Here is a 115,096-nt window from a genome sequence, read left to right on the forward strand (position 1 = left end):
CACAACCTTAGACAACCTTACTTCAGTGTTTCCAGGGGGAAGTTATGAACTGGCTGATGTTAAAATGCTTTATCCTATCTGCATGAAAGCTGGTGGCAGCAGCAGTTGCTGGGTTCTGCATGGGGAAACTGCCCAGCACCAAGTGGAGTGCTGGCACAGGCTCTCCTCCTGCAGGCACCAGCACAGAGACGTGCTCAGCCTGGGGAGGTGCCAAGTGACACAACCCCTCCATGTGGCAATTGCCGTGGAGTGTGTGCCTTTTCAGAGACCCCAGCAGCACCTGCAATGCTCAACAGCTCATGAGAGCATGTTCAGCCTGACTTCTCAGGCAGGTCATTAATTTTGTACCATGAAACAGCAACCAAAATATTACTGTTAGTCTGAGTAATCCAAGAGGTGCCAAATCATTTTCAGATACAGATTTCTCCATCATCTTGCAGGTTACATGGTACAAAGCAGAAGTACAAGTATCTTTTCATTTTGCACAGATATAAAAATCACCAGGTCTTGCTGAAAAACATAGAATTAGGCTTCCTGTTAACGTGCCAGTACATACACTTATTTCTTAAGGCTGTACCTTACAAAACACAGGGCAGATACATCCCACAGGGCAACTTGCAGTCCTGCTATTCCAACCATACCAGCTGGGAAATATATAATCTGATGCCCAACCCCCTTGATGCCCAAGTTCTTTCCAAGAGACTTGAAGAAGGCAGAAATCAAGGAGGTCAGGAAATTATATGCTTCAGGTCTCAAAAGAATACAGTAAGGACTCCCTTGGAAATGGTCCTAGATTTCACAGTTTAGTTGCAGGCCAGGGTAGTTACATCAGCCCTGAAACCTATGGATTTTGAGGACCTTCTCTGATTAAAATAGTTACTTACATTGTAAAGAACGTAATTGCCATTAGTCCAAAGCACTATTGATAAAAATATGAGCACAGGCCGAAAGACAGCAAACTGAAAGGTGCCCAGCTTCAGCCAAAAGAGGGTTTGCCTGGATTAAAAAAAAAAAAAACAACAAGGCAACAACAACAAAAAAAATAGATAGGCCAAGATTGTATTAGCAACCTTAATAACATTTTCTGGATACTGTCAACTGCAAAACTTTTCCACTTTTGCAGCATGTGGCTAAAATCTGTGGAAGAACAGCTTCAAGATCAGAAAATATTTCCAATAATTTCCCAATGTTTATTTAATAAAGTCTCTACAAAAACAGTACTTTTCCCGCTCTGCAGCAAGTACATACTAACCAAGGCTGGGCCAAACATGATGTCCTTCTCTGCCCTGGAGCCAGCCAGGGAGACAGTGGCTGCATAACCAGTTTCTGAACAGTGATGCCATTTGCCCTTGCCTTGTTGCCTTATTATTTCAGTCCTCCCATGAAATTGGACAAATCAGCCTGTTCAGCCACTTCCTAGCCCTGTGGTAGGTCAAGAAGGGATCACAGACACCCAGGTGAAAGGACTGGTGGTTTTTCAGTGCATCTTGAAGAGTACCATGCAGGACCTGGGCGTGCCCCTCTGAGCCTAACAGGAGAAAGGAGCAGTCTCTCACTGGGCAAACTGCACAAGGCCGGCAGGAGAGCTCAGGATTCCTTCACTTCTGTCACTGTAAAGTGTCACCATAAAGCACACCTGTAACCTGGCCAGCCAGCACTGCAGCCCACCAGGAGAGGGGCAGATGAACTTTCTAACAGAGGGCATGGCAGCTGACTGAGCTGAGCTCTCCTTCAGCTTTCACAGGGAAGCTGCAGCAGCTACAGCTGCCTCGTGGTTTAGTCTGTTACTGTGCATTATTTTCAGTGTTGTTTTCACTGGAGTTCCTTGGGCCCTGCCATCAGAGATGTCTCACAGACAACAGGCTGCCATTTAGTGTGCTAAAGGACACAGCCATGAGCCAGGAATTACAGGAATTGCTCAGTGAATACAGTTAGTAACCACAGGATTATCAACAGCACAAACCCATGTGGAAAGACCTGCAGTGGGCCAGCCACTTAGTGTGTACCTTTCCAAAGATTTATTATTCCCAGAGAGCTTTAAAGAATAACACATACGACAGAGAGTGCAGTCACTGCAATGCCACGAGCTGTTTCCCCTGTTAACACAGGCCCACCTTTACTGATCACCAGATCTCTTCTGCCACACCTCTCCCTGTTGCATGGATTGTTACATTGCCTCAGCTGTACCTTGTTGTTTTCCCAGGACTGCAGATATATATTGGTTTTTTTTAAAGAATTAATCCCTCCTTTGGGGTAGCTCCCTGTTTCCCCATAGGATACCTACGGAAGGAATGTGAGACTGACTTTTCTCTCATATAGCTTGCCAACACCTTTTTTCAAAAGGTATCCTGCAGTGGGAAAAGACCTGAGGTTAGAAGCAGAGAGCAAATGGGTTTCCCAGTGGTACAGACACTGGAGAAGGAGGCCTAAGCCCTCTAAAGCCTTTTTTTTTTCTTTAAACAGACAGTTGTCCTTCCTGCCAGCAGTAGAGGCACTGTCTAGCCCCTGAAATGAGTCCATACTAGCTGACATCATCCTGCATAAGCTGCTACTGGGCTGAACGACAGCAAGGCAGTGGAGGGGATCCTCTCCCAAGCTCCCAGCTGCTACAACCTATGCTCTATTAAAAATTATGGAAACTGAAGTTTAAATTCTAATACTAAATGAGGCAGTTTAAGGAAAAATTATTGTAATAAAAATTAGAATTTTTGAAAATGCATCAGAAACCACTATGCTGTGTTCTGTTTGCTGCTTTTGTCTAAACAGATTGTACAGTCCCCTAGGACCCTCTGACACTGAAGTCCATACCCTCATAGAAAAGTCTCTTTTCAGTCCCTCAGGTTTTGCTTATAATGAGTGAAACAGTTCTGTAACTATGATATTTTATGAAAAATCCTTTTTGCCAGGATTTTTCCCCTCCTGAGGAGCTGGGAGCTCCAAGAAAGAAATGTAAACAATAACTGTCTGCTGCTGTGGAATGCAACAAGTGCATCTGTGATTAGTGCATGTTAGATGTTTCTGATTAAGAGCCAATCACAGATGCAGCTGCATCGGACTCTGAGAGTCACAAGATTTTGTTATGCATTCTATTCTATTCTTGTTCTTTGTAACCTTCTGATGATTCTTTTCTCTCTGTTCTTTTAGTATAGGTTTAATGTAGTATTTTAATATAATATAATATATAAGATAATAAATCAGCCTTCTGAAAATGGAGTCAAGCCTCGTGTCTCCACACATGGGGTGTTTGCCACAACACAGTCCCATGCTCTATGCCAGTAGGAAAGTCAGGGAAACACACGAGGCTCCCAGGCTGTGGAGTGCTGTGTGAGCGCTGTTTTAAAGTCAAAATCAGAATGAAACATTTCCATTTTATCAAAGTGAGAGAAATTCTCTATCAAGAGAGCCTCCATTTGACAATTCTGCTTGTGAAAAATACCCAATCTCAAGACATTTGTTCCCTTCTGGAATGAAAAGAAACTGAAATGTCAATTATTAGGTTTTCTAGAGTTGAATTTTCTCCTCCCACACACATCTGCATTATAGAAACGAAATAAATTAGTGGTGGTGTACAGCCCCATAGTGAGGATGCTGTTTAAAAGAAACAGTTTGAGATGTCTTGAGACTGACTTTGGGGAAACTTTGCTGTGAGCCTGGCCCTGCCATGCTGGCTGAATTCCAGCAGCCGTTTTCAAGCTCCTTAAAGGGAAATCCTACAGAGGTGACTCACCTGGTGATGGGCACACGGGGGAGGCAGAGGCAGCAGCAGCAGCAGGGGCCGGTGGTGATGGTGAAGTGACCATTCTCAAACCGTCTGAGGAGCACCTTCTGCCCTCCACACTCTTTAATCATCATCATCAGGAACTTGTGGATAACTATGGAAAAAAATCTAGGAGAGGGAGAGAATTCCAGCTTAAACTTGCCTGTGTGTCTCGTATGCCCGTGCAGGCCAGTGCCACCTCCTGTACAGGGCTTTCACAGCTTGTGCTTTGCAATCAACAAAAATTCTAGCTCTGTCTTTGAGACACCTTCTGCTTTCCATCACCTTGGAGGAGCAGAACTGCCCGACCCTCCCTGAAAGAGGAATAAACTGAGGCACGGAGCAGGTGTGGAATCTCCAAAGCTGCTCTGGTGGCAGAGCTGATGTTAAAACACAGGCTTTCCTGGCCCCAGTCATTCTGGCTGTGGTTTTCCATAAGTTAGCTAGTTCTCACTAGTCCCAGCTGTTTAGAACAAGTCCTCTTGCTCCTCAAACATGGCTTTCAACCAACAAACACGGCCAGGTTCACATACATAGCTATCATTGAATGTGCTGGCCCAGGCAGGGTGTGGTTCCTCTGCAGACAAAGCACCTACTGCTGCAACCCCGCCTCTCCCTCCTTCCCCAGCTGCACATTCTCAACCCTACCCAGGAACTGCAGATTATGCCACCAAACATGGAAATCCAATCAATAAAAGAGGTCCTCTTCTGCACTGCCTGCAGCTTGGGCAAGGGAGAAGAGGGAATTTAAACATGCTTGAAGTGGCACAGGACTGCATTGTCGGAAGTTTCTGGCAATCTGCACTACCTGCACACACTGTCACATGCCAACAGTATTCCCTAATACTGTGTTGTCCCTCCTCTTTTAATCTTTTCCTCATCTCCAGAAGTGGAGTGCTCAGGGCCACGGCATACCCCTACTTGGTCCTGCCCCCCAGGGCTGTGCCATCACCTGCAGAAAGCAGGGACCACAGCTCTCCCTTCTCCTCTGTGCAAGCCAGAGCTGTCATGCTCACACATAAAGTGCTTTTATCAGGACAACTGTGGAACATTTTTGCATTGATGTGCTCACTGGGGGCTCACTTGGCACCATTAATAATAGACCTCCAGGGCTCATCTTTATTAAAAGTGCAGGGAAGAAGTCACAGGCCAGACTCTCATTCCACATGACATGCAGAGAGAGCAGAGACAGACTACTGCTCCAAAGAGACTCAGTCCAAGGAATCAATTACATGTGAGCCACAGATCCTTCATGCTGACGTTCCCACACTAGGGGACTGTAGCACTGGGAACTGTTTCAGCATTTTCCACCTCCCAGGAAAGAGCTGCCAAGAGATTTCAACTCAAACAAAGAAATTACTGAATTGTTAAATTTACAGAATGACTGTGTTACCAAGAGCAGCAGATGCTTAAAGGGAAGAAATTTGGGGTTTGGAGCAGCACCTAGAAACAAGCAGAATACTCACATTCCTGCTGTGAAATCTGTAAACATTGTTGAGCGAGGAACCCACATGCCAATGCATGAAGTAGTAGAGATCACCTACAGAGAAAAGGGAGGAAGGCTGTAGGAAGGGCAGAGAGCTCATGTGGCTCCTGTGGATTTTCAGGGAAGCCTTATTTTCAGCAATGAATTTTATCTAATTTCTATGTTAACTTACTGGAGCTGCAGCATTAATCCAAATTATGATCGATCTCTTGGAGGAGGGGATTTTCCTGTAGATGTAGACTGCTTCCTCTATAAACACCAGAATGGCAATGAGCGTCATCAGAGTCAAGGTTGCAAAGAGAAATCTCCCTGGTAGGTCAAGGCCTGCAGAGAGAGAAAAGAAAACAGACAGTTCTGATTTATTTCATAAGCTTTTCAAACATTAATGTAACAACACCATCTCTGAGGGGCTTCTTTGCCTTATTCCTGCAAATACTTGCACTCATGCCTAGTTACACAGGCAGACCACTGACTCCACAGAACCATTCAAATACTGAAGTTCATGACTAGATCTTTCCAGGATCCACAGACAGCAGGCAGGAAGAATACGCCTTCACCTTCTGAAAGCATTATGCAATAGTCCATTTCAGAAAAGGGGAGTTCCAGGACAAATATCCTTAGATAAATGTAAATATGTAGCAGAAATAAATACATAATCTGGGAACTTTTCCAGGCAGGCTACAAGCAAGCATGTATTCACTCAGTATTAGTTCTCTGCTTCCATCATATGCTCATAGGCATGTTACATGTAACTTCCTCAGGCAGCCAAACTTACTAGAAGCTCGGTGGAATTTTGTAGGGCACGCTAGCAATGTAAGGAAAACCCTCTGATATACCTAGCCTGAGATAAAACTTGGGTTTTTTTGCTTCTCCCTTAAACATTTCAACATTTACCCATAGGTGATGATAGGTTTTATGTCTCTATTGACACGGGGTATGGTTATCAACTTTAGCCCACAATGGACAGTTGAAGTGCATTTTCTCCCAAGGCATGTGTTTCCAGAGACAGAAAAAGTGGAGTAATGCTTAATTTAGGAGAAGTTCATGCTCATCATCAGTACGAGCTCCTGTCGGACCCACAGCCTATCTGAAGGCAAAGCAGAGCCTCTGCCCAGCCTCTTTAACCTAACTTCAAAAAGCCCCGGCACTTCCACGCTTGGCTGCAGGCGGGGCAGTGCCCGTCTCCGTGGACATCTCCACTCCTTCAGTCTCACGGAGGGAGCCCGAGACCCGGCGCAGCCGCAGGGCCGGTTCAGCGCTGGGTGCCGCTGCGCATCCCCACCGAGCCCGGGCCGGGCCGAGCTGCGCCCTGCCCTGCCCTGCCCTGCCCTGCCCTGCCCTGCCCCGCCCTGCCCTGCCCTGCCCCGCCCTGCCCCGCCCTGCCCTGCCCTGCCCTGCCCTGCCCTGCCCTGCCCTGCCCCGCCCTGCCCTGCCCTGCCCTGCCCCGCCCTGCCCTGCCCTGCCCTGCCCTGCCCTGCCCCGCCCTGCCCTGCCCTGCCCTGCCCTGCCCTGCCCCGCCCTGCCCTGCCCTGCCCTGCCCTGCCCTGCTCTGCCCTGCCCTGCCCCGCCCTGCCCCGCCCTGCCCTGCCCCGCCTTGCCCCGCCCTGCCCTGCCCTGCCCCGCCCTGCCCTGCTCTGCCCTGCCCTGCCCCGCCCTGCCCTGCCCTGCCCTGCCCTGCCCTGCTCTGCCCTGCCCTGCCCCGCCCTGCCCCGCCCTGCCCTGCCCCGCCTTGCCCTGCCCCGCCTTGCCCTGCCCTGCCCCGCCCTGCCCTGCCCTGCCCCGCCCTGCCCTGCCCTGCCCTGCCCCGCCCTGCCCTGCCCCGCCTTGCCCTGCCCTGCCCCGCCCTGCCCTGCCCCGCCTTGCCCTGCCCTGCCCTGCCCAGGGCCAGGCGGAGGCTCGGCGGGACAGGCGGGTGCCGCTCCGCTCGGGGATTTCCTCGCGGGGCAGCAACGGCGAAGGGACACGCAGGGACAGGGGATGGGCAGGGATAGGGCACAGGCAGGGACAAGGGCAGAGGGACGGCCACGGACAGGGACACAGGCAGGGACAGGGACAGGGGATGGGCAGGGACAGAGGCACAGACAGAGGCAGAAGCACGGACAGGGGCAGGGGCAGCAGCGAGGACAGGACAGGACAGGACAGGGGCAGCCCCCGCCATGCCGCCGCGGGTGGGTGCCGAGGGCGCTGCCGGGCAGGGCCGCCCCGGGTGTCCGGCGGGCAGCCCCCTCTCCTCTCCCTCTCCTCTCCCTCTCCCTCTCCTCTCCCTCTCCCTCTCCCTCTCCCTCTCCCTCTCCCTCTCCCTCTCCCTCTCCCTCTCCCTCTCCCTCTCCCTCTCCCTCTCCCTCTCCCTCTCCTCTCCTCTCCTCTCCTCCCGCCCCGCACTTACTCCGGAGAAGCTCCTCCGAGTAGGGCGGCTCGCTGGAGCCGCAGGACGGGTGCAGGGTCCCGTTGGCCTCGCCCTCCATGGCTGCGCGGCCCCGCGGAGCCCTGGCTGGGCTGGGCACGGCTCGGTGCGTGCCCGGCCGCCGCTGCCGGGCGAGTGCGGGCGGCGATGCGCGGCGCGGAGCCGGCGGCCGGGCCCGGTTAATGATTAGCCCGGAGCCGGGCGGGCGGCGCAGGGACCGAGCCCGGACTGCCTCCTGGCGCCCGGCACGGCCGCACGGGCAGCGCCGAGCCGGGCAGCGCCGAGCCGGGCAGAGCCGAGCCGGGCAGAGCCGAGCCGGGCAGAGCCGAGCCGGGCAATGCCAGCCGGGGCAGAGCCGAGCCGGGCAGCGCCGAGCCGGGGCAATGCCAGCCGGGGCAGCGCCGAGCCGAGCAGAGGCGAGCCCGGCAGAGCCGAGCCGAGCAATGCCAGCCGGGACAGAGCCGAGCCCGGCAGCGCCGAGCCGGGGCAGAGCCAGCCGGAGCAGATCCCACCCCGTGCCCATCCCGGCTGCCGCGGCCGCGGCTGCTCCCGGCTGCTCCCGGCTGCTCCCCGGGTCTCTGCCCGGCCTCGGTGGAGCTGCCTGCGGCGCCCAGCCGGGCCCACAGTCACAGTCCCAGCGTGCCGGGGCACCTGCAGTCGGGCCTCGGCAGCCGAGGGGCGCTGGAGCCTGGCGGGATCCCCGGGGCCGTGTCCGCCTTCGCTGCAGCCCCGGGGCACGGGCGGAAGCTGCTCCGTCAGGGGGCAGGTGTTTGAGGGACTTTTCATGGGAACCCTTCACCAAAGGGTTCCCGATCGACTTGGCTGCAATGAGGTGAGACGCTGAAAGGGAGCGGAGTGAGGGTAGGAATATACCGAGAGATTCTCCACTTTCCCACACGCTTCCTCTGCTGGAAGGATTCTTTCTGCAGCCTGAGCACTTTCAGGCTGTTTCCAGGAAAAGGGAATGAGTACTGAAATGACGGAATTTGGTGACCCACCAGGTTGTTCAGACACTCGCGCTGAAAGCTGGCCAACCCTAGTGGTTAGTGCGCTGAGTGACAAAACGACAGGGACACGCTGTAACAGTGAGCACAGAGGGTGTCCGGGGGAAGGAGGACAGTCCTAATTACCAGTGCAGTGATAAGCGATTGCTGGTCATGAAAAAGATCCTGGAACACAGTGGACAGTCTTCAAAAATGACAGCAAGAATCAGCATGGGACAAAATGCAAAGGACTGTGAGAAATTTGTGGATCAATAAAGGAAGACACAAACCAGCTAAAATACATACAGGGCCTCCCTTCACCATGCTGGTGTTCTAGAAAATTGAACAAATTGAAGTGGGGAGGTGAGGAATTTAGGGACATTTTTAAGCGCCAAGGGCCCTTGTGGTAAAGGCTTGTGCTCACCTTGCAGTTTTCACAGGATTTCCAAGGGTTTTACAGGAAGGACAGGCCGGACACTGAAACACTGCTGGCAGGAACACGAGGATGCAGGGGAGAACGGGACTGCTCACTGTCTAACACCAGCAGGTACCCAACTGAGAGAAGGCAAGCTCCTTCCAGAGTGGCAGGATTTGGGAGCAAGACAGATGAGGCTACTGACAGCCTGTTCTGTTCTGTCAGGAGAGCTTGGTTACAGATCAAAGTAATTTATTTCGAGTCCTCCTTGGCGTTGCTGGCATTGTTTTCACTGCACTGAGAGGTGAGGTTGAAAGCCTTCCAGTTTCACCAGAAGGGATGCGACAGTGAGTGGCTGTTGGAATGTGGAATCTGCCCACTTCTGCCCAGAGCATTCTCCACCCAGCACATCTGCTGCCCAGCTGCAGAAACATACAGGCAAAATCCATGAAACACTGTTCCAGTTTATTTTCTATTTGAAAGTCTGCTTTCTCATCCTGAAGAAACAGTTGCTGGTAGGAAGGGAAATTACCTTAGAAGAGCATTCATTTTCTACACAGTTTGCTTGATTTTTTTAACCAACTATTTTCAGGAGGTCATATTCCAAAATACGACCAAAATCTCATTAGGATTGCTGAGATTTAAAGATGGCCCAAGGCTTTTGAATGTTCTTCCTCAACAACAGGATTTCCATCTGTTGCTATTTTGGTTGCCAGCTCCTTTTATTCTCTAAAAACTAAAAATAGAACCCCCTTACCTGTGAATTCCTTTTTCTGAATGAGGCAGGTTTGGCAATGCCTGTGTTGAAGACATTAATACACTAGCTATAAGAGACTCAAGAATTCTCTGAACTCAGTAACAGCTTTGGATTTGACAGTCATATTTAAGCCTTTCAGAAATACCAGTTTGGAACAAATACTGCGGCAGACACTGAACATGGCATAGAGATATTATTGTCTCAAACCTATAGAAAATTAACAGGGCGAAGTTTAGAGGTAAAGGATTAATTCCCACCTGGTGCTGTAGGGATCCAGCTCTCCAGCTCTCTTCTACTGGAACATCTAATGCAAAACAGAGTCTAAAAAGAGAAGCACAGACCTACTGTGATTCCTTTTTGTTAGAAACACCATTTGCCATTTTTGGCTCAAACATTGGACCCACTTCCATAAAAGCTGCCATATGTCCTGGAGGGAGCATGCATCACCTCTTCCTCACATTCTGGACTGTGTCTTGGCAACAATATTTGCCTGACAGTGTTTAAATGTAATAAAACAAACTGAAGAATGTGCCATGATCCCTCAGTTACCACAGCTGGAGGTCTGCTGCTCTGTACTCATTTTCTTAGACCAGGCTCTTCAGCAGTGCCCTCTCTGCTCTGCCCTCTAAGCCAAATGCTGTGTCTCTACATCAACAATCCTTTAAATTCCAGTAAGCCTGAGTATGTTTTCCTCCCAGCTTCACTATTCCAATTTTTCGTTTAACCTTTTAGTTAAATATATTGTATTTTCCATGAAAAACCAACCAACCAACCAACCCCCAAAGCCACCTTCAGCACTGGATGAGTATTTATAAATGGATCACCTATCCATTTAGATCCATCAAGAGATTGTCACAGGTCCTCAGACTAAAAACCACCTCTGAATACAGTTTCCTTCCTCTGTTGACCTGGGGCTTTCAAGTTCTTTGTTGTTCAGCCCCCTTCCAGAAAATGCACAGCTCAGACTTGTTTCTTCTCAAGAAACCTTTGCTTCTACTTTGCCCCTTTGCTTCTACTTGTGTTCATCTTTTAAAAAGCACTGTAGATGCTTATCTTTCTTCCATTTTTGTGATGGCTTTCATTTTACATCAGCATCACCAGTGCAGATGGGAAAGCTGGGAAATGCAGCCCCTTTCACAGAATCATTTGTTCTGGAAAAGACCTTTTATATGACTGAGTCCAACCACAAACCTAACACTGCAAACAGTTCTGAGGCAAGGTTAACTCAGCTCCTGGAGAGGTACACCAGCTTCAAAACCCTTACATTCCTTTAGTCAGTGAATGTACCTCACCTGGAGAATGTTCAGCTGATTCTGAAAGGGACTCAACAACTGTGAACTCCAGGGACAGATACCAACATGTGGAGCAGCTGCCTTTGCTAAGTAAGGTTAAAAAACAAGGTAGAATTTCAGGTTCAGTTGCACAAAGTCAAGGATTTGAGTTGTAGATGAACAAGCTCCAGAGGTGCCAGAAGGAAAGATTACTATGCCTACCTGATTCTCCTCTGCTGACAGTTCTGGTCATGGACCTCCAATCACATAGATAAACCAGCCAGTTGGGCAGAGACAAATTTTTTGAACTGTTTTACCTCCTCCCACTGCATTTGCTTAAGACAATTTGGAGGCTAACTGATGCAGGGTGGTTAACTGAATCATCCCAGAAAGAGACTAACACTCATTAACAGGAGAGGTAATTATCCTTCTAAGTGCTGTTGCAGGATTTGAAATGCTGCATTTGTACACTAATTTCATGAAAAAGGAGATAGAGCTTCAACAGTACCTCTGCTAGAGTGTGGACCCAGGGAGCGCTATGGAAGAACTTGCAGCTATGCTTATGTGAAATGATGTGATCTATTCTGATGCAAGAAACTCGTAATGTCTGTAAAAACTTGTGCAAAGGAGTCTTTAAACTTGGGTTAATATTTCAATACAGTGAAAGCAATTGGTTCTTCATTCATTTTTCACTGTGATGGACAGAAAGCAAAAAGAAATAAATATAAAGAAAAGGAACATATACAGAAAGGGAAGGAAAAATGAAATGTGAGAGGAAAAATTATACTAACTGATGATTTAAAATAATGCCAAAACCTAGATTTAATTTGTTCTCTCTCAGGAAGAGGGGTATCTCCAATTCCTTTTAGAAGAAATTTAGATTTCCTCTGTGTGCTCTGCCTAAACAAAGCTATGCTCTAGTCAAACATGAAGCACTAGATGAAAATTCAGAAGAACTGGGTGAAATTACAGGGAAGGAAAACCAACTTTTTGAGTTTCTGAACTGTTCAGCAGAGTTCAAGCTAAATTTGTGTTAGAAAAATAAGTCATCAATTTTCAGTGCTATAGGAGACTGTACATAACATTTCTCACAAGTTTGGATACCCAGATAGGAACAGAAGAATCAGCTAAAATTGTTCAGATTTCAAAGGAATGTACATATTTAATAATTAAATTAAATCCTGTTTTCAGCAATAGCATAATATACAGTTGGATGTACATGCAAGTCAGCCTTTCCCACTATAAATCTGTGGATTTTTCACCAACCACCAGTAATAAACTACCTGTTTTAGGAAAGGTGGGTCATTAATGTAACAAAAGGAACATCTATATCATTGTAAAAGAAATTAATTTGCTTGTTATCTGGATTATGACAGCAACTATAAAAAGAAATAAATACAGTCATGACAATGAAATAAAGAGAACAAAACTGAATAGTAATTTTAGTGCTTATTCAGGTGGACAAATTTCTACATTAAAAAGAATATCAGATGTGCCAGAAGCTTTCATGGTCTTAAGAGGAAAGCTTAGACAAAGACTCTTATCAGTACAGAAGCAATAAAAGAGAAAAAAGAGGGGCTTTTATTAAACCTGAAACTAACAGGTTTGATTTTATCTTACTTCTGAAGCGGCAGATCAGTTTCTGGCAGCCAATAAAAGGGACACATGCAGAGACAGAATCAAACTATTAATTTTTAATGTATTGTTACACTTTCCTCCAGTTACAAGTAATTATTTACCCTTGTCTTACCCTTTGAAAGTAACTTAGGAGCAATTGCCTGTGTCAGTAGAATCACAGAAAGGGAATTCACAGTACTTCATAGTAGAACAAAGAGCTGAAAGAACCTTATAAAATTAGGACTCCAAACTGGTGGTAAGGGGGGCAGCCAACAATCAGCATCCCGAGGAAGAGTAGAGGCAGGGAGTGCATTTTCCCTGCCACTGCTCTGATAAAGTACACATATTTGATTGCAGAGCTTTTCAGCAATGGAAGAAGTTTTTCCCCAAAGGAGTGTTGATGAGCAGTAAGACAAATATGCCTTAAGGACCAGGTAAACGCCACTCTGAGAGCATCTCATATGTATCCAAGGGCACTGATGGGCAAAGACAAACCTCACAGATCTTGAGCATCAAAAGGAATAGATAAGGATTAAGAAGTTGTGTCTCTAGGGTGAATTTCTGTGGATTTTTTCTTTCCAGTCCTGATTTATAACCCCCAACTTCTAGAGGAGGGCTGTCAAGAATTTTGACGTTTTGTGTCAAAAATGCCAGTTCCTCTGAAGGGAGGCTTCTGATAGGAAGGGCGATTTTTAAAAGATTTATTGTCAGGAAGCTATTTTGTAACTTTGGTTTATGTAAAAACATTTCAGCTTGACATTTCCTACAGGAATTGTTTTGCATCTGCTGTTCAAAGCAAATTTTGAAATATGAAACATTTTGAAAATCCTTACAATTAAAAAGTAATGTAAATTAAAAACATAATGCTTCAAAGTTAGGAAATTAATTACACACAAATTCATAGGTTTGGTTTTTGGGTTTTTTGTTGTTTTTTTTTTTTTGTTTGTTTTGGTTTGGTTTTGTTTTTTTTGTTTTGTTTTGTTTTGTTTTTGGTTTTGGTGGTTTTTTTGTTTATTTGTTTGTTTTGTTGGGGTTTTTTGGTTGGTTTTTTTTTGATTGGTTGGTGTTTGTTTGTTTGTTTGTTTAGTGGAAATTTCTGCTTTTCAGCTTGATTCACGACACCAGGCCTTAGGAAAAGCTGAGAACCTCCTTATGGAACAAGGTTTCCAGAACCGAAACCATGCTGGAGATTTTGGTTCACAGCAGTTTCCTGGAGGGGAGAGCAGGGGTCTCTTTGGAAGGTAATGCTGTTAATCTGACTGGGGCATCTCAGGCACTCTGCCCTTCATGACTCAGACTGCTTTTTTCACAACAGTCAGGTGCTGGGCAGGACACATCACGCATTTCTTCCAACAGGTCACAACATGACAGAAATGTTTTCTGCTCTCTCTGTACTGCTATTACTGGGAAGGGAAAAAAAAAAAAAAAAAAAAAAAAACCCCAAAAAAAAAAAAACCCCAAAAAAAAAAACAAACCAAAACCAGAACATGCACACACAACTGCAAAATTGTAATATAATATTATAATTTAAATATTGTAATATAATTTAAAACCCAAAACACAACATGCTCCAAAACTAGGGATATACCACTTTGTGGAGCAAGCAGAGCACCCACCAGCAAGCAAGGAGAAAAGAGTACACATGTATGAATGCAAAATATTGTCAGCATGGGCTTTAGTCACCATGGCAGTGAGGCTGCCTGTGCCAGCAGCCTGGGCATGGGTGAAATCCTGCCCTGCCTACCTACAAAATCAGTGCCACAGCCTGAAACTGTACTTTTTACCTTTATAGAAAGACAGCCTGTGAAAAAAAATGAAGCTTCTACTTGGGGTTTGGGGTTTTTTTCTCTCTAAATAATTAATAAAATTTTTATTTTGAAAGTTACAGTCAGGAAAAGAGATGTTTTCAGTTTCTTGCTGTTTGAAAGCTACCTCAATGCTATAGCTCCTGCTGCATGCATGGGAAATTAGTGGTATAGAAAACACTGAAAAGCCACAGGCACTGTCTGAGTTTGTAGTGAAGTGTGAAGGTGAAAGAAGAGCACAAACATCCACATTCAATTTTTGAATTTTTGTCCATGCACAAACAGAGCCAAATGGAGAGGTGAATAGGTTTATTAGAGAAGCAAGGGCACCTGGAGCAGAGTTTGGCTGGAAAGAAAACACAAAATTATGCTTCAAATAAACATTAGGCACTCATTTGTAATAGCTCAAAGATGCACTGTCTGCAGATGAAAACTGGAAGCTGGGCTTCAGCCAAACACCTGAGTTGTGCAGGGATGGCTGCATGGTCTGGGGTGTTGTGAAGTAATACACAGGTCACAGTAAAGCAGAAAATTCTGAAACTTGTTAGCAAGAGAAAGGCTGCATGGCTGTCTCTAGTGCATCTCCCTGTCTTTGGGTAAATTGTGCTTGTGCCTCTGATCCCTGTGTTGGGGAAATGTGCCCCAGACACAAAACTGCAAATCCAGCTCTTGTCATGAGAGGTGGACATGGGGGTGTCCCTGCTCAAGGACTTACAAACCTTGCTAAATTGCTTGTGGTTCTGCAGAAGAGGAAAAAACCACCCTGAAACAATAACTTGCAAAAGACCCTGTAGCCTTCTTGTGCACACCCCTGGACATTTTTGCAACCTCTGACAGCCTGTGGTGACCCACGAGGGGTTTTCCCTTCTGGAACTGGTGTGTCTGGTGTACTTGCACTGTCACCCCCGGGGGTTGTTCCACTGGCTCTCCCCCAGCTCACAGAGACAGGGGCAGCTCAGGCTGCCAGAGGCAAACAAGGCATTGAGGAGAGCAACTGGGTCCTTCCAAAGGGAATGGCCATTTTTGTGATTTCCAGTATAAAACAGCTAAATACTCACATTGTGCTGATATTATCTTGATAATTAATAACCTCTACCACTCTGGGGGTTTAGGATGCTGTTCTCTTAAAATGTTTTGTTTCCATTGCATCTTCATTTGGACAGAAACAGGGGTCTTGTGAATACAGTCAAGGAGATTCACAATAGCTGTGGTATCTGTTTAGTTTTAGCAAGAACTATTTTTGGAAGTCAAGCAGCCTGAATTTGAACTTTGTCATCTTTGCAATGGCAGAAGTGCACCCGTGTGGAGGAAAGGTTTCCTCCAGGGATGGGTGCAGGAGGACAAGAAACATTCATGTTTCTTGATCATCACGCAAATACATAAGTGAATTCTTCTAATGCTTGTCCAATTTGGAATTGTATAATTTTTTAATAATACTTTTAAAAGTAGCAACAAAATTCAAATGTTTGTCTTTTCTGGGCAGAACTGTTAAGATTTATTCCAAAATATAAGGTCAAAGGCCTTGTTTGCAGAGGGAGTCTGGATAGCTCTATTATCTGGCATTTGTGTTAGCCAAAGACTGGTTCAGATCAGCTTACTCCTTGAGCATTATGAACCATAAATTACTAAAAATAATCACATCCCATCAGCATCTGTCACATCATCTTAGCATCTGTCAGGGGGTACAGCTAGAAATTTGTGACTGTCCGAAGAGCAAAATGGAGTTTGGAGTAATACAAAAAGTCACCACCAAATAATTGTAAGAATAAGTACACATCAGCCTTAAAAAATAAACAAAGGGCATTTTACAGTGAACATATATTCATACTTAGAACTTTCATTTTCTCTGCACTTCTGCCCCTCAAACCTTTGAATGGAATCTGATAGCCATTCTTAATTTTTTATGCTTCAAGCAAATATGCTGCAAAAATGCCACCTTCTCCTAATGCAGCTCTGCCTAAGCAGCACTGACATACTCCTGACAGCATTAATTCTCATGATCCATTGATATGGAAGATTACAAATTAAGCAAATTTGCAAAGACCTGCCAGAGATGAAAAGCAATTTGAAGTGGAATAGGGTTCTAATGAGTATTGTCATCTACTATGTACATATCTTGATTTTATCTTGAGTGCAGTTTTCTCCTACTCCTGGCACATCCTGCTTACTTCAAAGTGTTAATTTGTCATCCTCTTCCATCTGGAGTAAACAGGTAGGCACACACCACAGCCATCCTGAGTGGAGACACAGGCTCCTGGGTGGCTGTGGATTCGGGCTCCAGTTTGCAGAAGTCTGCAGAGCAGGACTTTCAGGACATCATACCTGGAATAACTCAGAAGGGCTTTCTTTGGCAAAGGCTCAATGCCCACTTCATTAGGTGAAACTCAGAGCCTGTCTTCCCATAAGGAAGCAAAAGCAGTCTCTTTCAGCTGACAGCTTGGGAGGTCCTAATTGTGTCTGTCAAGCTGAAATAGAAATTCCAGCTCCAGATATCAGATGTTTGGCACTCCTGCATTTCCAGAAGGTCCACACCGACCTGGTAGAAGACTGCAGCAACAAAGGTACATTGAGGTGACTCACCTTTGCCTTGGGCACACCTTGCACATCCCACTTCTGCTCCCTCTGAAGGAAGGCTGGGGCTGAAGGAGGAGAGATCTGTGGGATGTTTCTAGTGAGGACTGAGATCTCGAGTGTACAGGACTTGCTTTGGGCTCTCACCCACAGCCAGCAGCTGACATTTAGGAGACCTGCCTCATCTCTACAGGCTGCTCTGAAGGCAGCCAGCTGATTTCCATGGCATTTCTGCTGGAATGAGGACAGCTGCAGCAGCATATCACAGATCCCACCCTGTGAAAAGCCTCTTTTCACCCCTGTCTTAGGACACAGCTCTTCCAATACAAATGCACATACTGGATCAAGGTGAATTCCATCAACATCTGTTTCAGGAAGGAAGGCAATTATTTAGAGCCACTAAATCTAGAACTGCACTGCTGGGCACTTTCTCCTTATTTCTTGAACCATTTTCAAAACAGCTGTTACTTATTCCTCTTACATTTTATCATCTCAGGACATGGAATAGATATATTCCAGAGTTCCTGAGGGGACAAAAATAATTATACAGAGATTGTTAAAAAATAAAAAGAAAAGAGCAAGAGAAACAGATGTTTTGTATGCTAGTGAGGCAAAGTTGTAGGAAGTGATAATTTTATTAGCCTGAATTGAGAAAACTGGGGAAAACCAGGAAAGCTTTCAGATGTAAGAACCATCAGAGGCAGTGGTGTGTCAGTGACATGGCTCACACTGTAACCTTAGGCAGCAATTAAGCTCAAAAGGCAAAAGCAAGTTTAACATACTATGAGCTAGACTATAGAGAGACCTTTTCAACACATCTTTCTCTTGACATATTCATTAAATACTCCCAGATATTTCTTGCACTCCTGGTAGCCTGTTTCTCCCCTCCCCTCATCATTTCGTTATTTTCTTAGAATATATTTTTGTCTCACAGGATACATTGTTCATGTTAATGTGTAAGTTGCAGGGTGTGTGGTCTATCTGAGACCCAAGCCAGCTTTTCTACTCTTGCTTGGCAGTTCCCATGGCAGCATCTGTTATCTCTCCCTTAGTCTAACATCTCTCTGATTTATCTCTACTTGCCTCTTCTATTATCTCCTCTTGCCACCAATTTCCTCTTTTCTAGCATCTGACAAGTTGACTAGCACCTTCATATAGGAACTATCACAGCTCCCCCAGCATCCTTCAGCCCCTGCTGACAGCTGAATAATGTGGGACCTGTCCTGGTTCAGACCTGTCATTCCTGCATAATAATTTTCAGAGAAAATTTTCTCTGATGCCCTTTGTTTCTTTTCCCTCTCTCTCTCTCAATTCTACACAGTCAGTTTACAGTTTCTCTGATATTTACTCCCCACCAATTCATTCTGACTTTGTAAGTGGAAGCAAGAATTTGAATAAGTTCCACCCAAATGCTGAGCTGTGTATTTGGGGGTATGGGGGAGGTTTTCAAATCTCAAGACAGAAAATTATTACCTTGTCTGACTGACAGGTAATACTTAGGGGCCAATTTCTGCAGTGCAAACATATGCATGTCCAGAAAGTAATTTGTGTAAACATTTGTCAACAATTGCTTGGAGTTTACTATGACTGAAAATATTCATGACAGTAAATCTAATTCAGTGAAATGCTTGTAAAAAGCTACACTGCTATCTCTGTAGAAAAAAATACAGAAGCCTCAAAACACTTGGTATTTAAGTATTAAATTATTTTAATAATTCAAATTTTTCTCCAAGTCTTACTTTCTGCAAAAATCTCAGATTTCGCTCAAAATAAAAGTCCAATTCTAAAAGATGTTTTTGTCCAAAAAATATTGAAAATGCAATCTATATCCTAAAGAAAGAACAAACATACAACCAAAAAAAATAACAGAATACTGTAGAAGGTGTATATATACATATACATGCATGTATATGTATATGTATTTAAATCTCACACTTGCCTGAAGTAGGCTTTTATCAGCTTAGTCCAATAAACTAGAATACTATAGAAAATGTATTCAAACCAAAAGTATATTTTTAATAATTCTTGACTATTTTTCCAACACTTGACAAACCTGCTTCCTTTTAAAAAGTCAGGTATCATGCCTCATGTTTAAAAACAGACATAGAGCACAGCATAATTCCACACTCAGCATGGCTCCCAAATGCACACATGTACTCCTGGCCCCTGCAGTTCTGGCAGAAGGGGTCTCCCTTGCCTTCACTCACTTTTTCCTGCAGTTCCCACTGCCACTGGTGGCCTTTGTGGAAACTGTTTCTATCCCACTGGAAGTCCATTGCCCTGTATAAAACTATGAGGAGCAGAGTGTTCTCTGAGAAAGCAGAATCAGCAGCCAGGAGATCAACTTCAGGAGATCAGGACCAAGCCTGTGCCCAGGAAACTCACTGCTCTCATTGCCCCTTCTCTACCCAGCCCTATCACCCATGTGCAGGACACCCAGGGAACAGCAAGTGATGCTGGCTTGAAGAAACACCTCCTTGTCCTGCTGGATTTCACAGAATTACAGACTGCCTGAGGGCTTTTGAGCACAGAGCACTCTCAGAATCTGTTCTGCTCCCCTGCTCAGGGCAGGGGCACTGAGAGCAGGTTGCTCCAGGTGTGTCCAGCAAGGTTGAAGACAGAAAAAGCGGAAGACAAATGTTAGAGAAAGGCAGGGTTCAGGCATTGCACAGAACGTGAGCTCCACTGAAACTGGAAGATAGGGTTGTTCTCAGGAAAAGTTTTCACTTAAACAAATATGTGGCATTATGATGACAAAATTATTAAGTAAAAAGTTCTGACAGCATGTACTCTTGATTCACTTCTACAATTCTTCATTCCTTTATTTCAGTCCTCAGAATACCAGCGTATTTTTCTTCTTGTTCTCCTTTTCTTTAAAAAAAAACCCAAACAAAACAACAGAATAACATTCATAATTTCATAAAGAAATTTACTTTTGATCCTATTCTCTTGCATATTATTTTTGTAAGGGCCAGCCATAAATCAACCTGCCACTTCATTTTTTCTTTTCAGTGAAGTGGTAAAAAGTGGAGTTACTATAGCTAGAAATGTAGTGGTGTAGACACAAATATTGTGTCCTTATCCATCCTAGGAATACTCACCTCAAGATGTATCTCTGTGTCCTTCAGAGCAATAACTGTAGCAACTGAGAATGGGATGGGGAGCTTAAATGTGATGAGCAATCACTCATTTATTCCCAGCACATGTAATGCACTTCAGAAAAACCATGGGGGTCATTACAGAGGGGACACTGCCAAGTACTGGAGAACCTTTAAAGCCACTAAAATGAAAATACAAACCATTAAAGCTGTTCAGGTATATTTTAATTTCCTGTTTAAGGCACAGACACTGAGGATGGCAGTTGTGATATTCTGTCTGATGTCTAGCAAAGGGCTGTGCTTTCAGGCTGCCTCTTCTTAGGGATAAGGAAGCACAAGCTGATTTTAGGAAAATCAACACAAGCTGAGCAGGCATCTTTCTGTGATGATGTGATTTATAATATTCATGCTAGGTAATTTGACCAGGATGTTAAACACCTGCTACACGTGAAATAGTCTCTCTTTTGCAGCAAAAGGATTTTTATTTGATACTGATGCCTTGTGTTGGCTGACCTAGAACAGAGACTGAATGGAGCTAAAGAATAAAGCAGGTAATTATTAGGAGGTCTCAACACATTTACCTTGGGCAGCGCAAGAGCCCAGCCAGGGCTACACCCAAGATGAACCCAAAATGGTCACAAAATGGTCACGGGGTCTCTCACTTTTATAAGTTCTGGTCCATTTGCATATTGGAGTTAATTGTCCAATTACCACTCCAGACCATGAAGTCCCATCCTGCTTGTTTTTCTCTCTTCATTTCGCTGTTGTTTATGCTCTTGGTCCTGAGATTTGGGTCTGTTGTCCTTGGTCCCCAGCTAGAGAAGCAATTGTTTTGTCTCCCTACTCTGTGAAGAGAGCTTACTATCCCCTAATATGAAGCTCAGAACTACTCACCAAAGCAGTACAGAATCTGAAAAATGTAAAAGCCAAAACCTGAGGCATCAATACCAAAAAAAGAAACAGCTTAACAGGAGGTGTTTGGTAAAGGAGGACCAGCCTCTGCCCGGAGGCAGAGAGGAGGCAGAGCTGAGGCAGAGCAGGAGCGAGGGAGGAGCTGGCTGGACAGCCGGGCACTGGCACTGGCACTGGCACTGGCACTGCAGCTGCTACACAGAGCTTGCAAATAAAGAGCTTTTGTTTTGCAGCCAGTTGAGGAACTGGATGGGATTTTTGCAGGTGAGCTGTAAAAATCCTATATACAGGAGTGTATTTTCCCACATTATGGTTCATAAATTACTCCAGAGCCATGGATAAAAAGAATGTGAGACATGCAAGGTGCACCATACACAGTATGTTTCTGAAAGATGAGCAGTAAATCTGGAGACAAAGAATCAGATGGATGCCCAGAAAAGTGATTTGTTCTTACAAACTGTCTGGAGGAAATGAAGATTGTAAATCAGAGTCCTTTAGGATCAATATTTTTTCATGTGTATCAGATGAGAAATGATGGCTTTTGCTTATGCAGCACTGCCCAAGTTTATCATGAAGACAAGAGTTTTCAAAGGCTGCTGGACTCCTTTGGCACATCACTTCTTTAAGTCTCTTATAATCACAACAACAACTGTCACATGGCATGGAAAAAATTCCCTGCATCAGGTATTATTCTTCACAAGAAAGCTATACTGTGGTTTAAATTAGCTAGGTGCTTCTGACCCCCTATTTAAAACATGTTTGCACTGACATCCCAAGAAAAGAGTTTTGTTCTTTAATTGCACTGTCAGTGCCAATGCTTTCAGCTAAACCCATTTGGAGTTAGACCTTTTAATAGAAAGTGACAATTTAAATTGCCATGATAGCAGCATAAATGGTGCTTAAAGTCATTATTAACCTGATGCTGCAGTTGGCTCCAGACCAGTTTATTAAAGCAAAATCAAGGTGGAGGGAAGAGGGGAAGAGGAAATTAAGTGATGAATCAGTAATTCCTTTGGTATTCTCTGTAACAACAGCAGCTGTGGTGAACGAATTTGCCAGTGTGAGGGAGACAATGTGTAATCCCATCCTCCCTTTGCCTTGAGCAGCATCCCTCGGGCAAGAATCGGCCGCTCGGGTTTGGGCTGGCTGTCCCAGGGACGCTGTCCTGCTCTCCTGTCCCACTGCCATGGCCCACAGGGTGGGCATTTTGGGGTTTTGTCCGGCCGCGGGGGTTTGGCAGGACACCAGTCCCACCGAGCCTGAGCCCTGAGCTGGGGGAAGAGCCCCGTGTTTGACCCCGGCCCGGCCTGAGGCGGCTGATGCCGGGAGGGGCCACTGCCCGCGGGGCTCCATCCCTTGAGAGCCCACTGCCCGCGGGGCTCCCCCTGAGAGCCCAGTGCCCACGGGAATGCCCTGAGAGCCCACTGCCCGCGGGGCTCCATCCCCTGAGAGCCCACTGCCCGCGGGGCTCCATCCCCTGAGGGCCCACTGCCCGCGGGGCTCCATCCCCTGAGAGCCCACTGCCCGCGGGGCTCCATCCCCTGAGGGCCCACTGCCCGCGGGGCTCCATCCCCTCAGAGCCCACTGCCCGCGGGGCTCCATCCCCTGAGAGCCCACTGCCCGCGGGGCTCCATCCCCTGAGGGCCCACTGCCCGCGGGGCTCCATCCCCTCAGAGCCCACTGCCCGCGGGAATGCCCTGAGGGCCCACTGCCCGCGGGGCTCCATCCCCTCAGAGCCCACTGCCCGCGGGGCTCCATCCCCTGAGGGCCCACTGCCCGCGGGGCTCCCCCGAGAGCCTCCGATGTGCCCGGGCTCTGGCAGCCCTGGCAGCAGCCGGGCTGGCACGGTCCCGCAGCTCGGGGCCGAGCCGGGCCCGGCCGCTCCCTGCCCGCGGGCCCGGCCTTATCCGGCACCGCCACCTGCCGACCGCGGCCCGGGCCCGCCGGGGCGGCACGGCCGGGCCGGGGAGTGCGGGGCGGGAGGTTCTGCCGTGGAGCGGCTCGGTGTGCCGGTGTGCACAGGGGCTGGGACAGTGACTCTGGGGAGCTGCGGCTGGCGAGCTTTCCTGCTCCGCCGGAGCCCTTCCCTCCTCTGCCCCTTCTGCCTCTTGCTGGCCTCAAAGAGAGGCACAGGTCAGGAGCACCTCAGGTCAGGAGCACCTGACCTGAGGTGCACCAGGTCCATCAGGAGCACCACAAGCTTCCTAGGCAGCCATCAGCTGGGAGAGCTGCCCAGCATTCCCCTCGTTTGGAGACATCCCTCACCGCCTGTCCCCAGAGCTCCCGAAGGGTCGGTTTGCTCCTCAAACCCCCTCTGTGCAGCACCCTCGCTCATGGAGCCTCCTCCGCGCTGACCGAGGAGGACCAGCCGTGCTCTCCTGAACCAGCCATCATTTGGTCGGTCAGCAGAGCTTAAGTTGATCGTGGCTACACCAAGCAAAAACCAAAAGGAACCCCTGTGATTTCTGCCCCTTGAACTTGGCAGCCCCAAGAAGGAACAGGACTCCTAATATTGGTTCCTAATATTGATCCCACTAATAGGATCAGTGATTTAAGACTCACAAGCCTCTTAGTACTAATAAGCTCAGCAGCGGCAGGTCTGATAAGGCTTTGGACACAAGAATTTACTCCCTGCTGCAATGGGGAAGAACAGCCCGCCTGCAGGGAGGCAGCGGGGTGTGCTGGCCCAGGGCTCAGTGGCTGCAATGGTGTCCCCAGCACTGCTGGGGTGATCTTGCACTGCAGGAGGGACCCTGGGCATCCAAAGGTGCAAAAAGCCACCAGGGCAGCTAAAGGATGGATATGGCGCCTCAGCATTGATTCTCTCCTTTACAGCTGCTCTTCTGGTGTCCAGCCTCCTGACTACTATAGGCAGAGCTCTCAGGGCTAGTTGCATGTTACCTGCCATTTGCATTACATCTCATTGTATGCTCTCCCAAAAATTATAAATAAATAAACAAGAAGGGGAACAAATGTTATTTTTAGACACTTGAAGCTCAGCTCTAAGAGGCTGCTCTGGAATCTGGAATCACTTTCAAGTTTACGAGTCAAGATCACATTAATTTAATTTTCTTTTATGTAAGAGCTATGTCATACTGAAGAGACATCACTTGCCAAATCTTTTTATCTTTCAAGCACCGCTGTATTTCACAGATGGATGTGTGCTCTGGGGACATCACTTGTCCCACTTGTATTTATTTGAATGCAGATGGTAAATTGAGTCCTTCCCCTCCCTGAGAAGCCAGGGATGGTCCTGCATGTACAGGGCTTTCTCTTTGCTTTAATGGTCTTCTGCACCAGGAAATCCAAGGCAGCTGGTGCTTAGCTGCTGGTGCACCCTTCCCAGCCTCCTTGTCTCCCTGATGCAAGAGGGAAATCTCTTTTTATCCAGTCCTTTCTGTAACTGACCTCCTGCAAGTGGCCAGGCTGGTTTCATTTCATTGTCTTCAGCTCATTTAGAAAGCTCGCAACGAAGAATAGTAATATCCAGTCAGAAAAGGAGTTGCTGCTCAGGCACTCTTGGCAGCCCATCAGCCATTCCTCCTTCCAGCCAGAGCCAGAGGAGGAGAGGGGGCTGGTTCCATCTCTGCAATTGTCAGGAGGCCCCTGTGACCCAGCACACGCTGGGACTCCCGGGAAAGTGTCCAAACCAGGATCCTGCTTGCCAGCCTCGGCAGAGCAGGCGCTCAATATCCAAGTTGTGAGGAAGGTTTTGGTCTGCCCTTGCAGGTAGAGCTACCTGGCCTCAGTGGCATGGATCCATCATCCCCAGCCTCCCACAGGAGCCAATCCTGCACTGCTGCTGGGATTCTCTTCAGGCTCACACAGAAATCCTGGCACAGGACACTTGCAGCACAGGCTGTTTGTCTTTCTGCAGCAGTCAGCTTCTTCTGATCCTTCCCAGGCTCTGTGCCTGCACATGTAAAATATCTGAATATCTGAATATATATCTGAATATCAGGGGAGAGCCCTGAGCCCCAAGTTGCTCTAACGAGAGGAGGGTCAGGGCTCCTCTTGCCTCAGTGACCATGAGATGGTATCACTATCCTGGCTTGCTTTTTGCAAGGTGTTTGTTGTACTACAGAAGACCTTTTGCATGGCAGTATAGAGCTGTGGTGTGTTTTCTCCTGCATCCATGTTAGGTTTATTGTGATATAGGTCAACTGTCCAGTGTGGTGACAGCTTTGGGTACTGTTGCAAAGGAGCTCAGTGAGTCTGGACAAGTGCTGGCATGGCTCTGACTACCCACAGAGAATTCACATTGCTCCATGCCAGAAACTTTTCAGCAAAACTGCTGCATTAAAAGTCTAAGAAGTAAGGAAACTAAAGTCTCTTAGTAAGGCCATGATAGATAGGCAAAATGCTATTAATGATACCATAATGACATTTAAAAATAGAGTAAATATATAAAGTATATATTAATTTTCCCGGTTTCAAGGACTTCTTTATTCTTATTGTTCTCTGCTTCTGCCAGTAATTTGACTGGCTGTAACATCCCAGCTTCTGTACCTGTGAGTGCTTGTTAATTATGATTCATGCTTTCAAATGGATACAATCCTGGCATTCTTTGTTTTTCTGGGCTGTGTCAAACAAAATATGTCCTAGTTTTCTTAGAGCTAACTTTACAGTATCAGATTAACAAAAAAATTTTCTCATGCCAGTGCAAGAGAAAAATCAAGTGTGTTACATCCTTCTTTTGTCTGTCATGAAGTGGTTTTTCATCTGTATTTGTTTCTGGGCACACCATCAGGCATAGATTCCCTCAGGACCTGAGTAGCACCTGGGAGTCCCAAGACAATCAGTCACAGTGGCTTTTGTGCCTGGATGTGAGCAACTGAACTAAGAGCAAGGAATCTAAATAGGACAAGGCAGGTCTTTTGGACCCTGTCTGACACTGTGCTTGTAGGTTGCTCTTTGAGCTCCTAGCCAACTTGCTAGACTTTAGTTTAAAAATCTCAAAATGTGGCTTTCTGCTTCCTCTGTGGTCCCTGTTGGAAGCACTCTTGTCAAGGCTGGTGCTTTGTGTTGGGCTTTGATTACAGAGCACAAGTTTTTCCATCAAAAACTTGATTTCAAGCACTTGGCTTCTCAAAAGAGACTCACTCAGACTCCTCAGCCCCTGAGCAGCCCAGGAGCATTGTCCTGTCAGGCAGTGGGGTGGACAGACATGCCCCAGCCAGGAGGCAAGGACAACAAGCACGAATCACAAAGGGAGTCACCCGTCTGAAGCTCTTGACACCCCACCCTTGGCTCCAAGGCAGAGCTGGTTACAGTGAACCTCCAACACTGGTGAAACCACAGCAGGAAACCAGGTGAGGGGCAGAGCAGGGCTGAGCAGTCGTGCTGTCAGCTTGGCTCTGCAGAGTTGTGCTGTCACACCAGGGACAGCCCAGCACATGACCCTGCACTGCCACAGCACTGCAGGAGTCTGTCCAAAGCTAGGGCACACGTGCATTAACTATAATATAGGATGTGTTTGTTGTGTTTAACTCTTTTTATGTTTCCTTCTTTACTCGGTGCCAGCAGCTGTAATTCTTTATCCTGATTTTGCCTGAGCTTGTCCTGAGATGATGCTCAGATTTTTATTTTCAATGGAACAGTAACATTTTTTCCAGATTTGCAGATTTCCAGTAAGTATTACAAAAGTCTGTGTGGTACATGGCCTCTGAACCACCTGTGCTTGCAGTTTTCAAATGCTCTTGGACAATAGCATTGTCACAGGTCTGGAAAAAACCATCCCCAGCCTTATTTGATACTTACACTATTATAAAACAATAAACTATCAAAACACTTGCCTTTTCTGCAGCAGCTCTTACAGGAAGCCAAATCAACTCATCCCCTCTTCAAACTCCACAAAAACCAAAGGAAAGGTTTTTGTTTGTGAGTAGCAACAACCACTTCTTTGCCCCTCACCCCTCTACTCACTTCCTTATTGGCTCCAGCCAGCCGCTCCTTGGTCAATTTTCTACCTCTTGTATTTGTTAATGTATTAATTGTATTTCTTATTAACTAGATATTATTTAATTTTAATTACTACTTTGACAAGCCAGGGAACAGCAGTGAGAAGCTATCCAGCTGCTTATTTTCCTAACTAGTGACACAGCCTTTGGCTTGCAAATAAGGCTGTAGAAGAACTCTCAGGTTGGCATCCAGGCTCTGGGTGCCTCGGCTACTGTGTCCCAGTGAGGGGGAAATCACCCATATGGGCTGCAGGTACCCGGGCAAGTGGAGGCTCCCACAGCTACAGAAATCCAAGAGGAAGAAGGGGAGATCCTAGAGGAGAAGGGGACTTGCTACTGCACAGGAGCCTAGAGCTGGTAACTTCTCCTGGCCCTTCCTCACAGATGGATGCAGCCAGAACTGGGGACATTGCTTCTCCAGGGCCCTGAATGTCTCTGGTACTCAATGTACAATTTCCTGACGAGTGGTTGAGGAACACCAGGTAGATGGAGAAAACAAAAAACCAAACCAAACCAAAGGGAGATTGCTGGCTCTGCAGTGTGACAGAATACTTCTGTGAAGAGTTGCCCAATGCCCCAGTTCAGTGGGGCTGAATCACTGAGATGAGAAGCCAGCATTTCCTACAGGCACCAGTGAGAGTGAACTAACAGGAATAAATGTCCTGAAGGTATCTGGGCCTCCTCCCTGGGAAGGCAGGTGCAGACAGAGGGCAGTGACATCCAGCAGCACCTCTGCCAGTCGTGGGACCAGCGGGCCGTCAACGCAGGATGGCCTGTGCCAGACAGACCATTGCCGGAGGAGCTCCCGCTGGATTTAACTGGGCTGAAGCATCCGGAGAGCAGAGGGGAGAACAGCCACAAGCCCTCTGCACCCCCGGCCGGCCAGTGCCTGCCCTGCACTGGAGCAGCGGCTGGAGCAGCTGGGCAGGGCAGCGAGGATGAGGCAAGGCCCAGCTCGGGATCTCCCCGCAGAGCCGCACCCTGCTCACCCATCCCCGCGGGAAGGGGGAGCAGGATCCTGCTGAGGCTCACATGGCAAAAGAGGCACCAGGAAACATTTACTCAGCCCCAACAACAGCAGCGCCCCGCATTTGTTCAAGGTCTGGTGGGGATGTTTTGGGGCAGTGTAGTAGCACTTAGTAGGGAAGCACCTTGCTGAAAAACACGAAGGCATCGTCAGAAGTTGATCAGATGTGAATTCTTTAATATAAAACCAGGTGTTAAAATGGATTTCGAAGACCTGCCATCCCTTTCACTTGTGCAGACTCCCAGGTAAAGGAACATTTCAGCCACAGCCGGGACTGAACCGCTCCCGCCCCACTGCAGCACAAACTGAGCTGCAGAGCAGGGAGCAGAAGGGAAGGTAAAAAGTGCAGGAGAGCTGCAGGTGAGCGTGTCCCTCAGAACAAGGCTCCATCTCAGAACTGGCATCAAATAGACTAAACGTTCATTAAAAGGAAAATATTTTGAATTTTATTTTTTCACGTTATTATCAAGTACACAATTACAATAATGTCACACATCCCTATATGGTTCTATGTATTTTGTTTTTTTCTTTTGTCTTTTTTACAAAGTGTACAGAGGGAAGGACATATACAATATTTAACAGGGTATTTTCTACAGAACAATAATTTATATTATGTCCTTGTAAAAATCTGTACCTTTTTTAAACATTAAACTGAAACATCCATTTTATAGCATTTGCTAAGCAAATTATTTAAGAATTAAAACTAACCTGTAACTAATGTCAGTACATTAACAATAACTATAACTTCATTTTCTCTTTATACAGACAAATACATTTTACAAAATCCACTTGACCAAACCCTTAATTATTAAAAAAAAAGTTTCAACATTGTGCTTTAAAAAAAAAAAAAAAAGTGTGTATGATTCCAGGCTACGTAAGAGAAAGAAAATGCGTAAAATTGTGTTCTTTGTCTTTCAGCTTATTTAAAAAAATAAAGTTCAAAATGGCTAAAATCCTCAGCACTACTATGGGATTTTTTGCAGATTTTGTACACTTTCCAGGTTTCCAGTTAGAAAATGCTTGAACATAAGAGAGGAAAAAAAAAAAAAAAAGTAGTCACAGGCAAGTATTTTGCAAGAAGCGAGTGGGAATCTCTGCTGGGTTTTACTGCATCTGGTTTGGCATCAGCAGGCAACGGACACTACGGCCACGGAGGGAATCCACTGGCTTCAGCGGGGATTTCAAGGAAGGCACAATGCAGCACAGCCAGGAATTACACGCTAGGGTCATGTAGTAGCAACATTACACAAGAGCACCCAGCAAGTGTGGGGGCACTGCAAGCAGGCAAAGAAAGAAAAAAACATCCTACAACAGTGACATGGCATTGGACTCTCCTGAACTGCACACTACAGACAAGAATTTCAGCTTACAGTGAGACAGCAGGGATGAGCAGTAGGGCAGGGCTTGGTAACAAGACAAATTACAAAAGGCCTTGAAGATGCGCATCCAGAAAGGAAACCTTTGTCCCTCTCTCATCCCAAACTTGAAACTATCGCTAAAATTCCTGTTTGAGTTCAAATGGAAATTCACCTGCCTAGAAACAGGAATTAACACTGGTCCAGTCTCTGAAGCCTTTCCATTAGGGAATTGTTGGTTACAGATCTACCCTAATCTGGCAGGCAGCCAGGACTGAATTCTGCAATCCATCATCAGTGGCTGGGATGAGAATTTGAGCAAGGGGAGCAGGGCCATGTCCTAAAATCTGGCCTGTAATTAAAATGGTTTGGGTTTTATGCTCCAAGGTTGTTGTTAAAGTACATGACTTTGTGCTTGGTACATTTACACTGCAATTAGCAAATGATACGGAGCTACTTTATAATAGTCTTCAGGTGGCAAAATTGCATCTAATAATTGTAATGTTCTCCCAGCTGTTTATAAACAGATTGAAAGAACTGGGTTAATTCTGGATACAGTACTAATTATTAAACAGCCACTGAACACAGCTATAATGGCTCAGGAAAAACATTTAATTTAGTAACAGAACTGCATCTATCATAAGATACTTTTCTTATTAAGGATATCTACGTTACAACGTCTCTACTCCTTATGAACTCATCTGCTCCACTCTGTGCCCTTCTTAAGCTCTCACTGTAAATATCTGGTTTCCAAAATTGAGGCACCTCTTGGTCTTAAATTCTATTCTAAAACAATTAACAACAAAAATGTGACCTGAACCACAAACTGCTCTTTCAAAGAAATACCAACATACATAAAAGCATAAAGTTTGAGGTACGTTTACCAGCACATACAGACAGTTGTGATCTATTGTTAACTCTGCAAATGGAACAAGAGTATTTTACGTTTCCAACATTTAAGACAGGAATAAAGTGGAAAAAACCCAACTCTTGTAACACACAAAACCTTTCAAAGACAAAGAAGCACAGAACAATAAATGTAATATTTGCGCATATTTTGAATTTGCCCAGGAAAGACAAAAACCGCCCCAAACCATTTCTAAAAATATTTTTCTCTCTGAAACCAGAATAAAAACACAAAGTGAGACTTGTAACTCCTCAACTGGAAAATAGTTAACCTGCCATGAAGTCTGTATAGTTAAAACAGGACAATCAGGTGGGCCTTAGTGACTTTACTGTCAACATGACAATTCCCCATTTTATACACACCTCTGACAATTTTATCAAGAGAAATTTTGTATTTTTAAAATTCACGACAAAACTGCATTAACATGGACACTGTGAGTATCAACGAGATCAGTAAGATAAATATACTTAAATAAACTATTACGGTTGAAAAATTCAGTAAGAGACAGGGTTTACTTTATTAAATGCAACTTTATTGTTGCCATCTTTTCTTCATTTATTAAACAAACTGAATAGAATTCAGAACACGCTATTGAACAAAAGGTATAAAAGTCAACTACAAGCAATAATCCTATTTTTATACAGCAACAAATCAAATGCACAGTATTTTTTTTGTTTTTGTTTTTTTTTGTAGGTTTTTTTTTTTCTGTGTGTGTGATCGCAGGTGATTGGCTTTAAAATAAGCTAACTGCCTAAAAGGCAAATTTCCTTTATAATTCCAGCCATAAGTCTGTGAAAGAGACTTTAAGGCAGCCCAACATCTTTATGATGTCGCATAATGTGCTGGTTCTTCTCGGAAGGCCTTCGGAAACCTTTCTTGCAATACTCACACCGGTGAGGGTAGTCTTTTGTGTGAATGGAAATCACGTGCCGTTTGAAGCCTGAGGCGTCTGTAGTGCTATACTCACAGTACTCACACTGATAAACTTTCCTGCCACTGTGTGTTTTCATGTGTTTTTTCAGCTCATTTTGTTGCCTAAAGCCCTTTCTACATCTCTTGCACCTGAATGGAAGATCCTTTGTGTGAACTGAGAGTATGTGGCGACTCAGAATGAACGGATCCGCAATTTTAAAGTCACAATGTCTGCATTGGTGCAATTTTTTACCTTTGTGAGCCGCCACGTGTTTTTTCAGTTCCGAAGGCCTGTGAAAGCCTTTATCACACATATCACACTTATGAGGATAGTCTTTTGTGTGGACTGAAATAATGTGTCGTTTCAGATCACTCGAGTTTGAGCTTTTATGGTCACAATGCAAACACTGATGTGTTTTACTTTCTTGATGCATAAGCGTATGCTGCTGTAGCTCTTTGGTATCTGAAAAAGTCTGGAAACAAATATCGCACTTGAGCGGCGTTTCCTTACTGTGTTTAGTCTTTACGTGGGTTTTCAAGTTGGAGGAGTCGGCAGAGCGGTATTCACAATATTGGCACTGGTAGGGCTTCTCGCCAGTGTGGATCCGCATGTGCTTCTTGAGCTCCGACGGGTGGCGAAACCCTTTGCCACACTCCACGCAAATGTGAGGAAAGTTCTTGCTGTGGACAGCCAAAAGGTGGTGACTCAGTAACCCTTGTTCTGCTGTCTCATAATCGCAGAATTTGCACTTGTGCATTTTATTAACTCCTTTGTCCCTGTGCACCATCTTGTGAGTAAATAAAGTTCCCGCGTGAGAGAAGGTTTTCCCACACTCATCGCATTCAATAAGCTTTTCTGTTTTGTTGGTCAGCTTATGACTCTCCAAGTGGTTATGTAAACTTATTTTTTTATTCGTAGTGTAATCACAGTCTGTGCATCTGTATTTCTTCTTCGTAAGAAGGTGCTCCGGGTGGTTTTTCATGTGCCTTTTCAAGAAACCTCTGGATTTAAATTTCTTTCCACAAATCATGCAGGGATAGACTGTCAGTGGATGACCGTCGGGGCCAATGATTATTGCTGAAAAACAACAAAAAACCCCTTTATCAATACTATACAACAATACTACACTTCAGTAAATGCGAGATGTTAACAGTAAGATTAATTGTTGACAAAGATGGGATACCTATGTTTTACTATACATATGTTCTTCACCTCAAATAATTCTATTTTGAAGAATTCTGACTGAGTTCACACATTAAATACATGCAGAAACCAATGGCTGGAGCAAGGAACAGCAGCCAACTTGTTAAACTGAATATCATCTAGTAAGCAAAGTACACAATCTTCTCTTGATTCTTCACAAATCTGTAGATAAAGTTTAATTTTGCAGCTTAATCACCTACCACTGACTACAATTCAGATGCCCCGAAACTAACACCTCCTTCTTATGCCATCTGTCACAGCTACAATCTGAAGAGGCACCAAGCAAGAATCAAGAAGAACATGTTTTACACAGAGAAACCTCAAAGCTTTGGAAATTATTTGCACTTATCTATCACCCCGATTTGTCTACCCTGAATTTGCCTAAGCACGTTAAAAAAGCAGTCTTGTCCAAAAATATTTTATAAGGAGAACTGACTAGCTGGAAATAGAAAAGGCCAACTTATATTTGCACAGTTTACTAACTCAAGCTAAGCTAAACAGAACTCCTACAGTTAAGTCAAAATTTAGAAAGAAACTTTTAGTATGATTTAAGACAAGGCTACTGAAGAAAAAAGTGGTGTTTTTTTCAACTTTATCCAACCAAACAAGTATTCTGACCATAACACAATAACAGCAGAAAACAAATTATGCTACAGAATACTTCTGTTCTCACAGATAAAAGGAAAATGATAGACACAAACATCAAGGCAAATTTATTTTATCATTAAAATAGGAAAGGGTATAGAAGTTACACTACTGAAAATTACTATACCATGTTCAGACTTTCCAGTAACCTACTGAGCTGACATAATGAAATGCATTGTTCTACATATTTTCAATAAAGACCAAAAAAAGGGGTTTTAAAAGGCATGATTACAGAATACCATTTATCTAACACTGCCTTTAAAAAGCTACATTAAACATTAAAACAGGTCTGGCAAGTTAAGTATATAGCTTTTTAATCTTTCTGCTGTGATACTTTTTCTGTGTCAGAAATGGCTTCCTTTAAAACACCTGACACAATCCAAATCACCCATGTATTTAAAATTTTCAAAATAAAATCTGCACTCATTTATAAAGTAGAAGTGTTGTCAACCAAGTAATTCCCCAAATCCCTCTTTTCACAAAACACTCCACAGGCATCTGTTTATGGGCAAGTGCCTGGATGAATGAGAGCCAGGCACCACATACTCACCTGTCTGGTACTGTCTGGACTCAGGTCTCCTCTTCTTCTTTGGTTTTTGCTTGGCCAGCCTCCCAAGTCCAGATGACTCATCTATGTGCAAAAGAGCACTTGCAGTGCCATTCCGACTTTCGATGCCATCGTTATTATTACCTACCAAGGGAAGTTAAAAAGTTACCTACCAACACTGCAGGGAATGTGAGCACCAATTCTACAATGGCAGTAACAGAAATTATCAATTACTGTCTGCACATTTAATCAAACTGTAATCATGTACAGCATAAGCTGGAAAATGTCTCACCATGTAACTAGGGTTTTGTTTGGTATCATGAGCATTAGCTTTGTTAACATAATTTTACAGGAGTACATAATGTACAGGAATTAATGGCTTTTCATTACAGAGAATTCTCCTTCAAACGCAGCATTTTTTGAATTTCTTTGGTTGCTAATTATGCCCAAAATGTTTAACATTAGTAAATAATAGCATGTCACAGTATCCACTGTGCCCCATTTCCTTCTCAGTCCTAAAATACACTTGTGTGTGAGCTCTCATTCACTTCCATCTGTCTGAATTCACTCGACTGAAGTTTGTCACACATCAAGTTTCTGAACTGGAGCTGTGATGAAAGAATCTTTCTGAACAGCCCATAAAGTGACAAACAAAGTACACTACTTACTATGTATACACCTGATGCTTTAGCACTTACAAATTCTTTCTACTGGAACAAAGAGCATGCTCAGAATTGTGTAACAGAAAGAAGGATAGAGTCTTTGCCTCACAGAGCTTTGTGTTTAATACACAAATGGTATCACTGTATGTAAAACAAACATGAAAATTACAAATACATTCAAGAAGGTATTTACTGGCAATCAGTTTAACATTGGTGATTTAAGAGCATAAGTGAACTTTTAATAATAAATTTTGTGGTCAAGTATTTACTTGAATCAATAAAAGCCAACATTTCCTAGTGAAAGCAAAGTATACAAGACAGGAAGATTCAAGAAAGTGCAATGTGCTCAACAGCTGTTCCTTTCATAGGGTGCTGATAATTAATATTCAAGATTAATGTAAGGAGACTCAGAGCCAGGCACATGTGCAGAGCTTGAAGATTCTCATCTATGTGCTAGCTCAAGTGTTCCTCTGCCATTGTCAGGCCTTCATGCTAAACTTCTCCCTTCCCCACCATCTCTCACCCTGTACACTAGGCTGCTTACTGCTGACAATGCAACCACTCCACTGTTCCCACATTCTTAAACGCTCCTTTCAATTCCATCTCACTGTTTTTAATACATTCTGCTCAATTTTCTCCCCCTCCTCCAAAACCACTTAATGTTTAGTATCCAATTTTTTTCAAGTTCATTTGATTTCTTTATTTCATTTTTAATGCCCACCCAGAGTGGCTTACGTCATTTCCTTCTCATTTAAACTGGGCTCACCAGTATATGACCTAAGATAAGGCTTTGGGTTCATTACCATCCATCCCCTAAGTAACTTTTAAACACACACTGCTCCCTGAAATCTTGCCTTTCCTGACTTATGTCCAAGATTCCAGCCCCCACTGTATTTCCGGCACAATTGTCTGCTGGCACCATCACCCCACAATCCACATCATGCAGACATGTAAGTTTTGTCCTCTACTCCACTATTTCTTTTGTTTTGTTTAGAAGGAGAAAGGGGCAACACAAAAACATTTTTTCAGATTAAATTCTGGTCTTAAGCTTACAAAAGTTTGGGAAGCCAGTCCGTGGACCAGTTGGTGTTCACATATCAACGATCAAGAAAAATGGTTCTGCATGCTGGAAATTCTCTCAAGGTTCTGCTACAACTTTAACACCTCACTCCAACTTCTTTTTATTAGTCAATTCATTATTGCCACTAGTGAAATCATGTGTTTATATGATCCTTCTGGAAAGCACTTAAATCAAGCTAGATCTCAGTGCTGCTTTTCACTGCCACACTGAATCTTACATATTCCCATTTGCTTACTTTTTTTTGTCCACCCCCAAATAAAAATACTCTGTTCTAGTCCCAAGCCAGCTCTCACTGTGTCCCAAAACTCTGAGGAACAGAGCTACTTGAGATTCAATTTTTAGCTGGAAGCTCATGTATTTCCTCTTTCACATCATGAAAATATGAAGGAAAATGCCTGTTAAACAGAAGCAAGAAGAAGCCTGCCTTACAACTTCCCTCTTCCTTTTTTGTTTAAGGCTCATGCTAAGAAACCATTCTTAAACTAAAACTCTAGAAACAAACACAAAAGCACAAATACTCTAGACTACCCTCCAAAAACCAACCCCTGGTACTTTGCTGCGGTGGGAGTCAAGAATAATTCTTTCAAGTATTACTTACCATAAGCTGCTGCCCAAGCTATGGGCATGAAAGTTTTAATTTCGGTGTCATCGATTTGCTGTTCATGGGCGGCTGCGGCATCCTCCTCTCCTACAATCACCTCCATATAAACCTCATCAGCTATTTCTGCAACATCTAAGATAAAAAGAAGTTAAAAAAAAATAGGAATGCTGCACTGCTGAAAGTGAAAATCCCTGCTCCCAAAGGAAAGCCACCTACTTACTTAAGTCTTCGTCTTCATGCTGAGAATCATTTACAGTCATGTACACCATTTTCTCCCTCGGAATACGAATACTGCTATTTTGATCCAGCAATCCAACTGCGTGGTCATTCTCTGGCTCGCTCTCCACAATGTCTACTGTGCCCCCTAATTAGGAAGACCAGAGCAAAATATTTTAAACACATTTCACCAAAATCTATGCTAAACCACAAAAATTTCGAAGTTTGTCAACTCTTTAATATCAGACTCAAAGGTTTTTACATACCACTTGAGAAACCAGAGTCTCATGCAAAATTTCAAGTGTCAGGTTGGAGTATTCTCAAACACGTGTATTTTACCTAAATCGTCTTCTCCAGGGTCTGCTTTGAATATATAGACCTTGATGACTTCTGGACAAATGCCATCCACTTTACAAGAGCCACTTTCTGACTCTGCTTCCATGGTAATTTCAGCAGAACCTTCGTGTTCTATCTTACCAGCATCATCCACTACAAAAACAAGTTATTACAATTACCCAGTCATATGCAGACAGACATATATGAAAGACATTTATTAATTTATGACTCAAATTTAGAAGCGGTTTAAAATTAAAAAGCTGTGATAAAGAACCTACCCATTAAATTTTTTTTTCATGTCCTTGAAAATAGTGACAATAAACACAAAAATATATTCAAGCTGTTATCCTCTAGTTAAGGTGGAAGTGCAAGAATGCTGCAATGACAGAACTAGAAGCAGGAACACCACACCAGGCAATGCTAATAAGGAAACTGTGATCTGCATCAAGATGATGGTAGGAAGAAAGTACACATAAATACTTCACTCTGTGGCATAATTTCACTTATTCTCAGTCTTAATTGCTTTCTCCTTCACAACTAAGAAGCTATTAATTGTTCTTTTCAAAAGCATTATCTGTTGCTCAATCCTGTCTCTAATGCAAGTGGTACTACTGCTGGCTGTCAGACCTGGTTCCCTGCAAAGCACTGCTACTGATGCTTTTCCAGCTGCCAGAGAGGAACCCTGAGCGGCAACTCCAGGAAGAAACTCCTCCCCTTTCCTCATGCCTTCCACAGCTGGGGAAGGAGCACAGGGCCGAGTGCTGCCCTCCCACTGCAGCGCTGAGAACCTGTCCCTGCTGTCCTCCCTGCAGGACCCTGCCCTGCACTCCTGCTGCAGCCCTGTGCACTGCTGTCCTCGCTGCAGGACCCTGCCCTGCACTCCTGCTGCAGCCCTGTGCACTCCCAAACTTTGCTCTGCCACCTCCAGAAGGGCACCCACACCACGCTCCAGCCTGAGCTGCTGCAACTTGCCCAGAATCCCACACTACCCATGGCTGACAGCCAGCTCCACAAGGAACACACTTGGATTTTTGAGGTATACTGTACATGGGCACCTCCCCCATCTTACTTTACCAAGAACAGGTTTTCAAGAAAAAATAGTAAGTATGCATTCACAAAAATCAAATCCAGCTCTCAAGACCTTTGAAAAATCTTCCAATTTTCAGAAGCCCCAGATGTTTCTTCAGTATAGAAATAATTTAAGAATTCTTAACATGACAAAATACTTTTGTCATTTGTGACTTTATTGTCACTCCCTCAGAGTCATGCATGACTTCAGTTCATGACAGAATGACATGGAATTTATACTCATAGAAATCTAAGAACTGTCCTACAAATGGTGAAGAATTTTTAACTACCATGCCTAGGACATACCAAATACTTCACAAAGTATGCTTGCTTTACTAGCACTCACTGAACTACCGTCATAAATAAATCATAGCTTTACTACTCAGTAACTGCATTCTTAAATTTATTTGAATACATACTTTAAAAAAAGCTCAAAATGTTATTACTATTATTTTCCTGCCATTAAGTCAAATAAATTAGTCTTTGAATTAGATAAACTATCACATGTTCTGTCTCATGTATCAAACATAACTATATTTAAGAACAATTTCTCAATCAGGCATCATTACTCACAGAAAATATGAATATACATTAAATTATAAAGCACTAACATAAATTAGTCTGTCTCTCTCCTTACCAAAAGAACAGCAGAAAAAACGAAATACTTGAATACCAAGACCATGATCAGTGGCCATGGTACAGACTGTTTCAAGAAGTAGGATGTTAAAAAAATTACTTTGTGTCACAGGACAACACAACATCTTGTAGCTGAACCCCAAAGCATTTAGAAGTAAAGCCCTTTAGAGGTTCTTCTGAATCACATTAACAATGTAGCTCCACAGTATGTATATTCAGTTACTAACAGACTTTAAATGTCATTGGAACTCTGACAAGAAAGAAAACTTGCTTTTGTTCCTCACTATATTGATGCTGCTGTTCTCCCTTAACTTGGCTGTTTCCAGTGTCAGGCACATTTACTTGGAAGGCTTTCAAATCAGTGTAGACTGACTTTACACCTCTGAAGCCAAAAGGAAAGTCTGCCACCAAGATCAACTGATGCTGGAACATACCCACAAGGAAGGAAAATCATAGCTGAGTCAGTCAGAGAGAAAACAAACCTATGTGCATGATGTGAAACAGACCAAACCAGAGTTTTTTGCTTCCATTTATACATGGAAGTATCCATTAATAGCTTTCACACAACAGAAGAATTCTAGGTCTCAAAAACATGCTCTATTCATGCTTTGAAATAAGTTCTCCAAGATTCTAAATATTATTTTATCCAACATAATAAAAAAAATTGTTATACAATTTAGAATTTGTTTATCCCTGAATTACCTTTATATTCAGCACTGTTTTAAAAATAAAACTGGTTTAAATATTTTTTAACAGAGCCACTAAACTGTAAGGAAATTGATGCGTAGGAGATATGAGGCCAACTTTTCTCATCCAAAAAGGAAAAAAATTCACTCTTGACAGGTGGTAATACTTTAAAAACTGAAGTCCTTGATGGGCTTGAAAAGCAGTAATATTTGCAGTATAGCAACAGGTAACAGGATGAAAAATAGGGTGGAAAGAAAAATATAGGAAAAAGATAAAAATCAAAGGAAGAGACAAGGTGAAAGAGAATGAGTATTATTACAGAAAGTACCATTTCCAAGGTATTTTGAATTATGGCTACACAAGCATTTATTTATACTGATTCACTAGCAGCATTTTATGAAATTTGCTTTCCATTTAACATTTGCCCAAATCTTCTGCATTCTCCATGTACCTCAGTCTCACAATCGGAGAAAATTATATTCAGAAATACTTGACTGATCAGTGTTTCAAGTTGGAACTCTGATGATATTAATTTTTCATTTGAATTCATAGCCCATCAAGGGGTACCACAAATTACCATCTATGGCTGATCTTCCTTCATATTGCTCCTCTTGGACATTAACAAAAAAAACCAAAATCAAACAAACACCCAAAAACCTGCAAAAACCCAACAACAATAAATCCCCCTAAAAAACCCAACCAAACAAAAGAAAGTACTTGAAAGAATTAGTTAAACTTCTAAGAGACCACCTCCTTTTAAGCAGAGCCATTGAGCATTACTAATCACAAATCACATGCTAGAAAAAAGTTCAGGCTAGCATTACTCCAGTGCTGTCATACCTGTGCCTCCATTTTGCCAGTTATGAACGGGACATTAAAAACTTTAAATGTCTGATTTTTTCCCCCCTATACCAGCTGGTAGCTTTCACTCAGTAAAAAAGTGGATATAGACTAAATCTCAAGAGTTAAAAAAAACCCAAACAAAACAAAACCCAGAAAAATTACTAGACACAGTATGATTTTACATGAATTGCAAGAATGCAGTCTGTGGTTATTTTGCCAAAATTCTTCACAGACTTCACTGATTAGAGCAGCCTGCTCTTTGCATACTATGAGCTGCAAGAATCAAGTAAGTATGTGCTTCTCCAATGTTGCAGTAATTGTTTCCATACAAAGATAATGCTAGAATTGTGATTAAAAGCACAAACAGATGACAAAGGCATCACACAACATGAAAGCCACAGCATATTTAAAACCTGTCCCGTTAGTACTTATCAGGAAATCAACAATAAGAGACCAACAGGTAAAAAAAGGAATAAGGAATAAAGAATAAAGTGAAAAAACAAAAGATCCAGGCAACGACAACAACAGATTCTATGTGATCTATCACAATGAGAATCACTAGAAAGTACTAAATTTAATTTAAAAAATCATATCATAAACTAGCAACAGCCAAAGGACAATTATCTTCGGTACCTCTACCCCTCTATTAAAACAGGTTCAATGGCATTTTTGGGACAGAAACAAGCTCCTATGCATTGATAATCAACTCCATACTTAAAGCCCTGTTGAGGCCAGTTCCCCCACACAGAAGCAAAAATGTCAGGCCAAGATCCTGATTTGCTTCAATAGAACATCTTTTGTTTAACCATGAGACATACACTTTCCCCTAGAAGTTGCTTTTAGGTTTTTTTTATATCAGATATTTGAGGGCTAGGCAGATAAAGACTGTACCCTTACAGTGGTTTGTTTCTAATTAAGAAATGCAAATATAACTGTGTTTGTTTTTAATGGATTCCATAACTTTCTAAACTTTTTCTTTCCTACCATTTCTCCTCTATGTGGGATTAATGAGGAAAATAATAGGATTATAAAAAATAAAATTCACTTAAGCACAGACACCTTCCAGCTTTTTCAAGTACCCACTGCTTATTGCTAAAGAACACACCAAAACAAACCTAAGGAAAATTCTATCTACACCACTTAAACAGATCTTAAAAATGCATCAATGGAGCAATTAGACAAAAATCATCTATTTTGTCAGCCTGAATGTTCCCAAATGGTTCTCTTAGCTTCTAAGAAAGTGTGCATCATGGGACATTTGTCTGCTTACAAAATAAACAACCCTATTCAAGCATTCTTAATGAAAAAAGCCATTACTAACTACTTCCTCTAAAATAGATTAAAAGCATTGCTTTCCCCTGACTTTCTTCAATTGTGACAGAAACATCTACTTCACTCAACAGCAGACAATTCCTAGTCCACTGAAGAAGCTATTTTTACCATACACTTATTTCTTGAATGGCAAAGCAGGTTTCCTAACCTATGAGAAAAGAGAAATCATTCCTAACCTATGAGAAAAGAGAAATCAACATGAAAACAATCATGCTTTCATTTTAATTCATTGCTTTTACATGTGAGTACATCCTATGCATCTAAAGGTCTCTCCAGGGCAGTAATCTAGTAGAGGTGTAATTCCTGAGCTCCCAGCTGGGATCTAACACCTGTCCTTCTTGTCCTCTGCCCCAGCACACAAACCAGAGTAAGCTCTGAGGCATCACTCAGCCCAAGGTAACTCTTTATGCTAAAAAAAATCAATTAAAAGCATTTTGCTTTCTTGACTCAAAGTCTACTGGATGGCCCTAAGGAAAAGCATGAACCCTAGGGCTTGGTATATCACATCCATTGCTTTCAACTTAAACATCCAACAAGGATGAAAAAAGATTGATTTTCACAGGCCTGGGTGAAACCTTTCTCTCTCTGTAAGTTACCCTGGGTTCAGACTCCTGTAATGAAAAGTGTTGATTCAGATAAAACAAACAAGAGACATGTCTAACTCAGAGAAAAGCAAGGGGATTGGATGGATGGATGGATGGATGGATGGATGGATGGATGGATGGATGGATGGATGGCTATAACACAGCTCCCATATCTGCAAATATTTAAATTCTTAAAGCTGCAGTTTAAGCCCTGTGAGGCTGTCCTTCACTCTTTCCAGACTCCTCTTGTCAAACTTTTGTCCCTCGCTATTTTTACTGCAGTAAGAGTATATCAGAATACAACCTTTCATCTTACAGAATCAGTTAATGCCAGAGGATGTGTCTACCACTGCCAAACAGAATGAAATCAGACAAAAAAAAATTCCACTTCCATGTCATTGCCAGGTGCAGGGCACTGCTTTCCTGGGTTAGTAAATGTAGGATGTTTGTTTTGTTTTGACAAACACCAGTTAATCTCACCACTACTGTTTCACTTACAGAGAAATGGTTTTCCAAGCTACCAAGTAATTAATACCAGTGTGAGTCACAGCACAATTTATACTTTCCTGACCCAACTCATGAACTGGCTTGTTATGGAATATGCAAGAGGAAAAAAAATTATCAAACCTCCTTTCATCTTTTTCAAGCCACTAACTAGTAGATTTGCATTCTTAGTTGAATGAGTATCTGATTCTGCTCTGCTTTAAGTGCCCTGAATCTACCATGGGACAAAAATGAATCTTGAGGGCAAAGACAAAGTATCCAAGAAAAAAATAAGTACATCAAAAAGTAACTGGTGATACAAAGCTCTGCCAAGAAGCATTGCCTTGAAAATGAAGACAGCAAAGGCATATTAATGCCAAAGCTAAATGAAATCTAACTGGGAAAAGAAGTATTAAAATACTGAGCTCATTGAAGCAAAGTCACAGAATGAAATCCACAGGAACTGTACTCTTTGAAAACACAAACCACTCTGAAACCAACAAAGAAGGTAGAAACACAACATTAAAAAAATGTACACACAGATTAGTCATTTCAAATCACTTGTTTTCAGGATAAAGCTAAGAAAATACCTTAAGAAAATATATGTATACTCAGCTCATTAGAAACAAAAATGGAAATGCTTATAGAGAGCCACAAAACAGGAAAAAGAAAAAAGATTTTGCCAATAGCTTCCACTGAAGAAAACAGATGGAGAAACCTACAACAGAAAGAACACAAAGTGTCTCCTGCTTTTCAAGTGCCTATCTAAAAGAAGACAGGCAAAGGCATTCTGAAGAACACAGTCTAGCTCACAGATCTGGGAAGCAGAAACGTTTGACTACTATCATGGCAGACAAGATTACATTCCAACATCTGCCCCTGCAGTTCAGGGATCAAACACAAATTTACAAGTTAGGATGAAAACCTCAAAACTGGATTGGCTGATGTTACTAGCTTTTGAAAACTAAGTTCAACTGAAGAACTGAGACAGGCATCAGATCAATGAACACATACACTGCTGACGCAAAAAAAAAAAAAATTCAAATAATATTTTTCATACAACAAAGAGACTGTTTGGCAAGACAGCCTTTACTTGCTGGAAAAGCACTAGACTGCCTTCACAACCAGAAGAACTTGTTAAGCAGGCTTTAAACACAGTAGGTGGTAGCAGGGACTTCCCTTTAAAATGAACTGTAGAACATTAAACACAAATAGAACGCATATTTTGTAGCACAACGATTATTTTAAATGCTGGCTTATTTAAGGTTCTGAATCTAAACAAAGTACATTGCAAGAGACATTTAATAATAAATAAAGTATGAAACTGCAGCAGTACGTGACTGAGGATGGGGAATACCCCAGCACAAGGGAACAACTGAATTTCTGTGCCTCCTGCCAGTCACCACCTGTTAACAGCTGGTGCATCTAAGAAGCCTTCCCAGCCAGGTATGGACCATCCAAAATGGCCTCTGCCAAGACATTCTGTCCTTGCTCAGCCACTGCCAGTGATGAACAGGATACACATCCACCCACCCCTCTCTGTGCATCTACACAGGCATGGTTTGCAAAGTGCTCCATGGCACCAGCCCCAGAGGTCCTGCTCTGAAGGAGGAAAACCTGCACAGGAGGTGAGCAGAGACAGGGCCAACAGTGCCTTGAAGAGCTACAGCCAAGGATATGGAAGAGGGAAGGATCACCACCAGAATCAGGCCTCAATTATCCACAGGCAGATTATCCACTCTGCTGTCTCACTATGCAGCAGGTTCAGAAGCATTTGAGCTGCTTTCATCAGATTTAACTTGGGTCCAGAATCAGAAAGTTTTATCTGTACCACACCAGACTGCATTTATCAGTCTGGGCCAATACAATTTCAGAACAGATCCCCTGACCTATTTCACCTCCGTACAATCCTGCAGTTTAATTTACAGTATTTTGTGTGATCCATATTTTGCATTATCCCATTTCATTGTTTTCCCAGATAATAGAGAATTAACTGTACCTCATATAAACTCAAAACATGGCTGCAACAAGGTTACTCAAGGAACTCAAGAGATGATAAATTAAGAAATGCAGTGATCCTAGGTAAGGAGAAGCAACATTAAAATTCGTAAGTACAGAATACAAAATTAAAACAAGTTATTATACATTTCAAAAGTATGTCCAAAAGCAAAGAAGGGGAAAAAAGGAAAAAAAAAAAAAAGAAAAAAGGTAACTGAAGCAAAGCACGAAGTACACCTCTTAAACAGAATCATTTAACACCACACAAACCTGAAGTGCCTGAAATGGCAATTAAACAAACCAAACCAAACTAACAAGGCTTTTCTATTTCTACCATAAAAAAAATGTTCAGCATGACACTGTGATGTTCCCAGCTGCTGCACTGAGTGATCACTATAACAAGTAACATACTAAACTCTAGTTCACACAAATGGATATCCTCAGCAGAAAAAGGATTGAAGATATGCTCCATTTTTCTCCACCCTCGATTTAAGCCTTTTGAAATACAATTCAAATGGATTGTGCCACTGCTCCTAAGAGAGATTAAGATATTCCCAGCTACGAGCAGCAATAGCTACTCTTTTCATTAGCTGCATACCTCTGTCCTTTGCTTAATCAAGAGAAGAAATCACATCCTAACAGCAAAGAAAACCATATTGCTGTCTGTATCCACAATAAATGGATAGAGGTAAGGGCTTAGCAAAAAAACAAGACAAGGATTGGATTTTCAGAAACCACTGTTTTTTACTCTTTCTTTTGCATAAAATATTTTTGTTTCCTTAATGTCTTGATAGTCATCATGGTAACCCGCACATATAAGCATTTTTAAACACTGTCACATTAATTTTCTTTCAATTCTTATTAAGTATATGGCATTTGGTTTACTGGAATCCTTACTCTTTTGTTCATATACTATAGATTGTTACAGAAATAAATTATAATCAGATATGCATTTGCCATATCTGGTTTCACCAGAACTTTTATCTGGAACATACTCCTAAAAATCCCTCTGTGTGAGATCTACATTTCAGTAAAAAATACAGAAACTCTGCTTTGGGTATTGTCTTAAGCCCTCCCTAAGATATTTCAAGCCCATATCATAAGAACTTTGATAGCTTTACCCAAACACTTACAGGAAATCATAAGGTAATCATCACAGTTGCCCTTCTCATCTTGATGTTCCACAGGGATTCCATTGGCATCAATCACTGCCTCTGATGCACAGTCTGCCACCAAGACTTCCTCAGAAACAACATCTGTTCCCAGAGTATCAGTGACAATATCTGCTTCTTCAACGTTATCATGAACTACATGTTCTACGTGTCCAACTTCAGGTACATGCATTGACTCAGTTGTCAGTACATGTTCTGGTATAGACATTGTCTCTGCTGTTATGTCAGAAGCTAAAACATCATCCGGGACAGTGCAATGAGCCAAAGAAACCTCTTCAGCTACGTCTGTGTCCAGCACTTGCTCAGGAATAATGACTGTTTCAGACACGTCTGGCTCGTCCATGATATCTGGGCACTGAACATCCTCGATAACAACATCCTCAATGACATCCTGGATTACTACAGAGTCTGGATCATCAGGAACAAAATTATGCACAGTTATATCTGAGTCGACCACATCTGAAACAAATACTGTTTCCTGTACTTCCACAACAATCTGATCTCCATCCATGTGTGCTGCATCAGCTCCTGAAAAACACAATTAAAATAGCACTTGAAGTGTAAAACTGTCTCATATGAGGTAGTTAATAATTGAGGTTATTTCTGTTTCACTTCAACTTTCACACTATGCTGCACTTTAGTAAAACAAGCATAACAGCATATGAACTATTAAGATAGACAGATAAAGGAAGTCTTCAGTAGATGCTAACATAATTAAGATGAACAAGATTTTCTCTTCTGAAAAAGATTTGCAGTTTTTAGACTCTCCCCAACACCCAAACAACTATTACTTGACTGAAAGAACAGTAGCTCATTCATATTGCTGTGAGCAATAAAAACAACCCAAACTCAAAAGCAACTACTCTACACAAAAGCATTGATGCAGCACAGCACTTCTCAGCAAAGGCAGAATAAACATTAGTCAATTGCATCAATCTTATCTATGTATTATCTCCTTACAAACCTGGATCAAAAAATGCATTTGGCTCATGTGGCTGCAATTCAAGCCCATCTTCATCCATGGCCTTGAACTCTCATCAGTCACAGTGTCTGTAGAAGATAAAGAGGAAAGGTTATTTCACTTGGATTAGGTGAAAAAGGTTGCCTCTGTCTGTGCACTGAAAAGTTGACATTTTGGGTGCATGAAAGTTAACACACAGCACCTCATGACTTTAAGATGAATTGGATTTTACTCGGGTCCCTCAGTCTGGGATTCTAGCAATAATACTGTGGGATGACCAAACACCCACTGTTTGAACTAGTGTGAGGTCAAACACTTTGGGTCCATTTCTCAAAACCCCATGGCTTCCCCAACACAGAGGCAGCTCATAAAGGAATGTGAAAATATGATTTCTATGTAATCTTAATTAAAAAAAAAAAGAAAGAAATTAAGACAAAGCCTAGACATATTCCTGTGAGAACCTTAATCCAATATATTCCTACTCAAGGAACTCAAGTCCTTACTGGATGGGGAGGAATACAGAACTGTGAAATCATTAAGGCTCAATATGATAAGTTAAACACAGGGAGCTCATTATCTGAAATGCACACCAGTTCTGATGTCCTCATGGTCATTCTTGGACAGTCAAGAAGAGTCCACTCTTATGTCACTACAGGAACTGAAATCATCAATGTAAACTGCTTCCAGAGCATAACACCCAATGTTTTCAAACCTAGATCTGCAAATATTTTCAAAACTCTTGCCCTAAGACAAAGTACCATAAGTATCACAAGTTAGTTCTCAAAAATTACCACATGTCATGTTCTACCAAAATTTTTGAACAGCATGTCAACATTTCAATGCATATTGACTTAGGATTTCAGTCTTCTTAATGAAAGAACCAAACAAGACCTCAAAGTTAAAATACTTGCAAAAATGTAAAACTGCCACCTAAATTTTGCTGCTTAGATATGTGCATTACAGTTAGGATCAGGCAAACCTAGTTAGGTAAAATGCAGTCTAACATAAACTTGTGCTACTCCTTTGCACTGAAGTCCAACTACTTTCCTATGTACAGAAGGAGAAAGAGGCAACAGAATGTTGCTTCATGTTTCTGCTTGTATTTCTGTAAAAGTGGAAGATGTTATTTTTCTTCCTCCAAACTTTCTCAAAATCACAGGCAGAAAGCTCCCCATTTCTATGACACTTTCACAAAAGGCAGACAAAACATCAAGATTCTACCCAAGGTTTCCATAAGAATCATAACCTTTCCAAATTACATCAACTAACATTTACATTCATTAAGGCTTTATCAGAGAAACTGCTATGCAAAAGAAAAAATTAACTAGTCCAAAATGCAAATCTAAACCCATAAACTAAAACAAGTATTTTCTAAACTTGCCCCACTTCTTAGCTCAAATTTCCTCAATTCTTCACCTCTGGAACTCTCCTTTGGGGTACTGTCCAGCCTCCAGTGCAGTCACTTGGGCCTTCTCTTTTACAGAAGCTGAGGGAGAAATATAGCCAGACACAGAACTGGAACAAAAACAGTGGAACACTAATAATTTTCCAAGGTGTTCTGTAGTTGTGTGATGCTCAGCTGGAAGGCCTCCATATTTTAAAGACAGCTGAGCTAACAAGTCATTGTGGTATCCAGCTGGACACAAGCTGCCTCCCAGTTATTCTGTCAAGCACTTCCACCCAAAGTGCCCACTATGACGAGGACAGCTCTTCACCCAATGCTTTTTTTGAGAACCAAGAGCAGAAGAAAAGTGTTTCTCAGCCTCAGACACAAGAAATACCTTGATTGATAGCAATCAACTTCTGCCATGCCACAGAAACAAGAACAGAGTAACGAAATCCCATACAGTAATTCTAGCAAGAATTACTCATACCCAAATTGCTTTCCTCCCATCTATTTGGTGAACACCCACCCAGTCTACTACCAATGTCCTTCCTATTCATCTTGTCATATTTTCTGTGTTGCCTGTGTACTTTCTTCTCTTCTGTTGCCTCTTTTCCAACTTTTGGTGTGCCTGCACCAATATTATGTTCATTACATCCCCTGCTCATTTCATCCCTCCATCTTCTAACTACAGTACCCTCCCATCATTCACACAAACCTCTGCTACTCATCAATTTGTAGCAAAGATTTCATGGGCAATGAGGACGGGTTTTTTATGGTAGGAGACAAAAGGGTACTAAGGGCTGGCAGAAATAAAACTGCCTCTCTCCTCAGATTACACATACATAAGATGGAGCTCTGTCTGGATCTCTGGGAGAAGTTCAGGTGCCCTTTGTGCCTGTGCTTTTGAGGCTGCATTACCATGGACATCAGCTGCCATCTGCTGCGACCTGACCGGCCCCAAGCGTCAGTTCACCACCTGAAGAACTGGCACTCATTTCCTCTGCTTCCTGCTTTCACCACCCGCCTGACCGCTCCCCCACAAACTCCTACTCCTCATGATTCATGCCTGTACTTTCCCTATCCTATCTGCTCCCCAAACCCCTCACTTCACTAAGTGAGGCAGTCTTTCACTGTCCTTCTGTCTATCCTCTTCACCCCTGACATGCAGAGGACTCCATCACTACTTTCCAGCTTCCTCTAAGTGCCTGCTGACACCATCTCTTCCCTGGTTTTCTCGTTTTCTGGATTCCAGGCAACAGATTCCAAACCCAAAAAGTCCCTGTGGTGTTCAGGAATTGCAGTTTCACAGCAGTGCCACATAATTCTGCCCTCTTCTGCACTGGTCAGGTCTTCTCACCTACACTGGCAAAATGTGCTCATAACAAAGGCTCAGGCTCCAGCAAATCAAAGACACTTCCTGGCACATGGCCTTTCAAGTCGGAGTCTTAAAAAGGCAACCAACATTTGCTTTGGTGCTTGTTCCAGAGTAGAAAGAAATTTCAATGCTTTCTCTTTTTTCTCTTTTTTTTTTTTTTCTTCTCTTACTAAATAATGTTTCTCAAAATGTGCTTCAGCATACAGACCCAGCCACCTCTTACCCCTGTGCAGGACCATAAAGAGTTTGGAAGTGCTCCACAAGGGCACAGGCCTCACATCCACAGAAATTTGCTGCAAGAAGACAACCGAAAGAGGATGCAGGCACTTAAAACAGGAATTAACTGAACCGAAATAATAAAAGTGTCCAAATCAGAATCTGCAATCCAAAAAGGCATAAAGTAACTTGTCCATGGCTGAGGCAAAAAAATACAAAAAGATTCCTGAAAACACTTCAGGGCTTGAGCATTCTAACCAGGAGATGGGAAAACACTGCTTCTTCCTGCTTGCTCTTCCGAGCAGAGGGTGAGCACAGGGGCACAGACGCAGCCACACAAAGGCAGGAGCCCCACAGGGCTCTGTACCTGCAACAGCAGCTCCGTGGCACCAGAAACACCAGAGCTGCTTCTTGCAAGCACCACAGAGAACACCTTCAGCCCCCTGGCAAGCACCCCAAGCTCTGTGCTACCATAAAGGCTAGGAAGCAATTCCAGCTGTTCACTTTTCTGCAAGATCTCAAGAAGGACAGAAATTCCTCTCAGTCCTTCCAAAACATTCCAGCTGACATTTACCTCAAGACCTGGTTCTGGCATCAAAGCCAACAGAATAAATTTTTCGGTTCCATCTTGGGAACCCAAATTCTCAAAGAAAAGCTGGTGCCCAGCCATGTCCCTACACTTAATCCTTCTCAACTGTGTGTCTCTTTGCTCACACCCTTCTAGCACTGGGACAAAAAAAAAATCTGAGGTATCCAAAATCAGGTTTTATAACCTCTGAAAAGAACTAAACATCTACACATTTTACTTGGCTTGGGTCCATGCCAGCTTCACATAGACCAAGAACTAATACAATTCTGTAATATACTTAATTCTGTCCATACAGTTAGTTTTTACAAACTGATTTTTATCTATTTACTCAGAGACTTGGCTGGTTTTAGCTTTATGGAAGTCCAGGTAACATTTTCAAGTGGAAGGACAGATGGAAAATTACATCTTAATGGAAGAAATGGTATTACTATATTAGAAATAATCTTCCAAAATAAAAATGATCATGAGCGGAATCAGTCAAGAAAAGCAATGCAGACAGTGCACTGTCACATTACAGATTCTTGACTCAATAGACCTACCAAGGTAATCAAGATGAAATAAAATGAAATGGACAAGCTGTCATGTTTTAAAAAAGGAGCAACTTTAAAAATAGAACTCCTTAAAAGAAGTTAAAACATTCTGCAGAAACTGTTTCTCTGCTCTCACAAAAAAAAAAAAAGAAAAAAATAAGGGGGAAAAGGAGAAAAAAGGGAAACTTCAGAAAAGCCATCCTTGTGAAAAAGAGATACATAGCACAGCTATTTCCCTAATTTTTAGTAAGGCCCACTCCTGATTTTTAGTAAGGCCATAAACCAAAGACCCAAGCAGCAAAACTCTTACAAACCAAGCCACAAAGCAGCAGAATTCCCCACGTGCAAGTGCTGGCGCCTGCCCACGCCGGGATGCCTCCGTGCCCAGGCACAGCCCCGCTCCCGTGGTGCCCTGCTGGGCCCATTCCGAGCTGCGGCACGCCTGGCATGTCCCACGCGGGTCAGAGCCCCGGGCTCGGTCCCCGCCGCCGCTGCTGCAGTGTCACAGCTCGCCTGACGTGACCCACTTGTGGCAAGGCACACACACACACACTCTGCTCTCGCTCGCACACACGCGAAAGGCAAAAAAAACCCACCCCACGCTCCCTATAGGATTTCATTCCTGCCTTGAAAATAACCCCCGTGATGATCACTAGGTGGAGGAACGGAAGAATAAAAACGAGGTGTAAAAACGACATTGTAACAATGTGATCGTTCCGCTGCTAATTTCTTGACGCATCTCCCTCAGTTTTGGCAGGGGGAATCGGTGCTGCTGTTCTCATTGCGGTTCCGTAAAAAAAAAAAAAAATCCTTCAAGTCATTCCCCTCTTTGTTGTAGTTCAGTGGTGGGGTATTTGCAGAAACCGGTTAAAGAAAAGGGTTTTGTCCAGATTTCACTGGAATGTTGTGCGCCAGACGACAGTAATTCCGAAGGGAATAAGCTAATTCTTAACGAAACCTGAATTAGGGAAATAACCGATCCCAGGCGCACCTTTGAACCAGCACCAAGGGGGCCCCAAGGGGATTAGGGGGCTGCTTACGGGGCGAGTGGGCGAAGGCGGCTGCGGGAGAGCTCCCGGCGCTGCCGAGCCCGCGCCGCCCGAATCCCCGGCAGGCGGAGAGGAAGGAGATGGCGGGGCAGGAGAGCGCCCGGCCGGCAGCCCCGGCGCGGCCGCGCAGGGAGCCGCGGCGAGCCGGAGCGCGCCCGGCCGCGCTGCGCCTCACAGTGTGGCAGCGGGAGGCGGGGAGGGTGTGGAGGCTGCGGGCGGTCCCTGCCGGAGCCCCGAGGCTCCCCGGCCCCGCCCGGCCCGGCCCGGCCCGCGCGGGGCCCCGGCTGTGCGAGCGATTAATTCAAGATGGCGCCGGCGCCCTCCGCCCCCCCCGCGCGCCGCCATTTTGTCTCCTCCTCCAGACACCTCCGAGCCCCCCCCGGCCGGGCCCGCGGCCCCTCACCGGCCCCACTCGCCTCCCCCCGGGCCCGCGGCCACCCACCTCCACTCCGCGTTCCTCACGCCACCTCCCCCGCCGTCCCGGGCCGCGCCGGGCGTGTGGAACCCGCCGGCGCAGAGCCCGCGGCCCGCTCCTGTGGCGGAGCCCTGGCGCGGCCTAGCTGCGGCCTCCTCGCGGCCTGCGCCGCGGCCTGTGCGGGCAGGGGGAGGCCCGGGCCGGGCGGGCGGCAGGGCCCGGCCCGCGGCTCTTACCGTGCGGGTGGCGGGCGGCGGCGCTCGCTCGGCGCGGCCTCTCTCAGCGCGACTGGGCCGAGCGCGGCGGCGGCGGCGGCGGCTGCGGCGGGGCGGGCGGGCGGGCGGGAGGGGAGGGAGGGGCCGAGCTCGGAGCTGAGTGGAAGCGGCCAAGCTCCCCGGGCCGGGCCCGCCGTCAGCACGTCACGTCACTGCCCGAGAGAGCCCAGGAGCAGGCGGAAGGGAGCGCGCCGCCACCGCCGCCTCGGGCCGCCCGCCCGCCCGTCCGCGGGGGCCGGTGCGGCCGAGCGGGCCGGGGGCCTGTGCGGGGCGGGCGAGGCGGCGGTCGGGGCGGCGGGGCGGGGGCGGCGCGGCGGCGCTCGGTCCCGCGGCTCCTCCTGCCGCCGCCTCCGCCGCGGCTCGGCCGCGCCGCGCCGCCCGGGGCTCGGCGTGCGCCCGCGGAGCGCAGCGGTGCCCCGGGACCCCGTCCCCGCCCGACCCCTCCATACCGGGCGAGCCCCCCCGCGCGCCGCCGGGCCTGCGGCCCGGCCCGGCCCCGGAGTGCGGGCCGGAGGCTCCGCGCCCCCGCCGCGGGCTCGGACCCGGCTCTGCGCGGCGGGGAGCGGTTTTTAGGGTGCGGGGACTCCGCTCTGGGGTGGACGCGGGCCGAGGGCCGCGGGTCGAGCGGCCTCGGGTCACCCCGGCGCGGGGCGCGGCTGCCGGCGGGAATTGCCCGGGACAGCAAGGACAGCGGAAAGCAGCGGGGTGCGGTGCCGGGCCCCGGGTCCCCACGGAGAACACGGACGGCGCTCCGCGGGGGCCACTGGCACTCACGTAACAGCAGAACCGGGGCCGGGGGGCGGTGATTCGCATTTTGGGGATTATGGAAAATTGGAAGTAATTTGGCATTGAAACCTAAGGCCTGTCTAGGGTTGTTTTCTCATCCTTGTTATAAAAGCTAATAAGAATTTTTTTTTAAATTTTTTTTTTTAAGGAGAGAGTTGCTGTTGATCCATGAAAGATGCACCCCAAAGTTTTTGAGGCATTAGAAATTACGTGGATATTCTCTTGGATAGGAGGTACCTTCAAATTGGTTGCATAATTGTGGAGCCAGGCCTCAAGGAGGTTTCTTCAAGAGGCGTTTTTAACGTTTAAGGAAACTGGAAGGAAATTGGCTGTTGCACTTATCAAATGATGCAAATGTGACTTATCTGGCTGAGAACAGCGAATGTGTCGTGGTTATTTTGCCAATTAGCCTCTGGTTCAGCTTTGACTCCACTTTAATTTTATGCCCTAGTCTTTTCTATCTTAACACACAGGCATAAAATATAAATTGGGCGGTGCTTGGAGTTTATTTCAGTACAGCATTTGATAAACATGCATCCTGCAGAGTTTAACCGTGTGTAGTGGGCTGACCCTGGCTGGATGCCAGGCACCCACCAAAGCTGATCTGTCATTCGCCTTCTCAGCTGGACAGGGAAGAGAAAACACAACAAAGGTTCATGAGTTGAGGTAAGGACCAGGGGAGATCACTCAAGAAACACCTAAGGGCAAACAGACTCAAATTGGGGATATTAATTTATTTCCAACAAAATAAGAGCAGGATAATGAGAAGTAAAATAAATCTTAAAAAACACATTTCCTCCATCTCTTTCTTCTTCCCAAGCTCTACCTCCTTTTCCCCAGCAGGGAAGGGAGATGGGAATGGGGGTTATGATCAATTCATGACACTTTTTTCCTCCCACTGCTCAGGATGAGGAGTCCTTCTCCAGCATGGGGTCCTTCCTGCAGGAGACAGTTCTGGATTAACATCTCCAGCATGAGTTCATCCCACAGGCAACAGTTCTGCACAAAGTGCTGCAAGGTGGGTTACACTGCCCGTGGGGTGCAGTCCTTCAGGCACAGCCTGCTCCAGCGTGGGCTCCCCATGCCATGGGTCTGCAGGTCCCTGCCAGGAGCCTGTTCCAGCACAGGCCTCCCATGGCCTGTTCCTCCACAGGCTGCAGGGGAACTTGGCTTTGGTGCCTGGAGCACCTCCTGCCCCTCCTTCTCCACTGACCTTGGTGTCAGAGTTGTTCCTCTCACACATTCTCACCCTGCTTTTCTCTGCCTACAATTACACCTGCACAAAAAGCTTTTTTTTTCCCCTTCTCAAATTATCTCAGAGGTGTTCCCACCATTCCTGATGGGCTCAGCCTTGGCCAGCAGTGGGTCCATCCTGGAGCTGGCATTGGCTCTGCTGGACATGGAGGAAGCTTCCAACAGCTTCTCTCAGGAGCCACTCCTGTAGCACCCCTGCTACCAAGACCTACCTGCATAAACCTAACACACCATGATACTGAGAGCAAAAGGGGAACAATAATGCTTCGAAAATTTATTTTATTTATTTCCATTATTAATGGTAAAACTTTTGTAGACTCAGCCCAGACCTGGGTTTCAGGAAGGGGTCGTAAAATACTGACCTTCAAAAGGTTTTCTGAACTTGACCATACATATGATATTAATGTAAAATAGTCTTTAGTAAATATTTTTGCCAGGATGGAGGAGGCTAAGGGAAAGAACAGCGAAGGGTGATGGTTAGTTCATAATCAACAGCAAGGTAACTCTAGTATAAATAAGTAAAAAATTGGAAAATTTATTTCCTTATCCTTATGTTTGAATTTAAGACTGCAGATTTCTTTGAAACAGTGGAACAGGTTTCCCATAGGGATTGTGAAGCCTCTGAATTTGGAGATACTCAAAACCCAACTGGACACAGCCTTAAGCAACCTGCTGTAGGTTGCTCTGAGCAGGAGGGCTGGGGAAGACAATCTGCAGAAACACCTTCCAGCTTGAACGATTCTGTGATTTCTAAGCCAGTTTTCCAACAAACGTGAAGTGCATAGAAAATTCCAGTGAGCAGCACAATTTGCTCTAAGGTCTTTGGTTCCAAGGACGTTTTATTCCTTTTTTTGTTCACATAGGCAATGGAAATCCAGAATGCAGGGCACATTGCCCTCAAAGATTCAGCATAGCCAGTTGTCATGTTATTGCAGAAAACTATAATGCCATTAAAAGGCAAATGGCTGGATGTTTTGCAATCTTCTTTGCAAACTTACTTGCTAACTTCTTGACTGGCTGGCCATTCATCCTGCCTGTATATAACTGTTTCACATTTACCCCCTTGTTCTTCACCACTCAGGAGCCAAGATACCAGCATATTTTGAAGATTTTGTGTAATTTTTGTCTTGATGGAGCCATTACCTCAGTGTTTTCCCAACCACTCTGGTTTCTAATAGGCCGCAGACACCCTGGTGTGATGAGAAGCAGGGTAACTCCCATGGGTGCAGCTGCCAGGAAGGAAGCCGTGTTTGCAGCTGATACTCACAGCCCTTTCTGCTCCCACAGCCAGCAGAGGTATCCAAGGGCAGAACACACTTGGAAACTGCAGATACCATAGGTGTGCTGGCACCACTTTGGAACAACATAGGTTAACTTGCCTGCAGAAATGTTTTTGTAACTTGCACCTTCTGGAATTCAGTAAGCAAAGGGTAAAACTACATCGTAAGCAATAGGATTTCTGACCTTCCTGGGTGGTTAGGTTGTGTCAGATTTGGTACATAAGAGAGAATACAGCTTGTATATAAAAGTTTATAGCTCATTTGTTCTCATTGAATAGAGCCCTTGCAGTCCAACTCTAATTTTACTTGTGATCTACTGTTCCTTTGTATTTTTCCTTAGAGTTTATTTTGGTGTCACTCAGAAGTAGGTGCTGTGCTATATCTTTTTCCTCACAAAATCAAATGAAGTCTGGCTTTTGCTCAGTGTCCTCTTAAAGTCATACTTGAATGTAGCAGTCATTGAGTTAGTTCTGGAGATACATGCTGCTAATTTCATACTTGGACATTTATTTATCACAATGACTATTACAATGTTGTGATCAGGTTCCAGCTTGGTAATCTTAAAAGGAGTTACTTTGTCGAGTCATGAAAAATGGGTTACAGCTCCAAGTAAGTAAGGCTCATGTTTTTATCCATCTTACTGCTAATTTACTTGTCAATAAATTATACAAATTTGTAATAAGCCATTTTCAGTCACAGTTCCTTCCTTTTTATCTTGTGTGTTAATTAGATCCTTTTCCAGGTACTGACAACATGCTTAGCAAACACCATTGTGGCGAGTAACACTCCCATATTTCTCAAGCTGTAGCTCCTCTATTGCCAAGCCCCAGGTTATAAGAGAGTAACTTGAGTTTTGTCAGCTTTCTGGTGACTTGTTTGAAGGCCTTTCAGTGGACGTGTGTTTGCTTCTTCATCTGTGAAATAGACTAGAGTTATTTTACCATGCAGTTACCTGATCGTGTTTCAGTAACCATTTTTTGACCTTGACAAACCCCTCAGCTGGTGATGAGGGTTCATTGTGAGCTGGCTACATCACTGTAAGTAAACATGAGCCTGCTGAAGTTATCTTTTACTGTTTTTCCTATGCAACCACAGAGATGGAGGTTGGGGAGGAAAGAAAGTGAAAGGGGGATTGTTCTAATTTCTCCCAAAACAGTTCTGTGTTAATATATTCTCAAGGAAATTCTGGAATAATTTTTCTGTCTTCTAGCTTCTACTTGAAACTTGTCTATAAAAAAGGAAATACTACCCATTTATCTAATGTTCCATAATGTTTTGATTGTTAGTAATATTGCAACTGCAGCAATATTTACCTGCAGTCACTGGACTAAAAAGGAAGGAGTAAGGTTACCAAGATTGCTCCTAGCAGTGGTATAAAGGTCTAATTCATGACTATAGTAGCTGCTGACTTTCACACATAGTGTGTTCAGGACAGTTACACTGAAAAGGAATCCTTGTAAAAATATGTCCTAAAATGCAGGAAGTATGAAGGATAAGCAGTCTTCCTATTGATAGTTTAATCTGCAGGTCCAGATAACCCCAGAGACCTAAAATTAAGTGCAACAAAGAAGAAGATGTCAGACCAAAGGTCTGTAAGACCTCATAAGGTGTTTCTGGTCACTAATCAGTAGGAAATACCTATTGAGAAATAGAAGTACAGGGAAATGTAGAGTTATGTGCTTTAAAATGCACTCCTGCCTGCCTTTGTCAGCAGAGGAGGTAGCTGGTTCTTTATAACAATAAATCTCAAAAGGCTTGAGCCACTTCAGGAAGGGTGATATCAGCCAGTGCCCATTTGTCTGAGTTGGCTGTCATGTTAAAGTCAGTTCTTTTAAAGTAATGGAGAAAAAAATACGAGATTTCTTTCATATGGAATAAAAGGTAGTACCAGTAAGTGTGGCTCAGGGAAAAATGGTCTTTGGAGACACACCGAACTTCATCACTTGAGTAGGTGACAAGCTTCAGCACAACAAAACTGTGTAGGTGGAGCAGACTTGGGTAAGGTGCTTCATACTATACACTCTCTCCCTTACTTTCAATATCATGCATTATATGGCTTAAAAGCTGATGGACTGAGAGTTGTAAAGAAATACATAACATTGCAGAAATAACCTAGCAATTGGATTGTTCAAAGAGGTGGAACCTTAGTTATGGCCCAACACTTCCATCGTGGTCTAGAAGTCATCATAGAGCCATTCCTGTTTTTATTTGTGCCTGTGATGAAGTTGCTGGAATAAGTACATAGAGGTGATGAGGAAAAGATGATAATGCAGAAACATCACACAGACTGGATTACTTTGTAAATTGAACCACTTAAATTATGTCTCATCTCTCCAAGTGCAGAATTAAGTGTCTAGGATTGATGAATGCAAATTATGTACCTAGAGGATATTTCTGAATCCTGGAAAGCAGAAAATATAGAAAATATTAAAGGAATGCAACCATAAGACAGCTCAAAAAAAGCCTTCTATACATTTGAGACAAAAAGGGCTGGTGCTGTTTGGGGATGCTCACAGTGGAGTAGGTAGCAGAAATAGGGTGAGTTTGTATCTGCTGGGTCATGGTTTTTAAATAGACCGACAACTGGAGAGGCCACAAATAATTACAAAAGAATTTGGATGCTTAAAAAGTCTTTAGCTGTTTAATACCAAAAAGAACAAAAAAAAGTAGACATGAATCATATAGTACTTTCCCAGTTATAGGAATTCACTTCAGTCTAAAGAGGGACATGGATAGCTGGAGTTTAAACAAGATAGGAAAAAAAAAAAGACTTGGCTTCCTAAGTGATAAATGGTGCTGATCAGCCACAAGCAAAACAATGCATGGGATGGGTCTTCCTCCCCTTAATGCCTTCACCTCCAGATTGGATGGCACTTCCTGGCATTTCTGCCAAGTCCTTTGGTTCACAAAGGAGTGAGTGAAATTTGATGGCTTAGGCCATAAAGAAGTTGATATTGGGCCATCTTTTACAATCCTCCCCTGCCCTTTCACAAGTGGAAGCAGGTAGAGGTATCTAGAAGAATATAGTTTCTTGGAGTCCTGTTTTTTAGTAGACTGATGTTTTCTATCTAAGAATAGTTTCAAATAAATGTTTTGCTCTGTCAAGACATGTCCAGGCCTAGTTACTCTTAATATTATTGACAGTAGATTTTTTTGTCCATTTTGTAGTCTTTGTAGCGCTGTTTAGAATTTCTCAAGAATTGTCCAGACATTAATTTGTGTTTGTAAGTTAAATTACTGTAATTATCCAATACAAACCTGTGAAGACAGTATTGTGGAGTATTGAAGACAGAATTTTGTGGAGTGCTCTAGTGTACATGCTGAGGTGCTTGCTCTCAGACAGCAATGCCTGTTTCTCCCCTCTCTTTTCATTTTCAGACGTTACAGAATTGATATTGCAGATATTGCCAAGCCTTTAAATAGGCTGACTGACACTCTATTCCTGGTTGGTTTTGCTGCTGGTTTGGGAAGGGATCTTTCTATGCCCACTACAAGCACATATTGCCATTCCTGGTCCTTCATTACCTCTTAGCAACCATTTGGTCCTTCACAAAAATTGTCCCAGGCTAGATAGTCTCAAGAGTTTCCATGCAAGACCAGTGAAGAATGGGCTGTGACCCACAGAAGGAAATGTGACAGGAATTACTGAATCACAGCCTTTGGGCCTAAAATGGCTCTGAAAAGAAGGTTCCTTAACTCCTCTCACCTGGGGAAAAAATGGTGAGAAAAGAGTTGCTAGAACCTCCCAAAGCAGCTCTGGTTATTGTTGTCTGCTGTGACAGAGGCGTGTGGCTGTGCACAAAATCTCAGTGGATGAAGCAGAGCCCCTTGAAATTCCAAAAGTGAAGACAGACCAAGTTATCTGGAATTCACAAGGTGCTTTATCCAGGGTATGAAGTGTTGCACCATCTTATGGCCAAGGAACCCACATCATGGAATTAAGCAAAATCACAGCACAGGAGAGACACAGTCAGAGCAAAGGAACGTGAGGTGCTCCAAGCTGTGAGGCGATGTTATGAGGAGTCAGGGCTTGGCATTCATGCTGGACAGGGCAATGAGGGGCCTATGTGATTAATCTTTCTGGTGGGTGGGAGATCCCAAGACTATAAAACTGCCCAGGTCTCGATCAGTGTAGGTGATTCATAGGCACCAAGTGACAAATGCTTAATAACCTCGCATTTCTCTCCAAAGGCATGGTTCACAGAATGCTTTGGGTTGGAGGAAGAGCTGTTAAAGATCATCTAGCTGCAACCCCCTGCCACAGGCAGGGAACCTTTCACTGCACCAGGTTGTTTGTCATTATTGGTGGCAAGCTGCTCACAAGTAGAGGCTTCCCTGTCCTCCAGCCTTCTCTGTTTGTTATCTGCCTCATTGAAGGCACACAACTCCAGGACAGTCACCTGCCATGTCCCCTGGCTTCAGCAGCTGCCAGTCCTGGCTTTGCTGCAAGACCTGCTCCCAGCAGGCAGTATCCTCACCACGGAGCTCGAGCATGAGTGCTGCAGCTTGGTGTGCTGCCATCACCACCCCCTGGGAGCTGTGAAGGGGCTTTGACCCATCCACCTGCACTTTGCCAATTACTGCTGGTGTTCAGGGTGCTCCCTGAGAGAGCTGAAGAAAGAGCTGGCTTGGTGTTGGCAGGAAGCTTCACACGGTTTCTGGGAAGCAAGGCTTGGAAAGGGGCCCAGGCTGTCACAGCGCCTGTGTTTTGGGTAGCATCTGGCCTGATGTCTGTCTGAACAAATGGCTGGCCACTGAGACAGGCATGTTACAGCCAACACTGTGCATGCAAACAAAGCCACCAACTCGCTTCGGCCCACGATGCTTGGGGACAAAAGTGCCATACACACTCGTCTCCAATTCTAGGGTGAATTTAGATGACCAGAGCTGGGATGTGCACTGAACTGCCCGTGCACACACGCAGCCACAGTGCCTGGGAGACAAAGGCTTGAAGGCAAAGCAAGATGAGTGCAGCTGTAAGATGCTTTCTTTGATGAAAAAACTAGTTGCAACAAATGAAGTAATGAAACAAAGACTGACCTTTACAATTGTGTGTTAGTACACAAAATTCTTTTGAAGAAATTGACATTAAAACTGCTCATTAAATAAAGAAAAATAACTTTAAAGAAGGTTTTCATGGCATTATAAGACATAATTTTACCAAGCCTCAGCATAGACATTGCTGGGATCCATGTAACCCTGAAAAATAAGGAATTGGAGGAATATCTGTGAAACAAGTATGGCAATGTTCATTTGGAGAAATTTCATGATAAGGGTGGAATATTGGATAGGCAAGGAGTGGGAAATGTACAAACTGAACAGTGAAACATAATCAGAGAATCTTATTTGTTGCTTGGGGTTTGAAAACTGTATCTGAACTTAAACTTTCTAATGTTTCCTACTTATAAAAAAGAGTATTTAAAACGTGTTCAGATATACCAGGCTGATGACTGTCTGACATGCTTTTTATTCCAGTATTAACATGCATCTTAGAGAACTGTGTCCAGTAAAAAATCCCATGGTGTTGGGACCCAGAAGAGAAATGGACGGCTCTTGTGTTTGGTCTGTCTGTGCTGTGCTACACAAGGTAGTTGCAGAGAAAGCTCAGAAGAGGGTCCAGATATTCAGTCTGTGTCTTTTCTCCTGCAGTTATACAAGGCCAGTAGGTTGGAACTGACCTAAAAGGTTTAAATCAGTGAAAATGTTGTAAGGCCTGTATCTCTACAGCTGCCTGTGTCTCAGATAACCTCTCTACTTAAAAACAGCAGCAATGTGCAGTGTAGTGTCACTTACTTTGAAGCTGACATTTTGCATTGTACAGGTTTTCAGTTGCTCGTAAAACTTTGCCAGCTTTCACAAGTCTGAAATTTTCCCTAAGGGGTGTTGGCCTCAAACTGAATTTTTTTGTGAAGACTCCAGACACAGTTTTTTCAGCTGCCTCAGATCAAAATGCAGATTATTTGCCCTTGTATAGAAAAGAAAAAGAAGAAGAAGAGAAAAAGAAAAGAAGGAAAGAAAAAGAAGGAGAAAAAAGGAAGGATAAGAAAAAAGGAAAGAAGAGAGATAAAAAAAGAAAGGAAAAGAAGAAAAGGGGAGAAAAGAAGGAGAAAAATAAAAGGAAAGAAAAGGAAAAAAGTAAGAGAAGAGTTTTTTAAATTGAAAAACTAGATAAAAAAACTTGAAATGAGATCTTACATCTAAACAACAGGGTGGTTCTTGTGTTGAGCAGGAGTCCCTTGCAGCCTGTGGAGAATTGGTAAGTTATTTGTCTGCATTAAAATCTCTGACATGTCTTGGTTTACAAATATTCAGTAGGCTTCTTAATCCTTAGTTGCGCTTAGTTGTTAAAGGAAGGCTTTCACAGGCAATTTTATTTCTAGTCATCCTGATTAAGTGTTGTGCAAGCTTGAAGGTATTTTTAATTAGGTAGGACGGTTAATTATTTATTTTACAATTTCAAATTGTAAAAAAAAAGCTCTTAGTTTGAGCTCTCATTGGTTGTGGGGGCAGGGAGAGGGGCGGACATTAAAAAATCCATTATTTCCTCCATAATTGTGTAAACTCACATTTCATTTACCTTATTTGCCCATGGATCAAAGATACAGCCTAGAGTTGTTGGTGAGTACATGTAACAAAGGTAAAAAGGACTGGTAAATGTTCAACCTGACACAGTGTTAGAAGTCAGCACTGTTGGATTTTGAAAAACAAAGGGTAGAGAAGTGTTAAGGGTTCCTTTCCTCGGCTGATGGAGTTGTAGATGGCCCTGAGGGTTATCTGCTTCACTGACTATATAAGCATTGTGTTTTGAAACAGAAACAGCCCCTCCCTATTTCTCTAGTAAATCGTTTAACAAGAGAGCAGGACATTACAAACCAAACCATTACACTGAGGGACCAGCCTTCTTTTTGGGGAGGCTTCAATGGGACAACACTGATTTTCAGTGTTTGTCAGTTCAAAGGTGTGTTATTTGGTCTCTTACCAGCAAAACTCTTCTGTAGCTACATTAACTGTACTCGCCTTGAATGGATGGGAGCTGGTGATCAGCTTCCACCTGGAGCAGCTTTCACCAGTCCATAAAGCAGCCAGCTCTGGAACGTACCAAGAGTCCACTTTGCTGTGATGTTACGTGTCAAAACAGACACCTTCCCATATAAGGCTCAAAATGCTTTCAAAGATAAAATGTCTGGTTTTAACTGCAAAAATAAATTCCCAGCGTGAACACACAGGTTGGTAGAACAGCAACAGTGTGAAGTAGCAATAAATTTAAAGGAGGAATTAAGCTTCCAGAAAAATTGAAGCAATTTAAGATCCCAGTTTCCAAACACTTAAAGCACAAGCTCATCTTCTGTGCACAAGGGTCCCAGCAGTGTTAACAGGACCGTTTGTGTGCCTGAAGTGAAATAAATGGGCAGGAGATCTTTCTCCTTTTTTAATGCCTTTATTAAGAAGAATCAGCTCAGGTGGGGAGAAATCGACGGGTTGCGCCCACACCGCAGTTGCTCCCAGGCGTGGCACGGAGAAGGAGGATGATGCAGCTTTGTCCGCTGGTCTGCAGACAGAGCTGGGGATTCTGTCCTCACGGGAGAGTCGCAGATTCCTGCTTGTTTGTTTAACACTCCGGGGTGTCTCTTTAATCAGTATCTTTTCAGGTTAGGGTGAGAAGCAAAAGGGTCCAAGCAGGTGCGGGACTACGCTCCCATCCTTAGACGTCACTTAAGTCACTTGTTGGCTCGTGATTTTAGGGGTTTTTCTTGTAAAAACTGTAAAACTGTAAAAATTCAGGGCGCAATGCATTTCTCATCTGCATACTGGCTCTGATGTCACTGCCCATTCTCTTACCTTGGAGGGTCTGTCCTGGTGTCTTCTTGGCAAGCGGCCAGCATCAGGGAAACAATAGTTAATCACTGGCCATTAACAGGTAATTAAGGAGCCCCTCTCCAGCAGTGAAACCAAAGAGGTCTGACTTGTTTTTTTTAACTCTGAAACTCAAAAAAAATACAACTTTCTATTCATAACATGAAGCACACAGGTTCACAGGGCTGTACCAGCGTTTGCTGGCTTGGTGTTTTTAATGCATGCTGACAGACAACGAGGCAGGAGGCAAGGAGCCAAACCCATATGGAGAACATGTAAACGCTTGTGACTGCTGTGGAAGGACTAATTGTACCCCCATACCTCTTTTCATTTCTGGGTGAAGTACGACTCCACATCAGATTTTTAAAGGATTAAGTTGTATATAATTACTGCCAATATAATAAATGGGAGACAATTTTAAAAAATAACAATAATTGTTGCTAAACTTTGTTATCAACAGCATTTTGGCCGTAGCCAAGAAAAAGTACAAAAAATTATTCTATTTCTGTATGCCCAGTACTAGTCACCAAGGTTAAAAAAAGCTGCTTTAACGAAAACTTACAAAAGCTGAGACTTAACTCTGTTGTGTGGTAGTTAGGATGATGTTGCAAATGAAGTATTTTGAGATACATAATAGATTACCTAATCAAATAGATGATTAAGCAAAACCAGGAAGAGAAATGAGTTCAGAGAACCCTAAGGTGCATTTGCAGGAGAAAACACTTTTCAGGTCTTCATTGAACACCAAATAAAGAAAAATAACTAAATATAGAAAAGCATCATGTTTGGCAGGGGAAGGGGTTTTCTAAATAACATAATGAATCCTGTCTAGTGTGTTGGATTTCTTTACAAATGCCCACACAGAGGCAAAAAGGGAGAGCTGCTGCCCTGATTCATTTGAATCCTTAGGATTGTGTAACATGAGACTTAATTAAGTGAATCATGATTTTTTCCTCACAACTCTACTGAAATATTCAAAAAACTATACTAGGCTTTAGAAAGAAACTGTTCAAACAGAAAAGTTTGTGTTTTATAAATGTATAGTGTGCAATTGCTTAATGAAGCCTTCCTCAACACAAGTAAATATTAACTTTACTTCAACTAAAATATTTCAACAGTTTTCATCTGTGCTCAAGCACAATGTTCTAGTGCCTTGTTTTATAAAAGACATTGAAGAATATGTATTTAAATAAATATTTTAGGTAATTCCTTGAACAAGATGTCTGTTCCTTGGTAACAAAATTTTCTTGCTAATTTGTTCTTTCTTCATTGCATATATAGTGTCCACGTTAGGAGACTTGTTTGTTTGGTTTTTAATCCTTTCAGGGTAAGAAAGGAGAATTTATTTACATGTATCACTTATACAGTTTGTGACTGTTACAGCTTCTATGTTATTTCACCATAAACCAAAATTTCTGTAAAATTAGTTATTCTAGCTGGGTTTTTAGTCTGGAAAAGTATGAAATGTGCACGTTTACTACACCGCTCGGGTGGACTGGAGATGAGTGGAACATTCTGTGAGCATGTACAGATGGAACTTCACAGAAACAAAAGCAGCAACACGAAGCCAGAGTACATCAGTAATTTTAGCACCGTGGTAAGTGACCATCAGCCACGAAGGCAGCTGTGCCAGAAGAACTGTGGTGGTGGAGGAGCTGATGAAAAAGGAGCGGTGCTCTCAGGGTCTGGGGATGTCAGGAGGAGGCCACTGGACCTCGTGGATGTCCACGGGCCGTGCCACAGGCAGGAGGGGCGGGAGCTGGGGCCGGCACCGGGGGCTGCGCGGTGCTGGTCAGGGACAGCAGGCGTTTGAAACTTTATAAATGTTTAGTCCCAGCCTGGCACAATCAGCGACCCAGAACGGCCGGGGCGGCAGGGCTGGGACTTTACACTGCCAGAAGCACCGATGGGAAAGGGGCGGGGACAAGTTTAAACCTTTCCTGCGGGCAGGCTGGAGGCTCATCCACATGACTCAGCAGGGAAAAACAGCAGGAACCCTTTCTGCAGCAGTGAGCTAGAAGGGAGCACTTTTCAAAGTGCTACAAAATGAATGCAATAAAAATATAATTTAATTTTTTTTCTGGATTTTGTGTATACTAGGACCAAATCAGCAAAGGTGTTAATTGAAAGTTTTTTCTTCATCCTTTCAGAATAAAATCTGGTATTTGGCTGGAAATGGCATTTCCCAAATGCACAGTTAAGTCTCAGAAATAACTACTGACACATTTCAACTTTGTACCACTGCACAAGATATCTACGTTTGTGTACCCAACCCATTAGAAATGCAAATGCACCTCTGTTCAAGTAGCTAAATATGATCTAAAAAGGGTAAAAAAATAAAATCACTCTGAAGTAAATCCCTGGTAAAGCGAGAAAGCTCACAAGGCATCTGTCACTACTTTAATCCTGGCCAAGAAAATCAAAATAACTTTCAACTTCCTTAGCTGTACATGATATTGCCTCTTGTCATTCAACATCTCAGCATCACAGTTCAGTGACGGAGGGGGTGGCACACCCATAGCACACAATGTATTTGCACTTACACTGTTCACACTTGTCTCCCCAGTGCTGCAGAGACATGTCCCATGTATGCAACAGTCTCAAAATCCCATTACTTATCATTCATGTCAGCAGTCAAAGCTTTCCATTAGAGGAAATCTAACGTTTCAGTGGCAGAAAAATAACTCTGTATGTGATCTGCCCCCCAGGCCCTCGTTGTGGTGTGACAGGATATACAGCAGTGTAGGAGGAGGTGATCCTTGTGCAAGCCTCACCCTGCCTGGAAAAGCCACGGGCAAAGCAGGTCAATGCACAACCTCAGCAAGATTATGGCACTGGTGTTCTTTAAACTGCAGATCAAGAGACACAATCTCCAAAATATCTGAATGTCTAAAAATGTCTGTGGGTGCTGAACCAGTTGCTCAGAAGCTTTTCCTCATGTTTCATTAAACCCACAGGTGCAGTGCACTGAGAAAGGACTCTAAACTTCACCCTGGAGCTGGTGCCATCCAAGCACTCTGCTGTAGCTCATATTCTCTTTTATGCTCACCCTCCTGCCACCAGACTAGGCAAGGCTTAGGTTTATCCCTATCCTAGAATTCACAGCTACAGAAAGGAGCGGCCAAAGCATGGAAGATGCAATCCTTGAAATGGACACATTTAAGATTGTAATTGGTCAAGTACCTGGAGAGCCCAAGAGAACTACAGCGGACTCCTGCTTTTCAAATGGAAAAGCACTATTCAAAAATTAATGTATTTACTCTCAACACCATGTGAGGTAGTACTTTGCAAATGGAAAAACTGAATACAAGAATGTAGACAGAGTAAGGGAACACAATACAGTGCAAAATCAGGAGCAAAATGCAAGCTGTTTCATCAAATTCCAGTTTGATGAGTGAAATCGTATTTACCTTCAGAAAGCCCTTGAAGATATTGAATAAAACCAAAACCAAGCTTTGAAAACACACAGTACTTTGTACCAAAATATGTTAAGTAGCATAACTTGCTAAATAGTATATAAACCAGCTAGAACTATGTATATTAGTACAAATGAAGAAGTGAAATCTAAAGGGATTAAAGTATTAGCACCCCACAGTAAGTTTATTACATTATGTTTTATCCTGAGGCATGTGATTCAGAGTAGCTAAACAAAAGTGGTTTTATACCTTTTTTCCTCATCCTCTTCACAATTCCATCACCATTACTCTGCCCCCACCCCAAATCATTCCTTTCTACAGCCTCTTCCCAATATTTTATATTTGCTCAACAATTTTAAAGTCGTTTACTCCTACTGTATAAATAACTCCCAGGTCACTCCCACAGAGTTTCATGATGACAATGTTCCAATTAATCACATTCTTTTCATAAATCCATACTGAAATACGCCAAAACCAGTACTGCCAGTTCAGATCCAGTTTACTTGTGGAGTTTTTTTGGGGATTTAAGAAAACATGTAGTAATATCAGAAATGACAAATTCAAGTCAGTCAATACTGCCATCCTAATTACAAAGTGTAATACTTTAGAATCCTAAAATCAAGAACCATAGAAACAAAGAAATAAAGTTTTTTGTTGGTAACAGCTGTCTCAACAAAACAAATTGTGCAGAAAAGGTACTGGTCTTCCAAGAAGAGTTTGCTTGCTTTTAATTCTTGTACTTGAACAATCACTGCAGTCTTTTGTTACTCAAAAAAACTGTATGAATTAATGAAAATAAGCAATATTTTATTTCAATGCCAGATTTATGGTTTGTGTGTTACACTGGGGCTGGTTTGACTGATATTAAACAGATATGTCTGAAACACAAAGTAACATAAATTAGACATGCCATGAGACATGTACAATTAATTTCTACTAAAATGTGGATAATGAAACCCATTTCTATGCCAATTCTTTTACACTTTTAATGGTGATAGTGACTAGTATTTTAGTAAGAGGGTAAAAGTCAATAAAAGGTATGAGGACAGCCATACAACTCAAAGATACTGTTTGCACAGCTTCCAATTCCACTGTGAAAATACACCCCTCCAAAATAGAAATAGGCACTTCATCTTTAAAAATGAAGCACTCTTTTGTTCTTCAGTCATCATCAACAGTTGGCTTGATTGTCACTCCTCTTCTGATCTGACCCCAGCCAATTAAACTGAAAAAAAAAGGTTTATATTATTTTTACCAGTAGTGAGAAATATCGTGTATAAGTTAAACATCCTTCTGTCCTTCTTATGCCTTCATTTCTTACACTTTGAATTTTCTACACTTGTCTCCCACCCAAAACATTCTACAAGAACAAACCTTAGTGGAAACACAAAATAGAAAAGGGTGAAGGATAGAGGACATTTGTGACCAGGTAAGAGTGTACTCCTGAGCAGAAGCTGAAAATATTTTAAGTTATATTGTACTGTTGTACTGGATGGTAAATCTATGCACAGCTTCATCTCTTTCACCTGCACCTGAAGTGTGCATTACTTTCAAAGAGAAATGAGAATTCAGTAAGATTACAAACAGCTGTAACTCTCAGTGGTAGCCTGTGATGGTAACTCAGCTCTGGGGTGAGTGCTGCTATTTATATTCAGAAAAACTAAGACCTTTTTTATAGGCCACTCTCGCCCCAGAAAAATACACTCGCAAAAAGAAATTCAGAATACATCCATTTCCACAGCCAGCAGGTATTTCATATTATTAGTAAAATTGTGTTCAAAACCTCTCCAATTTCTGGTGAGAAACCACACATGCATCTCAATTTACCTTACACTAGAGCCTGTCTTGGGACACCAGAAAAGAAACTGAAGTTTATCAGAGCAGCTCTTCCCACTTTTTACTACCACAACCATAGGTCATAACTTGACCACCTTTGAATTCAGTGATCCTTGGAATCACTGGTGTGTCCCATTTGCTGTTTAACCTCCCTCTATGCCTCTGTGTATTTCCTTTTTATTTTATACCTCTTTTTAGTCTTGCTTTACGAACTTTCTTCTGTATTTTCAGTACTCAAGCTGCAAGTTCCTTTTCACAGTACCAACTGTATATTATCTCTACTGCAATCAGGTTTTTTTATGCTGGTTTTCCCAGTTTGCCTTCTTTCCCTTTTCTCAACTTTTAGTTTCCTTATATTGTCTTTATCTTTTTAATACAGCATAGGAATCAACTTTTCAATAACTATCTTTACAGCAGGCTGCCACTATTTGCCCACCTCACAATCCAGAGACAGGTGGGCTTTTGGGCAAAATTTGGTCAAGTTTTTTAACTGGGAAAAAATCCACAAAAGCAACAAAAGACACGTTATTATTTGCACAGGATTATCAGTCTACAGCTTAAAAAAGGGAAAAAACCCCATAATTTTTAACATAGTTTCTCCTCTTCCTTCTGCTTTACCTGACTTAATTTGGGTCCTGCCTTGTTTTTCCTCCTGTTCAAGACATGTTATCTTTTGCCTTGGTGTTTTTTTTTCAGAGAACAATCTCTTCCCTAATTTGTCATCTTGCTCTGAGACAGCAAGCACTAAATTCCTGTCTACATTTCCTTGTCATCTGAAAAAGAAACATGCATCCATGGATATTTAAAGCTTGGTTCCTTGCCATATAGTACAGGCTTCTTGTAAAAATGGCTGTGCTCTCTCATACTACAAGGGCTGTGCAGAGCCAACAAATCTAAATACTCATGTTCTTATCAATCCAGTCTTATGAAACCTGTGACAGGTACAGTATGTGTAATCACCTAAATAGAGACTGGCACTGCGATAAAATGAATCACCAACCAATTCTGTCATTTTCAATCTTCAGATGCTTGTGCAGTCAGACATTTTATATTTGTAGTTTGAATGGGTCAATCCAGTTGATATTTTATTCTTTCCTCTGTGCTCATGGTACATAAAACATTCAAACATCCCTCCTCTGTTCCCCTGCTGTTACTTCCAGGTTGCACTAGAAATCACATGCAGCTCCACAGGTAGAAAACCACTGAGCTGTGCATAAAGATGGCTATTTGGCTTAACAAAGTGAGAATTTCCCAAACCCTCTGCCAAGATTCCCTACTGAGCTCAATTTACAGCTTGGCAGTTTGGGCAACAAACACAAAGCTCAGGTGTTTCCTTGTCTGTTAACTAACAGGTACCCTCCCAATCATGTGACTGTTTAAAAAGAGATAGCAATGAAATTAAGCATTCCACAACCATGGTGCCAATGTGTTAGCAGAATCCTGAAGAATTTTTAAAACAGACACACACTTACCTATGCTAGTACAAAATCAGATCCATGTATTTTTTTGTTAACAATGTAGCAACCCTACCAACTTGGCACCAACTTACCGCCAATGTTTCTCAACTCTTCGACTCAGAGCAATTTTTTCTCCCACTTCTGTGCATACAGGGTTAGTTAGCACAATCTTCCCCAAATCAGCCTTTACAGCACTGACTCTCCCTCCAGTAGACAAGGATCCTATGTTTACCATTAGAACTTCATTCTTCGATAATTTTTGCACCTGAAGACAGACATACAAAACTCTGAAACATAAGCTTTAGTACTAAAAAACAAATAGCACAGACAATACCAAGTTATCTTCTGTTACCTTCTTGCCAAGAAAAAAGATACAGCTGAGAACTACTGAAATACTATAAATATACACACACCAACTATGGGCAGCAGTGTCAGTAGATAAAAGTTTTATATGCAAATGGACAAATCCATAAAGATGCTGTACATGTAGCTCTGAGGTTCTTGGTATGATGTACTTTCCTGGGATTGATCTACATTTTCTATAAACTCTACTGATGATTTCATATAATGTATTAAAAACACAAACAGTCAGAGATATTGTTACAACCTGTGATGTTATACATATTATTTACTAAAATGTTGTATTTTCATTTCCCTTATGCCCACATTTAAAAAAAAAAATAATTTCACAGGATAAGAGAGCGCTGAAGCACTTTACTCACTGTTGCATCAGTTTAAAATTTTAAATGCTAACAGGGGAAATTATGATCTTTTAGTTGATTTGTGTAAAACAGATTGTGTTACAGAAGTTTGTCCTGTGCCTCAAGTTCAGGTTTTTTTCAACCAGAGTATTTAAAAAATATTTAAACTTTAAAAAATTCTTCTGTGAAAAAACCTACAAAAAGCATGTCAGTAGGAAATAGATCAGTACCACTGTAAAATTAATTACTGCACAAATTAATAGGATGATAGCAAAAGAAAACTACCAGCATGTTTAGAAAAATACATAACATGACACATAAGTACTTTATGCTATTTTAAACTACTGATATGAATTTCTACTCCTCTGAAAACCATTCTACAGTATCAAACAAGCAGATAAGTTTTGTAACAAGCTTATATCAACACTGAGACAAAATGTCTACATATGATCAAAGAAATATACTCATTAATGAAAATTAGCACAGGAAGCAAAATCAGGACAAACAAAAGAAGGGGCACAGACCTTTGCAGCTTTCTTGTCTCCTTCAGTGCGCACGCCCAGGAGTCGTCTCAGCAGGAAGTAGGAAATTTCCAGCTCTGTAAAGATTTCTGGCAGTGCCCCAACTGCACCAAGAACCTGGCCCACCATGCGGTCAGCCCGGCACAACGTGGGATCGATCTTAGTGCCAACACCTGCAACACAGCAAGGGAAGGCAGAAGGAGTAACTGAAAGGTAGCTGTCATTTTTGTGTGCTATAATAGTTGAAGATGATCTAAAACAAAAAAAAGAGCATCTACTGGGAATTCCCTATTACCTGGACAGCACTTTCAGAATGTCAGCAAGATTGTGAGCTCTGTCTAAACAGATGAAGAAATATTCTGCTGTTAAAGCTGGTACAATTAACAGTGCAAGCTGATCTACATTGGGCAGTGACATTCAAGAAAATTATTTTATTCTTAAATATCCATTTTTTACACCAACCCTGTCTCTCTCTACATATATGAATTATCTAAAAATGCTCATGGTATTTTTGTTAATTACACTGAAATTCACTGCTGAATGAAACCAAGTGCTTTCAATAAGCATGAAGAAATGAATCTTTTCATAAGACAATATTCTTACCTATAAGGCCTCCTGGAGCAGCATATTGTAGATCATTGTGTTCAGCAAAGAGTGACACAATTTTGGAAAAGATTGGTTTGCACATGAGTTTGCCTTCACTGTCCTTGGACACAATACCAGGCCTCACCTCAATTTCCTGGCCCACCTAATGATAAAAGTGAAAAAGTGTTTAACTGGTTATTTCACAGGAACACAAAGCAGACTAGTCACAGATAATACTTACAGACCCCAAGATCTACTTTTTATATGAGTCTTTGGTTCTAGGCTCCTGTAGCACTTGTAGGATTTCTGTTGCACCGTTTGATGCAAATTGAACAATACTTACAGCAAATGTAACATCTGATTTTCTTCTCAATACAATTTGTAAAACTGCTTTAGCAAAAGATCAGCAATAATTGCAACAATAAAAATTCAGTTTAATTTTTAAACACTGTATTTCATTTAGAAATGTTTCAGCTTTGAGAAAAATGGAGTTAATTCTATCAGTGTAACTGACTGACATCAGCACACTGCAAACTAGAGAAATTACAAGCTGTATAAATGTTCAAAGAGAGTTCGCACTCCAGCCTGACAAAGCAATCGTTTTAAAGTTTCTGTCTATTGCTAGCAAGCAAGCAAAATAAAAAATCAAAATATACAGAACACTTAAATAGGGAAGTGGGACCTGTGAGAACCCATACACACTTTGAAGGTGCTTTTAAAATTCTTTTGCTTTCCTCTTCCTGACAATAATTCAGGAAGTAGTAGGATAGGAAAATAACATCTCTTCCTTCCATAGGAAAATAACATCTCTTCCTTCCATTTTGCAAGAAATTAAATCTGTTATCATTATTAGCAAATGTTAAAACTACAACAATATATTTAAAAAATTAAAACCAGTGCTTCTTGTTCTGGTATTTTAAAACTGTGAAGTGAAAATGAAGAACAGACAAAAAGGGTAAGTTCTATGTGACTGTATTCAAGTTTAAAAAAAAAATTATATAGATACATTTTGTAGCAAGCGTGGAAAAACTCTACTCACTGTCATCACAAATTTCAGTCAAGAAAAAGAAAGGGTTACCTTTAAAACACCCTTAAGAATACTGCCACCAGCAACACCTCCCTTAAGGTCATCAACTTCACAGCCAGGCTTGTTGACATCAAAAGATCTAATTACTGAGAAGAAGAGATCATAACCAGGTTTATATTTACTATTACATTTTTAGACAATGTCTTTCTTTAGCAACTTTGACTGCTTCTCTGTTCTTACAAAAGGATACACATATTTATAATTATTACAAAACCAGAACAATGAATATTTTATTCCCAATTTTTAGGCAGACAGTTAATTTTACTCTCAAAACCATTTAAACTGGTCATATATATATAAGTGTTTTGTAAGACTTTCTCCATGGCAGAAAGTAACTTAAAGATTGGAAAAAGAAAGCAATGATCAACCATTTTACAAAACCCCTTCAATATTCAAGATTTTAACTGTGAATATCAGAACTTTGTTTTAATGTACTCATAGCTGAACACTGTAAGCTTGATGTAACGAGGTGAATTTTTATGCATTTATGCAGTGTAGGACTCCCTTGGATTATTGAGAAAAAAAAAAAAGGCAAGCAAATGAATTCTTGTAGGAACTGCACTTCATAGTATGCTGGACAAGAACTGAAACTTTGACAATTATAACCAGGAAACAGGAGACTAATACAAAAGATTACCCAACCTACCCAATATATTTCCATGGAAATAATTTAATTACCAATTTCATCAGTTTGCCAATATTTTGTTAAATCAAAACTAGATTAATAACAATAAAGGGATGTTTTTAAACAGACAAATTTCTCACTTTTACTGTATTTTAGTGCTGTCATATGCACAGAATATATGCACAAAGCCAACAGCAATTAACAGTGAACAAACAATACAGCTCTCAGAAGACATGCAAGTTTTAAAATAAGAGCATCCTAAGTACTCCTTTTAAACCCACCTGTGTCCAGGGCACTCAGCATGTGCTATTCTAAGCACAGGCACATTCAGAAAATGTCTGGCCACAAGCAGCCAGGCCTGCCATGTACATACCAATGAGCCTTGGTTCAGATGTGAAGTCTCGCAGAGGGACGGGGATTTTCTTCACTATGTACTCACAAACCACCTCTATGTTGTATTTCAGCTGTGCTGAGATTGGAATTATTGGAGCTCCTTCTGCAACTGTACCTAAAACAAAATCAAGTTCAACATTAAGCCTTAATATGACCAAGTGTTCAGTCCTTAAAAATACTAATGAATTTAATGGCAGGTTCTGTGTGTATTTCTCAAAGCAATATCAGAGCATCTATGCCTCCTTCAACATTTTAGCTCACATAGCCACATCTACTTTTTGAGGCATTCTGAAAGTGTGCAAGATAATCTTCTCTTCTAGGGGAGAATTCACTTCCTACGCTGTCATCAGAAATATTTTTAAGATTTCCTAAGAGAGGTCAGTATCTCAGTATTGGATACAGCAGTATTAATTTTACAGTCTGGTTTCATGATGACAAACCAAATTTCCTGTTAATTTAATTATGTTTTTCAAATTTTGCAATACAAATACATATTTTAGAAAAATCCTTATTTTACAGAACAATGCATTTAGTAATCCAGTTTTGTTAGGCATCATTAGTTTTAATTACGTCTGTGTTTCTTGTGATAACTCCAGCTTTCAAACTCCAAATTTACACTATCAAGCCACTGTGACAGAGTTATGAACATCTTCTGCAAGGCAACAGTTATGAATTACAAAAAAAAAGAAAAAAATAAAAAGAAAAAAAGGAAAAGAAGGACCCATTGGCAACTTCTGATGGTGACAATCTAGCTCTGCAGCTTGTCACATATCCCACCTACTGCAGATAAACAGGGAAAACAGTGGAAGCTCCAGGGAAAGGCAAAACCAAATCACCATTAAGGTGAGCAGACCTTTACAGAGTAAGATAACACTGCCCAAACTGGATTTACACAGACAGATGAAAGAGCAATCTTTTGTCATTAGTTAAAAAAAAAATTAATGTATTTAAACCTACAAGGTGCCCCTAATAAATACAGCTTCCTTCTCTCCTGCACTGCAGTAAAATCACAGTAAAATCTCCACTAAAGAAGCACTCCAGGAAGAAATCACAAATCTACTGAAAGCTACTTCACAAGAGTGATTGATGTTAGTTTTACATCTAGAGGCCTGACCCAGAGCCATAACACTATTGTATGCAAGCAGGCTGACACAGGCAAGAAGCACAACTGCCATGGTCTGATTTTCACATGAACAGACCATGTACACCTGCATTGCTCAAGATAAGCTTTTCTATGAACATACAGAAACCCACCATGTCCATGTCTCAACACTGCATTTCCACCACTTACTGGATTTCTGCTCGTGAAAACTTACCTTGTACAAATGCAAGAATTTGTTCATACTGTTCTTTAGCCTGGCTCTCTTTCACCAAGTCAATCTTATTCTGTAGAATCAAAATGTGCTTCAGTTTCATGATTTCTATAGCAGCTAGATGTTCTGAGGTCTGAGGTTGAGGGCATGACTCATTACCAGCTGAAAGAAGAGAAGTGACAGGAGTATAGAAACTATAAAGATAGACAAATTCCTACAGTTAGGATATCTACTTCCATCTACTATCACTATGTAAAAAAAAAAAATAAATCAAAAAACCAACCAACCAACAACAACAAAAAACCAAAAACACCCCAAAAACCACAACCCCTCCCCCAAAAAACCCCATCTGTCTCTCAGTAATCTACATGTGAAGAAACCAAGTCAATAAGCACCTATTCTCTCCTACAGCTGCTGGCTGTAGTCTCCACACAATGCTGGACAGATAAGAGGCTGCCAGAGAGGTTCCCCTATTCCACCTTCTCCCACTAGGAACACCCACCTAAAATATCCAAAGATACCAACACCCAACTTGGTTTACACCATCCTTTAGCTCTTCAGATATCTCAGTGTTGACTGTAGTGTAACACACAAATTACCTTTCAAGAAGTATCTTAACATTTTCTTATCAGTAAAGTCATAAAAATACCAAGATCCCCAAACTCTGTTACAATTCTATCAAGTATGTGAATAGGGCTGGTATCAGCATGGTTTAGATTTCAGCTGAGAAGCCAGCACTGGCTGATGTATGATTAGGGTGCTTAATCTTGCCTGAAGTTTGGTCTGTCACACTTTTTAGAGATAAACAGGCAGAAGAAATGATAGCTCACCATCTATCTCAGATTTTAAATTACAATATCTGAAGCTGCTTTTTTTTCTTTTGTTGACATATCCTATCAAGGCAAGATAATTGCTATATATCACTACAGAACATCAGAATGTTCTACAGACAGAAAAATCTGTTTTACTCACTTTCTGTTGCTTGCAAATTTGAACAAAACTTGTCTGAATTATATTAAATCTCCTGTACCTAAATTTTGCCTGTATTTATCTGGGCTACTGTTTGTGTTGTTGTTTGTGACCTCTACTGTATGGCAAAGACTACATGCATATTTAAAGGAAACTGAACCTTCAGAGAAAATCAAGATGCCGCTAATCTGTTTCCATAAAGTGATACAAATTTCACAGTACTATACTACTACAAGGTTTTATATTACCTATCTTCTACCAATGGGGCCAGCTACCAGACTAGTGGGTATGGATAGCTGTGTTTAAAACAAACCAGCTTGTCAGAGTACATTAGCATTTTACCACGATTTTATTTTCTTTAAAACACATCTCAAAAGCATCAAAATTGTTTCAATTGCTCACCACATCCCAGGAGATTTTAAAGCCCATATAAAATTGCCTCATGCTACTACAAAACAGAGGTCTGCTTTTGGGTAGCAATCATTACCTATCAACAGCAAAGCTGCATCCATTACTGCTGCACCGTTCAGCATGGTAGCCATCAAAATATCGTGGCCAGGGCAATCCACAAAAGAGACATGCCTGTTGCAGGAGAAGGTGAAAGAGAAATCCAAAAGCCCATTATCAACAATTCCTCTGACCGATTTATGTCCGTGATTAGCCAGATACAAAAGTTACAAGTATCCTTAAAATAGTATTTTCAAAAATGTTCTGAAAGAACACAAATGCTACTGAACAGCTACTGAATACTTTTTCTGAGTTTTCAGATTTAATACCACATGTCCACATTAAGTACCTCTTTAATATTTCACCAATTTACTCTAAATTAGAGTTAAATGCACCAGGATAAAAGCCCGAAATCAAACTGACCCACCACCAGTAACCCAAACCCCAACATACTACATGGGATTTCTCTTAACCCTTTTAAATTCTTCAATTTTTGGAAACTATGCATCTTTAATTATATGGTTATAACTGCACGTCAAAGATTTGTCTACAGACATGATGTTACATTTCCAGCCTCATGATTTTATTGTGCAGACTAAGATAGTTGGTTCACTATATTCTTTCCTGAACCTATCTAGTGAAGAATCCTTGTTCTTAGTGGCAGGTCACCAAAAAGCAAGGGACTAATTTGGTGCTTTGCTGATGATGTTAGAAATCTACTACAAGCAAAGAACCAGTAGGATAAAGAATGCAAAGCTTTTAACCAGTTGTTGTTTCACAATGACTGCCTGCCTGTCACACTCCAACAGAAGTTAATCTTAGTACAAGTGCTCTGCTGGGAATCTGAGAAAATGGTTACAGCACCTCATGTATTGTATCACAAACACAAACTAAGAATCTTGTACAACAGTCTTCATGACTGCTCTCATGTCAGCAATCATTGTGCAGACCCACATAACCTCTGCATAAAGACTGTGCTATACTTTTTCAGAAATTGAGTCAGTAAAGAACACTTGGCCTCCAGTGAGAGGCTGATCTCACATTAAGCATCAGGTTTTTATATATTCATGTAAAAATTTTTGGAAACTCTGCCCTTAGGAAGAAAAAGTTCAGCAAAGATCACCCTTCCAAAAGAGATTTTACAGATGTGTTTGTGAGGTCCACATTAGTTCTCAATCTGCCTGGTTTAAAATGTACTTTTATTAATAACAGAAAGATTTAACTTCAAAGTCCTGCAAACAGCTGAGGCCAGCAGACAGAGCTGTGCTGTACCATGGAGTGCTCATCACCACCACTGAATTCAGTTTACACAATGCCTCAGCCCAGGGTGCCCCATCTAAGAATGTGTAGTCTGCCAGAACCGGTCCAGCTCACTGCTCAATCCTGTTTTCATACAAAGGCAAGTAAACATAATTGATTCCAGTCATTTTAAGCAGTTACCTGACTAGTTTAAAGTTCCCTTTGGTGCCAGGAATATCTGTAGGGAACTCATCTGGGGTGCTGCTTCCACAGGATCGGTAACACTCTGGTCGAGAGCAGCTTGGGTCATCCAGCTTGTAAATCTGTGATTTTTTAAAATCAAAAAAATGTTTCACTCCTCAAGGGTTAGTTACCTGTAATAATACATCTCCCCTGAAATATATTAGCAACACAGCTGAGGGATGACTCACCTTTGCATTAGCGTAACCCAGCTTGATTGTGATATTTCTTTCCAGTTCATTTTTAAATCTGACAGTATGAACTCCAGATATAGCTTTGACTACTGTCGACTTTCCATGGGCTACATGACCAATTGTACCTGCATTTTAAAAGGAAATGGTTGTTACTAAACTAGTTTAATTTTGTGCAATGCTCCACTACAATCAATACACAATTGCCCCAAATTCTCCACAGCCAGTGGTATACATATGGTATACATATAGAATTTGCAATAATTTTTGTTTAAACAAACAAGACCTGAAATTGTGCTCCCAGTGAACAGATCTTTGCATTTTAATGAAACTCATTTCAATCCTTTATTTCAAGGGAAAACAAATTTTGCTTTAGCAACTATTCCCCACACCATTAAACTGTGTTCCTGAAGTAAAACTGGTGCTTTTCAAGTCACAAGGGCTCCACAAGTCCTTGAAATTACTATGTAACTCTTTCTGTCCAAATTTCTTTAAAGTGTTACCACATAGGCACCATCTGCTACTGCATGAGAATCAGAGTCACCTTAAGGCACCCCTCTTTTTATAAGTTTTTTTTACCTATATTAATTGTTGCTTGTCTGCTGATGACTTCTGGTGAAAGAGGCGTCAACTTGGTAACATCCTGTATAAGGGAGAGTTTAGAATTTATTCATCTTGTATATAAATGTTTAGAAAGTTAAAAATTTAGAAACTTGAAAATTAACTGACAGTTCTGTTCAGCAAAATCCAGTTATATTATGTGCATTCAAGTCTTTTAAGTGTGTGAAATACTTGTGAAAAGTGAACCAAGTCCTGTTTGTGAATCAGTACAGGGTATGATTCAAAAACCCTGACTGTAAATCAGTCTTGGATGCAAAGTGTTAAAGATGGGAGTAAACAAAACAAGAAACCTCAAAAGAAGCCTTCAACAAAACACCCCAAGCCCCTACATACCCCTGAAACTAAATTACACCATTTTCAGCAGCCTACATGCTGAACTGCAGTAACATTTATAAACAAAGCTTTGTCATAAACAGTTGTTTAATTGGTGTAAGTTCCATTAGAGCCAACACATAATTACAACTGACACTTTGGAGTCAGTGGGCCCAGAGGTTTCAGCAGCACCATGGCTTTTTTTTTAATGGTTATTTTTTCCCTCAGAAACTGTTATTGCTGCTTTAGGCACCAGACAAAACTTCTGCTGCCCTAAATAGTCTGTTGAAGTTATTGGTAACCACTGGCAAAACAAAAACCTCACAAACACACTGTGTATAGATAAAGAAACACCTGGGAAAGAGTTGATTAAGGTTTTTTAAAGCTGTTTGACCAAATAATGGACAAGTGTTGAAATGCAGTGAAATGCTCCTCTGTACAGCTAATCCTGCATTGCATTCACATGGGTGAGCCACTCAGCTCAAGCAAAGATTCATGATGTCAGAAGAGTCCTCGGTGCAGGACAAAATTTAAGATACAAATAATATAAACATTAAATCATATATTGTTTCCACTGTTACATGAAGGTTCTGTGCAAAATGATCAAACACGTCTGTGTAAAAACCTAAGTTCATTCTGCTCTCAAGCATGACATGAATAAATTGCTCATCTTCGACAGAAAGCAAGATCTGAACACCTGTGACACACAATTAAATTTATGGTTCTCATACATCGAACTTAAAATGACTTCCCAGCGATGGGAACGTCGCCTGCAGAGGGCACCATGTGGCCGGGCGACCAGAATTTCAGCGTGATGCAATTCCTGCCACCAGGAGAATTCTTCCTGGTGCATGAAATCGTGCACGCATGGAGGTTTTTCCTCAAGACTGGTATAAGGTGTTGCTCAGCAGGAAGCTTCACTCAGCCATAAGCACTCAAGGGCCGGCAGAACAGGCCCTTAAAGGTAACTCCTGCTGACCTTCCAGCTAGTCCTATCTGTGCTTTTTCCAGCTAGGAAATGCCATGGTCAACAACGACAGGAGGAAAAGAAACTATCTGAAATAACTAACACGCTTGCTGTAGGGAATTCCTGTGCTCAAGCCTAAAAAACACCAAATATTATTACTGTAAAGACAAATAAGCTGCTCCAGTTTAAACACCGGGGACATAGCAGCAGGTTTTTTTTACTATCTACATTATAATATGCTTGAATTTGAAATATACATTACATGTACACTTAGACTAGCAGATAAGTGTAATAAGTGAGGCAGCCCAGGTGAGATATTTAATAGGCAACGCTGCCACAGCAGGAGACCACTGCAACTGGCTGCAGTGGTGGATAGAACTGGTATTTCTCGGTGGTTGTTAATAGTCAAGAAAATTTTCTTGGCCAACCAACCAAGACAGGGCTGGTAACGAACTCCTCGAGCTTGCTGTAGAGAAACACCTCAAATGTATGGTTCTACGTCGGAAAAAGAAAAGTCTTTAATACCAGAGAACAGGGCAGCCCTTACACGGGGAAAACTGCGCCCACCGGGTGGGTGAGTGAGCCACAACAGCCTCCGCCGCGCCGGCGGGCACGGAGCAGCACTCCCCGGCAGGGGAAGCGCCCGGCCCGGCGCCCCGCTCGCACCCGGCCCGGCAGGCCCCGCTCCCGCCGCCCTGCCCGCTCCCCTGCCCGCTCCCCTGCCCGCTCCCCTGCCCGCGGCCGCGTGCCCGGCGCTGAGCGCGGCTCCCCCGCCTCCTGCAGCGCCGGGGCCCGGCAGGCGGCTCGGAGCCCCTCGGGCCGCACCCACCGCCCGCCCGGCCGCCCCCTCCGCTCCCGGGGCGCGCCCGCCGAGCCCCGGCAGCCCGATGTCGCCGCGGGGCGCCCCGCGGGCGGCGCTCACCAAGGTGGCGAGATCCTGGCGGCTGAGGTGCGGCTGCCCCAGAGTCACTCCCGCCTCGTCCCCCGCCATCTTGGCCCGAGTGGGAAGCGAGGAGTCCCGCGCGGCCGCCTGACCGCCGGCTCCTCTCGGCGCTGCCGCTACCGCCCCGCAGCCTCCGGCCCACGGCGCGGCACCGGCCGGCCCGGGAGCGGACACCGAGCTCAAGGAAAAACCGCAATCACCGCCCGGAGGCAGCCATCGGCCCCGCGGCGGGGCGGCCACGAGTCAGGCGCGCCACGGGGCAGCCCTGTGAAGGACCCGCTGTCGCCCTCACGCCGGGTGATGCAACCGGGGCCTGCGGCGGGGTCGCGCGCAGCGTGCGCGTGCGCGGGGCGGGAGCGCGGGCACGGCGCGCCCGCGGGAGCGCGCAGGGTGCCGAGCATTACCGAGCGGTGCCGAGCATTGCCGAGCATTGCCGAGCGGTGCCGAGCAGTGCCGAGCGGTGCCGAGCGGTGCCGAGCATTGCCGAGCGGTGCCGAGCGGTGCCGAGCAGTGCCGAGCGGTGCCGAGGCGGCGGGCAGGGAGCGGGCCCGGCGCCGCGCACGCCGGTGCCGCGCTCAGGGTTTGTCGCTGCGCGGGTGCGCGGTGCCGGGGCGCGGGGCCGGAGGGCACCGGCCGGGCGCTGGGGCTCGGGGTCCGGCGTGTGCCGCAGCTCACCGGACCGTAACCTCCGCCGGCCGTGAGGCGATCTGGCTAATTCCAGCCTTCTCTCTCGTTACTGTCGTTGTAGACCGGGCGCTTATTGTCAGGGAAAGCGTGTGGATGTGAGAGCTGCCCCCGCGTACGAACCACCCGAATGTTTTGTGCGAAACAGGTAAAAACCCCAGCAGACACCTGCTGTTTGCAGAGTTGGGTGTGGTGTAAATGCTGTATGAATTGCTAACGGTCCAGAAAATTTTCTTGGCAAACCAACCAGGACACGGCTGGTAGCAAACTCCTCAAGCTTGCTGTAGAGAAATACCTCAAATTTATGGTATTACAAAAATGTGTTTTGTCTTGCAAGCCAGTCATGTCATACATTGGTCTGGAAAATCAAATCCCTAATCCAGTGATGAAAGCCAGTTCAGAGGTTCACCAGAGAGCAAAGGCCAAATTCCCAACCCTTCCCTGTGGGAAATCAAGCAGACTTCTTCATGGGAGCCTCTTGCAGGCATGGGAGATGTTGCTGGTAGCATTTCCTCCGTGGGCAGGGAAGCAGGTTCAGTGCAGGTAACCAGTTATGTCAAATGTGTGTGTGTTGTGCCAACAGCAGTGGCTTTGTTGGAAAACACCTTTGTTCTCAGACTTAGCCTGGCTTTGCAGGTCAAAAAAAGCAGGTTTGGGGCAGACAGCCAGGTGACTGAAATGTGATGATGGAAACCCGTGTGAAACTGGTGTGCCTGGTTTAGCAGTGGTTGTCACCTCCCACTCTCACCAGTGCTACTATTTCCATGCTTTCCTGATACAAGAGCTGGGAGTGAGTTCTGCTGGATATACCTAGAGCAAACACATTGATTTTTCTTGATCTGAAGAAATTAACAGGAGCACATTGTAAGAAACCTTCCAGTATCTATAATGGTTTTGCCAATGACAAAATGTATTTTGTCTTGCAACCCAACCATGTAATACGTTGGTCTGGAAAATAAATTTTCATATCTAATCTTTTGTCAGGCCAAATGGTGTTTTGAATTTTGTATTGAATGTCTCACTTCTGGGAAAAACAACTGAGATACATGAGGTGTAGTGGGAACATGATGCAATACTTGGTTGTAGTTGCCTTGATGTTCACACATGTATAATCCCTCTTTTATGAAAATGAACTGAAAATACTGGACTCTGTAGTTACTTAGCTGTTTAAATTATGCAATAAATGCAGTGCAGTGTGTTTAAAATTATGGAAATAGTTTTTGTCACATTTGAAACAGCCTTTAAAAAGGACTTAATCCTTGCCAAACACCCTGTCAGAAATATTAAAAAAATACACAAACTGTTGCTTCTATTTTAACAATGAGATTGTACATTTTACATATCCTGAAGTACTCTTGCTATTTTGATTCACTTATTTGGAAATGTTTGTAGTATAAAGAAAGCCCAGAAAAGCCTAAAGTCTGCAAATGTCTAATTATTGTAGAATCATAGAATGGTTTAGGTTGTAGGGACCTCAAAGATCATTGAATTCAAATCTTCCTGCCATGGGCAGAAACACCTTTCACTATCCCAGGTTGCTCAGAGCCCCATCCAGCCTGTCCTTCAACACTTCCAGGGATGGGGCATCCACAGCTTCTCTGGGAAACCTGTGCCAGTGCTTCACCACCCTTACAGTAAAGAATCTCTTCCTAGCACCTATTTTAAACCTGCTCTCTTCCAGTTTAAAGCCATTCCCTCTTGTTCTGTTACTACATGCCCGTGTGAAAAGTCCATTTTCTAGGCTTCTTTTGGGCCCCCTTTGAGCACCAAAAGCTTCTATAAGGTTTCCTCAGAGCCTTCTCTTGCCCATGCTGAACAGCCCCAACTGAAATAGATAAGAACATTTCTGGGAGTTGACATGTCATATGTCAAGATATGTGTATTGGACATGCATATGTATGAATTAAATAAAGTTTAAAAATATTAGGAATTAATTAAATTGTAACTAGTGTATTAATACCGCTCAAAAAACTACATCCAGAATTGTATTAATTGCAAAAGTCTCATTTAAGCCAGTGGTAACTGTTTAGCCACTGACTTCGTACAGATGCCTAAATCAACCCAAATCCCAATTTAAATTAAAATTCAGTAAGGTAATCTTAATACCATGGTCATTGTCAGAGGCCTAAATTTAATTATTTAATTTTATTTAGGAGACTCGAACTGAGACATTATTGACATATTTTGATTTTTTTGGTAGAAGCAAATTGTTCAATGTGAAGGAGAAGGGGATGGGAGGGGTTTTTGTGCTTTGAAATGTTGAGCTGTTTTAAATGTCAAAGCTGTTGTGGTTTTGTTTTGTGGCTAGGTTTGAGGTCCTCTTCTGTGACACTGTGTAGGAGAGACCTGAAGATCATCTTGCACCTCAGCTTGACACAAACTGCAGACAGCAAAATGACAGTCAGGTAAAACATAAAAGCCTTGCTTAGCTTTTTCCACCCTTGCTGACCTTCGAAGGTCAAAAGTCTGAGGGGTACAGAAAGATGCATGAAGTTTTGGTTGTATTGTTTCTATATCTGATAAACTTAGTTTCTACTCATTTTCCTTTGTTGAAGCATTAGATATGGGTGGGTACATGCTTGCTGAGCAGGAGATGTCCCTTATGGAAAAGGGGGGGAATATCTCTCCTTTGAGACAAGGGTGGCAGGAACACCTGCTGTCTTGGCAGGGTCAGTCTGTAAAGGCCAGCTTTTTCACCATATGTGCACAAGGAACACGTTTTAAAACAGTGACTGGGAAGACAGGGCAAATTTACTGCATGAGTGAAGGAGATGGAATAGTAGGGAGTTGTAAAGGTCTGGCCATCGGGATGAAGGGTGAATGGGAAGCTGGTTGTAGCAGAGGGAGCAGCAGGTGGGCAATTGAGCACGGTGGGAATAGCATTGGGAAGTCTTTTGAGGCACAGCATGGAATAGCTGGTTCATTGTGTGAAGCCAGGAAAGGTGGACATTCAGCTCCGGGGTGGCAGGTATAGAGAAGGTACACTTGCTTTATAAATCAAGAATGGGGAGGGAGTGGTAATGAGAGACTGAAAATAGGCTGTGGAGGGGATGGGAACAGCAGTAAACAGGGAGAGCATGGCAGCCTGTGGCCCACTATTTGAAGCAGTGAGTGACATGGAAGGGTAGCAAATGGTTTGGGGGTGGTAGTGGCAAACCAAAGGTCCACGTAGGTTATATCATCTCTTACAATAAAATCCGAGTTTGCCAGGCAAAGGCGAAACGGCAAAAGCCAGGGGTGATGTTTGTGCCAAGGCAGAGCCCTGCTCATCCCATTCAGGGCCGTGCTCCCAGGGCTCAAGGGCTGCCGGTCTGACCCTGCGCCTCCGCTGACCCAGTTCCCGGGGCTGGCCGGTGCCCGGGGAGGGGCTCCGCCGGCACCGAGCGGGCACTGCTGCGGCCGGGGCTACACCGGGCAGCCCCGAGGCTATTCGGAGAGACTGGCCGCAGCCCGGAGGCGGCGGCTGGGAGAGAGCAGCGCAACCGCGACCCTCTGAGAGCGGACGCGTGTGGACGCAGATGCTGCTTCTCGGTGTGGCTTTCTCCAGCCGCGCTGCTCGGGGCGTGCCGGGGCTGCGGCGCCGGGCTGAGCCCGCACGGGCGGCCCGGCCCGGCCCGGGGCGGTGCCGGTGCCGGAGCCGGAGCCGCTCCTGGCCCCGGGCCCGCCCGCGCGGCCGCAGGTGCGGCGGAAGTGACGGCCGGCGCGGTGCTGCCGGGGGAACATGGCGCCCGCGGCCGCGCGGGGCAGCGCGGAAGGTAAACAAGCGTGAGGGCGGCGGGGACCCCGGGGGCGAGGCCGGGCCGGGAGCGCCGGTGCCCGGGCGGCGCGGCGGGGGCGGCTCCCACCTCCTCCCCGAGCGCGGACGGCGGGGAGGAGGGAGCCCAGGATCCCCCCTTCTTCCTCCGCCTCCTTCTCCTCCTCCTCCCGGCTTCGCCTCAGCCATTGCCCCTCTCCGCAGACCCCCGGCGCCTCCCTCCGCCGCCCCCGGCTGCATGGTACACGGAGCCAGGGCCCCTCTCCGCCGCTCCAGCGGGAGGAGCCGCGTCCTCAGCGCCGCCGCTGCCGAGAGGTGGGTGAAGGATCCCCGGGCCCTCCCGCCGCCTCGCCCGCCCATGAGGGCGGCCCGGGCGCCCTCCTGCCCTCAGGGACCCTCCTGCCCGCGCTGGGGCACGGCGGGCCGGCTGCCCGCGGGGAGCGGGCGGGCAGGAGCGGGGATCGGGCACGGCCGCAGCCCCGCCGGGCCCCTCGGGCTCCTGCGGCCGCGCGTCGCGGACCCCGGGCCTGCAGCCCCGCTTGCCGGGGAGCTCGGCCTGCGGGCTCCGCTCACAGCGGAGCGGGGCTGGGCGTGCGGGCAGACGGGCTGAAGTAGGTCATCCGAGTTCCTGCCCCGAAAATGGCCATTTTTACCTGGCCTCCCCCCGCCCCGGTTGTAGCTGATCGTGAAAAAAGTATCCGTGATCTGTGCGAGTAGAGCTAGCCAGGGTTGGTACTAGAGCTTCGATCTGTTTGGTGAATGCTGGAACATCACTTAAAAATTTAAAGTTCTTCCCTTTTTATTGTTTAGGGTTTGGGTTTTTTTCTTCCCATTCAGAAGAGAAGTAGGAGAATCATAAAGCTATTACCAGATACAAGGACAGAACTACTGAAGTCTGGCTTTCTGTGGACTTGTTATATAAACTTGCTTGTAGAATAACCCAGCTCTTGCACCACCATTGCCCCAGTTCACATTTAGATCCCCTGAGCATACCACCATGCACCAACATACGTCCTGTGTTTTCCCTTCCATCACCTAGAAAACGTGTTTAATTTCTACCACATGTCCTATAAACTTTCCCAGTGACACTCATCTCCTTTCACTTTCCATAATTATACCCTGTGGCTGGCTTGGATCTACACATGTGTTGATTCGCCTTTCAGCGAGCAGAGTACAGCAGATAACCACTGAGCTCACACTGGAGACATCAGTCCTTTTTCATTCATCTAGCTGCCACTTTGGGGGATATGTGTGGAAAGTAAATATGTTTGAGATTTCTGTGTGTCTGACAGGTGAGTTTGACGTTTGGCAGTGAGGTCAAAACCTTGTGTGTCTTGAACAAAGGGCACAATTAATGTCATTTTTCCAGAAGATGCTAGGAGTACGTACTAAGTTAGCAGTAAAGATACAGATAAAAAGACAAATGGAGGGGGTACTTTAGCAATCCTAGTTTAAATTTAATTTTTTTACTAATATAGTTTGAATATTACTTCTTGCTCTTTTCTATCTTATACTAAAAATGTGTAAGTCAGAAAAGATAGGATTTTTTTGTTACTGACAGATACTTAGCTTGCTACTTTTCTGTATAAAATACACTATCATTTTCTTGATAGAAATCTTTGCAGTGAGATAATCAGGCTTTATTCATACCTTTTTCTTACATTTGAAAAGATTAGTCATTCTGTAAAACACAAATATATATAAGAAGGACTGATATAATTCAGGATGGAACAGTCCTGTCCACTTTGAGAGCAATGGCAGATCTGTAGTTTTCAACACTACTAACAATCTAACTTTTAGGTATTAGAAATGCAAGTATTTCCAGTTAAAGATAATTGTCATTTTGGTGGATGTATCAACTATTTTATTTCTGTTCTGTTCTGGTATCAGTAAATGCCATTGCAAGAGCGTTGAGCTGAGCTTGCTTTGTGTTTGGGAGCAGGTTTTTCTGTTGTGATGCATGACCTTTCAGACAGATGGTTCAAGCTATCTCAGTGTCTGTGAAGTGCAGTTATGGGTTCTGGCACACATAGAGTGAAGAGTAACCCTGCTGAGCTGAGGCACAGTCCATGCTGGGTTTTGGTAGGCTTGGTTTAACTAGTTCTGGTGCTTCTGACACAGCCGTGATGACCATCATGACACCGAGTGCCACTGCTGCTCTGTGCTGGTTCAGATTGCTCCCAGGTAGCAGCAGGCAGGGATTGTCAGGGAGCTGTTCTGGGCAGCTCTGTGTCCTAAGAAATGGAGTGTGGGCAGCTTCCAGAAGCAGCCAAGATTGAAGTTCTGGCAGTCTGGTTCCTCAGACTGGTGGTGATTGGTAAGCTCCAGGCTTCTCCATTCTCAAGTAATCCAGTGCTTTTGGAATTCTCAAGATGGATTGGATGAAGTCTTAAACGTGAACATACCAATGTGTTGAAGATAAATTGTTTCCCAAATTTAGTGTCCTAGTTACAAAGGATTTCAGATAAACACATGGAAACTGGATGCATTGCTTGGTTCCCTGCACTTGCAATTGTAGCAATGGAAAGCTTTGATAGCCACTGGTTATTGATCTGTCCTACATGACTTCACTCCTTCTGTTGCTGTTAGTGGGGATTATGATGAAAAAATGGTGGACAAAATGTAATGGTTTTAGTTTTAAACTATGTAAAAAAAGGTCCAATTTGAGGGATAAATTATTTATACTGTGTACGTTATAAGTACATTCTTACTCTATACAGTGCACTGCTTTCAAAGGCCCAGCCTTCAGCCATGTGTGCAGTTGTGAATGTTTGCTAGTGTGTTCAAATACTTGTTGTATTGTATTTTCACATGTGTGTATAGCATTTGACTATGGAGAAATGTCCTCTTCCTGCAGAAAAGCATGTTAACAAAACTAGGGTCAAAGATTTCTGCTCTAGGCGGCCTTTGCTGTGCACCTCACCAAAGAAAGCATGCATAATGACTTTAAAATTTACATTTAAATGCATGCATTTGGTGGATGGAAGAGATTATTGCATTTTAAGCTCTATTTTAGTACTCTGTGTAACTGAAGCATAGTTCTGTGTGTCTGGTGAAATATCTTTACGGTGTAACTCATAGCTAATAGTGTTCTATTATGTGCAAATTTGTTGTTCAGCTTGTCCACAAAGATTTCTTAGAATATCTATGGGATAGGTGAAATTAACAAGTACTCCATAATTAGTAAACAAAACAAATATTGCTCATTCTGCCTCAGCATCCCAAATGAGTTACTAAGGAACAACAGTAAAGGAAAGCTGAAATTTTCCTTTGAGCTGCTAGACGTGGTATTGTCAATACTTAATGAGGACAATAAATTTCTGTCCCTGAAAAATGTATATAAGCTTACTTATTACATAAAGACACATATTCAAAGGGCCCTTTTTCAGGTGGTACTGCTTTTGGAGAGGTTTTAAATCCAGGAGGGCATGAGTCAAAAGCAGATATTCTATAGCTTGCTTCTCAGTGCATTTAGACTCTGTTTCTTCTGCTTGTGACTAAGAGCCTCAGACACCCTGAGGAAAGAAGGTTCTCCTTGTTTTGCAAGAAAAAGCAGTCTAGAGCAGGGTTGTCAGACTTTCATTACAGCTGCAGAATAAAGATGAGAAATCAGTGTTCCAAGTAAGTGGTTTTGCAGTTAGAGCACTGTAGAATCTAATGCATTCTGTGCCTGAAGAGGAAAAAATGTAAGGAAAAGCTAATAAGGTTGAATGTATTTCTCTTTTGGCTTTTCAGCAGAGTCTTACTTCCTGTGCTGCATTATCCTGATCAGCTCTAATATGTGCAGAACAGCAATGAATGTCAATGTACATTGCCCCCACCTCCCCTTCATTGTTTATACATTGGAATTTTTCTGTTCCAGTTTTCCTATAGACCACTGCAGGCTCCATGGCTTCCATTGGATTAAGTGTGCAGCTGTGATTTGCATGCATGAAGAAAATCTAACTGAATTTTCCATTTTTATTGAAAATATGAAAAAAAATTGTTATGTATTGTCCTCTGGGAAATAACTGCAGCGTTTGAATAGCGCTTAGAATTACATCAAAGATTGCAAGTGTGTGTGTGGGAGGAATGGCATAGCTATGCTTTAGAAAAATGACTTGGTTTGAGAGTATTTTGTATTGCTTTTTTTTAATGTTTGAGCTACCACATTTCTATTTGCTTTTGATGGAAGATGTTAGCTTTAGAAATGAAGATTTTTACCAATTAAGCATAATATGCATTTAATTATCGACTTTCCCAGTTTTTGGACTATTTTAACCCCTTTGTGTATTTGCACTGGCAATGCATTTTTTTGTTTTAAAGAAAAATTTATCTGCTGATAACGTGTATGGCTTTATGCCAAGAAAAGGATATTTACTCCTTTTATTTAATGCAGGGAGACAAGTAGTCCTTTTGCTTCTCACTCCTAGAATTCTGAAGCTTCTTTAGATGGTATAAGGAGAAGTCTTAACTGGTTTTGTGTCTACTTAGTAATCCATTAAATGCTCGCTGCTGTTTAGGAGGAAAAATACGTTAATATTGAAAACTGTAGATTTACTAAAAGTAATATCATCAGGAATGTGAAAAGAAGGATTAAGTTATTTAAACACCCACATTTTTAAAACATTCAGAAATCATAATTTCCAAGTGGTGATCCCTTTGTTATTGTAATGAAGATTTGTGGCTGACTCAGTGTTTTAAATATTTTCTGTGGAATAGCCAGTTGTAGGGAGATGTGAAAATTGCAACCCTAAAGGATATTCCCTAAATAAAGGTGGATTTTATTTCTCAGTATTTTAGTGATTGCTGCCTTGTTAGATTTAAAATTCAAAGGATAATAACATATACATGCAATTTTTTTGTGTGTGTATATTTGTCTTATTTCTGTTTAATCAGAATTAAAAAGAAGGTCGAAAAAAAAAATCCGCACATTGTTGCAGTGTCTGTGCAAAAGCAGCAGGATCACAGAGTCACAGACTAGTTGAGGTGCTAAGGGACCTCTGGAGGTGATCTGTGCCACCTGCAGGGCCACCTACAGCCAGTTGCCCAGGACTCTCTGGTGCTGATTGGGTTGGGGGTTTTTTGTTTGTATTTAGTTTTGTTTGTTTGGGGGGGTTTGTTTGGTTTGGATTTGGAGTTTTTGTTTGATTGTGTTGAGTATTGTTTACTTGTTTTGATCCTTAAAAGCAACACTGGAGGTGCATCTGCTGTGTTTCTCTGCTTAACTTCACTTCCAACTTTTCATTTTTTCTTCTTTGAGGGTGGTGAAAGAGACTTCTTTTAGGGCCATCCTGTGTACAAGTTAATTTGTCTCCTTTATTTGAGGAGTACCTATAACATAATCACCTTTGTCAAGGAGGGGCAAAGATCCTGCTGGGTGTTTGGAGCTTGCTGCTGTGGTTTTCAGTGCTGTTCAGGTACACAGTAATGCACATACTCTTCTGAAGAAATCCCTTCAGTAGGATTCCCTGTGTGATGGGAGATGCCATTATTTCCAGAGGAATACACAATTGCTTCTGTCACCTGGGGAATGTTGCTTCATTTTTTACTTTTTCTCCCCTGATCCATTGTTGTGTTATTCTGTTCTCATTCTCACATTTGCAAATTCCAACTGTCCTTTACCATTTTGAACCCTGATCATGGAACTGACCCTAAGCCAGGTCTTAGTTGGTCTCCTAAAGCTCTGTAACAGTTGTACTGTCTGAGAGTCCTTGTAACCACTGAACCTGTTGGCTGACTGCAGACAGCAGGGAGAGTTGTTTTAACTCCCTGTATGTTTTATGAAAATGAGTGGCCCATTTGAAGGCAAGTGATCATTAAATCTCTTGAACAGGAAGGACTGAGTTATGAGCTGAGCTGCTATTAAACATCAGAGAGCTGGGAAGAAGAGGAGTTACAAGTACTGTGATGAAAGAAGGAAGTAAGCTAATATTGGTCCTTACCTTTTTATTTGATATCAGAAATCCAATTAGAAAGCAAAATCCTGTAAAGTCAGGCTTTATGCTTCCTCTTCAGTTGGGTGCTTCTTTATGAGATGGTCAGAATTAGTGAAGTGGTTCTTTCCTCATCTGCTTTTGTGTAAGAGTTGGCAACAGCAAATCAGATGGTAATTTTTCTTTCTGGTAGTCGTTTGATGTTGAGGAATAAGAGACTCCCAATACAAGGTTCCAGAGCAGTTAGCATGTTTCTCTTTGTCTTCAATGACATTGAAGGGAAGGTGGTATATTGGATACTGGTGAGAAAGTGATTGGATTGTCATCTTTGTTCTTTGCTCTTGCTCTTACTTTCAGGAATTTGAATTCTGTGAGAGGGCCTTAATAGTAATGAACACTCCCAGCACTGGCTTTATCGTGCACAGAGCCCATCACCAGGCTTCAGCAGTGTGGGAGTGGTGCTAATTCCACCCAATCACCAGTTCAGTTTTGCACAGACAGAGGGTATCTCCAGTTTGGTTTTCCAGGATGTGTGCTGAGGAGTGAAGGAGAGAAGATGGTTAACCATTGATGAGTCTAATAAAATGCATTCTTGTTACAATGGCAGCAGCCAGAATGTGGTGCTTGAGGAAGTGGGGGTAACTGGTAACTGCTCTCTGAGGCTGTGAAACACAGGCCAGCCTAGAGTCACTTCTGGGTCCATATACTTGTGTGAAGTTTTATGACCTTGAGAATCTGCAGGTTTTTCCAATGTGTTGGTATTATTTAGATTTTCATGTGGGTTACCAGTACCAAAACATTATTAGCTTTATATGTTATAGAAAATTCAGAGTTAAATGCAACCAATATCTGAGGGAAAGTCGAAGAGTAATTTGAGGTGGGATGAAGTGGAACAAAAGTAGCTGAACCAATTCTAATAGTAAATGAATGCTAAAAGGGGAAGTTGTTGCTCTTTCACTCTTTTCCTTCACAAGTATCTGTCCTGCCCTCTGCATCAGGTTGGTTCTTGTGCCAAACCCCACCGTGCCAAGTCAGAGGTCAGCTCACTGGGAAGCAGGAAGATTTCTAGTTCTGAGGTTTTGTGTGTGCTGGGGGGTGGGCTGGTCATGTTTGTGTCTTTTTCACGTCTGTCCCTTCCTGCTCTTAGTTTATTTTTTAGTCACGTTAATGAGTTGAATTGACTTTCTGGAGAAGCCCAATGAACCCCAGAAATGGCTCAAAGTAGGCAGCAGGGCTCAGGTCCTGGAATGTGATGGAGAAGGAGAATGCAGTGTGCTGTGGTCCTTTGGTGATTTGTTAATTGGTTCAAGCTGTGTTGTGCAACTTACCCTACCTAAACCCAAAGAAGTTGAGCAACATTTTGAGAAAATTCTGGATTTTGAATAGGTTTTTATTTTGATTATTGAATTGACTTTACCAGGTTGCTGCTGCTCTTAGATTTTTTTTTATTTGCAGTTTAATTATAGCTTGCATATAAGTACATAACACTGTATCTGCAAATGCTTAATGAGCAATTAAGCTTTACTAAGCCCACTATACAGAATATTATTTTTTGTGACCTGTTCTTGTCAGTGCTTCTTGTTGCCTTAGTATTTTGCACTTCATAGATCTCATAACTTGACATTAATCACTATAGTAAGAAATGGGGGGGAACATGATGGGACTGTGTTTTTACAGAAGTGAAGCACACAATCTCAAATAGTATCTGTGAAAATGTTCATTTTCCTACAAATAACTTTTGAGTAAATTGACATCGATTTTAAAGCATAATAAATGTAATTTTTTTAAGATCATACCAAGTACAGATTTACTGAAGCTTGTTTCTGAAGTTAAGGAAGTTTGGCTTCCTTTTTTTGAGACCTTTGATATCCAAGAGTGGGTATTTTATTGCTCCCCTGAGATAAATTCTTTAGAAAGATTGACAGGGGGAGAGGGAAAAAACCATGACAACCTTTTTAGTTCATTATATGACCATGAATTAACTTGGAGTAAGGAATAATTTTGGCAGTATTGCATAGTTATTTTTGTTCATTACCCTGTCTTTAAAATGAGAATATTTGGTTTGGGGAGAAATATATAAAGTTTGTGCTTTAAGTTATTTCCTAAGTTGATTTTTCAGCTGAAGACAAAACAGAAAGAATGGTGAAGACTTTTAAGTCCTAATCAAAGCAATCTCAGTTAGGATTTATCTGGCCAGGAAGAGCTTGTAATATGTTATTAGAAATTATGATTTATTTTTATTTTTATTTATTTTCTTTCTTCCCCCCAGGTGATTCATGGCAGGGGACGTGGAAGGGTTTAGCTCCTCCATCCATGACACCAGTGTCTCTGCAGGATTCAGAGCACTGTATGAGGAGGGATTGCTTCTTGATGTCACACTTGTCATTGAAGACCACCAATTTCAGGCCCATAAAGCACTGCTTGCCACCCAGAGTGATTACTTCAGGATTATGTTCACAGCAGACATGCGAGAACGAGATCAGGACAAAATCCATTTGAAAGGTCTGACAGCTACAGGCTTCAGTCATGTCCTCCAATTCATGTACTATGGAACTATTGAACTGAGTATGAACACTGTTCATGAAATCCTTCAGGCTGCCATGTATGTCCAGCTTATAGAGGTGGTAAAGTTTTGCTGCTCTTTTCTCTTAGCTAAAATCTGCTTAGAAAACTGTGCAGAAATTATGAGACTTCTGGATGATTTTGGTGTAAACATCGAAGGAGTCAGGGAAAAATTGGATTCCTTTCTCCTAGAGAATTTTGTGCCACTCATGTCCAGACCTGACTTTCTTTCATATCTGAGCTTTGAGAAGCTCATGTCTTACTTGGATAATGATCATCTGAGCAGGTTTCCAGAGATAGAGCTGTATGAAGCTGTTCAGGCCTGGCTGCGCCATGATAGAAGACGCTGGAGACATACGGACACCATCATTCAGAACATCAGGTTTTGTTTGATGACACCATCCAGTGTTTTTGAGAAGGTTGGTGCATTTGAAAAGCAGTAGGCAGGATTCATCATTTAGCTAGGGCAACATGCCATTAAATAGGTAAGATTCTGGAAGCTATGAAAAGGAGCAAAATGATAGCGTTTATTTTTCTAATAAAGAAAAGCACAGAAGGCAAACATCTAGAAGTGTTGTCTTTGGTTATTAGACAATAATACCTGCAGTGGCTGGAGAACAGGTATGTTTGCAGTACATGTTTATATGTGACTTAATATGGAAAAGACCTTTTGAAATAAGGTCACTTGTATCTAGTTTGATTTTGAATATTCTTAACTGTTGTCCACAAGTTACTTCTTGCTCTCCAGAGGCTCTAGACCTGCACACAATAATGTGGGGAGTATGTTATGATAATTGCTACCAATATAATCAAATATAGTGACTGAAAATCTTATGTGGCTTAAGTACAGGGGAGAGTTATTTACAAATGAAAAGTAGCATCTGCTCTTAAATCTGCAGAGTGTTGTTGTTGTATCTTCAGTGCTTGTGCTCTTACACAGCAGTTAGAAGTAAACCCTGATCCTTACAAAGTTACAAATACACTTGGTTGTACACACAACATAATGCAATCAAAAATTATTGATGGTATCAAATGTAATGATTTACTTTAAATATCAGAGGACTCCTTGTAACAGCTGATCTTAGAGTTAACTTTCATTGTATGTAGTAAGAGTTAAATGAGAACTTGCCTTTTCTACTCTGCTGTTGAAGAACAGACAAAAAATTGTTTTCTAGTTCTTCAGAATCTCTGAATATTTATTAACAGCAGAGGATTGCAGTACTTTGTAAGCAGCTCTCTTACGGTAACAGTGACAGTGTTCAGGTTGGGAACCTGAACTTATCTGTGGTGTTTTAACAATGTTAATTTTGTGTTATAAGATGAAACTTCAACTTCTGTATTTTTCACCTCTCAGCAAATTAATAGAATTTCAGACCCCATGTTTTTGTTGTGCTTCTTACAAATTAATCTTCCATATATTTTAACTTCAGTATCTAGTGAGTATACAGACAAGCTTGTATTGTTTTTAAGGGCCACTGGATCATCTAAGCAAGTTTAATGGTTTTAAGGGCCACTGGATCATCTAAGCATTAATTCTTATTTGTATTTCAGATTATAAGAGCTATTAATTACTTACTAGTGAATTTTTATATTTTGGATCTTTTTCTCTGTGTGTGAACTGAGTATAGGAAGTAAGAATACATAAAATATATTTATGATGCTATATTGGATTATAGACATAAAATACCTAAACATATTTTAGAATACTAATGTAATGTTTCTATTGGGTTAAAACATTTTTAACTAGTAGGAGCAGAACTGCTGGATACTCTGTAGTGTTTTAAATAGCACTTCTACCATACTATTACATCATTTAAGCCCTTCAGTAATAAAACCTACAGAATTCACAACATATTTTTGAGGTTAATCTGATAATGCAGGATTTGTGTGAGTCTGCTTCAGCAGTATGAGTTTTGGGGATGCAAGCTCAAGCATCAAGCTGTCTTCAGTTAAATTTCTCTAAGTGCAAGTGAAAGTGTATGTTGATCTTCAGCATTATATTTGGGTATAACTTCTGGGTTGGTTTTGATATCATTGGTATAAATCCTGCATACAGTGCTTCTCATGTTTTGTCTTGACAGCTACCAAATGACCCAATAGGTACACAACTTCAGGAGAGCAGTTGTTTTGGGCATGCCAGGTTATATACCTACATGTAAGAGCTTTATCTGGAAATACCCTCTCTGTTAATTGTATGTGGGAGCAGGGAAAAGCCAGTGCAGATTATGGAGTGAGACAGCTCAGCAGAGGGAAGCAGAGCTAATTATGTCATTTGTTACTGCAGCTAGGAATGCATTTGTGTTCCTCCCTGGCTGGAGAGTATTAAGTTATCCAGCAGGACAAGTGACAAAGGACATCTGCAGTTGGAGCCAACATCAGAATATAGAACACTTTATTTTTTTAATAAAAGAGCATGTCTGTTCACTGTTCTGGCAGTAACTCATGGAGAGCCTCTTTCTTCTCTGTGTAGAATGGGGAAATAGTGGTAAATCTCCCTTTTTTGGAGATCCACAAACAGAATCCAACATTTTCCTGAAGCCAGCACATAGTAAATGCATGAATGTACCAAATCCAGTCTTCTTCCAGTTCACCAAACTCTGTATTTTCTGTACACTGGCTGACTTGTTATGTACTTTTGTGTAATCTTTCTAATACACATTTCTCAGATGCCTGTCACTGTAGGATATAAATAACTTATATAATTTAACTTAGCAAGTCATGGTGGGGATACTTTTGTCCTCTTAAGCCATTCTGTTCCTTACATCATTTTTTTTGAGAGATTTACAATTTAAAAATTAAATCAGTGAGTCTAGATTAATACCTGGAGGCTGATGTGCATTTAGAGTGCACAAGTGAAGGTACAGCATGTTTGCTTACTACAAAATGTCCTGGAAGAATGGCTTCTGAATTATGAGTAGGTCCTCCTTTTGTTCCTCAGCCCTTAAAGTACATGTATGGGAAAAATGGAAATATAAATCAAGTAAGGATTTAGGGAATAGTTAGAAAGTAAAGGCAGAGTATTTGGGGAAAAGCACAAGTTTCACTATGTGATATTATCCATGTGACATATCTATGTGCTTTCCTTTTTTACTAAACATAACCATGGCTCTGTAAATCTTGAGGAAGTTTGGAGATAGGAGTTGGAGTGCCTTTCATCTGGATCACTGAGATAATCTCCATGTTACTGGAGGCAGCCATCTCATGATTTCCCTGAAATATACTGTTTAAGCTCCACTTGGTTTCTGTGTACTACTCAGATTGAAATGTTGTTTCAAAATCTGTTCTTAAAACCCAGGGATTTTTTATGTCCAGTCTGTAAGGTTTATTATGACTAGCTTGTGCTTATTAATTGCTATCTTAAATCAAAAATTTACTAATCACTAGGTTCATCAGCTTCTGTTGTAGAGGTAGGATGAATAGCACATTGTCTTTGAATATCTGCTGTGCTGTTCCTAGAAAATAGTAATTTTTGAGATGTCATTGTAATTTTATGTTACTGTGATTTTACCTTTCATAAATGTGTTGAATTTATTTTTCCCCCATTTACTTCCATTTCTAGTAATACATGTGTATCTACTTATGCAACTTCGTTTGCTGAAGTGTAGAATAAGAAGTGTGGATGAAGTTAGGGGCCCCTCTTACTGTAAATAGGTGCTGTGCTCAATATTTTTGGGTGTTAAGATTACTCTTGATGTGAATAGATTTGCTAGCAGTGTTTATTACGTGCAGAGCTTCTTAATTGTGGCGTATGGATCATTGACTCCACTCTGATTTGAGAGGTTAGATTGAGTTAGACTCCAGCTTCATTTTGACAATTTCTGTTTCCAGCTTCTAAAAAGGAACAGCTGAATAATCAATTTGAGGGCATTGTCCTTGCTGCACAGAGGCTGTGCCTTTCTATGGTTACACTGAAAACACTTAAATGATTTCTGTTCTTGCAGAAAAGCCCTTCACTGGTACTGAGCAGTTCTCATACCAGTTATAATTGTGATTGGAATATGGCCAGAGATCAGTAGATGTGAATATAAGAAGGATTCCTGTTAGTGGAGTTGATGGATCTTTAGTTTTGATTCAGGTTAATCTCTAGTAAAATAAGTTTGGGGTTTTGTTTCAAGTAAGAATTTGGTCTTTAGAAATGTGATACAGATGCCATTGTTGTTCATTGGAAAGGTGGAGCATTGCTTCTCTACTCCTAGGAGCTGAGTTTGAGTTGCATCACACATGCAGAATTGGCAGGCTTAGAAAACATAGGCACAATAAGTTGAAATCTTTTAAACAATTCTCTGTTTACATGACTAGAGATGATAAAGTGACATTATGAGGTATTGAGATTTTTCTGTGCTTTTGTTTTTGTTTGTCTGCATTTTTTTACCAGTTGTACAGAAGGAAGCAAGTTAATAGCCACCCCATATAATAACGTACTAAAACTTAGTTACCAGGTGCACAAATAATAGCTGTTTCATTTGGGCAGTTCAAAAGAAGCTTTTCTTTCTGATTTTGAAAGCTTTTTGTTATAAACCTAAGTAACAAGAATACAAATAGAGCAGTAGCTGTAAATGGTTGTATGAGGAAATTTTTTTAAAAGTCTGTACACTGAAGTCAAATGTGCTACAGAACATTTACCTTGCATTTCATTGCTCTTCCTGCAGCTTATTAATTAGCATAATTGGTTTTGGGGAGGGGGAAAAGCTGATGAACATAATGTGGGACACAGCTGATCTTTTGTGGGGATAACTTTTCAAATTACAAAGTAATGGCTTAATTTTTTGTTTTACTTCTTCATATAATATAAATGGAAGATTCGGAGACTTCCATAGCTGCTACAACTAGAAAAGCAGGCATTCAAAACAGCAGAAAACAGCCAATGATTAATCACTGCATTAACTTGGAAAGCCAGCACTTTTTATGGAGTGTTTCACTGGTTTAAAATGAAGAAGAGGAAATGCATTAAAGTTCAAATTTACTGTGATTGGAAGGATGCCCCAGGGGGCAAGTAGAGGGATGGAGGGCAAGTAGAGATTTTTAATTATTTTTACATCTTTTATTTTGGAATAACACATTTTGTTTTGTTTATGCTGTTCTCAGTCTGTGTAGCAGAAGAACTGAGTGAACCACTGGCAGTTCATACACTGAGATTGTTCCCATTCTCCATCTCCAGAGATCTTGTGGAAACTCTTACATTAGGCTGTGTCCCAGCATAACTTCTTTAAGGGGGTTTTCTCCAGAAAATTAAAGAAATAATTGGAAAGAATGTAAAGAAAATCACATGAACAAAAGTTTAGCACTTGAATTAAATTCCTTTTTTGACGATGTGCCTGGGGTTGATAAGGAAGCCCAACTTAAAATGCCTTTGAGACCCTTCATAAAGATAACAGAACAGTTTAAAGAAAAACTTCAAAAATGCTTTGAAGCATTTATATATTTTTATCAATTCAGAGTTGATGATGTGCTCCTAAGGAATGCGCATTTGTTTTACTTCAGGGTTCCTGACAATTGCTGTACATTTCCACCTGTTTTGCCAAAGTCTGTGTGTTCTCTTTGAGTGTTGGTAGTTATGGACTTCTCCATTTGAACTTAACAGGAAAATTGTTCTGTTGATAAGCACTTTGATATTTGCTGATCAACTTCTTGTTGCTACTTACAGGTAGTGGCAGAGCCTACTTTTGAAAGCTGAGGGTTTTCCCTCTGTATGTTTGGGTGTCAGATAGAAGTTCCTGCAGAAGGCCATGGGCTTTCATCTGCTGACATTCACAACTTACAGTTGTTTTAAATACCAAACAACCTAAATTTTAATGCTTCTTTAATGTTTTTTGATTGTATACACAAGTAATGAAAATTACTGTAAAATTATTTGAAAGTGTAGGCAGAGGGTTTTTCTTACTAGGGGCTGAACAGGGCTTTCAAATATTTCTGGAATATTTCATAATGTGTGACTGAAAACAGGCCAAATGACCTACATTTTCTTTGTTTTCATTTGCATTAAGCAAGTGAGCAGTCTGTGCTTTCCTATAGGCATATCCTAACATTCATCTTGGACATCATTTGAGCCTCAGGAGAGGTACTGCTCCAGTATGGCATTGGTTATGCTGGTGAAAGGTGGATGCCTAAAACCAGGGATATTTTTCCTTGACAGCCAAGTCTAGGAATTCTCCAGGTACCTTTTCTTACCAGAAGCGAGGTAGTTGATCACTCTTGTTTTGTGGGGTTTTTCTTTTTTTTCTGCATATTGTAAGAATTGCTAGCGCTTGTGTATTTTTGAAAGGTTCGGCTCTTCAAACTTGTGCATGTCGAAGCTTCCCCGTGATCTGCAGTCACAGAGGGGTGTTAATAACTGGGAGTTGCATTTGCTCCATCATGTCTTTTTCACTTAAGGTAAGAGCTTGAGGCTTTGCTTTGACATGAGTGCCTTTGTCAAGATAAGCAGTAGTAAACAAATAGTTTGATTCTCTGGTCTTGAGGGTCTCTCTCTGGAATTAGAGACACTCCTTGTTTCTTTGGTGTGCTCTCATGGGGTGAGATTCAGGCTATGTGGAGGAGTACAGTGATGAGGTTGTAGGCTTATTTTAATTCCAGTTTCTGGCTGGCATTCCGATTTCTAGATCTAATAACAGAGTTATAAATGCTGAGGGAGAAAGAAAAAAAATTCCATCTCTGCCAGTCCTTACTGATATGCTTCACATTGTAAGCATGTTGATCCTGTTCTCTTCCATAATTGTCCAAGAAAACCTGAACTGCATATAGGCAAAAAGAAGATAATTTATGTTTTTATTTAACTCCAAAGAGGATAGCTCCAGCTTGGGAATACCTGAAGTCGTCCTGCTGGTTTGGAATTTGAAAGTTCCTTTTAAGGATAAAGTAGCCCAGCCACAATTCTTTGTTATTTTAACTAACTTTTTCATTTTTTTTAACCTTTATCTGTTACCATTTTTCTGTGCTGTTGTTTTCCCTGCCAGCATATTTTCTGTAATTTATGTTCAGTCTTTTCAGTCAGGCAAGGTATATGGTTTATTCTAACAAATACCATAGGAGCAAATCTGTCTTTGCCTGATATATTATTTATTTGCAACAAGAAAATAGAGCTGTTGGTCCCAGAAGAGTTGGGCTTACTGTGGGTTTTCTGTAAGTACCATACCTGAATAGACCTTTTTGCTCCAAAATCGCCTCTGGTAAAAACAGTAGAAAGAGGCTGGACATTGCTTCAAGAATAATATGTATGATCTGCATGTGACCATCCTCCTTTTTTTCAAAGATAAGTTGAACTTGTCCGAATTAAAGTGGAGGAAAGAAAATGTGTAAATAAAAGCATCGAGTCACTGTAACTCTTGAGCAATACATTGCTTTGCAATAGTAGGTTAATATTCAGTTTTCTTTTTGAAATCTGGTGTTTCAAACTGTCTCAAAAAGTGTGCAAATTGTGTTCAATAATAGCAGTTCAAAAGATTTTTTTTGAACAATCCTTCTTTGACAGCAGAATGTCTTAATTACTGCACAAGGAAGATATGATTACCAGATGGCTAACAAAATTTTAATGGTATGTGTTTATGGAACAAGCAGCTACTTTATTCACAAGGGATAAAGAGCATTAATGTCCAAATTGCTTTCCATCTATGTCAAAATTCATACCACCACCCCTGAGGCCTTTATTCTTTGGGACAGAGGATAGGAAGAGGTGGGGTAAAAAAAGAAGTAGCTCCTGGTGTTACCTTGTGATCACTTCAAATTTCAGAGTGGCCTCTTAATATTTTTTTTCAGAGCATTGCTTCTTATTTGGAGCTGCTGGATACTAAAGGCTTTTAGACTGTTTGAAAGCAATCCAATTTTATGCAAAAGAAATTGGGATTTAGGGTCAAATGTGATGGAGGGTTTGTGGATTTGGCAACATCTAGCAGGTTTGATTTGTTTTAGAAGTGTGATTCAGAATGCTGTGTTACACCAGAGTGTACAGGAAGGGTGAGCCTCTGAAGAGATTCCCATGGTGAGCTGAGGACTGCCTTGAGCTAGATTAATTAAAATGTTCAAGACAGGAGTGTGTTTTGGAATGGTCTCAGGACCAGCCTCAGGCACTTGAATTGGCTTGGATAGTAGGAAGGGTCCCAGAAGGAATTCTTATTTTCCCCTGTGCCAGCAACTCCAATAAAACTGAACAGGGATGGCTTTTAGGTTGTAACTCTCACCTGGGAAGTGGAAGTTCAAACCTACCTCTGCAATTTGCCAAAGAAATGCACAACCAAAGGATTAGAGGTGGAGATGTTTCCTTCTTGAAGGCATGTGTTAACGTGGAGGCTCACAGAGGGGAAGCCATAAGGCCATCATCAGGATGAGTGGTTGGTGCAAGCACATTCTGCAGGAAGGTGGTTAGGTACCTTCCCTTCCCACCCCATGGAAATGAAATAGCCCTGTGAGCAGAGCCTAGCATTGGGAGCTCAGGCTTCATTTGTAAGAATTCATAAAAAAACCAGATTAGAGTAGACCTTGGTAATCACAGAATGGATGTGTAGAGTGTCTTTGAAACCCAGGAAAAGATGGAATTTTTAATTTGGGTACTTTATTGATTAAGCATAAGATGAACAGAAGCTGTTTTCAGGAGAAGGAATAATGATTCTTAGACTTGGGGATTTCAGTTGTGCCTAATTCCAGCATAAATTCTGCATGTGATTATTCTGCTGAAAATGTTAGTCACTGCTCTTAATCACTAAATTGCCTTCTGGATTTTGGATAACAATACATCCGTTTAAACCTTCATGCATAAATGCAATTGCTCTCAAGATTGCCTGAATGAGACAAAGTAAAATAATCTTCTAATGACATATAGCGATTTAGGTTTTCTGGATTGTTTGTCTCGATCAGAATTTTAATATCTTTTAAATGTATTCATAGGTAAAAACATCAGAGTTTTATCGATACTCCCGGCAGCTGCGACATGAGGTTGACCAAGCCATGAATTACTTTCATAGCGTTCACCAACAGCCTTTGATGGAAATGAAATCGAACAAAATTCGTTCTGCCAAACCCCAGACTGCAGTATTTAGAGGAATGATAGGACACAGTATGGTAAACAGTAAAATTCTTCTCTTGCACAAACCAAGGGTCTGGTGGGAACTAGAGGGTCCTCAAGTACCTTTACGACCAGACTGCCTTGCCATTGTGAATAACTTCGTGTTCTTATTAGGTGGGGAAGAACTGGGGCCAGATGGTGAGTTCCATGCTTCATCCAAAGTGTTTAGATATGACCCAAGACAGAACACTTGGTTACGAATGGCAGACATGTCTGTGCCACGTTCTGAGTTTGCTGTTGGAGTGATTGGCAGGTATGTTTATGCAGTGGCTGGGAGAACCAGGGATGAAACGTTTTACTCCACCGAGCGGTATGATATTACTGAAGATAAATGGGAATTTGTGGATCCCTATCCAGTCAATAAGTACGGACATGAAGGGACTGTGCTTGGTAACAAGCTGTATATCACTGGTGGAATTACATCATCTTCGACTTCTAAGCAAGTGTGTGTGTTTGATCCCAGTAAAGAAGGGACAGTCGAGCAGCGAACACGGAGAACTCAAGTAGTCACTAACTGTTGGGAGAACAAATGCAAAATGAATTATGCCAGATGCTTTCACAAAATGATTTCTTACAATGGTAAGCTTTATGTCTTTGGTGGTGTCTGTGTGATCCTGAGAGCTTCCTTTGAATCTCAAGGATGTCCATCTACAGAGGTTTATGACCCCGATACCGATCAATGGACTATACTGGCTTCTATGCCAATAGGTAGGAGTGGTCATGGCGTAGCTGTTCTGGACAAACAGATAATGGTTCTTGGAGGCCTTTGTTACAATGGTCATTACAGTGATTCCATTCTCACTTTTGATCCAGAGGAAAACAAATGGAAAGAAGATGAATATCCAAGGATGCCGTGCAAGCTGGATGGCTTGCAGGTCTGCAGCCTGCACTTCCCTGAGTATGTTTTGGAGCATGTTAGACGTTGCAGCTAAAAGAGAATGAACAACTCAGTCAAATACAAAAGAGCTATACTAATTTGTTGAAAAAAATTACAAACCAGTTAAATTCCTGCAGAGACATTTCCTTGTGTGTAAGAACAATGGTTAAATGCTCAAGAGAAACAGGATGTACAGGGAGTGTACTTACCAAGTTCATTAGAAAAGGTGATAGTTGGTCTGACCTTGTGAAAGCTCTGTTGTTTTTTTTTTTAAATAAATGTAATTGTAAGTATGAGAAAAAAATATATATTTTTGAGTCTGCTTTTTTTGGTAACATTTTATGTCCACAATGTGTTCTGGTTTTTTTAATGGCCATTATTCCACTATGCTTTTGAAATAAGTTGAATTTGACAAAATATTTATGAAAGGAAGAGAAGAAAGATGTTATTTTCATTTTTTACTGAGCATCAAAATACAGCTCATCACCTGTACTTGGGTACAACCAGGTATAAAGGAACAAGCTAACCATTTCTGTATTTTATGTTGTCTTTTAGATGCTTTTCCTATTAACTGCAAAGTACTGTCAAATCTACTAAGTGTTTTTGTTTTCTCTTATTTACTTTGGAAAAGAATTTTAACCCTTTTGCATGACTGTTTTCCTGGTTTTGTATAGTTGTACGAGTAAGTCTGCCAAAATGCAAATTACACATTTTCTACTAAATTGAAAACAAAGCATTTTTATATTCAAAACACTATTTCTATGCTGCCTTCTATTGTCTGTGTTGTGTTTGTTGGTGAGTAAAAAAATGTATACACACATGTGCATACACTGTAAAAACTGTATATAAATGCATCTTTTTATGTGCAGTTACAATATTCTATTTTAACTAGTGCACAGATTCAGCCATATCTGTTGAATTTAGGGTATTCTTTCATGAGCTAAATAGTTCAAAGTTCTTAAGTGAAACTGGAAGCCTCATTTGGTATCAAAGTATCTTTAGTATATACTGATTGATCCAGTAAACTTAAACTCTTTATATTGTTGCTACATAATGAACTGTTGGTTATTTGTTATTTTATAAATTATTTTTTAAAAAGTAAACTCATTTTACCCGAGTTTCTTTTTGGTTTCAGTGTGCTGCCCAGTTTTCTTTTTTCGTTGAAATTGAAAATGTCAATAAGCAAATGCTCAGCACTGCTGTGACCCACAGTTATTTTTGGAACTAGATACTGGATATGCCACAGTTTATTGTCAATACTTTATTATACTCACACTTCAATATGAGTACTCATATTGAAGTGGTATGATCTTTTTATTATTGTTATTATTTAATTATTAACTGTTAAGAACTACTGTGTTTGGAGAATGTGGAGTTAGGTGATTGGTTTGTTAGTATAATTTCTGTTTGTTTTATAAGAACCTACACAACTATGGCTACTGACCTTGGAGTGCCTGATAGAGATGGCTGGTCCAAGAGGGCTTTGACTATTCCATTGTGTTAACTTGCAGGTGGAAATGACAGTTAGATTGATAAGAATTATCTGCCAAGACATAAATAATAACAGTAACTGCATTTGGACTATCTTTGTGGATGTAAGTTATCCACTTCTAGAACCCAAAGGAGAGATCTGGTGAAGCTGAAGGCTCACACATAGCTCAGATGCTGAAACATGAGCTGCATATTTTGTAAAATCTTACGCTGCTGTGTTTCATTTTAAGCAATAGACTTTACTTTATATGCAGCAATGCAAAACCACTTTATTCAGCATCTTCCAGTCAGAATTCACTGTAGAAAAGGAATGTACAGTACTCAGGGAGTTCAAAAGAATGCACTTACAAAGGGACCAAAATCACCCTAAATTTTTTATGTTAAAAATAACATCTACTTGTGTAAATGAAATTTCAAATAACAGAAGTTAAAACAATGAGTAAAACTTCTCATATTGTGTTCCTATATCTTTGTAGGAATTATGTTCTGGGTTGAAATGTGGGTATTTGGAGCTATATGGCAAGTCAGCGGATTTTTTAGGGTTTGTTTATTGTTAGAAATGATTTATTAATCGGGTATCTTCATATGTTTTAAAAGAAAGAGGGAATGTTTGCCATCATAGCTGTAGTGATAAGTTATTTACACCAGAAGGGACTGGACCAAATATTGATGTTCAGCCTTCTGATGCAGACTAGTTTGCAGCTAGATTTGTCTTTTTTTAATAAGAATTCAGTTTACTGAATTAGAAATATAATTTACTTTCTTGACAGCCTAACTTAAAAAAAAAATGTGGCTTACACTAAAACCTCAGTTTCACTGTGAGACGTGTGTACACCACCCTACGTGGGGAGAGATAAACTGACTCTGCTGGGTGCTGGCTGTGTGCTACTGTACATAGTTCATGGAATATTGGGGCACAAGAGAAAAAAAAAACCAACAGGTTGGGAGAGTTTTGTTGTTTGTTTGTTTGTTGGGGTTTTTTTTTTTTTTTTTTTTTTTTTTGTTTTTTTTTTTTTTTTTTTTTTTTTTTTTTTTGTCACCAGCTCATTTCTTGATGGGGCAGCAAGCTATTCCAATGTGAGGCAGCTGTAAAGGGCACGTTACATAGAGCAGAGTACTTCACTTTCTGTGGGGCCAGTGCCAGTGTGGGGAGCAGCCCTGGCTCTGGGTATCTGCTGCTCTGGAGTCAGATGTCTTAGAGACATGGCCAAGGCTTTATTAAAACTAATGATAAAGATAGGGGTGTCTCAAGTTACCTTTTTGAGTCTGCATTTAAGCACCTTGTGAAGCTCTGTGCACTCAGCAACTGCCACTAAAGTCATTGGTGAGTGCTGACACTTGAAAAATGAAGAGCCAGGTTGGTTTTGGTGCTCTGCTTTTAAGCTCATGTTTATCTCCAGGTGCCCGGTTCTGAAGGATCTTGTTCAGGATTGTAGTAGTAATTGTTCTGTGAAATTGTAATTGAACTGTTGGTTTCAGCTTCCCTGAAGCTATGTCTCCATTGAGAAGCTGGCATTTTCCAGCATTAGGGATGGTTGGAATTTGCTTGGGATTAGAATGGTGAGGATATGTGAGACTGTTTTGTCAATTTACATATCTACTGTGCTTTCATTGTTTCAGACCCGAAATATAAAAATTAGCTTGTCTTCTCCTTTATACTATAATGGAACTTTTGAGACAGTTATTTTGGTTACTTGGAGGGATTTTTTAAAATTGAAATGTTTTTTATGTTTGCTCTTAGTATTTAGCTCCAGATAATTTAGTACCTTAATAGGAACAAACCTAAGGTGGCTATAAGAATTGCCTATTACTATCAAATTTTGAGTATTATGGTCAGATTAAGATGGGTTTTTAAAAATAGTTTAATGCCTCTCATTTGTCAAGGAGTAGCTAAGTTATGATCTTTGATTATTAGATTTGGAGAGGTTCTCTTATTCCCATCCTATAATGGAATACCAGCAAATCTAATGTCACCCACATATTTAAAATTCAACATATGACTTGCTTTGAAAAGCAAATGTACTTGCCTTTTTTAGAAAGGTGGACATAGTGAGCTGCAATCTAGGTTGTGGGGGTTTTTTTCACATCTATAGAAAAAATGTATCAGCTTCATTTCTTAATTTAGCAACCAACTTCAGGAAGAAATTTGCTTTTCAAATGAGACAATGGGCAAAAAGCACAGTGTTCCTGTAAAGGGACTGGATACTCCAGTTCCCATTTCACATGCTCCTAGGTCTGGTTTTAGGGGGCAGATTTTTTTTTTTTAATAAGTAATGCATAAGGAAAAAATAGCTCACTTTCTGCCACAAAGTGTTGGTAGTTTCATTGTGAGAGGCAGTGGAATCACCAATCAGCTGGCAAAAAGAAATGTTAGGTATTTTTTTCTCCATAAATTCAGCTGGAAGAAGGCAGACCTTGGTTGTACAGAGGTCCTGCTGTTTCAGAAAGCACTGCTGGCAAGTGGCAGCATAGGAGCTACCTGGCAACCTGCTTTTATGTTACTTTCTTTTGAAAAAGGTGGATGCCCTACTTCCTGCAGTGTGATAGCAGTCCTGTTAGAACTAGCTCTGAGGGTTTGTCTGTAATATTTCCCTGGTTCCTGAGCTTTGCAGCTATTGATTCTTGAGGCCCTGCTGCCTTAGAATCCCAAGTGCTGCATTTCCTCGTGCTGATAATAGGGTAACTACTTGTGTCAGGGATGAAACTTCACTTGACACTCAGGAAACAAAGATAAAATTCAGCAGGTGCAAATTCAAACTGAGATGAAAAACCCCATTGCTTAAGTCATTATGTCCATTCTTTAGCAAAGGGAGGGTAGGCATTGTGGGGAGACACTAACAGTTCTTTAAAATAAACTCGTAGTTTGTGTCAGCCTGCATATGTCAGTCTTTTTAGGAGTAGTCACATTTGTAGAGGTATTTTGCCTTTTTAATATATTTTTTCTTAAAAAAATAAATAGTGAATTGAGCCCCAGATTCTTTTAACACTCAGATGTGGACTTCACGTATGTGATAGTTCAATACAAAGACTCAGAAAACTCTAAGGTACTTAAAGGAAAACATGTAAGCACATGTGTTACTAAGCCTGTGCTTAAGGGTTTATAGGGTTGGGGCCATCAAAGAAAACATCCCTCCTGCTCTCCTGCTAATAAATATATATATATATATATAGGTGGTGAAGTTACTTGAATAAGCATCTGTCACACGTGGCGGGGTTTCCTGAAGGAGAGTGGGAAAGAACATAACTGGAAAATACATCATCTATTTAAACAGAGCTTGCTGGTGTCCTGTAGCTGACATTCTGAGATTTTTGTGTTTGTTAAACAACAAAAAGCTGCTTAAAATAAATGCTAATGACTACTTTTGCATCTGTATTCTATTTTTGAAAGTTGGTGAGTAACTTGAAAATTTCCATTTTGTGTGGGTAAACTTCATAAAACATAGTTGTATGTGGCAGGTGGCAGAAAAACTAATTTGTTTTGAGCACAGCTTTCCTGTGTGTCCCTCTACTAATTTTTTTACACTTCTCTAAGTTCAATTTATATAATCTTTAAAAATAGCTTTCAAAAATCAATTTTAAGTACATTTGGATTAATGTTAAGTTGGTAGCTAGGGGAAATAATTTCTATTTGCAGATAGTTTTTATTTATGGCTCTGGTAGAGAAATCTTACTGTAAGTCTAGGAAATGAAGTGCTCTGTAGGACTGTAAAGTTAGCTATATCTATGGGGGCTTTTATTACCTCAGTGGGACCCACCTAACTTTTATGTCATGTTGGAGCAGGTGAAGGGAAGAGTGAATTATGTTTTTATGTTAAATATTTTTCCCTATATATTGTTATTTTTGTAGATCTTTCTAAAATAAATTATTATATGCTGGAGATTGCAATTCCACTATAATATCCCACAATTCCAGTGTACAATATCAGATTGTTTGTATTGAAAAGAATGTACTTGATAAGTTAACAGGAAAAGTTATTTTCAAACTGTACTGTGTTTGTGTCTAGCTATTGGAAATACTTTTCCTATAGAAAATCAAAATTATATGTCTGTGTCTTCATATATACATTTGGATTACCTGTCTAATGATTACCCTAGGACTGCTATAAACTTATCTAAATAATTTAAGAATTGCCTCTTTTTAACTGTTTTAAAGTGTTTTTTCTTGTCCTTTTTTTTTTTTTTGGCAGAAAGTAATTTTCCCTTGCTATGGATGCAGTATGCTCAGACTTGCATATGTGCTCTGTTTGGGTTTCAAGCTGAAAAAAATGTATAAAATGTGTATAAAGAAAAGTGTAAATAAAATATTTTTAATCTTTAAACACTCTTGTGTAAACTTTGTAGTACTCAAAAATGCATTATCTTCTGGATTATCTTCTCTGGGACTTCAGAGATGACTCAGTTAAAGAGCTCTTCAAAGCTGTCTTGCTGCAATGTCTAGGTAAGATTTTGTTCAAGTTATCCCATCAAGTTGGATGTGCTTGCATAAGCAACTTCAAGCTCTTCTCTTTAGCTGTATTTTACAGTCATCCCACTCTTCATTGCTGTAGTGTGTTTATCTGTTTACTCTGCATTTCAGGCTTGAAGGAATGTGTGGAGTTGACTTGGCTGTAACATTTGTCCCCTGGTGTGGAGTTATGACTCAGGCTGCCAGGGCAGGGCAGCCCTTGGTGTTGGTCAGCAGCCAGCAGAGCGCGTTCCCTGCTGAGGGGCTCCCAGACCCTGGGCCTTGCACACCGGCACCTCAGAGTGCCAGAAGGGCAGGTTGTACTTCATAGCATTTCCTGTAACAGGAAGGGGAAACTTCATTTCAGGATTAAAGTGTCAGATCAGCGTTCAGTACCAGGGAGGAGGGCAGGTAGGACAGGTTATAATCCTATTTTCTCAAGCAGTCCCATGAAAGCCTTCCTTGTCAGTCCACTGCCCCACTTCTACTTTCTCTGTCACTATTTTGTCAAGTCTCTCTCAGATCAAAGCCCCTGGTTTAAAAGTCTGCTGCCAAGAATGTTTGAAAATAACTGCGGTGTCTTTATTTTTTTTTCAATATTGAGTTCTAAAATAGCATTTTAATTTCATTTTAATAATTCAAAATACTTTAAACTTCATTTGCATAAAGTAAGTTTCCCCACCCCCTCCTCCTTCCTCTCCTTTCTAAGTAAGTTTCCTTCATCCTACACAGTGTACTGTTTAATGGGAGAATGCTGTGGATGAATTAAAGGGAGGAAGAGCCACTTTTAACTGTGATATGTCCTCATTTTGAGTTCAAAAGGAGACTAAATGCATTAGACTGATACAGTGGAAGAGAAGAGAATATTTACATTGTAAATATTACTTACAATTCTTTTTATTTGCCTTTTTAATTTCCTTTCTCAGCCAGGTTGAATTTTTGGCAATACCTTTTTTCCAAGATGTCACAATGCCTGACTTTACTTGTTAGCACCTCTGTAGTTCATCAGGCATCTCCAATGAAGTTCCCATTATTTCACTAAGAGCTCTCACATTTTGACTGGTTCGGAGCAAATTCTTCACTTTTTTAATATGTGGCCTTAATTTTGGCAGCAGTTAGTAATCTGTGTTCATTTGTTTTGTATGGTATGAAATTAATGTTATTTTGGTGAATGATTATGGTTTGGTGAATACATGATTATGTATTTGGTGAATGAATAAGCTTATTTGGTGAATGATTTCTATATTCTTTGCTATAAATTATTCTTGTTGGCATGAAATTCTTAATTTCAACAGCTGTTCCCCCTTTGTTATAGGTCGGGGTTTTGGGGTTCTGCTTTTTGTGTTTCGGTTTTTTTGTTTCTTTTTTGGAATCCACTCATAATACGGAAAGGCAGAGTGTTGCTTTGGGTGTTGCACAGATTCTGGATCAGTTCTGTACCTTTTGAGCTCATAATACTCTTGAGGATACATGATCCCCTACCCGGCCTCTAGCCTGTCAAATCTTGCTGGTGGTTCAGTGTCATCCTTGAACTGAAGTGCCACCTGGTCCAAGGCAACTTTTTTGGCATGTGCAAAACCTTCCTTCAAGGAAGAGGGTAGGGAATATGCGTAAAGGCAGCTTCAATTTCTTGTTTTCATGAACACTTTCCACTTCTACATTGTTCTGTAGTTGTGCTGACGTTGCTGTGGGCAATGTGTACAGGTAAAAATAAACCTCATCATGATGTCTGTCTGAGCCTGCAGTGACTGGTCAGTCATCTCTCCACTGGAATGGATGCCAACATTAACATCATATGCTGGGCACCAGACATTCTGGATTGATGGTATGTGGTATGTAAAGGAACTAAAAGAATACTCTTTGCTGTGTATCTGATGTCTTCAAATGTCTCCTGGTGGTGTCACCCTTGGTAGCATTTCTCCTGTATTACAAATAAATGTTGTTCAGTAAGTAGTGCTGAATAAAACATCTGTTTTCTAATGGGGTAGAAGGCTCTAATGGTTAACCCTTCTATTACAGTATTTAATTTTACCAGACAGCTATGTCTGTCTTTGGCTTAAACTGGCAGCCTCCTTTCCCACAGCCTTTTCCATATGTCCTCAGGCATGTTCTAAACATTGGCTTGTTTGGACTTTGTCATGTGTTTCATCCCACAGATTTGAGATACACCATGTAATTATTTTTTCTGTGTGAGAATCTTTTTTTTCCTGTGGTGAATTGTGCATGGTATGGGTTTGTTTATAAGTACTTGAGTGCTGTTGATGAGACTTTCTGACTTTACCATCCTTTCTTTGTCAAAGGAATTACATCATGCCAACAGAAACCAAGTATTTCCTCTGTGTTCAAGTTCTGTCACTTCAGGGTAAGAATTCTAATGTGGTCAGTGGGTTCCTGTCGTGTTTACCTTCCCAGATTGCCAAAGGCATACAAAATGTATGGGATTGTGCTTCTGGTGCCAATGGAAGGCACGGCTTTAGTGCTTCCCCTGTGGTGGTATAGAGCTGACCTTTATTTTCACTCTTGGAAAGCAGGGAGTTGCTCTGCTATCATTCACCTCTCACAAAGCCCTCCTGGCAAATAATGCCCAGGAACAGTCCAAGTTACTTAGGTGTCCTTGGGCAGCTGAGGATGTTCCATAGGATTTGCCTTGTGTCACACATGCTCTCACTTCTTCCTCTGGCTCTTACAGGTAGTTCTGCAAGGATTTTTTCATCTAACACAGGTGGCAGTTTGATACCAAGAACTGAATTTTAACTTACTATAATTAAATCCAAAATACAAAGTTTCAGAAGAAGATACTTAAGATGGCAAAAGCTATTTTTAAAATCTGTATATTTCTTCTCTTGTGAATTTGGAGTTCATTTAATTGCCATCAAGAAGTTACTGTCAAGTAATAACTTTTCCTAATCTTTCTTCTGGCAGATTATCCAAAGCACTGCAAAGCCTTATGTAGTCAGAAGGAAAAAAAAAAGGTGATGATAATTAACTGAACCATAGCTTTTAGTTGAATGACTTTTCATGGTCTTAAAGTTGGGAACTGATCCAATTAACAACCTTCTTGGAAGTGTTTTAGCTATTTTCTGAAAGAGATGGATTTTGGCTTAGTGCTGTTTTCTGACAAGGGGAGTGAGATTGACCTCTATGCAAGTTAAATAAAGTAAATACCTTAGCCAAGGAAATCTCAGTACAAAATTGTTAACACCCAAATAATAACCAACTGTGCTCTGCAGAATTCATGCTCCTTTAAAAGTGATCAGAATTTCTCAATTTTAGTTTTGTCCTAGCTTTGCTGTGCAGAGATTTTTATTTTTCCCATGGTAAAAATCAATTACAAGAATGTATTTTTTGCTAAACTTGTTAAACCGGAGCAGAAAGCCACAGAGAGATCTGCTTTCAGATCTGCAGCCTTGTTCAAAGCAGGGCAGAACACAGTAAAGCGACTGGATGGGTTAGCGATTTTCCAGTACTTTAACTTTTGATGATTTATGCATCTGCTGTGGATGGAAATAATCCAGTATCTCCAGAGATAATGTCTGGAACCAGACATACAATTTACCTGTTTCATATTCCCATTTTCTGTAACAATGGATTGATCCCTCAGGCTTTCCAGTTCATGAAATTGCCACTCTTGGCAATGTTCAGTGAAGTTGCTCCTATTTGTAACACCCACTCCCTGGGCCTCTGTGTACCCTGCATTGTTACATGCAGAGAGGAGCGAGAACCTGTTTGATCACACTTCACAAATGGAACATTTTTCTCATCTATACAAGAGCCAAAGCAAGCTAAGGCACCATTTTGTAGTCATTTGTGAGTCTGAGGTAGTTTCAAATGCTGTACTTGACAGAAGCAGTTAAGAGTAAACTCTGTCAGGCCGTGCCCCACTGCCCTGTGCCCCCTGTGTTCCTGCACCTTGAGCTGCAATCATGCCAGCCATGGCCCTTCTCCAGAGGAGTGGGGGCATCAATGGTGTCACATGAGGAGAAGTAGGGGATAATGTGTGTTATACAGATAAGGGATCGTTAGGGGACGCCGTCTAAATGACTGCTTTCGTTAGTGATTGTGAGAGACCTGTCCTAGAGTCTCCTAAATGCACTTCAGGACTAAGCTTGTGTAAGGTTGGTGTTGCTCCTCTGTGGCAAATGCTCCCAGAAAGGAAGCAATAGTGGGAGGTACCAGATATGATGGGGTTTAATGAATATGAGGCAAAGGAATGCAAAGGTGCAAACCCAGCCTGGACAAATGCCATGGTACCACAGAGCAAGGAACTGCAGAAGGACTTCCTAATGAGTGCTCTGCACAGAAATCAGGTTATGTCCCAAAAAGGGCATTTTGCTTCCAGAAGGAATGTGTACCTTTAACTGAAAATTATTTGGTAGACCTAGAAACTCGTTTAGGTAAATAATGTTCTACATTTAATATGTATGCATATTTATGAATATATGTAAATCAATAAGTTTACAGGCAAATAAGGTAAAGCTATTCACATCACCTTGCTAAGAAATTAGGGATTACTGTGAAAATAATTTTTTAAGGTAAAAAAATGGCATGCACAAAATATATACAGACTGGCAACAGATGCAGGACCTTTCATCTTCTAATCTTAGGTGATTTACAGAACATATCCTGTTCAACTGAAATCTCAGGTGCATTTGAATTTTGAGGAGTTGAATTTTGTTCTGATGAGTATTTAAGGGCATCAAAAAGCTGTTTGTGTTCTCACTGGTACTGGTAGCCTGTTACCTGTGCTTGGCTAGGCAATCCACACATCTCTGTTGGTGGTATCAAAACCTGTTGATGGAATGCAGAATTATTCATTGTGGCTGGAAGGAGTAGGTGAAAAATGTGGAACCAGAGCTGCTGGTGGCTGCAGCAAGAACCCAAGGATTTGAATTAGGGAAGGAATATTTGGATTTTTAACCATGGTATATCCAAAGTGAAATAGATGCAGTTGGATTATACTGGGATTTTGCATTATGTATGTCTCTCTTCTACCTGCCTCTTGTCTTATTTTATAGAATCTTTATTTGGAAAGCACAGAGTGTATTTTGGATGCTGTCAAAATGTGACAAAGCTGGTGAGACAACAGGTGCTGAGATTTGTCCTGGTTTACCTCAGATGTGAATGCAGGAAAGACTTTGCTGCAATTAA

At 42.2% G+C, this 115,096-nt stretch overlaps 5 protein-coding genes across 14 annotated transcripts in view; 2 read left to right on the forward strand and 3 right to left on the reverse strand.

Annotated features, from left to right (window-relative positions):
• LOC135293372 (organic solute transporter subunit alpha-like) overlaps positions 1-7,931 on the reverse strand; it is a 12,325-nt gene extending 4,394 nt beyond the window's left edge. The window contains exons 1-5 of the mRNA XM_064407431.1: positions 7,630-7,931; positions 5,416-5,567; positions 5,224-5,297; positions 3,728-3,886; positions 885-996 (exon numbers count right to left, since the gene is read on the reverse strand). Coding sequence (XP_064263501.1) covers positions 885-996; positions 3,728-3,886; positions 5,224-5,297; positions 5,416-5,567; positions 7,630-7,708 — 576 coding nt within the window. The 5' untranslated portion in view covers positions 7,709-7,931. The remainder of the gene's footprint in view (positions 1-884; positions 997-3,727; positions 3,887-5,223; positions 5,298-5,415; positions 5,568-7,629) is intronic.
• A 20,555-nt stretch (positions 7,932-28,486) lies between these two features.
• Positions 28,487-52,224, reverse strand: ZFX (zinc finger protein X-linked). 4 transcript variants are annotated; one of them, XM_064407432.1, is made up of 8 exons: positions 52,091-52,224; positions 46,297-46,382; positions 45,294-45,860; positions 36,533-36,682; positions 36,198-36,341; positions 35,975-36,109; positions 33,637-33,777; positions 28,487-32,315 (listed from the first exon to the last, which is right to left on the reverse strand). In XM_064407432.1, the coding sequence occupies exons 2-8, from the start codon at positions 46,352-46,354 to the stop codon at positions 31,129-31,131; spliced, it is 2,382 nt and encodes a 793-aa protein (XP_064263502.1). In that variant the 5' UTR covers positions 46,355-46,382; positions 52,091-52,224; the 3' UTR covers positions 28,487-31,128. The 4 variants fall into 4 exon arrangements, with proteins under 4 accessions (XP_064263502.1, XP_064263503.1, XP_064263504.1 ...); XM_064407433.1 differs by lacking the exon at positions 52,091-52,224 and adding an exon at positions 51,882-52,028; XM_064407434.1 differs by lacking the exon at positions 52,091-52,224 and adding an exon at positions 51,431-51,464.
• On the forward strand, positions 48,600-67,679 carry LOC135290728 (collagen alpha-1(I) chain-like). The gene is made up of 5 exons (XM_064404669.1): positions 48,600-48,643; positions 50,661-50,850; positions 51,393-51,935; positions 52,000-53,933; positions 59,641-67,679. Exons 1-4 carry the CDS (start codon positions 48,600-48,602, stop codon positions 52,933-52,935), a joined length of 1,713 nt encoding a protein of 570 aa, XP_064260739.1. The 3' UTR covers positions 52,936-53,933; positions 59,641-67,679.
• Positions 67,201-81,387, reverse strand: EIF2S3 (eukaryotic translation initiation factor 2 subunit gamma). Of its 2 annotated transcripts, XR_010355470.1 has the most exons (13): positions 81,146-81,387; positions 78,903-78,966; positions 78,324-78,451; positions 78,094-78,215; positions 76,694-76,788; positions 75,241-75,399; positions 73,905-74,039; positions 72,898-72,992; positions 71,838-71,982; positions 71,238-71,407; positions 70,105-70,277; positions 69,174-69,328; positions 67,201-67,944 (listed from the first exon to the last, which is right to left on the reverse strand). XR_010355470.1 is itself a non-coding variant. In XM_064407445.1 (12 exons), the coding sequence occupies exons 1-12, from the start codon at positions 81,212-81,214 to the stop codon at positions 67,881-67,883; spliced, it is 1,419 nt and encodes a 472-aa protein (XP_064263515.1). In that variant the 5' UTR covers positions 81,215-81,381; the 3' UTR covers positions 67,201-67,880. The 2 variants fall into 2 exon arrangements, 1 of the variants encoding a protein (XP_064263515.1); XM_064407445.1 differs by lacking the exon at positions 69,174-69,328 and having other exon boundaries at positions 81,146-81,381.
• A 269-nt stretch (positions 81,388-81,656) lies between these two features.
• KLHL15 (kelch like family member 15) lies at positions 81,657-109,823 on the forward strand. 6 transcript variants are annotated; one of them, XM_064407440.1, is made up of 5 exons: positions 81,657-81,746; positions 81,915-81,998; positions 84,159-84,255; positions 93,789-94,500; positions 102,959-109,823. In XM_064407440.1, the coding sequence occupies exons 4-5, from the start codon at positions 93,796-93,798 to the stop codon at positions 104,066-104,068; spliced, it is 1,815 nt and encodes a 604-aa protein (XP_064263510.1). In that variant the 5' UTR covers positions 81,657-81,746; positions 81,915-81,998; positions 84,159-84,255; positions 93,789-93,795; the 3' UTR covers positions 104,069-109,823. The 6 variants fall into 6 exon arrangements, with proteins under 6 accessions (XP_064263510.1, XP_064263511.1, XP_064263512.1 ...); XM_064407441.1 differs by lacking the exon at positions 81,657-81,746 and adding an exon at positions 85,809-85,919 and having other exon boundaries at positions 81,759-81,998; XM_064407442.1 differs by lacking the exon at positions 81,657-81,746 and adding an exon at positions 91,420-91,506 and having other exon boundaries at positions 81,759-81,998.
• The last annotated feature ends 5,273 nt before the right edge of the window (positions 109,824-115,096 follow it).

This window comes from Passer domesticus, chromosome 2 (genome assembly GCF_036417665.1).
Source record: "Passer domesticus isolate bPasDom1 chromosome 2, bPasDom1.hap1, whole genome shotgun sequence".
Classification (NCBI taxonomy): Eukaryota; Metazoa; Chordata; class Aves; order Passeriformes; family Passeridae; genus Passer; species Passer domesticus.

Bases quoted from the DNA above. Each gene is read 5' to 3' on its own strand.
- KLHL15 (XM_064407440.1), top strand. From the start codon at position 93,796: ATGGCAGGGGACGTGGAAGGGTTTAGCTCCTCCATCCATGACACCAGT. The intron at 94,501-102,958 runs GTTGGTGCATTT...ATGTATTCATAG, and splicing joins CATCCAGTGTTTTTGAGAAG to GTAAAAACATCAGAGTTTTA.
- ZFX (XM_064407432.1), bottom strand. From the start codon at position 46,354: ATGGATGAAGATGGGCTTGAATTGCAGCCACATGAGCCAAATGCATTT. The intron at 36,683-45,293 runs GTAAGTGTTTGG...TTGTTTTTGTAG, and splicing joins TGATTACCTTATGATTTCCT to TGGATGATGCTGGTAAGATA. The intron at 32,316-33,636 runs GTGAGTATGTGG...GTTGTTTTTCAG, and splicing joins GTCCAGACAGTACCAGACAG to CAATAATCATTGGCCCCGAC.
- LOC135290728 (XM_064404669.1), top strand. From the start codon at position 48,600: ATGGACATCAGCTGCCATCTGCTGCGACCTGACCGGCCCCAAGC. The intron at 48,644-50,660 runs GTCAGTTCACCA...CCTGATTTTTAG, and splicing joins CGACCTGACCGGCCCCAAGC to TAAGGCCATAAACCAAAGAC. The intron at 51,936-51,999 runs GTGTGGAACCCG...GGCGCGGCCTAG, and splicing joins CGTCCCGGGCCGCGCCGGGC to CTGCGGCCTCCTCGCGGCCT.
- EIF2S3 (XM_064407445.1), bottom strand. From the start codon at position 81,214: ATGGCGGGGGACGAGGCGGGAGTGACTCTGGGGCAGCCGCACCTCAGC. The intron at 78,967-81,145 runs GTGAGCGCCGCC...TCCCTTATACAG, and splicing joins GCCAGGATCTCGCCACCTTG to GATGTTACCAAGTTGACGCC. The intron at 78,452-78,902 runs GTAAAAAAAACT...TTTAAAATGCAG, and splicing joins ACAAGCAACAATTAATATAG to GTACAATTGGTCATGTAGCC.